A 115461-nucleotide genomic window follows, 5' to 3' on the forward strand; every position below is an offset into this window, starting at 1 on the left:
TCTCTGTCTACAGTGATAACTGAAAATAGTCATTCCATTTACTGGATAATAAATGGTGGAAATAACTAGGTAGCCAGCGGATTGCTGTCCCTGTTCAACTCTGTTATGTGAGAGATCAAAGTCCCCATCATCCCCTCTACAGAGGATGGGGGAACCTCTACCGTGTTCGGGGCGATATATGAAGAGAGGGCCCTTCCTGGAAGGGTGGGAAATGAACCAGAGCCATTTTAGCACCTTCTGATTTAAATTATATATCTGCCTCCTCAGTGGAAGTGGAAACTGATCATGCAGGACCAGATTCTGATATGGGTTGTGTGCCTCTGCAGGAGAGTAAGGGCGAGTGACAACCCATTTATACCTCTGGACAGGCCATCCAGACCTTGCCACTTGGCATGGTGGCAAAAGCAGGAGCTCTGTTTAAGCAGCCAATACCCAGAGCAACTGGGTGATGAGTAATGGGCTTTGGCTTCTTCCCAGTACATCAATCAGCACAGCTGAGTCAGTGCAGGTATTTTAATTTGCTGCTAGTAGAAGGTATCAGTAAGTGGCTAACCCTCTTTGCTCCAGACCAACCAGGAAGCAAGGTGAGAATGGTGTTTCTCTCTCTGTGCCATTCTTAGGGCCCCACAGCTGTGCACAGCTTCATTCACAGGGCTTGAGGCAGATCCACACCCTAGCCTCACATAGTTTCCTATAGAATCCACAAACGAAAGCATCTTCAATGATTGCTAACCTCTATTTCTATCTACACAGGTCAGTTTAAAATCATCCTCAGAATCCTGTCATTGCACTCATTGGAGAAGGGTTATTCTGCTCTGCCAGCTGGAGAGCCAGGATAAGCCTCAGACAATTACTGTGCAGTGGATACTTTCTAGAAATTCAGAAAAAATAGATGTGAGCACCTATGATGGAGAAAAAAACGAGGAGAGACAGGATGAGAGATATCAGGGCAGAACACAGTTCTTCCAAAGTGAATTTCAAGCAGGAAACGTGTCTCTAAACCTGAAGAATGTCATGGTCTCTGACAAAGGGAAATACACCTGCAGTGTTTCTTTTGGAAACTGGTACGATGAAGTGGTGGTTGAACTGGATGTGACAGGTGAGTGGAATGGCTCTCTCCCATCAGCCTACAGCAATATAGAATCTAATAATGTGGGACCCACAAAAAGTGAAGGGGTCCTAATGTAATTCTGATGACCTCAGTGAAATTCAATGAAGGGTGAGTTTGATAAAGGGAGGGTAGGTATTTATGTTAGAAGGTTTCCTTACAGAACTAAGTCCTTGTATAAAATATGACCTGGCACATCTAGGGCTATGTCTATACTGATGGCGGCACAGTTGGTGTCACCAGATTGATTCACCGGGATCAATTCAGCGGAAATGGAGACCCGCTCAATTGACCCGGAAGTTGACACTGCTAATCCACCCCCACCAAAAAGAGTAATGCTGCCTCAGTGGGAGGGCATTTCCCATCGGCACAGCAAAGTGGAGATGCCGCAGTAAGTAGAAGTTAGGAAGTCGACAGGAGATACGCAAGCTACATAGTGTAGCTTACATGTCTCCTATCAACTGCCGCCAAATTTCTCTGGCAAATGTAGACATAACCTGAGTTGCATCGTGGTGCAGTTTCTTCACATACGATGTCTTTTTTTTTTTTTTTTTTTTTTTTTAAACTTAACAGGGAAGAGTTCTTGCCCTGTAATTTCATATGAAGGAGGTCACAAATTCTGCCACAATTCTCAGGCAGCATATATACAAGGCAGTGGGAAATCCCCCAAACTTTGCACTGTTTGGGGAAGAGACGGTAATAACAACATTTATTCTTTCTTTGTAGCTAGAGGGGGTGAGCCTTCCATTTTCCTGACGGATTATGCAGGCCAGGGGATTGGCCTCACCTGCAGGTCAGAGGGATGGTTCCCAGAGCCCCAGGTGCTCTGGCTAAACAGTAAAGGACAAAACCGAACAGAAAAGCTGACCACCAGCAACACAAAGACATCTGCTGGAATCTACAATATTGAAAGTTCCATTAACATGGAACCAGGATCAGACAATGAAGTCTCCTGCAAGATAATCAACAACATGCTAAAGACAGCGAGTGAGTCCAGAGTCCAGATTTCAGGTGAGTGCATGTTGGGGCCAGTGACTGTATAATCAGTAAAGAGGCTGCTTAAGTTAATGAGATGGTTCCCTGTTTTATTCTCCTCCTCTGTGGTAAGAAATAAATGTCCAGCGTTTGTTCGTTATTATTTAATGGTTATTGGGCAGATTCTACATCCCTTATTCATGTTTTTGTAGTACTTCCCCTGGTGAGTTTCTCCTGTTTATATCTCTTGAGCACAGGGATTAGGTGTCAGGGAGTCATGAGTTCAAGCCATTCCTCTGACTTGCTTTATAGACTCAGGAGAACTCATTTAACTTCTCACTTTCCCTGTCTCAATAAAGGAGTAATAATATTTATTCCACCTACTTCACGTGGCTGTGACAGTTCATTAATGTCAGTATAAACATCTAAATGACATATCATTAACCTGAATAACGCCACCTATGATATTAGTCTTAGGTTCTCTATCTCCCTTCCTAAGTAGAGGACCATTCTCCCTTTTTCTTTATTTTATACCGTTTATGGTGGGAATGCTATGGCAAAGAGATGCACCTTGCATTTTCCCTACTAAGCAGCAGGGGTTGTGTCCATGAGGTAGCTTGCGTATGACTTTCACCATTTCACGGCCTGATGGAGAACAAGTTATACTTTAAATATGTGCAGATTAAAACCTTGTTTTAAATATGCATACAATTTCTGCATGAATACTAGCACTGAAAGGGTATTTGAGATAAATCCTGTGTATCTGACTCATGTGAGACACCCCAATGTCTTAGGTGTTTCTTTCTGAATGAGTAAAGTGAGCTGGGCGTAGCTGATGAAGTGTGCTTTCCAGAACACATTGGAGGATTTATGGCGCAGGCTCTGTTCTCTATGATATTCTTGAAGATGTGTGGAGTCTTTTGATCTAAATTCATCTGAATTTGCTCTGCCAGGAGGAAACTGCAGTGTCTAAATACAAATTAAATCTGATTTTACCAGTTCCTCAGACAGACTGGGTTTGGTTGGCCTTATCATTATCAAGATGTTCTTAAGAATGATAGGAACATAACAGACATTTTCACCTATTTTCAGATGTTTTCTTCCCGACCACCTCCCTTGGATGGCTGCCTTCCTGGTCATTTTATTTCTTAGCATAGCCCTTATTGCTGCTGTAGGTTATAAATTGAAAAGTAAGTATTTCTTTGCACTTTATTTCAATAAATATGTTAAAATATTAAAACAGATGATGTGCAAGTATTTAACTATAATAAAAACAAACAAAAACTTAAACGAGTATTCTAGGGCCAAATTCAGAAAATGAAATATAAGGGTCTGTAAATTATAATTCCAGGTAAGTTTGTTCTGACAAAAGAGTTTGCAAATTCCTCACATATGAATATATTCAAGGCCAGAATAGACACCAATGGATGGTTCAGGATTATAAACTATTGGATTCATGACAGTGACTGATTCCATCAAAATTATTCTAGGATGCTATGAAAAATGTCTCATTTTCAAAAAGGATTTTAATTTTTTTCAGATAATAATGACACAACATCTCGCTCAGGTAAGTCACTAGGCAGGTGAATGTAATTTTATGTGAACGTATTTTATATTTTGATTTTGACACAGTCCCAGGGAGCTTATGGAATCCCCATCACTGGAGGCTGGACAAACACCTGACAGGGATAGTCTCAGTTTACTTGATGCTGCTTCAGTACAATGGGTGGGACTTGATAATCTTTCGTGGTCCCTTTTAGCCCAACATGTCTATGATTATATGATTTTAGAAGAAAAAATTAATTTAGCCGTTGCTGTGCTGGTCTCAGAAGTTGTTTATAAATTACAGTAGATGAGTGGGTTTGTTCTGTCTCAATTGCGATCCACAGTTGTGTGTTTGTAATGTTTGCAGCATGCATCCAGGTAATGCAATGGGAATTGGGATCTGTGTTAGGGTATTTACCAATGGTGACTATTGCCATTGGTGGCTCATCAGAAAAGTTTGTTTCCTTCTGTCATAAGCAGATATTGTCATCATAATAGATCATGTTCAGACTAGCCATCTGCCATTCAGTCCTACAAGGGCATCCCTTGGTGTTGTTCCAGAATCACTAACAGTTGTAGAATGGGATTGATCGCGTAGGTGCAGAAATCACTTACGTTACCCTGTATACACTGGGTAAACGATAAAATTCAAGGCATTCAACATAGGCACTGAAAACAGGAGTGATTGCCTCTTGTTGGTTGTCTGCCTGGGATTTCTGTTTGGCCGGAGTGGATTTTCTCTTGGTCCACCATGTTCATTCAGGACCTAAGGCAATGGGACTTTCTCAATAAGCTGGGTGAAAATCTAGCTCCTCTGATAACTCATTTCCCTTGTGGATACTTATGGGATCACCTAGAACTTTAAGCACATGACAATATATCTCTGTTTAAAAAATATTCTTCTCCTGGTAAAGCTCCACTTCAGTCTTCTGCAGGTTTTAGGTCTCATGATTGCTCCCATTTATTTCAATTCACCTGCACTTAAATGTTTTGGACTCCTTCCTTTATTTTTCAGTTCTTCCTAACTTCAATCTGATGCCTCTCTTTTCCCACCACTTTCATTGTACCAGTTATTCTCTAATCTTGTTCATTGATGGTTTTATCTGGCTCACTCAGAAGCTGTCCTGCCAAATCAGAGGATGTGGGTTGGGTGGATGTGCTGTGGCAAAGGTCCTCCACAAGCTTCCTGACATTTTCACAGAAGACTGGACATCTGCTGCTTTATGTGGTCAGATTGTGTGCATAATCAGAGAATTGGTAGAAACCATCTTCCATTGCAGTGAGTGACGAGATAATCTTCAAGTGAAATCATCCGTTTCCTGTGTCCTAATCCAGGTTTTTCCTAGATGGAGAGATATTAGCCCAGTAATTTTTTTTTTTTTTTGCTGTTTTGCGTGTGAAATAAGACTTTGGGAAACTTGTTAGAGTAATTAACACTGCAATGTGATTCTCCTTGTTTGCAGTAAATCAGAAGAAAGCCATGGAAGCAGGTAGATATAATTTTGATTTGATATAACATGAGGTAGGTACATTTTCATAGCACAGCTTCATGGAGACAGTATTATGTGCCGGGTTGATATTTTCCAAGATGTGAATCGCACATGTATCTGTCCTGACACAGATAAAGGAATCAGTGAGGACTGGGACCTCTGATAATATCACTATTCTAGAGTCTATGAATCTATATCACTAAGGGCTTGCAGTGGGCTATTCACCACTGAAGACTCACTTATGCCCTTAAAATAAGGTTTAAATGGTACTTAGCTAGCCCAAGATTTGTGCCCCAGTTAAGTCTCCCTTAAGTCTTATTTTGAGGACTGAGATAGAAAGTAAGATGTGCGTGCTGCACCAGGTGGAATTTCACTCTGAGAGAGCTTTACTATCCAGCATGTCAGGCTCTTGCCATAGGAAATGTAGCACCAATAAATATTAGACACCCAGTCAGTATGGATAATTATGAATAAAGCCTAACCTGCTGCTGCCCTGTCTTCCTGAAAGAAAGATAAAGTTAAAAAGAAATTCCAGATCCCAAAAAAGTATATGAGGGGAGAGAAAAGGAGAAATTACAATAAAATCATTTTCCAATCTCATAAACTTTCATATTTCAATCTTCAAGGAACTCTCTGAAGAAACCTTCAAACTACAGGAACATTGATTAAATCACTGGTGCACTTAAGTGAAGAAAGCCTAGGCTGAAATCCAATTCATTACTTAAGCAGCTGCTTAATTTTAAACATATGAATAGTCACATTAAACTCTAAATGCACTGGGTGCTCATCTTCACCCAAAACAAAACTAACATCAATCTCTGTGTGTCACTACAAATAACCAAAGTAAAATCAATGGAAAACGGATATTAACTGCTAAGAAAAACGTGGACGATTAATCTTAATCCACTAAAAAAAAAGAAAAAACAAAACAACCGAATAGATCAGTGTAAATAATATTCAAACACAAACATCTTCTTATGCAACTAACAAAACAGCAGGATATGATAAATTAAACAATATTAATCTTTGGGCTGCTATATAACCCCATTACGTTTTATGTATAAATTAAACAAACATGAAAATTGGTTATGTAATTTATTTTTAAAGAAGTACGAGTGGATTTTGATTTTGATTGAAGAGTGATGGTTAGGTAGTTTCATTGAGATATAGATAGGTAGACTGGAGGGCCATCCTTCAGAAATGTCATTTTCTTTTTCTGGAGACTATCCAGATTGATTTAAAATATCCTATGGCACTGTTGGGAGAGAGAATTCCTTGGTCTGAGGCAGTACTCCTTTCTCAGTGAAAAATATTCTAGTATTGAAAGCTGTATATGAGCTATATTCGAAAGCATGGGAATATAATATTGTCCAGCAAGGACCAAGTAGAATGACTTGTTCAAATTTTTTCTGTCAAACTGTTTTTCAACAGAATTAGGCATTTTAGTAAACAATTGTTTTTCAGAAAGCATTTGCTTAATTGACAGAACTCATACAAAAATTCAAACCTTGTAAAAAAACTTAGTTTTTGCCTGAAAATTTTCAGTTTGGGCGTTTTTGACAAAAAAAATCAAATTTTTCTATTGGAAATGAAAAATATTTTCTGACAAGTTCTACAAAGAAGGCCTATTCACAATTACATCTAAAAATGTAACGAACTATCCAAATATTTAACTAAAGTAAAAAATAATGTGATATGCTCATGGATTAAATTAGTGAAGTTACAATGGATGTAAACCATTTTAACTGGGAGCAGAATTTGGCCCGCACGGTATGAATGGTTTTATTTTAAAACAAATTATAAATATATGTGTAAAGTTTAATGCACATTAGGTACAGGCCAAAAAATCTACCACATTGATTCTGCCTTAGATCTTACAATGATATGTAAATATAATTTCTTTCAGAAAAAGAACGACTGAAAAGCGAACTAGGTGAGAATATATATCTTCTTACAGTGTATCATTAGCCTTAGTGTGTGTGTATGTGTCCTATAGAAGAACTGCCAACATCCCACAATATTTTTATTTGGTTGACAGGATGTCAGGGAAGAGGGAGGGCTGGTGTCTGAGCCCAGCAATGCTGCCTAGGGGCAATATTCTGGGCCATGTTGCCCAGTGGCAAAAATCTGTGTCCGTGTCACCCAGTGGTGACAGTCAATGGGTCCTCCTGGGTCTACCAGGTTCTAACTCATGACCCATTAAACATTAGTTCAATATGTGAGGTCTAGAAGGCAGGTAACCCATGCCTGCTCCCTAAGCCACTTCCTAGTCTGGCTTCAGTGCATCTGTTGGTGCCACTGGTTTGCTTCTGAGTCCCCCTTGGAGAACTTCCACTCCCCTGCTCTGTCCACCCAGACTGATCTGAGCTGCTCCCTTTTGAGCTCTGCCTCCCATGTGAGCTGGGACCAGAGCTGCTCCTTATCCTACACCTCACCAGTCCGGGACTTTACACCCCGTCCCAATCACAGTCTTATATGAGTTTAGATTTTCAAGATTAAATACAACAAATTGAATACAGACCATCCATATGAAAAGTTCCTCACTATTTGTGGAGACATTTAGATTTTTTTAAATTTCATAAGTGATATATTATATTAGAAACTCTTTTCACATCACTTTTGCAAGGCCGTGATGCAGGTTTACCATTGCAGTACTGTGGAGTAAACTGGAACCGGCCCCCTCATGGCTTTTAACCCAGGAACGCGGGAATTATTTCAGGCAATTGTTCTGGCTTGTGTTGTACAGGAGATCAGACTAGATGATCTCAATGGTCCCTTCCGGCACAGGAATCTGTGAATCGATTAACTCTGTGAATTAAAGCCGAAGTCTACCCAATAACATGCATATGTTCTTTATTTGTATTTGTTTACTATTTTAGAATCGGACAGAAAGACAAGTGAAGGAGGTAAATATCACTTTAATGAAATATTCAGTGTAGACAGACACAGCTGTGCCATAAACGAGAACAATGTGCTTTATAAAAATGAAGAGCAGCATATTTTTTCTTTGAATGACTAACTTTCAGTTTTATTTTAAATCACTGAACAAAGATTTTTATTAAATGAGGCAGCGCTCTATAGAAGTGTATGATACATACCAGCCTATCAACATACTTCATAACCATTGTTTCTGTATTAGAGACTGGATAGCAATCGCCACTGGTGTCCCTCATGGCTCTGCCTTCAACCTTCTCCTATTCTCTCGCTCCCTGAGAGACAGCATTTGGACACACAGAGTCATGGATCAAGTTCTTCCACCTCTTCTCTCTCCCCTCCATGGAGCCCCACATCTCTGACTGCTTTTCAGACATCATTTCCAGCATGTCTTGCCACTAGCAAATCAAACTTATTATTATGCAAAATGAACTCATCTTTCCTCAAAATCTGCTCTTTCATCCCTCCTCTATCCCCCTTAGCAACTCCTCCCTGCAGTTTATCCTCCACCATTCAGCTTTGTAATTATTTCCCTCTCCTCCTATCCACTGGTGCATGGTGTAACAAATCCTCTACAACGAAACTGGCTCATTCTTCCTTCACCAGCAACCTTGTCCACTTCTCTGCTCAACGATTGCGACATCCTTCTCTGCATCCTGCTAGCTCCTCACCACAACCTCCCTCTCCCATTGTCCATCCACCCAAAGTGACACTTAACAAATCATCTAACTTGACCCCTCATCTAAGTCCACCCTTCTCTCCACATTCTTTAACTGGATTTCCCATACCTTCTGCAATAAAGCTGAGACCCTTGCCCTAATTTTCAGCTTCTGTCTGACCCCTCCACTCTAGTTTCTCTTCAGTTCTTCCACAAGCTCTTTGCTCCACCTGCAACTACAACTTCCATGTCCATTTTTCATCCATAGCTTTTTCCCAAGTGTCCCCTGTGCTTCAAAATTCTTCACAGACCAAGGATCCAAAGTGACTCCACACTATCAAGCTGAAAGTTCCTCCTTAAAACACATTTCATTTATACAGCTGATAAACCCATGTCCTCATCTCAAAGTAGAGCTTTCAGAAAAAAGCTGGAACAATTTTCATAAACATTTTCCCCATTTTTTTCATTAAATTTTTTTCATAATTTTGAAATTTTAAAAAATGACCAACTCTACCACATAGAAATATTCAAAATGAAGTTACGTTAATATTAAACAAAAATACAAACAACTAAAGAAAGATTATGGAACTAACTAACAAGAAGCTGCTAAACATCTCTTCTCAGTCACTGTTTGCAAGCATCCTTCTTATTTACAGAACATCATCAAATTATATTGTTCGTTCTTAGTAGCATGTGCCTTATTGTCTTAAACGATATAGCATATAGCTGTAAAGCATATAGCATGCTGCTGGCATGCTACAAATAAAAATAATAATAACAGATGTAAATCACAGCCTCCTCAAGTGTTTTGTGCACTATTGTTTGAAATAAATGGCTGACAGACTGAGTCATAAAAACAGATGGCTGTAAAATACTGAATGAGAATTCATCAGCATTCCTGCCATGCATATGTAATAGCAGAATTTCCTCTAAATAGTTTTACATAATGTACTCCATCGTGTCCTGATGGATCTGTAAGTCTTTGATCTTTTTGTCACTTCTAATTCTCTCTCTCTGTGTTCATTGTACTAACTGAAATTACTATTTTGCAGGAATTGGTGAAACACAAGAACGTTTGGGTAAGAAAACCTGTCTAATATGAATTCTATTTTCTTATCTGGCTTAGAATAAAACAGGTGAGTGTTCTGGTGAGTCTGTCTATGGCAGGGGTTCTCAGACTTTTTTTTTCAGGGACTGCTTTTGAAAATAGTTCAGGCTGTGATGGCCACCTCTCCCCTCAAAAAATGGTCTATGGCATCTTGAAGGTGAAACCAGTAAATGTTGTCAAACACGAGTCTGTGAGACTCTGCCTGTTCCTCTGGAACACAAGAGCTGCCATACTGGGTCAGACCAGTGGTCTGTTTAGCCCAGTATCTTGTCTCCAACAGAGGCAAGCACAGGAACAGGGCAATTTTGGAGAGATCCACCCTTGCTTTCCCCTTCTGGCTTCCAGCAGTCAGAAGTTTAAGATCTCTCCTAGCATGGGTTTACACCTGACCATCTTGGCTAATAGCCATTGGTGGAAATATCCTCCATGAACGTACCTAGTTCGTCTTTGAACCCATTTATTCTTTTGGAAATCACATTCCGTGGCAATGAGTTCCACAGGTTAGTTGTGTCTTGTCTGAAAAAGTACCTCTTCTTTGCGTTAAACCTGCAGCCTATTAATTTCATCAGGTGACACCTGTTTTTTGTGTTGTGAAAGCAAGTCATGTGGATCTCTATCTGTGTTCTCATGGGATTGCGAAATATTCTCTCTTGATTATGAATCTGCCTTGCTTAATATATTGTAACAAAGCGGTGAACACCCTTTATTTATTGATTGATTGATTGAATTGCTTATTTACTTATTAGTTTGTATTACCACAGCACAACTTTCTGAATTAGCAAATTGTCCACTACGCATGCTGAGAACTTGCAGGACATATGTTTTGGTGCAATAATTTTGAAACGGATATCAGGGATGTCTAGGTTGGACATTAGGAAAAAGTTTTTCACTAGGAGGGTGGTGAAGCACTGGAATGGGTTACCTAGGGAGGTGGTGGAATCTCCATCTTTAGAGGTTTTTAAGCTGAGGCTTGGCAAAGCCCTGGCTGGGATGATATAGCTGAGGTTAGTCCTGCTTTGAGCAGGGCGTTGGACTAGATGACCTCCTGAGGTCCAATCCAACTCTAATATTCTATGATTCTATGAAATTAAAATCCCCCATTAATATGAGCTCATGCGTGTTAGCTATTCTTGTTACTTAGATGAAGAATGCCTCATATATTTCCTCATCTTGATTTGTTGGTTTATAATAGACCCTTACCATAACATAATTACTATTCCTTTCCCTTTTTATCCTCACCCAGATACACTCATTAGATATATGGGTATACATTTTTGATGTACATTTCAATTCCTCCTCCATTTTTCCCATATTTATCCTTCTGGAACAAGCTATATCCCTCAGTGCTGGCAATTCACTCATGGGAGTTGTTCCACCAAGTCTCTAATGCCAGATAAATCATAATTTTCATCACATACTATGACAGGGGTGGCCAAACTGTGGCATGTGGCTCTTTTATAGTTAAAGTGTGGCTTATGGAGCCCCTTATACCCCCTCTTCCCTGCCTACCAGCCTGGGGTGGAGAGCTCAGAGCTTCTGCCCTGCAACTGGGTGGTGGGGCTAGAGGATTCTGCCTAGCGGAGAGGAGGGTTTTTGGGGGGGTCAGTAAGTTTGGCCACCTCTGTTTTATGACTTCCTGTTCATCCCCCTTGTTCCCCATACTCCTTCCATCGGTGTACAGGCATCAAAGACATTTTGCAGACTGACCTGTTCTTTTTCGTCTTCCCTTTTTAATGTAGTTGTGGGTTGTAGTCCCTTCTCCAGAACTGAAACCCTTCCCCAATTTATTATTTCATTCCAACTGACATTTTAGACTGCGATTTTCAAGGGAGCTTAAGGAAAATAGATTAAAATTCAGTCTCACTGACTATGTTATCACTTTTCCTGAAAAGAAAGCTCTGAGACTGAGTCCAGTTCCGGAACCCTTGTTTAGATGAATGGTGCCATTAAATTTAAAGGGACTGTTATCATTGATAAAGAATTATTTGCACAAATAAAGTTGATCGCTGAGTCCATTATCTGAGCATCCTCCCTTCAGAGTTCTCAGATTTTTAAAAACAGCATCAGACAAGAAGAAAAAATGAGTCAGTGACTGGAATATCCTTTCATTTCAGATCGAATCTCAGTAGAGCTGGGTAAGTTGAGTTGTTTTGAATCACAGTTATTCTTGAAATGAAAATTATTGCTCATGTATTAAGTAGGTTAAAATAGCATGGGGATGGGTGTACTATAAACACATGAGTAGGCAGACAGAAGACATTTTAAACTACATTGTATTTCATTGTGCCATAGATTTGCAACATATTAATTGGTTTTTCCTTTAAAGATTTCAGAAGAGCGCAGAGCTATGCTGGTAAGCTGAAATGTATACAATAAACCCACTATCTATAAATTACACAGATGATATTTCCTTTCAGAAGATTAATATTTGAAAAGAAAATTATTCCTTGTGTATTGACTGGATTTATTTAGAGATAAGTGTGATATAAAATATGTTTATATTTCATTCCATCTGTACCTTCAATTTTATTGTAATTTACCTGTTTTCCATAACAATAATTATTTGTTAAGCATTTACTATGAACTCAGTGATGTCTTAATGCTTAGGAATCTATAGTCCCTGTCAAGAACAGTTTACAATTGAAGATCCTAGTCCAACAAAGTATTGAAGCACATGCTTAAATCTAAGAATGTGAATAGGCCCATTGAAGTCAATGGGAGACTTGCTTAAAATCTGCGTGTGTCTAAGTGCTGTACTGGACTGGGGCCTAAATAAATAGAGAAAAATATCCACATACAACATGCTCTGGATGAGATCTAGATAGTGCTTATATCTTATGACATAACAGTGTTTATGTGCGAGTGTGTGTGTGGTGTTCTTGCTGCAGATTGGTATGGAACAGCATTTTGCTGCAGTGGGTTAACATTAGCAGACATTTACCTAACAAGAAACTTGAATGAAGAGAGGATGTGTGCATTGCATACTAAGACAAAAGCGAGCTCCTGAAATATGGCAAAGCGTGGAAGAAGGCATAAAGATGAGATTGGGAGAAGTATAAAAAGAGAGTGTTTGGGTGGGAGTCTGGTGGAGTGAGAGTGGTGATAATGAGAGATGAAGGCGAAGATGTAGGTGCACTGTGCAGAGCATTGGAGATGTGGATAAAAAGCTTGATCCTGAAGTGCAGCGTAAGGGAAAGTTAATGTAGGGATTCAAGAAGGTGACTGACAGTTGGGGCAATATGAGCCAGGGCAGGTGAGGGCATGACTTGAGCTGCAATAGTTTATATAAATGGAGGGATGTGAAGTGGAAGCTGTGGAGATCAGAAATGAGGAGATTGTGGGACACGCGGAAGCATGAGATGACTAAGGACTGGAATCACAACGATAGGAAGGGAGAGGTGGGTTTTTGAGATGTTCTGGAGAGAGAACGGACAGTATCTGTCAACAGAGAGAGGCAATAAATATAATGCCAAGTCTGTGAGTCTGGGCACCAAGGTTAACACAGCGCTATCACCAGAAGAAAGGAAGGAGCATGACAGAGTTGGGAGTAATGATGAGGAGTTCAGTTTTAGCCACCCCGAGTTTAAGATGGCTTCAGGACAGATAGACAGAGGCAGATGTGAGCTTCTCCAGATTCCGGGCAGATCAGAGGACCAAGCAGCACCCCCTCCTTTAGGTATGTTTGTGTGTTTGTTTATACAGCACTTAGGGTTTATACAGCACATAGGATTTGGTCCTGCAAGATGCTGAGCACTCTGACCTGAGCCAATAAAACTGTTGCAGTCAATTGAGATATTTATGTTCTTAAGTGTTTTGTAGGGCCAGAGAGCTCAGCGCTTCTCAGCATTGGACCCATAGTACTTTTCATAATGATTTTTCATAGCAAAATTTAGGAAGAGTCCTGCTTGTCTTAGACTCATGGAATTTAAGGTCAGAAGGGACCATCATGATCATACAGTCTGACCTCCTGTGTATTGGAGGCCACATTGGTGGCACATTGGAGGCCACACCCTCACCCACTCACACTGGTTACAGACCCATAACCTCTGGCTGAGTTACTGAAGTGATCAAATCATGATTTAAAGGCTTCAAGTTACAGAGAAGACACCACTGACACTAGTTTAAACCTGCAAGTGACCCGTGTCCCATGCTGCAGTGTAAAGTGAGCCCCCGCTCCCCCCCTCAGGATCTCTGCTATTCTGACCTGGGGGAAAATTCCTTCCTGACCTCAAATCTGGCCATCAGTTAGACCCTGAGCATGTGGCCAGACACCTGGGAATGAATTCTCTGTAGTCACTCAGAGACCTCCCCATCCAGTGTCCCATCACCAGCCATTGGAGATATTTACTGCTTGCAGTCACAGATCAGCTATGTGCCATTGTAGGCAGTCTCATCATGGTATCCCCTCCATACACTGATCAAGCTCATCATCAAGTCTCTGGTGTGGCAGCAGCTGAGTAGCACACCCAGGAGCCATCCAGCCACAGCAGGGTAGGACAGTTCAGAGCAGCCTGCAAGCAATATGCTCCATATTGCTCCTTATTGCTGCTCACAAAGGAACAGCTTGAATCTCACCTCCAGAAAATGCTTCCTCCTGGCCCCAAGCCAGCTGACATCACTCCCTTGGAGCAAAGATACAGCAGCAGGGACCATAGCCAGCACCCCTCCTTCCTTACTCCAGCGCTGGAGTGCAAGAGTGGGAAAAGCTCCCCATGCCCTCTCCCTGCCCCAAGCCTGGACTTTGCCTGCAGTGTGTGTAAATTACTGTCATATGCTTCCAATTACATTGATATTTACATGAATTTCTCATTTCAAAATTCATTTAACTTCTGGTTTATTCCCCATCTCTTCTTATTACACTGAGTGTCACTGAGTAACTCCTTCCTAACCAGGGAACTATTCTGGTTTGTCTCCCCAGTTCCCATCACTCTGGATCCGGATTGCAAGCACTCAGAACTTAAAGTGTCTGAGGATCGGAAAAGAGTCTGGCATGAATCTGCAACTCCAGAGCTGGACGCAGCCTCCGGAGTCCTGATCGTGATAGGAAGGGAGGGATTTGAGTGTGGGAGGCAGTACTGGGAGGTGGAGGTGGGGGACAAATTGGACTGGGAGCTGGGGGTGCTGAGTCAGGCTCTGAGGGAGACCGTGAAAAGAGAGAAGACAGAGAAACTCCCTGAGGAGGGATATTGGTCTCTGAAGAGATCCCAGGGAGTCTTATTTTCAAGCAAAGATAGTGCTAAGATTGAAAAGAGGGATGCACCATATACAGTGATTGGTGTGTTTCTGGATCGGGAAGAGGGAATAATCTCATTTTTTGAAGCACAGTCGATGTTCCGCATTGTAACTATTCCTGCAGAGTTTACTGAGAAATTTTATTATCCATTCCTCAGTCCCGGAAATAGCACAGGAGAGCAGAAACCACTAGCAATCCACCCCATCAAAGCTCCCATCCCTTTAAAGCCTCCGAGAAAGGAAAAGTGAGATCTAGTTATTCTGGAGAAGTAAAACTCACTACAAAGGGGAGAAGGGTATAGAAAAATGTGAAACCTCAGAAACACTAACATAAACAAAGTAGAAACTGAAGATTAAATAAAAGAAAAAAACAGAGGAAAAAGGAGACAAAAAACACTGGTTCTAGGGTGGTTGACTCAAAAACTGAAATAAATAAATTCTGAAAGAAATGGGAATTGTCTCTATAGAAATATTTTTAGTTAATGTTCTATTACATTTTTTTTTAAATAGGAAAATACTTTAAAAAAATCGTGGTGGGATGTGTTGAGATGGAGGGAAAATGAACGCGTGATATTGCCAAGGAATAATTAGAAAAGACAGCTATAGCTACCCAAAGAAAAGGGGAGAAAATTTTGCAATTATTCAATTGCTAATTGAGTCAAACTGGAGTGGTTACGAAGAAAAATTGAAATTGTTAATACAAATGCTGTACCTGATAAGATATATTACCCCTATCCTGTGGCATCTAAATCAATCATATACAGAAAGAGTGTGATTATGTAATATATCAAATGGAAATGTTAAAGTTTGGAATAGAGTTTAAGTTTATGCCCTCATGGAAGCCCTCAGATGTTGTCTACTGCCTATTCAATGTTGTTACACCACAAGGATTTTTTTTGTGTTGTCATTTTCATGTATTTTTTATTAAACTATCAAATATTTCAGTAAAACTTGAAACTGCCTCTGGGTGTATTCTATCATTGATCCCAGGACATGTAGTTTAGTTAATAAAATATATAAATCTCAGTTCTCCCAAGTCTCTAATTTAGCTTAAGCAACAAAAAATTCTTTATATTCATGAGAAACCTTGAAGTAGTTAGTTAATACATGACCCCTGTGCTTCATATTATACTTTTCTTACACTAGCTCAAGCTGTTTTGAAGTTATGATGACTCAAAAATGGTTAGTAACATTTTCAAAAGTAAAGCCCTCTTGTGTGTCCAGAACACCTGGGCAGTTTATCTCAAACATTCAAAAAAAGAATTGCTATTCTACATATGGATGGTTCTGTTTCTCAGCTTTGCTGTTTTCCTGATGTGTGACCTTGATCAAGTCATGCCTCTGCTTTATGCCTCAGTTTCCCCATCTGTACAATGGGGATAATGATATTGACCTTCACTTTAATAGCTATTGATGAGAAGTGCTGTATAAAATCTGAGTGTTATGGTGTTATTGCTATGCTAAACACCAAATACATGTTCTTTTTCTTTTTTATTCTACTTATCCATTGTGGCATTCATCAAATACATTACTCCTCTGAGAGGAATTCAAAGCTGCTTCTTTCAACACAATTGAAAACAACTCATGAAGCTACCAGCACCACCATATGTGGGTCGGAGACAGTCTTCCCTTCCTGTAAAAATGCTGGAGATTTCAAAACAATGTCCTGACCAATGTGGGGATGACATCGAGACCTATAAATTTTTCCCTCCAAAAAACAGAGATGGAAAGAAACCAGAGGAAGAAACCCAGCCACCCCTAAATAGGGCACTTATCTGGGATGCATAAGTCAAGTGCCTCCTTTCCTCATTCAGAGAAGGAGTTGAACCTGCATTTCATCTGACCAAGCAGTTCCCTAGTTATGGGACTAGTACCTAATCTGGAGTGGTTGTTTCTCTTTCACTGATGTTGACCGGAAATCCCACCCTAGATCTGCACAACCTACACAGTGAACATCTAATCAAAATTGAGCCTCTACCACATAAAGGTTATTTGTTGACAAAATGGCATTTGTCATTAAAAAAAATTATGATAAAATTCCCACCCAGCTCTTATCAACAACCCTCAATACTAGGTTATTCACAGGTTTTTTAAAGATTCACATTATCTATGAACAAACAGAGAAGCTTTTCCCTTTGTCGAAGGGTGTGTCTGCACAGCAAAGAAAAACCCAGCGCTGGCCTTTGCCATCTGACTTGGGCTCGCGGGGCTCACGCTGGGGGTTGTTTCACTGCTGTGTAGACTTCAAGCGTCAGGCTGGAGCCCAAAGCCTGGGACCCTCCCACCTCGCAGGGCCAGCCAGAGGTGTCGAGTCGCTATGTAGCCAGAACCTAAATGGCTGCCTTCTCCCATTTCTTTCAGCAGCACTGAAGTCACAGGAGACCCCCAGTCAACATCATTTTAATTGCCACTTCCAGACAGCATTTACAAGTGATGATGAGGCTGCCCTTGACAAGAAGGCCTTCACCTCCTATTGTTTCCTGTTGTCAAGGAAGATGGCTAGGTGCTGGTCTGTGAAGAGGCAGAGAGGGTCACTGTGAGATCAGGGAATAGGAGGGAGCCAGAAAAGGAGAGGGAGGAAGGAAGGTAATATGGGGTGAGGGGCAGGGTAGGCTATGAATTGGAATGACAAAGTGAGGCTAAATTTCAGAATAGAAGTGTGTAGATGGAGTGCTGCTCCCTGAGCTTTTCTTTCATGGGAACAAATGAAGACACCTGAGGAAGAAGATGTCAAGAAGGGACAACCAAATGTGGAGTTTACACATCAGTCTTAGCAGCTAACAATGAGACCTACTACTGCTAATAATGCACAGTCGCTAGCACTGAGACCCACATTTGCACTTAGAAGTGGATCACGGTGTCTGTATTTGCTGCTTAAAAATCCCAGCGAATGAGGCCTGAATGCACAAAAGAAATTAGGTGTTGTGACATTCAGCATCATAACATCTACCTTTAGGCTCCTTCGAAAATCACTGTGATACACAAAGCTGGAGCTCAGCTTCTAATCTCCTGTAGGCGGAATGCAGAGAGATAGGTGCCCTTAAGTGAGATGTGCAAAGCCAGCCTGCTAAGCAGAGAGAACCCTGGTTTAGGTCCCCCTACCTCTGAGCAGTACAAGGGATTTGATGGTTCTCTGCTATAACCACTGGGTTAAGGGATAGGCTGATAGAGCTTTTCTCAAGCTTTCCTGTTGAAGCTGTTCCACTGTTCACAAATAATTAAGAAATCATTGGAGCAGGACAGCTGGATCCTGGGTCGCTCATGTCCTGCCTGATTGAACTAACCAGCTCACTCATTACTGAGTGTCATTCTCAAGCTTGCATGCTCTCTCTTTCTCTCTCTGCATTGTTCTGTATTAAAGAATCTTTTGGGACATAGGGAGAGACAAAAAACAAGCATGAGAATGACTCTGTAGCCTGGTGGTTAGACAACTCATGCAAAACGTAGGAGATGCAGGATCCAGTCTCCCTGCTCCAATTACTCTATAATTACTGGCTGTCAGTGGAACAGCTTCAACAGAAGAGACTGAAGGTGCCTCAGATCAGACCATTCCATACCCCACTGGATACAGCACTTATTTAAGAGGTGGCAGATCCCAGCTCAAATCCATTCTCCCTTGCAGGTGGAGGGGGGACCTCAACCATGGGTTTCCCACAACCCAGGTCAGTTCTCTACACATTGGGCTAAAAGTTACAAGGGCTGTCCTCCTTCTAACCCATTGGCTATTTTCTGTGGAATCACCTGAGGGGACCGATCCAGCCGGCAGTCTCTGAGAACACCTACCCAATCGGGCCATGCACACACATTAGGCAGTCAGCCTGCCACTTTTCTTCCCCTGATTTCTCACTCGCTCTGGGGCTTAGGCTAGAGATCGGCATCTGGATGCCTACAGGGAGGCCCCAGTGTGCATGCTCAGCAGCAGGAATATAGATGCAGAGGGAACTTTTCCAGCAGAAACTTGGGAGCTGAGTGAGTTTAGGCGCCTTCAGGGTTTGATGGGAGAGAGGGAAAGGGACAAAATACATCACAGTGTTGCTGAAACCCGGACTTAGGTGCCTTAAATGGGGTCCTAGGCACCTAACTCTTTTTGTGCATTCAGGGCTAACAGACTGAGATCACACTCGATCTTGTTTGCCTGCTTCTTTTCAAAGGAAAATTGGTTTCATTTTTACAATGGAATTTGGTTAATAAATAACTATATAATATATATATACGTAAACTGAAAGTACAAACTTCAACTGTAATAAACTACATATGTAGAGGTTCAAAGTTTTCTCAAAGCTGCAATCCATGTACAGCATCTAGCAGGTGCATGGAATCCTGTGATATAAGTAAGGAATCACATGAGTGAACACTGATCATAGGTAGATGATTGCATGTCTAGCTTCCTGATTTAATTGAGAAATTACAGTCAGATTCTTGATCTGAAACAGCATGGAGGGTAATTCACTGACATTTTCAGGTACATTTCGACTTGCTTTGGACAATTCTGTATTTACACTCCAAGAATTTAAGACATTCCTCTCAACTAAAGAAGTTTAAGCAGAGTGGTTAAATGAAGTTGTTCAAGGCAAGGGTGTTTTTGACAGAGTCTCATGCACTTAATGGAATGGGCTTATTAATTTAATTGTGATTTCAATGCCCAGGACATTTAAAAAGGTGTCCAATCTCTCTATCCTTTGGGAGAAATGCTATTGAATGGAATTTGGAGGAGGAGGCAGAGATGTGTTCTGCTTTCTTTACAGTTTGTGGCCAGATACTCAGCTGGTGTGAAATGACTGTGATGGGGGTCGTCACGTGAATAGGGAGAGATGGGCCCCTTTTTATGCACTGTGACGAGAGTCCCCTCACACCATACCAGTTTGTTATGGTGTTGAGTCAGGGACTGAAGAGGTTGGGGCTCCCAGCCCAGGAATTTGGCTCCCACTCATTCAGGACTGGGGCAGCAACAGCAGTAGTACAGCTGGGCATGGGGGCAGAGGCAATTTAGTGTTAGCATTCAGAGGCATACAGAACGTACGTGAGACCCCAGATGGGGAATCAGTGTTAATTTGTTGTATTCCAGATGCGGGAAGACAGGCCACACAGAAAGTGGTGTGGATCTATGGTTACAGTAGAGTTTATTGGGCACATAGGCTGGTGTCCAAGCTGCCTGAGGGTTCTCAGCTGGAGCTCAGTGCTGAAGCAATCCTGAGATGGCACAGAAAAAAGGGCACGTTATGGAACCAGCTGATGTCACTGCTGTACGCCATAAGGGCTCATTAACAGGCACCAGAAACAATGGTGGTGCAAGTTGTGGAAAATGATTTGGGAACGAGTAAAGGGGTGGACTTAATGCTCTGTGCTAAGAGTGAGTTCAGGCACATCCTGGAATTTTTTTTTAGGAGTAAAAATTGTGCAGTCAGACATGTTTCAACGCAGGGTCTGGTGCAGAGCTGTGAAGTCACCCTGTGTGGACAAGGCTAGAAGGAATATGAGTAGGGAGGTGAGCATGCTAATGGGGGTCATGGGAGGGTCAGTAATTTCACATCTTGGCATAGCACATGGGGCACCAGAGTTATTTTAGGAGGATGGTGTTCACCTGTCAGACTTGGGCTCTGACATGTTTTTGGACAATATTAAAGGGGGTGTTAGGAAATGCCTGGGAACCTGGCTGGGTGTGGGGGGAAGGCATCCAAGCTATTTGTTGGTGCCTCCTTGCGACTGATATCCAGTGCAGGTACTCCATAGAGAGGGGATACAGTGATCAGGTAAATGGCTTGGTAAAGGACTTAAAGGAGGTGTTTGTTAAAGGATTCGGGGCACCTATGACTAGAATAGCAGGGGGCCAAACTTCCTTAACTCTGTCTTCCTTAACCCTCATTCAAGGGCATGGGGATGGTAAAGTCCCAGCAATGGGTTGGCTGGGGATCAGCGTGGAAAAAGCGGGGGAGGCTGGCAGAAGCCCCAGGTAGATATTGAAATGATCATGGAGTTACCTGCACCGTACACTTTTATCAGGTAGCCCCAGATGTCTAATAATAAAGTTGTGGCCTGATTAAACCATATACAACATCTCCTGTCCTTCTTCCTGTATAGACAGACAACCTCATCACCTTCTACTCCAAGTACCTGGTGCACCTCTTTTGACCTGTCTTCTCAGCAACCATCACTCCCTCCCCAGAAAACCAACAAAAACAAAACAAAATAACAAACACCCTAGCAAAACAAGAAGTTCCACTGTTCATACTTCTCTCTCTGAGGGGAGGACGAGAAACCAAACAATATGTCACAGATATGTAGACAGCTGTCCAGATTGACTGCCACATAGTATCCTCTGGCACTGTTGGCAGAGATAAACCTTTGGTCCTAGACATACTCTTCTGTCAATGAAATCTATTCTGATGTCAGACTTATATCTAAAAGCCTGGGAATACTGTATTTTCCAACAAGGGACAAACAGGTTGCTCAGGTAAAACATTTTTTATCATCTGTTCTTCAGGAAATTGCGTTTTTGAATAAACAATATTTTTTTCCAAAAGTTTTTGCTTTCTGCAGGAAATTTACAATATTCATACAACGTGACCACTCGTAAATAAAAACTTTTGGCTTTTGCCTGAAATTTTTCAATTTTTGTTTTTTCAACAAAAGTCATATTTTCCCTTTGGAAATGGAAAATATTTTCTAACCAGCTCTACAAACGAGGCCTGCTCTCAGCTCTACATGAAAACACAGCAAACTATCCAAAAATTCAAATAAAGTAAAAAATCATTGTGATATGCTCACGAATTAAATTAGTAAACTTACATTGGATTTACACCAGTGTAATAGAGAGCAGAATTTGGTCCACACAGTATCTGTGATTATATCTAAAACCAAATTAGAAATATACTTTTAAAATATAATGCATATTTGATAAATGCCATAACATGTACGAGATATGTTCTGCTTGAGATTCTACGATGATATTTAAATAGCATTTTCATTCAGAAAAAGAACTGCTGCTGAGCGCACAAGGTGAAAATGCAAACATTCTTATAGTTAATCATTAGCCTTGTGCACTTGTCTGTGCTCTTATAGAACTGCCAACATCTTCATCTGGTTGACAGGATCAATCAAATTGTTATATGAGTTTACAGTTCCAAAATTAAATACAGCAAATTGAATGCAGACCACTTCCATGTGAAATGCTCCTGGATTTGTATGGAGACCTTTAGATCTTTGTTTTTAAATTTCGTAGGTTATTTATTATTTTAGAAGCTGTTTGCATGTCCATTTTGCCAGGACTGGATGCAGGCTTAACACTACAGTAAACTAGAACAGCCTATCTCATAGCTTTTAACCCAGGAATTATTTTGGATAAGTTCTAGGGCCTATATTGTTCAGGAGGTCAGACTGGATGATCAAAAAGATCCCTTCTTACCTTGGAATCTATGAACTCTCTTAACTAAAGCCAATCACTACCCCAGTAATATGCATTTGTTCTTATTTTAAATTTATTTATTATTTTAGATTCAGAGAAAGGACAAATCAATTAAATAGGGTTGCCAATTTTGGTTGGATATATTCCTGGAGGTTTCATTCAATGACATAATCTTTAATTAAAGATTAATCTTTAATTCTTGGAAACTCCAGGACAATGCTGGAGGGTTGGCAACCGTACAATCAGATAAATAAAATGCTCAGTGCAGACAGACACAGCTGTTCCATCAGTAAGAACACTCTGCTTTACAACTTAAGTCAGGCTGCGAGGGAGAGAATGAAGAGAGAGAAGACAGAGAAACTCCCTAAGGAAGGATATTAGTCTCTGCAGAGATCCCAGGGAGATCTTCTTTTTCAAACACAGAAAATACTAAGATTGAAAAGAATAGTGCACCATGTGCAGTGATTGGGAAGAGCAAAGAATCTCATTTTATGATGCAGGGGTGATGTTCCCCATTGCAAATATCTATGCAGAGTATACTGATAACGTCTCGTATTATCCATTCCTCAACCCCAGCAACAGCACAAAATCAGAATCCACTAGCAATCCACCCCACCAGAATCCCTATCCCTTTAAAACCTCTGTGAAAGGAAATGTGTTAGATCTAGTTTCTTTGTAAAAATAAAACTTACTACAGAGGGTAGAGAATGGAAACCTCAAACTTCAGAAAGAGTAAAATAAAGGAAGTAGAAACTGAAGATTAAAACAGAAAAAAGAAAAATAACAGAAATGCTAGAAGTAAGTTAGTTGAGTCAAAAATGGTGGGGGCAGGAAAGTGTTATGGTTGGAGTACGATTGTCAGGCAAGGTGGCAGTAGTTAGAATGATGCAGCTATGGAAATCCACTCGTGGTGTATTGAAAACTGTGTCAAAATCACAAATTATCACTTTAAATTGTAAGAGGTTTCCTGGTCCTGGCTGGAGGTTAGGCGGTGCTAAAGAAAATTATGTGGCCATGTGGACATGAGCAGTCCACAAAATAGTCTTCCGGTAGCAAGGGTGCGTGAGTTGTGCCTCTGTGCCTTAGGGAGCAGCCTGCCTTGTCTCTCTCTGTTTTTGGTTATTGTTTGTTTGGGTTATGGGCTGAGAAATAAAGTAGTGTTGCATTGCAACCTTCCAGAAAAAGCATTTTATGTTTTTCTTCTAACTTTTCTGTGTTTATGCCATAAATGTAACACTACCCCCCCCCCAAAAAAAAAAAAAAAAAAAAAGTTTAGTTGATTATTCTTATCTCTTAAGAATTAGTTGCTAATTCGTAAGAATTAAACAGGAATGATCATGTGCTCATGAAGACAAGTTAGTTTCTAATAAAAACCCGTATCCCAACAATATGTATTTTCTGTGTTAGATCTACCGTGTAGCAGCTAAACGGTAATGTACAGTAAGAGTTTGATTCTGCATTATATTGAATTGAAGCTTTAAGATTATGAAAAAAATAACTTCATGGACGTCCCAAGATGTTCTCTGTTGTCTGCTTTCTCTTTAACGTGTATCTGGCTTGACCTCCAGGAATTATTTTTTCTGTTGCCATTTTGATATACTTTTAATTAGATTGTTCAATACTTCTATAAAACTTGAACCTGCATATGTGTGTATTTCTCTGATGGGAAACATTTCCTAGATTTAGCTCTATTGATCCAAGTCAATACGGTATAAATATAAGTACACCTGAATCTCTATTCCAGTTCAAGCAATATATAATTCAATCGATTCATGAAGAAGCATGCGATGGTTATTTACAAAATGTCCCCTCTGTTTTATATTCTGTCAACCACACGATAGCTTAAGTTGTTTTGAACTTCTATTCACACAAAAAAAAATGGTTTAAATCGGTAAGGTAATATCTTTTATTGGACAGAAGTGAGTCCAGTAAATGATATTACCTCACCTACCCTGTCTCTCTAATATCCTGGGACCATTATGGTTACTACAACACTGCATACAAAAAAGGTCAAAACAATTTCAAGACATACTTTTGTAAAATTAGCAAATTACCTTAACAGTTTGCATGAAATATTTTTAAACCTCTACACTACTAAAAGATTATACATCAACCACTAGAACAAATTAACAAGGATCATGGAGCATTCTCCATCACTGACTATTTTTAAGTCAATATTAGATTTTTTTCTGAAAGATCTGCTCTGTGAACTATTTTGGGGACATTCTATGGCCTGTGTTATGTGATCACAATGGCTCCTTCTGGCTTTGGAATATATGAATCGATGTGAACTTGCAAGTGGATTGGTTTGGTCTTACAGGAAGTTATAGTAGATCTTTTGGTCACTATTGATCTTATAATGGGAATCTCATTTTTTCATTCCTGAAAAATAAGCATCACTCAATGACAAAGCCTCATGCAGAAAAGGACCTGGGGGTAACAGTGGATAAAAAGCTGGATATGAGTCAGCAGTGTGCCCTGGTTGTCAAGAAGGCTAATGGCATATTGGGCTGCATTAGGAGGGGCATTGCCAGCAGGTCACGGGAAGTGATTATTCCCCTCTATTCGGCATTGGTGAGGCCGCATTTAGAATATTGTGTCCAGTTTTGGGCCCCCCACTACAAAAAGGATGTGGACGAGTTGGAGAGAGTCCAGCGGAGGGCAACAAAAATGATTAGGGGGCTGGAGCACAGGACGTATGAGGAGAGGCTGAGGGAACTGGGCTTGTTTAGTCTGCAAAAGAGAAGAATGAAGGGGGATTTGATAGTGGCCTTTAACTACCTGAAAGGGGCTTCCAGGGAGGATGGGGCTAGGCTGTTCTCGGTGGTGGCAGATGACAGAACAAGGAGCAACGGTCTCAAGTTGCAGTTGGGGAGGTCTAGGTTGGACATTAGGAAAAAGTTTTTCACTAGGAGGGTGGTGAAGCACTGGAATGGGTTACCTAGGGAGGTGGTGGAATCTCCATCCATAGAGATTTTTAAGCTGAGGCTTGACAAAGCCCTGGTTGGGATGATATAGCTGAGGTTAGTCCTGCTTTGAGCAGGGGGTTGGACTAGATGACCTCCTGAGGTCCCTTCCAACTCTATGATTCTATGATTCTAACTCCTACAGATTTTCTGTGTATCCAAAGAAACCTTTCTGACTAAAATCCATTTTGGATATGCCACACCTCCTGTATTCAGACTGTTGGGCCAATGGGCAGATTATGGGCTGAAATTCATTCAGGAACAGATTTTGGGTTGTTATTCCCCTAATAAACAGATATGGGGTACAGCTTCATATGAAAATATTATTGGGTGCACTTCTAATGGGTGCACATTATGGGGCACAGTTCCTTGAGGAAGCAAGTATAGGGAGCAAGTCCACAAGGGAGGTTGGTTCTGGGGGAAATTCTCTTCTAAGGGTCAGATTAAGTAGTGCAGTTTCTCATAAAGGAACAAATTACGGGGTCCCATCTTCCATAACGGGGTAATTTTTGGGGAAGGAAAATTCCCCTAACGGGGCAGGGTATGGGACAGATTTCCCTCTGTGGAGATAGGTAATGAAGGATGTAATTAGGTTTCTCATCGTGGTTCATCCTAGACCCCTTGTCCTGGAATGGGAGCACCTGGCCAGGCCTGTCCTACCAGCTGCCAATGGACAGGAAATTATTGTGTGTCTCTTGCAGAGACAAAGAAAGACTGAGGAGCCAACAATGCATGAGGTCCTTACCATGGCAGGGAATTGATGAAGTAAGTTGCCCAAATGACCCCAGAAGACAGCCCATCCTGCTGAGAAAGGTGAAAAAAACCCCCAAGGGGTTAAATAAAGAACCACTTTAACAGCCTTAAATAAAGAACAGTTAAGATGCCTCCGTTATACTGTGGGTATTACCACTATAACTAATAATTAATATTTGAATTTGTTTAGAAGCAGATCTCAATTTTAACGCACCCCATCACGTCACAAATTCACAAGACATGTCTATCTGTATCTTCTTCAGAGAAAATTGTTTTTAAATTTAACGCTCTCTGGTTAATAAATAGCTGTATGCATATGGGAATACAACAGTAAATTCTCCAACCTGCAATAACTGATATTCCATAAGACTCAAAGGTTCACCAGAGACACATGCCGGAGAGAGACTGGATTCTGGCTAGGTAAGAAATCAAATTACAGCTAAAACAGAAAATAAATTCATCATGTTTGCAGTAATGATCCCATCTGTCTGATTTAATTTGGAAATTAAAAAAATGGATCCTTCCTGGTCTAAATCTGCATGACGGAGAATTACTGCCATTAGTAGGTAATAGCAATTTTCCTTTCAAGCGTTTTGTGTTTCCATTGCACAGAATTTAAGACTTTTCTCTCAACTGAAGAGACTAAGCATTGGGGAAAAGAGTAGTTGTTTCTAAACAAAGGAGTGTTTTGAAAGAGCTTAATACTGATTATTGAATGGCTTTATTCACCCAACTGGGATTTTTATAGGTAAACCATATAGTAAGTTGTGCGAGTACTCCATGTTTGGAGGATTAGCCCAATAAATGTGTCCAGAATCTGCCCTATAATTTTAAGACAAATTAATTGAGTATTGTTTAATTATTGTATACAGTGCAGTTGTAGCCACATTGGTCCCAGGATACTAGAAAGACAATGTGGAGGAAGTAATATATTGTATTGGACCAATTTTTGTTGGTGACAGAGTCAAGTTTTCAAGCCCCACAAAGCTCTTCTCCAGGTCTGGGGAATCTTTCCACAAATGTGGAAGATGAATCATCCTCTGGTTGTGAAAAGTACAAAGGGAAACCAGAGAGAAAGTTCGGCCTGAGTCTTCTCCTGATTTTGTCTGTTTTATACCAGTATTGCCCTGCTGACTTCAGTGGAGTTACTCCTAATTTATGTGGGTGTCAGTGGAGGAGAATCAAGCCTCATAAATAATGCCTTTCTTTTTAGAAACGGAGAATTGATGTTGGAGAGGAGGAAGGAAAGAGGGAATGTGTTTCTTAATTATGCAAACATGTAATCATTACAGTATGAAAACATTTTTGCTTGAATCAGACCCTGAACAAAAGCAAACTATGTGTAACTTTATTGCCCTGATGAGCAGAATGTGTGTGAGAATCACTATCATCAGGGGCTACTATTGAAACTGAGTTACAAATGCACCCAGTTTAGGCTTACTCCATTTTTGCCTTTAGTTATAAATTTTCAGACAGAATTATTGTCACTTGTAGTTTCTGAACCTATATTTATGCCAGACAATAAACAGGTAAGAAGGAAGTGATAGGGCCCACGTTACCAAGTCCTGTGGTAGCAGGAAGCTCTTCTGCACTTCATAATAGTTTTCTCAATCTTTGGTCTGGTTCCTTCAATTTCCCATGTGGCATTTCGCTGACTTGAGCCCTTGTTCACTTGGTTTCTTATAACTTTTCACATTACATTTTCATTAGCTTCCCTCCGATCAACGTAACTCATACAATACACATGCCCAAGCTTCTATGTATGCATTTTTTGCTGCCTGCACTATTTTCATTTAATGTCTTCATGCCACCTTCTTTCTGTTTTTCCCAACATAGGTACATTTACCATACGGTTTTGTGTATTTTTTTTGTACTCATTAACTTCTTATCTATGTCCTCCACCACAATACAATCCATGAAAATAATCACCTGTGTCCTATCAGTAACTTTGCCTGTGCATTTTTAGGTGCTCTTTTTAGTTTAGGTGCTTGGTATTTAATTGTTCTCCAGACCGCCCCTCTTTGATACTTTTGGAAATATAATATTTTTGAGGATGTCACTTATTATATTTGATGACGTGTTCCAATACTTATTTCCTTTCCTGTTTCCTTTGCCTATCCTTTAACATACAACTTATTTTACAACATATTAGAATTGCTGTAATTATTAACACTTGTATCCATAACAATATCTGCTAATAGCTTGATAAGTTTATGGAGGGGATGGTATGATGAGACTGCCTACAACTGCTGTAGCCAATCTATGACTGCTTGCAAGTAATATCTCCAACGACCGGTCATAGGACATTATATGGGGAGGGCTCTGAGTGACTATAGAGATTCTTTCCCAGGTGTCTGACTGGTGGGTCTTACCCAGATACTCAGGGTCTAACTGATAGCCATATTTGGGGCAGGGAAGGAATTTTCCCCCACGTCAGATTGGCAGAGACTCTGGGTGGTTTTCACCTTCTTCTGCAGCATGCGGCAAGGGTCACTTGCACATTTAAACTAGTGTAAGTGGTTAGTCTAATAATTAGATTCACCAAGCCAGCAATAAAACAGCTTCTACAATACCTTACTGGTTATCAAGACACTAAAGCACAGCTCCCCTAAAGCAATCCATCCCTGGGCTCCCACCCAGACAGCCAAGTGAGGATTATTTAAAATCTTGTTCACCATGTATAAAATTCTACCAATCCCAAGAGATTGGGCACATTACCCACAAGGTCAAGGAATATTTCAGATCTTACTCAAATACAGGCTTACAGCCAATTCTTATATACTAAACTAAAATGTATTTAAAAAGAAAAGAGAAAGAGAGAGTATTGTGCTTAAAAGTTCGTTATACATAGAGATATGGATAAAGTTCTTAGGTCAATTTCATAGCAGGGGTGGTGAACTGCTGATTTGTAGAAAGTTCTTCCAGATTCAGTTCCATAGGTTATAGTTCAATAGGCAGTCCGTGTATATAGTTTGTTTGAATCCTTCCATAAGAATTTGCAAGGTAGTGCCAGGATAGCTGGAGACCAAAGCTTTTTTAAGGTTACAATAGCCTCTTGATAGCATGTTACAGCAGGTATCCCTTAGACAAGGAATAGGCAATATATGTTGTGGCTTTTGAAGCAATACTCCTATTTACTATGTATACACATGTAATTAGTTGCATTGATTAGCATAAGGCAATTTACCATTCAAAAGTTCACAGGTAGTTTACAACACACTTTAAAGAGGAATAAAGACAATAATATTATTACACCCAAGTTTAATCAAATTGCTAATATTCTCTTTTGATCTCTGAATCAATAGACTATAGTAATAAAATATTACAGACAGAAACCGAAGTTTAGCATCTAGGTGCTAATTAAATCACAGTGTTAAGCTCCTGTTGGATATAGATAAACACAGACAAATACAAAAAGTATTTATGTCTAATTCTCTAACCACATAGGTTTGATTTTCAAAGGATTTAGTCCACTTACAGGGCTTTGATAACTATCTACAAGCAATGGCCCTGTTTACCATTTCAATACTTCTCTAATAATGTTTTCAAAGGTTGATCTGGGGCCACTTACCCTGCTGGTTGTTTAACCCTTGCTAGGCAAGTGTTGCAGTCTATGAAAACAAAATACTACAGCTGGGTGTTCCTCAGTTGTGTGCAATGGATCTCACCATCTAACTTGTTTTAATACGTGTTCAATCTAATTAATTACTGTATTTAGTTTCTCTCGCATATGAATTAAATGATTTCAGTTTCCTTTCCACCAAAAAGCTTTAGGTGCAAATTTAATTTACCAGTAGGTACTGTAAAGTTAGGGAGCAATCGCACAGCCACAGAACCATAGCTTGGGCTACTTTTTTATTGCTACTGGTTCAGTAAATTTGGGTACAGGTCTGATTTTAGGTGATGCAATTATAATTTCAAATTTAGGGACAAAAAAAACAAACAATTGGAACTGTTCCCCAGCAGTGTGTTGCCCAGTCTGTGCTTCAGTAACAATCGGGAGAACCATTTTAATTCTTATGTTCCCTGGCTGAGAGAGCTGTGAAGTGAGCATGCTCAGCCCCATCAGGGCAGTGAGGGCTAGGTCAACAAACCAGGTATAGGTTCAGCATTGCAAAGCCTAATTGCCATGTGCCCTGCTGCCCAGTGGAATCCTTAGCCCCGTATTAGCTGCCCAGGGTCCCTATACAATGTATGGGGAGAGGTAGACACATAGGAATGGGTTCCATGAAAGCCAGCAAAGAGGAGTGGGATGCTGGCTAAGCTAGCCAGTAGGAAGTGCTGAGGAGAGGGATATGGTCAAAACCCTTCCCTCAAAGGTAGTTAGGTGCCTTGTCTCCAGGGCAGAGGGAGGTTCCTATGTCCACACGGGTTGCTGAGCTCTGAGCCCCGGCTTGGAGTTGGGTCCCTCAGCCAGGGCAGCCCTTTTTCAAACACGGAGGAGAAAGTCCACAGGCCCGTGATTAGAGCACTCATTGGGAATATGGGAAATGCAGGTTCTAGTCCCTACCCTGTTTGCTTTGTAGTAGGGATGTGAACCCTGGTTTGCTAACCCCCAGGTGACTGCCCTCACCAATACCTCACTGGGTATTTGAGAGTGGGGTTCTCTTGCTGAAGCTGTTCCACTCTGTATGAAACAATTAAATATTCCCTGAGCCAAGGAAAGTGACTCCATAGCCTTGTGGTTAGCATTCTCCCCTGAGAGACCTCTAAGTCCCTGCCATAATTCCCACTGAAATCAGTGAACATTTAACAGCACATTTTGCTCAGCATGAGTGGCAAGACACAGGGCCCAAGCCTATTCCTAGGGCCATTAGCAGTAAAACTGCCTTTAAACTCGGTTGGTCTTTTCTATAACATTCTCTTATTGTTCTCTCCAATGTGTTGAGTATTAGCTAAACTCACTTCTGTCATTTTATGGTTTGCATTTCCTGACCAGAGGAGGCTGACAAGATCTGACCCTGGAAGTTGTGTCCTTGGTGTGCTGTTGGTATTTTGAAAGCCAAACCTTCCCAGCTCCTGCTCAGTGATGGCTTCCTTATTTCCTTGGGTGACAACTATTCAGATACTGAGTTTTCTACAAATACCCTATCTGTCTACAGGTGATGAGAATTTTGTGTCACACAAATTTTAAGAAGCAATTAATCATTACTTAGGAACTGAGAAAATCACTAGCACCAAAAGTGATGGATCTGAGATCTGGAAAACACACCATACAGTGAGTGACTTCAGGGGCTCAGTCTCTTTCGCTTTTTGAAAATACAGCTAAGAAGTTGCTTGATTGTGGTCCATAAGTATCTACACAGGGAGATTTGTGGTATCAAAGGGCTCTTCAGTATTCAAAGGCAGAGTAGTATCCAGTAGCTGGAAGTTGAACATAGACAATTTAAACTGGAAAGAAGATGCAAATCTCTAATTGTGAGGGTGACTGATGAATTGTCAGAATCAGGTATTTTTCTAAAGAGATGCACAAGTTACTGAGCTTGATTTAGGCCTGGATTATACAAGAAGTCAGACTAAATGGTCTGGCCTTAACATCTATGGACCTTTTGGGTTTTTTTTGTTTGTTTTACTGTTCAGAATCAGAGTTTTCATTTAAGAAAATTAAGGTCTAATCTTTTTTATTTTCAGCGAACTTACTCACTACAATGAGAGTCATTTTGCCCCATTCATCCCGATGTGCAGAGGTTAGTCCAACACAACATATCATACAGACATAATTCAGAGATTCCAATGTCAGAAAGGACCACTGTGGTCTTCTAGACTGGCCTCTAGTATGACACAGGCCATAAAACTTCCCCCAAAATCTGTTTATCTAGCAATCAGCAGAGTACAGCCCGTAGATAGGGTTCTGAAGTGACTCAGCAGAATGAAGTTCTATTCTGGTGTGCTTTGCTGGGAGACCTTGGGAAAGTTTGTTCCTTCCCTGTCCCTCAGTTTGCCCATCTGTAAAAAGGGAATAATGATACCTGACCTCCTTTGTAAAGTACTTTCAGATCTGTAGATGGAAAAGTGCTATGCACATGTGTATCTGTCACTCTAGGCTTTTATACTGCACTCCTTGCCATAATCTCCATTTTCCCCATCAGTCTACAAATCATATGAATCACATTCATCCTGCAAGGACCCTCTCTGCTCCCATGTACGAACAGACTGGGGGCTGGTAGGAGGGGTGTGTTTATTACTTTCTCAAGCAATAAACATACAAGCCCCAGCATGCAAAGTTTTCTCACTGTCCTCACAGCTCAGAATGAGCATTTTATTCTGCTAATATTTATTATCCTTCAAAATGCATCTGTATGTTTGTGTGTGTAAGTAAATGGTGGATAGACAGAGGAAAAAAAGACAGAGGTAGATCAACAGAGGGGTATGTAAAGTGATTAGATTAGATTGATAGCTGAATAGAGTGGCAAACAGCCAGCTTCTCCTTAGTGGGTCCCATGCTTCCACCCCTTGTAGTGGGCCAGGAGTCACCAGTAACCCCATCTCCCCAAGGAGGTACCTTGCTCCAGCTTCCCTCTGCCAGCTGGGGCCTAGGGTTGTCCCCTTCTCTGGCTACAGAGAAGCACCATCTCCTAGCCTGGGGAAGCATCTCCTCCAGCTGCCACAAGCCTTCTGTCAGCTTCCTTCTCCTGTACTTGCCACCCCTTTAGGGAAGGCAGAGTTTAAGTACACCTGGACTAGCCTTTCATTGGGTCCAGGTGTCTCTAATTGCACTGCAATAATCTCTCCCCTGCTTGCAGGAAAAAGGGTTTTTGGCCTTCTAGGGCTCACCCTCTGGCCCTGGTATGTCCTTTTGAGGCCCTCTGGCATGACTTTATCACAATAGATAGATAGATAGATAGATTAGATGATATTTGGCACTTTAGATTTTGATGGGAAAAATGTTTGATGGGAAGATAAAAGAAAAAAATCCTTTCTGTCTTTAAATGTGTGGCTCATTCAAAATGTCATTTACCTTTAAACAATCATAAAGTGAATTGGATGTGACAGGTCAGTGGAACGGCTTCTTGGTTTACACCAGTGAAATCATGAATCTTCTACCTGTCTGGAAACAGAGACTGTGAATGGGCCAAATCCATCCCAGGGATGACTGTAATGAGGTCAATGGGATTGTAACAGGGATTATTTGGGAGTTGAGTGTCCCAGTGATTAAAGCAGCAGGATTATTTACTGAGCCAGATCCACATGTGAAATGCAACTGGCATGTCCAGGTCACAAAACATAAAGAAATGTGGCACTCATTCCTGCGGGTCTGTTGTACAGCTAGAGCCTGAATCAAGTTAAATCTGGCAGACAATTCCACCTCTCTCCTAAATGACTCTGTGTCTGAAAGAAGCCCCTCCCAGAGCTGCCCAGGGAAGGTGAGAGGGGGAGTTTTCCCAGTTCCCTATTTGGGTGGTCCCCCCAAAGCAAGTGGCATCGCGACCTGGAGCACAGGGTCACAGCGATTCTCACATTTGGCCTGGTCTCCCCTCTATCGTGATAGGGTGGGCAACTAGGGTGAGAGGTGTTGTGACCTAGCGTGGGGGGGTTTCTGCGCTGCTCACTCTGGTTTGGCCCGGCTGCCCCATGAGGGCTGGCCAGGCCCAACCTGACAGGGACCGCGACCCCGTGTACCATGTCACAAAACCTGGAGTCAGGGTCCAGGCCCAGCCAGCCCCACAGGACAGGATAGTGTGAGGTGGGGGCTCGCTCTCCAAACCCCTCCCCTATGGGAGCCTTCCCTCAGTGTTTTCGCACCCTGGGTAATCCTTTTGGAAGGGGGAGGGGCTCAGTTTCAGATTTTGTTCCAGGCCTCAAAAAATCTCTGTGAAGCCCTGTTCCCTCCTTACTCCATCTACTACCTCCTGCTGCTCCTTGAGTCCTTGGGAATCAAGAACCTTCCCCTCAATCCCCTGCTGCCCCCTGGCTCCATGTGTGGGTCCCCAGGCAGTGAGGACACCCTCCCCCCTTCCCTCCTGCCCCCCCATAAATCCATATGTATTTCTATCTCCATATAGAATTCTCTACAGTGCAGAGTGGGAAGTTTGTCCCAGGGGCATTTTATAGGGATCTATCTGACACAGAGAACATGTCTATTGCTCTCTCCTGACAGGTCCCTATAGAATCCTCCCTCCTAACAACCCTGTTATTGGAGTCATTGGAACAGATGTTATCCTTCCATGCCGGCTCTCAGTCATTAAGTTAACCGGAAGCTTCAAAGTGCAGTGGAAGCTCTTTAGAACATCAGCATTAATCCATGAGGTCTCCCGCAGTGGAGAAATCCAGACAGAAACACAAGGGGAGAGACATCACGGTCGAACCGAGCTATCCGTTGCTGAAATGAATCAGGGGAACTTCTCACTGAAGCTCAAGCGTGTCCAGGCCTCTGACAAAGCAGAATATATCTGCAGCCTGGATTCTAAAAGCTGGCATGATGAGATGGTGGTTGAACTGGATGTGACAGGTTAGTGACCGGCTTCTTGGCTTATGACAAATAAATGCTAAATCTTTTAATGCCTGCTAGATATGTGATGGTCTGGGGAAAAAACCTGGAAATTTTGGGAAGAAGACATTTTTTCCTTTTTTTTTTTTTAAAGGCCCAGTATGGAAAAATTGGAAATTTGGGGGAAAATTTAAAGAACACTGTTATACAAAATATTTTCTCTCAGAATGACAGTGAAAGAGGAAGCAAAGAGGAAAAAATATGAGCTACGCTACCATTTCCAATGATGTATTAGTAATTGTCTAAGTTATATTATATTGGTTCATAGGATAACTAGTTTAGTCTACAATTATGACCTTTCTGTATATATGATGATAATGCACTATTAAAGAATCTGGTATTACTATAAAGTTTGGATATATACCTGAATTTTCCATTGGGCCTTAATAATTGTGCTCTAATTACATTATAGCGATATTCATTTTCTGAGCATTTTCTTTTCAATCTTGAGTTTCTTATGTACATGCATGGTAATGTCATACTATATTTTATACCAAGGGATATAACCTTTCTTTTTGTTTACAACAATACTGATGTTTTCTATTTTTAACATTTTCTATTTTTTCCTATTTGCCAATGGGCAAAAAAAGACACCTTACAACCTTAGTGTGCAGCTGCAGCTCCATCTTTAATACTAGATATATTTCTCGTTAGTATTTGAATCAAAATTAAAGAATTTATACTTATTTATTTCATAAATATGCCCACTAACTAAATTGAGCTAACTAAATTATACATAATACATTTCTCATTCTTAAAGAAGTAAATAAAGTTTAGTTTTCATAAGCAAGTAACTATGGATATTTCAAGTTTTCCCAAAAACAAAAATGTTTTGGATCAACTCACATTTTTGTAGATTCAAAACTATTTATTTTATTTTATTAGTTTTTCTAGCTGATGAAAAAAGTGGAAAAATATATTTAGTTTCAAATCAAAACAATTTTTGGGGCAGTTTTGCTGTTCAGCCCCAAAACTTAAAATCCCTTATTCGCTCAGTTCTAATCTCCACGCAGGCCGATTCAAGATCCTTCCCCTGAGTAACCCTGTTGTCACGTTAATTGGAGAGGACATGATCCTGCCCTGCCAGCTATCAGCCACCATTATCCCTTCAAGCATCACTGTCCAGTGGATCCTCATCCAGCCCTCTAGGAAACCAGTCGAAATCTTCTACAGTGGAAGGTTCAAAGAAGATTGGCAGGATCAGAGATCCTGGGGTGGTATGGAGCTCTTCTACACTGAGTGGACTAAGGGGAACTTGTCTCTAAAGCTGAACAATGTGCAGCTCCCCGACAAAGGGAAGTATGTCTGCACAGTGGCAGCTGGAGGCTGGTACGACAAGGCGGCCATTGAACTGGAGGTGACAGGTCAGTGCCTTCTTTTCGTTCACTGCAGTAATGCTGATTCTGTTACTGCCCTGCAATGTGAGGCTTGTGGAGAGAAAGATAGGTGCCAGACCCGCCTGAATTAAAGACTGGGGAAACTCATAGACTATAAGGTCAGAAGGGACCATTATGATCATCTAGTCTGACCTCTTGCACGATGCAGGCCACAAGAACTTCACCCACTCATTCCTGTAATAGACCCCTAACCTAAGACTGAATTATTGAAGTCCTCAAATAATGATTTAAAGACTTCAAGGTACAGAAAATCCACAAGCAAGTGACCCATGTCCCATGCTGCAGAGGAAGTAGAAAAACCCCAGGGCCTATGCCTATTCTTTTCCGACCCCAAATATGGCAATCCCCTAAACCCTGAGCATGTGGGCAAGACTCACCAGCCAGACACCCAGAAAGAATTCTCTGTAGGAACTCAGAACCCATCCCATCTAACATCTTCACAGGTCAGGGAGGAGGCATCCCTCTGATGGGCATCCACACAAATATTCCTTAGGGAGCTATGTGAACAGAGGTTTATGTGTCTTTATACAGCTCAAGTACCAAGAATTCCCCTGCCTTATTGTGTCACTGGAGCTGCTGGAGAAGACGTTGTCTTGGGCTGTGTACTGGCAGTGACCAAGGCCCCCACAAACGTCTCAGGCTACGGCTACACTGACGGCGGCAAAGTCACCGCCGTCAGATCGATTTCTCCGCATCGATGGAGCGGTCAGTGAAGACCTGCTCAGTCAATCCAGAAATCGATGTACTAAGACCACCTTCTCAAGTGGCATAGCCCTGTGTCGACGGGAACATGGTTCCCGTCCTCTCAGTGCAGTGAAGACAGCACGCAGAGGAGAAGTCAACGGGAGTTATGCAAGTTTTTTGCGTAGCTTGCCTAACTCCCGTCGACTGCTGCCAAATCTTGGAGGTAAGTGTAGACAGGGTCTTAGTCACATGGCTGCTGCTTAGAACCTTAGAATTAATTCACGTGAGCTCCTATAGCAGAGGCGTTGAAGCAGAGAGATGGGATGAAAGACAGTGGGGTCGAGCGGAGCTTTTCATAACGGAACTGAGTGAAGGGGGCATATCTCTGAAGCTCAAAGACATCCGGGTCTCTGACGCAGGGATATATCTTTGCTGCGTATCTGCTGATGGATGGTACGGGGAGCTGGCCTTTGAACTAACGATGGCAGGTCAGTAAAACAGCTTCTTGTTTCGTGTCAAATGAACAAACAGACTTTCTTGTGTGCTGCTGCAGGAAATAAAATACTGCAGAATATTCCCTGCTTTTCTCTGACAACGTTATATAGCTGCAGCTCTAATCGGGCAGAGTTGAGGTACTGTTATTTGTACTTTGAGTCAACGTGTCTTATTTATGACTTTTTATGGTTATTTATCGTTAATATACTAAAATAGCACATAGAGGCCTCAACTGATATCAAGGCTTTATTATTCTAAGTGCTCACCTTAAGTCTTAATGTCCAGGATTTCTGTTAATTTTTAACTCTATTGTCCTGGAACGCTGGTGCACATTCACAGCACCGTGACATGCCTGCAATCTTGTCTTCACCTTAACAAAGTGTTCTGTGTGTGCATTTTTAATAGCCCCCCCTGCCTGCTGGATTCCTGTCTCTGTAAAAGGCTGGATGCTTGCCAAGAAGGAAGGCCTGATCCAGCAGAAGCTACGCGGCCAACAGAGAGGGAATGGAACCTTCTTCTGCTGGCCATCAAAGGCCAGATCCACAAAGGGGTCTTAGCCCTCAGCACTGCAGAACCTAACTCCTGCGTGACTTGCCACTTAATGGAATCCATAACCCCAAGATAGGCACCCAGGCTCCCTACGCAGGCATGGGGAGAGTTAATCACCTAAGAATAGGGTCCACAAAAGTCAGCCTATTGAGTAGGGAGTGGCCTAAGCTTGCCAATGGGAGACACCAAGGAGAGGGGTGTGTCCTACCTCTCAAAGGGAGTGAGGTTCCTCAGCTGGGTCAGCAGAGGATGCAATGCCTCCCCTTAAATCTTACAGACCAGTAGAGAGCACTCATCCAAGAGGGGAAAGGTTTGTGTTTACATCCCTGCTCTGCATGGTGTGGAACAAGGACTTGAATGCAGATCACCCACATCAGCGCGATAACCACTGGGCTGCAGGATAGCCTTCTACCGAGCTCTCTCAATCTTTCCTGTTGAAGCTGTTCTATCCTGTATAAATAATTAACCATCTATTAGAGTGGACTTGGAGTCTGTGGATCCCACAGTGTGGTTGAGTGCACTAACCACTGAGCCATCACAACCATCTCTTCCTCTGGCTGTATTCAGAGCCTAACCCAATAGGTGTGTTCTGATGGGATAGGTGGGGGAACACTAAATGTAAGGATTCCGCAGGGACCTGGGCATGAGTTAAACACTGACCATCAGAGTTGAGATGTCTGTGCATAAGCTCACAAAGAGAATATAGACACCTAAGGTACTTCACCAGCAGAAATGTAGATACCTGGGGGAATTTAGGCACCTACAGGGTCAGGCAGTGGCTCAGTGGAGGTTTTGAGGATCCAGATTTTGGATTCAGCCACCAAAACTGCCAGTTAAGCCCTTAAATCCCTTTGTGGATCTAGCCCTGAGACTCTTTGTGAGCAATCCCCACCTATCTTCTTGTAAGAGGGAAACCTGATGCTGCTGCTCTCCTGGGAACAAAGAATATAGGAGAAACTAACAGGATGGCAGACTCTATCCTGGGAAGCAGGAACTCTGAAAAAGATTTGGGGGTCATGGTGGATAATCAACTGAACATGAGCCCTTAGTTCGATTCCGTAGCCAAAATGCCCAATGTGATCCTGGGATGCATGAACAGGTGAATCTCGAGTAGCATTAGAGAGGTTATTTTGCCTCTGTATTTCAAAATGGTGCAACCACTGCTGGAATACCGTGTCCAGTTCTAGTGCTGATACTTCAAGACAGATGTTGATAAATTAGAGACCGTACAGAGAAGAGCCATGAGAATGATTAAAGGATTAGAAAACCTCCCTCCTGGAGATAGACTCAAGGATCTCAGGTTATTTAGCTTAACAAAAAGAAAGTTAATGGATGACTTGATCATGGTCTATAAGTACCTACAGGGGAACAAATATTTAATAATGGGCTCTTCAGTCTAGCAGAGAAAGGAATAACATGAACCAATGACTAGAAGCTGAAGCTAGACAAATTCAGACTGGAAAGAGCATAAATTTTTAATAGTGAGAGTAATTAACCATTGCAATGATTCACCAAGGATGATGGTGGATTCTCCATCACTGGCAATTTTTAAATCAAGATTGGATGTTTTTCTAAAAGATCTATTCCAGGAATTATTTTGAGGCAGTTCTCTGGCCTATGTTATACATGGGGTTAGAATAGATCATTGATTCTCAACCTTTCCAGATAACTATACTAAGCTGATTTGTCTTCCATACCCCCAAGTTTCACCTCACTTAAAAATGTTAAGGATAGCCAACCCGAAGTCTTTTTCCCAACATTTTCAACCAGCATGGCCGAGATCCCCCTTTCATAAGATCAAGCCCACTGGTGGCTTGTCCTCAGAGATTGAAGGATGCCAGGACATCTCTCTGCACCCCCAGAAATATATAGGAGCCTATTACTCCCCACCCCATCCCGATTTTTCACACTTGCTATCTGGTCACCCTAGATTTGTGGAAAAGGTGACGCTATTTGAGACATCGAGATCAGGGAGGTAAATAACTTGTACTTAAAACGACTGCCCAGATGTCTCAGGTATGGTGGGTCTCTTAAAGAGCTCATTAGAGAGTGTCAAAGTGGTACTGTGATGTATTTCCTCTCACCCTCACCCTCTGCCCAAGCAAATAACAATTCTGGTGTTTACTGCACCCTCCAACGTGGAAACCTGCAGACTTTCCCTGATACTCCTGGTTCATACAAATGCCTCAGCTGTGTGCCCAAGGGGCAGTGAGCTGGTTACAGACACTGGGGAACGAATACCCTGTCAGCTACTTGAGTAAAAACCTCTTCTTTGGAGACCAGCACTAGGAGAACCTTTGGTCACTAAGGGAGCCTGAGCTGTTCAAACCTAGTCTCAGGCTTTGTCTACACTGATAGCCATGTGTAGGGTATGTGTAGCTACACACTGCCAAGAAAAGCAGGCTGTGGCCACACTATGGTGTGTAACTACACATGCAGTGAAAGGCTTTTGTTGCCGGGACTGTTGGTCCTTTTCCTGTTGCCTCCCCCTGCCAGAGCCTTTCCTCACTGCTGCAACCATTCCCTTTGGGCGCTGGCATTGGGAAGGTAGCAGGACACTACACTCTAAACATAGCAGTATAGACATGAGACGCACTGCTCGGGCATGTAGAGAGCCATGTAGGTGCAATGTATGTACTCTGCACACCACCACTGTTTATACATAAACTTAGATGGGCACAATATTTCCTCTTGTGATGAAAATCACAGCTGCCAACACTGCAGACCCTTGACAGGGTTATAGTCTATGCAGTTGAGCAGGACACATCATGTGTTATCACTAGGGTTACAGGGGAACATGCCAATGGTGCTGGGCCATTTCTGAAGATGGAGTGACAATCCATTAGACCTCACACAAATATGTGATGTTCTATATATTATCTTCCCCAAGCATGAGAGTCCCTCAGCTGGAGACAAGGCAGACAGCAATGACAGTGATAAATATAGTCACATCCTGCTCTTTGAGGAGACGGTGCAGGAGTACACCCAGGAACTCCTCATACAACCTGTATCTGCAGAGCACCTTGTGGGAGCTGGAGGGGATTCTCCCCAAGATGAGAAAGATGCTGGAGAGCTCCTTCATGAGGATGGACTTACATAGCTTCAGAAAGTTAAAAAAGAAATGTGAGCTCCTTGGAGGACCCTGCCAGGATCATATGGCAGCAGATCAATGAGTGGGTGAGGATTTGTTGTAACATAGCACTGCATACCCACCCTCTTCCAGTAAGAAGCTCTGGTATGTTGAATGATGTTGGAGTAGGTGTCAATGCCTGAATAACTTTAGGTGCCTTATCTAAAACAAAATGACTCAGAAACAAGTGTCTTATCTAATCTGTTCAGGTCGTGCAATTAAAAGCCATGTGTGTTTTCTTAGGGCCTAATTCTGGTCTTTCACTAAGGTGGATAGCAAAACTTCCTTCTGTATCTATGGGAGTAGGGTCTGACTCACAATGTGTGGCTTTGAAACAAGGCATCTCTTTTTTCCTTGCACGGGAATCTCCATTGAAGATGGTATCACAACCGGTTAAGGGAACTATTTCCTTGAGGGAAACAATTGAAGGAAATTATATAAATTAAGCGTATGTATATATTAGGGAGGGTCAGAATATGTTACCCAGGGTTCAAGCTCAAATGCTGCATCCTCTAATGATGGGCAGAATGAACAGAACACCGAGCACAGCTGATCAAATTAAGTGACCTTTCTTTTATTATACTTATTTGTATTAATCAATATCCAAATTCTGCTAGACGTTATGCTTTCAGAAAGCCCCAGTACCGTCCCAAAGATCTTACAGATGAAAAGATCAGCAGGCAAGGTGTGGGGAAAAGGGTAGGTAATACTAGTCTAGTGGTCACGAGGATGGTTTTCCAGGACCTGAAAATTCCAAAGGGGTTTTCCTGTTCTGTAGGAGAGTAAAGAGTTAAAAGCTGGACAAATGGTCAGGCCTAAGTTACAGGGAACGGAGTCATGGCACAGGCAAACCTTGTTTCTGTTAATTGGTATGAATTCTAGCTAGAGTCTATTATCTTTCTTCTTTTCCTCCCATCCTAGCCATCTGCGCAGGGCATGAGTCTAATAAAATAACTATCTCCCATCCTGCACAAGGCCTTTGGTGGGAAGAGAGCATTATCTTCTTTCCCTCTCTTGCATATTTTAAAGAAGGTTAGTTTTCAAGGTAATATGACTGTGCTCTGTGAGGTAATTCTGTAAACAACAAACAGAGGCGGGTATAATTATATTAATCATATAGTTGTTAATATTAATTTTATAGTTGTTAATGTAACCAAATAAGGGTCTATGGGGAGTTGCTGTAAATGTATACATTTACATACTGTTATGGATAAAAGGATTGTAAAGTAACCCCTTTGTTGCTCACTTGCGGCGTCGAGGTGGAACGAGCAAGCAATAAAGGGTTCCGTCTCCCCAATCTGCCCCAGTGACAACCTGTTTGTTATTACTAACATGTTTTTTGTTGGTATATTTCTCCACCATCAGAACTAAGGAAATCCCCTAGAATGATGGCTATGGGGTATTGCAGATTATAATTCCAGAGATTTATTCGAGATTCCAGGCCCAGGAGAAGCTGGATGAGAAGGGAGGTTTAAGTCTGGAGGTTCTCTACTGGGACTGACTAAGGAAAACAGAGAGAGAGAGAGAGGGAAACTGAAAATGGATTTCAGCTGGTGAATTGTGGCTTGACCAGAATGGATGACGCTTTAACCTTTATTTCTCTGTGCTGTGTTGCAGTTGACTAATAAATTCTGATCTGTTCTGAAAAGGCAGCTTGGGTGTCACTGAGAATACTTGCTGCATTGCATGGGTCCCTGAAGGGTGTAAAAGTCTCTACCAGGAATCTGTCACCGTTGGACGTGTTGGGCACAGCTCATAGTGTGAAGCAGGAGTTGTTGAAATCCAGAGGCTCAGTCTGGAAGGCATTGAGGCCACGTGGCCTACCCTGAAATGAAGAGTGGAACCCCTTAGGGCTCTGTTCCTTCAAGACACTGTTTAAAACCTGGGACGTAGCACTGATCCTGTGGAGGGTCTGACAAGGAAAATGCCTGTAGCTGCTCTAGTTTAAATGAAAAGAGGGATGTCAGGCAGAAGCTGGGAAGGTCAGAGAGGAGGAGGTGACATGACATGATGATATGATGGTGGTTTTCCCCAGTTTTGGAAGGTGTTTTATTTTTGGAAGATGTTTTTTTGGAGCACGTTACATTGTTGAGCTGTGTTTGGGATGCTTTAAGAAGCTAGAGGTTTCGTTGTACTCTGCTTGTGAAAAGAAACAAACCCACTTTCTTAGGCCAGCTTCTTTCATCTCTTATGCATGTGTTACCCCATTAAATCCAATGGGTTTGTGCAAGATACACCTATACTGGGCTAGTGTCTATACTGAGAATTTACTTTGACATAGCTATGTCTTTCAGGGGATGTGAAAAATTCACACCTCTGAGAACAATAGCTATACAGACATAGCCCCCAGGGTAGGCAGTGCTACACTTATGGAAGAATTATTCTGTTGACCTAAGATACTGCCTCTCAGGGAGATGGATTACCTACGCCAATGGGAGAACCCCGCCCAACAGCGTAGGTAGTGTCTACACTGAAGCACTACAGCAGTACCACTGCAGTGATGCAGCTGCACCACTTCAAAGTGTAGACAGGCCCCAAAGATATGACTTAAAAGTGGATTAGCTAAACTACATTAAACCCCTATGGGGACACTCTCATCAAGAATTAAAGTGGCCTTAATTCAGTTTAGTTTAATGCACTTTGAGTGAATTCCCAGAAGAAGTCTATCTGGGTAGGAAATGTCAGGAAGATTGGACAACTTTATGGGGAAAGGATGTGTGTAAAAATTGGGTTTATAATGGAAATCTACCTTCAATCTCAGCTTTGGTCCAGCCACTGCCACTCCATATTCCAATAGAATATAGCCCTAAAATAGGATTATTAATGAGCTATTCAAGTCATCTATCTTTTATTATAGAGGAAAATACTGAAATTAAGTTATCAATAAGGTTCTTGCTAATGTACCTCCAAGGGGAAGATGCCAGTAAGGAAGCTGTGATACAGATCCGTGTTTTCTTATTAGTAACATCTACATCCTGTGCCCCAGAAACATTTGTGGTTTTAAGAGACTACTAAATTATCATGTTGGATAAAAGTCACAGACAAAAGACTAACAAGAAATTTAAAAAATTTATTGCAAAACATGTAAAGAAGACAGCATGGCAATCTACAATTTAAAAAAACCATCTTTTTACATCAAAATAAATTCATTAAAACCTTGATTCCCGGTACATCATTATTAAATCAGTATCAGTGTCATTTTACATTTATTCCTCATTAATTGAACAAATTCTCATTGTTGTTTCTTTGTGTGAATTTTTAAAGAAGGGGTAAATTTCTTCTGAGAATGAACAATCATTAAATGTAAACAACACAGACATGTCAGTTACATTGAAAAAAGTCACCCGTCTCTCTTGGTAACTAAGGTAAACTCCAATTTTCTTGGGCTTTTTCTGCACTGTGACTCTGGTCCAAGGATCTGTTTTTCCCCAGTAATCTCTCCCACTCAGACCAAGAACCCAGAATTTATCTTTAGGGGACAGGGAAAGTTTTCCTTTTCTCTCTATGGATTTTCTGGCCACTCCCAGGTCCCAGTCACTGCTGTTCTTGACCTCCACCTCCCAGTAGTGCTTTCCAGAGGAGAATCCTTCAGAGCTTAACACACAGACAGTCGAATCGAACCGCTCTGGATTTGGTGGAACGTTTTGAGGTTGGGCTTCATGTTTCAAACTCTTCTTATCCCCAGTAATGGAAAGGTTGGGATGGGCTGTTCCTGCATCAAGAGTGATGTCATCTATAGGAAGAGAGTGTTGATTTTGAGAACCATTCCTGTAATACCAGTATAAACTGGAACAGGAGGGAAATATGCACTATGAGCCTCCTCCTGCAGCCCTGCCTCATGCAAAGCTCCCACTGATTTCAATAGGAGTTTTGCCTGAGTAAGGACTGCAGGATTTGGCCAGTGCTGCACACTTGCTAATTCAATGTTGCATTGAACTATTTTGGAAACGAGAATTGCTTGATGGTTATACAAAAATAAAAATGACCCTGAACTGTTAATCACACAAGTACCCAACCTGGGCCAGATTCCGATCTCAGTTACACTACTGTGAATCCAGAATAACTTCTCTGAACTAATGGCCAACAAAGTACACCATCACCAGTGTAACTGAGAGCAGAATTGGGCCCACTATACCAAGCATTATGGGATGTTTTGTGTGTGTGAAGTGTGGCACAAAATACGTTTCCTATAATAGCTAACTATGATGATACGTTCATTACGAAACACAGAATTGTATTATTAAGAACTCCAACACTGGCTATGTCAACATGCCCCTACTATCATTGTAAATAAATAAGATGCAAATAAATAACATGTGACATGTGACAATAGACTGTATTTTACTCATTAAAATAAAGTTTTATCTGGTAATTAGACCTGGAAGCAGGACCCCTAGTTTCTGTTCCCAGCTCTGCTGCTGTGTGAGATTGGTCAAGTCACATAAGTTCTCTGAGGTTTGGGTTACTGTTCGGTAAGCTCAGTATAGTGCAATCCTCTTCATGTTCTAGAGGGTGTTTTATTACTGTTTGTAAAGAGCTTTCAGATGATCAGCAGAAAATTACTGTAACATGCTAATTATTATCTGCACTATCTTCATCACTGTGTCCTTCATCGCACCAGCATCATTTTAATCCCCTCCCACTATAATTATTATAATCAGTAACATCACCAGAGCAATGATCCCACCACTGTCTTCATAATGATGCCCTCATAAACCTCATCAACTTGTTCCTGGCCATGCCTGTCATCACTGCAGTCCCCATCGTGGTCCCCACCACCACTGCATTATGATTCTCATTGCAGTCACCACCCCTGCCACCATATCATCTCTGCCTTCGCTGTGGCTCAGGTCCTGCCTTAGGCACTTCTGCTCCAAGTAGCCACTAAGGCCCAGCTTGTTATAGGTATTTAGATGCCTAACTCCCACTGATATCATTACCTTTGAGGAGCTGGGCCAAAGTGACTTAGAAGCACAGATTCGTCAGAGGGTAGTTGGGCCTTTGAAGGGGTCAGGGGCCCATCCTATCCCTGACAGGCTTCACAAAGGGGCACGAGGCAGCTCAAGTTGACTTGGGAGTAGTTACCTCACTGAGTAACTAGGTGCAGCTAATGGAGTAGGGAAGGATCGGGATTATTAAAAAGTTAAGGACCTCAGTGAGAGGGGGAGTTTCTGGGGAGAAAGGCAGTGGCCAGAGATTCAGAGGGATCACAGAGAGAGGATCCCTCCAGCAGACTGGGGAAAGCTGCCTAAGAAGCCAACATGACAAAGAGGGAGAAGCAGATCAAGAGGCTGGGGAAGCCTCCAGAGGAGGAGAGATAGGAGGCAGTTCAGGGAGCAGCAAGGGAGAGAGAAGGACTGGTTTGGCTGTTCCAAACAAGGGCTCTGAGCTGGAACCCAGTGGAATGGATGGGCCCAGGTTCCCCTGCCTACTCCATCCAAGGAATTTGGAGAAGAAGGCTCTAAACCCTGGAGATATTGGGCTGTTTAGCCCCACTAGAGCTAAGAAACTCCCCACTCCCCGTTATCCTGAAGGAGACAGAAACTATTAAGGACCCGGTTAAAGGGCTGGACGATGAACTTGATGAATACAGAACTGAGGGTGGAGGCATAAGCAAGTTGAGTCATGCAATGTAGCTCTCCATCCTACCACAATGAGGCGTGTAAGATACAGACCCCATACTAAAAGGCCTCATTGAGTTGCAATGGGATTTGGGTTCTGAAATCACTCCAGCATTTTTGAAAATCATACTGTCAGTCATTACTCAGGGAAATCCCTCATTGGGGGTGGTTTCTGATCTGACAGGGGTAATTCAGGAGTAACTCCATGCAACTCAGTGGACTTACAATGGCGTGAAATTGGTGTAAATAAGGTCAGGATGAGCCATTGAAATCAGTTTGGGAGCTGGGGAATAAGGACCTTAGGCGCTGTCTCTCTGACAAGAACAGGCTGTGTTTCTAGTTCGATTATAGTAACAAACATGCTGATCTATTTAATATAAGGATAGATTATAATGTACTGAGGTTCCCACACTGCATCTATCACTATAGTATTAGCACCTCTATCTATGTGTTGTATATTCTGTTACCTGCAGTGTTCCGAGCTCTTTTCCATTCTGAAATGAAAGTAAGAAAACAACAAACATTGAACTAAGAATGGCATTGACAGTAGATTTCCTCCCTCAAGGAAGTCCCAGACTGAGGACAAGTGAGGATGCCAGAGGCAGTAGGGGGTGATTACTTCTGCAGGAATAAATATAGACAAAAATAACACTTGCATGGTCATCCTCTCTCTCTCTCTCTCTCTCTCCATCAGACATAGGTGGGCTGTTCTGAGCTAAGATTAGAAAGCATTGTCTGTCTTGCACCTCCAGTCAATGGCCACCCTCACCACATTACCTGCTTTCCTTGACTTTGATCTGTTTATAATTCCCTCTCACACATTCCCCTTTCACTTGAACAGAAAATGAAGTTTCCCATCCACACTCATGCTTTCCAACCACCAGAAGCATTATTTGCAACAATGCAGCTCCTACTAGGCAGGACATAGGAGACTTCCCTCCAAGGGTGTGTCTACATTGCAACTGGGAGGTGTGATTCCTAGCATGGGTAGACATACATGCGCCAGCTCTGACTGAGTAAGTGCACTAAAAATAGTAGTGACACCACACTGGCTCGGGCTAACCGTGTGAGTACAATCCCACCTCACCCTGGGTACGTACTCAGGCAGCTAGCCCTAGCTGCTACTCGTGTCACTGCAATAATACTGATATTTTTAGCATGCTATCTTGAGCAGAGCTGACATGTGTCTGCCTACCTGCACTGGGAATTACACACCCCAGCTGCTGTGCAGACATACTTTAAATCGGTGCCACTCCAGCTGTGGCTATTGAGGTGTTTTGGGCCCCACATGTGGCTCTCAGGGAGTCAGTGGGTCTGTCCAGCCCCTCAGGCTCAGACAGACAACAGGGAGCAGGCCACTTCTCTCATCCTGCCTGGCATGTGTGAGCAGTCTGGGGAGCTGCAATGAGTTTGCCTGGAGCTGCTGTATTCCCTGCTATGGATGGGGAAGTAAATGGACTATCAAGATCCCCTTTCCCATCAGAAGCAGCCAAGGAGATTGAGGAGAGACAAGAGAAATGGCCCCTCTCTCCAAATATCCAAGGAATGGGAGTGGAGACACCAGCAAGTATGAACATAGGTTTTTACTCACCTAATTCCTTCCTCATCTTCTCTGAAAAAACAACAACAACAACAATTATTACAGCCTTCTAAATTCTTGTTCAGTGTTTTCCTTGGTATCATAGATCAAAGATTACCCAGTAAATGAATTAAATTTTGCAAAAGACATGATGACTCAATTTCTCTAGCTGTTTTTTAATTTGATAGCCAGATCGCTGGAAGAATTTATTGTGATGAGGGTTTAAGGTTTGGATGATTAATGCTCTCAAACAGATATTTATGTGGAATGGGAAAAAGTGTGGCATTCCAGGAGTTTTGAGATCCAGATTAGGAATCGCAGATGTGCAAAGCTGGCAGAGCCCTTCTTCCACACAGGGGAAGAGGAGTGAGTTGCAGAACCGCATTGTCCAGGCCGGACCTGAAGCCCAATATGTGCCTTGAGGGGTGAGCAGATCCTCCTGGAGATCCCAGGCATAGAGAGGGACAAGGTACACTCAGCATCCAGATGCCAGGGGCAGGGGAGGCCAGGAAAGAGCCCTGGAAAACAGCATCCTCAGAGAGAAACTCCAAGACTCCTGAGTACATAAAAACTGCTACATTGGGTATGACCAATGGTCCATCTAGCCCAGTAGCCTGGCTCTGAGAATCTGTCCCTTAGTTCCTATGAGATCCATTGGGAAAGAGGGGTGGAAATATTGTTTAAATCCTGCAGAATTGCAGACCAGGTGTAGGGAGTTTGGATGGTAGGCTCTAGAAATATTTAGATCCAGATTCACCCAGTGGTTAGGGTAATCACATGGGATATGGGAGATCCTTAAATTCTCCCCTCTGTCTGCTGAAATGAAGGAATTTAAAGAGAAATTCCCTTCTTTTCAGCCAACTCGACTAACTACTGGACTATGGATCTTTCTCAGTCTCTCTTGTTGAAGCTTTTCCTCTTTAATTAAATACATATTAAGTGTGGGGGGCAGGGGAGCAGGTACCACCTCATAAGTGTGAGTGGCTAGGGCACTCACCCAGGCAGTTGAAGACCCATGCTTACTTCCGAACTCTTCCTGAGGGGGAGGAGGGATTTGAACATACAGCACCCACTTTTCAGAGGCTGCGCTAATCATTCATTTATGGGATATCCTGGTGTGAGATGCTCTCAGTCTCCCCTGTTGAACCTCTTCCACTTAGTATAAATAATTAAAGAGTCATTATAGCAGAAGGACTGGACACTGGGTTTCTCCCTCCCATGCGAAGGTCCCAACCACAAGTATACAGTCATTCTGGCTCTTGGTCTGTCTCTTACTCAATTAGTCAATCCAAATTGGAAAGAGCATCAGCAGAAGAGATTGAGGGACTATCCATACTGGAATATCCCATAGCCCAGTAGTTAGTGCACTGAGAGGAGTGGGAAACCCTTGTTCAAACCCTCTCTCTCCATCAGGCAAAGGGGGGAATTGAACCTATGATCTCCTGCATCCCGGTAAATGCTGTAACCATTGGACTAAAAGTTATGAGATGGCAATTACAGCCCACAGATTCTTAATAGGACCCAATCCCGTCATTTCACAAGTTTCTATGAGCATTATTTTTCCTTTTTATTAATAAGAATGCATTTAGACTAATGGACTAAAGCCCAGCACTGGACTTCACTAACTACCAATGTGACCTAGATCCTGTACATTCTATTTAACTTTCTCAGAATATTTCTACACTAGAAGTAAGAGGTGTAGTTTCCAGCTCAGGCGCACATGCCTACACTAGTTCTGATTGAGCTATTGTATTAAGGATAAAAGTGTAACCGCAGCAGTGACAACGGTGTGAGGGGTTAGCACAATCCCAAAGCACAATCCCATCTGAAAAACGAGCTACGCACTTGGGGCAGCAAGCCCAACCTGCTGCCAATACAGATGTGGCTACACTGCTAATTTTGGGATGCTAGCTCGATCAGAACTAGTGCAGTCATGTCTATCCAAACTGGAAGATATACCTCCAGTTCCAGTGTAGACATACAGTTAGTGAAGGTGAAGCTTCTTTGTGGATGGGTAGGGGGATAATCTTCCCATCTTCAACATCATTGATGAAAATGTTAAATAGAGTAATGCCAAGAACTGCTCTTTGTGGGGCTACACTAGAAACTAACCCACTCTGTGAGGATTGCCTGTTTACAATTATATTGTGAGACCCACCCATTAGTAATATTTTAATCCATTTATTATATCTCATGTTAATTTTATATTAATTTATTTTTTGAAATCCAAATGTCATATGGTACCAAGTCAAACACCTTACAGACATCTATTATATCAACACTATTACCTCTATCAAGCAAATTTGTAAATAAGAGAAGGAAAAGATGTGCCAGCTCCCTCGAGTAGTGGAAGGAGAATTTTCTTGTTATTGAAAATTAGATTCTCAATACCATTTGATAATGTCAATATTTTACTCCTGGAACAGCAAGAATTACCTACATACAGTGAAAAAGTCAGGCCATGTGAGATTTTCCATTGCATTGGATAGGTTTAAAATCAGATCCAAAGCTTCTCAGAATAGTCCGTTGTATATTGGAAAGACCTTTTTTGTTATTGAGACTAAAAGAACAAATGACCATACCCCTACAGGAACTAAGAACAGTGGGGGATCATTAGGCATATTCACTCAAGTTGTAACTCCTCCCGAGAGATACTACTTCCTGGAGAGGAACACATATACTGGTTCAAACCGGATTCTCCAGGGACCAAGAAACAAAAAGGAATGTTTACATAAATAGCCTGAGTATAAACGGACTCAGGGCCTTCTTTCTGATCTAGGAAATGGACAGGACCTTCTGTGCCATGGGGACCACACCCCTTCCCAGGAAGGTTTGGAAGGACTTGCGTTTATGGAGGACCCATAAGGGTGACTGGTGACCTTTTAGCATGGGTATAGAAATTTTTACTGGTTTTTTTTATGTTTTCTGTGTAATGATTTCACCTTACAAAGAAACGTGTTTGCATATAAAAAGCTATGTGGTACCTTGTGCCTGCTAGCAATTCCAGTTGCACATAGCCTATGAAGAGAAAGCAAAGCACAGATGCAGGCCTGTTTAGGCAGTCTGGCTTGCTGGGGATATCACAGTGGACAAACCCCAATCTGGAGGGAAAGAGACACGGGTCCCTGCCCAAGAGAGGTGATGCTGACAAACCCCCAAGGGACCACAGAGAGGAAATAAAGGGGAAGTTGCCCTGAACTGTGATAATCATGTCACAGTTTTCAAAATGTAAAGCAAGTGGACAAGCCATTCATTTAGCCTTTCCCACAGCTGCAAAAAGGAGAACAAAAAGAGAAGTAGGAAACTTGCAAAAAAATGTGTTTACTAATTGTTGCCTGGTACCTTCTGGGAGGCATATAGACAACATGAGGCACGTTATTCAAGTGATAATTTGGACAGTGATCAGACACTTTAGAAATGAACATGCTGGACATTTGGAGGTGAATGAGACAGATACCTAAATAGATAAGTAGGAAGTTTAGAAATATAGAAGGAGCAGAGCAGAAAGGAAAAAATTTGAACACCACTTCTTACAAATCAGTGCAAATTTACCACTGTCATTGCGGAATTGGACTACAACAGATTAAATTAGATTAACATGATTATTTTTGGCTCTTGAAAATTTGGTTAACAATACATTAAGCTGACTGAATATTTCAATTTGTGAATAGCACTAATCAACCTTCTTCAATGACCCACAGAGGGCCAAATATCTTGTGTTATGTATATATTTAATCTTCATCCTGGTGTAATGCTACTCCTGGCCTGTCATCACTGGTTTTCTCTCATGTCTTGCAAGCAAATGTAAAATAATTGTTTTGCAATATAAGATGGTCAGTGAATTTATTAGATCTCCCACATGTATTTAAAATTTGCTTCCCATATGGTCAAAATTAGCGGATACTCCAAAGGTTAGCAGACATCCACAGATTAGACCTCTTGCTAACAGCAGAGTTTTTTTCTCCTCTGTAAGCAAATGTTTTCTACATTAGAAAATTTGGTAGAAGTGGCTGTTAGGTGGCAGCTATAAAAAAAACCGCAGGAAAAGTGTAATGGTTGCAGGATACTGACGATTAAGGAATTAGTTCCCCCTGCACCACTACTCATTCCAGTCACCCAGGAATATCACTGTGACAGATATGGCAATTTCCTGAAATATCCTGGGGAGATCTAACTGTAGGTATCATGGCTAGCCAGCAATTATATGTAAAAAATAAATAAAATCAACATTTCTTCCTACAGAAGTTTCTCAAAAACTTTGTCACCTAATTCACCTTTGGTGTAATTGCACTGAGTTCACAACAGGAATGAATTTGGCCTCTGCTATGTAGTGGACTGCACTAAAATGGAACAGGGCCCTGGACAATAAATATATATCACATACAGTTCCTTCGTGCCATGCCACAGCTGCAATCAGCAAAGAAGCTGAGGCTAGATCTCCTTAATATAAAGGAGAGGGGCTGGTGGCAGAGCACTCTGTGCAAGTTCCTGGGGCTTTGGAATACCCTCCTGACCTTGGTGTGAAATAGTCTGAATTGCCAAACTTTTTATCTGTACTGACTTCATTGGAATTACAATAGGGATGAATTTCTCCAGTGCAGTACAGTGAACCACACTGAGAGAGAGTTGTGCTCTTGTCCATAAATACATAGTATACACAGTTTCATCAGATGTTCCATTCAACATTGGCCTGATTAGAAGGCTCACGGAGTTTGGCCATCCTGCCACATAGCCTCGCTTTTTAACTTTGCTTGACTAAAAGCCACATAAAAAAAGGGAAAATTTAGTCATTTCCCTGACTAAATGACACCAATTTGAATAAACAAATCATTTCTCTCTTCTATAAACAAATATTTTCTATGAAGATTGAGAAGGGGTAGATGTCCGTTAGGTGTGAGTTATAAAAAGACTGAAACTTTTTTTTTAGAAAGGCCAAATTCCATGATTAGGGCTTAAATCCTGGTGAGACTTCACTAGCAGTTCTGCATTTTCAGCAGGGATGGATCTGGCACTGCTGTGCAGCGGACAGTTCTCTCAGGGAGGAGTGCACAGCTCAGCAAATATAGAGCACATGTAAGTCCATCATAGGCTTCATCTCTGCTTCACTGGAATGCTACAGAAATCAGATCAAACGTACCCATTTCCGTCCGTAGTTGGGCTGCAAAGGAATGACATACATTTATGTAACAGCAGAGTTTTTCTTCTATTCTGGAAACAAATGTTTTCTACATTGTAAGACTTGGTAGAAGTGGCTGTTAGGTGGAAGCTAAATGCGCTCTCAGCTCAAATACTAGGTTGTAGGGATGATCACATGGACCTTCAATAAACATCATCTTGTCCGGGACACATCAGCCTGTCTCCTCAGCGACACTAGTTCCCAAGAGCTCATGAATATAGTGCTTCACTCATTACACTGGCTCTCCACAGAATCCTAGATAAAATATGGGGCATCATATATAAGGCCCTGCTTGCTATGGTACCTAAATGACTGTCTGTCTCTCTCACACCACACTTTCCATCAGCAACTACCTTCCGAGGGAACTACGAAAATATCAGCCCAACCCACTAGACAACAGGGCTTTCTCAGAAAGTGGCATAAGACTTTTAAAAAGAAAAATCTCAGTGAAGTTGCTTAAAAATCAAAGCAAACTTACCATAGTCATGCTGGACTTGTTCTGCAAAAGGAAAAAACTTAATCAAGATTTGCAATTTTTTTCTTATTGAAAATTAGGTTCAAAATACCATTTGATTAGGTCAACATTTAACTTCTTGAACAGCAAGAATTATCTACATACAGTGAACAAGATAGGCCCTGTGAAACTTTCCATTATATTTGATAGGCTTTAAATCAGCTCCAAAGTTTCTCAGAACAGTTCCTTGTATATTGGAAAGACCTTTTTTGGTATTGAGACTGGAAGAACAAATGAGTAGAGTATTTTTAATATGTCACAGAGTAGACACAGTCTTACTCAGAGCCTACCGTACGTTGTATTAAGATTTTGTACAGACAAGCCAATGACACACTTTTGTGGCCAACAAGATGAAGGGGATTATTCAGGAAAGACTGAAAAACTTTCCCACAGACAGTTGTCGATTTGAGTACTTACTTACTTACTGCCCGTAACACCAGTGGCGCATAGGGCAGCAACAAAGTCCTTCCACTTCTGCCGGTCGCGGGCCAGAGCGCCTATTGTTCCCCAGGTGTGGTGGTGGTCTTTTAATTCTTGTTCTACCGTTCGGCGCCAGGTTTTCTTTGGTCTTCCTCTCTTTCTCTTCCTGTCTGGTTTCCAGTGGAGTGCAATTTTGATAATGGATCCGTCCTCTCTTCGTAGCACATGACCTATCCATCACCAGCGTCTTTTCATAATTATAGTGGCCATGTCTTCTTGTTTACACTGAGACAGTAGATCTTCGTTGGAAATTTTATTTGGCCAAAATATCCTGATTATTCTTCTGAGATTCTTGGTATGGAATGTGGACAGCTTAGTAAGATCCCGTTGTGTCATGCACCAGCATTCTGCTCCGTAGAGAAGCACTGAGAGAACACAGCTGTTGTATAGTTTCAGCTTAGTGCGCACGCTGTACTTCGAGGATTTCCAGATGTTGTTCATGCTGATGAAGGCATTCCGTGCTTTACTCAGTCTATTCTGAATGTCTTGCTTACCTCCGCCATCTGGGGTGATGATGCTGCCCAAGTATACAAATCTGTCAGTAAAGGGAAGATCGTTGTTATTGATCTTGATGGGGATTTGTGTTGTGGTGTTCAAGGTCATGACTTCTGACTTCTTCTGGCTTATCTTAAGGCCAACTTGTGAACTGTACTGGTTTAATTTGTCTGTTTTGTCTTGCATATGCCGATGAGTGTGAGAATGAAGTGCCAAGTCATCGGCAAAATCCAGATCTTCAAGTGTGGAGAAGAGCGTCCATCTGATGCCGGTATGCCCCTCCTCAGTTGTGCGTCGCATCACCCAGTCAATGACAAGATTGAAGAGCAGTGGCGACATTACGCAGCCTTGATGGACTCCGGTCTTAACTTCAAACCATATGTCGCTTCTTCCGACACAGCAACTGTAGTTTTTGTAGAAGCTCCTGATGAGCTCCACCATGTGATGCGGTATTCCATAGGCCCTCAGAATCTGCCATAATCTGTCTCTATCTACACTATCAAAGGCCTTTTCAAAGTCTATAAAGTTCACGTGGAGTTGTCGTTGCCATTCTGCACTCTGTTCTATGATGTTACGCAGAGCAAAAATCTGTTCTGTACAACTCCTGCCTTTTCTGAAACCTGCCTGCTCCTTTCTCAGCGTTTCATTAACTGCTGTTGATAATCTACCTATGATGACTTTGGCGAGGATCTTGCTGGGTATTGACAGAAGGGTGATTCCACGCCAGTTGTTGCAGTCACTGAGTGTGTCCTTCTTTGGGATCTTGATGATCACCCCTTTGGTCCAATCCTCCGGTACGCAGGCTTCTGTCCAAACTGTTCTAAAAAGTGGTTCCAGTATTCCAGCTGCTGTCTCTGGATCTGTTTTGAAAAGTTCTGCATTCAAGTTGTCCTTTCCTGGGGCTTTGTTGTTCTTCAATTTCTTGATTGCTGATATAATTTCTTCTTTGGTAGGTGGATCGATGTTGATATCTAAATCTGTCTCCCTTCCTGATATGTTAGCACCTTCTTCCGATGATTCTCTGTTGAGTATTTCTTTGAAGTGTTCAGCCCAGCGTGCGTCTTGTTCCACTTGTGTTGTGAGGAGTTTTCCTTGCTTGTCCTTGATGGGTGGGCTGACTGTGGAATGCTACTTGCCGCACACTTGCTTAGTAATTCTGTACAATTGTCCTTGTTCTTCTCGAGCTGCAGCACTTTCTGCTTCTTTTGCGAGGTCGTCGACAAAAGCACGGCGGTCAGCGCGCACCATTCTCTTTACTGTCTTATTGGCCTCACTGTAGTGTTGTTTATAGCATTCTTGTAATCTTGCTGATCGAGTGCTGATCATCTGACTCTTCAGCTTGCGTCTCTCCTCTATAACTTTCCAGGTGTTTGGTTGGATCCATTGCTTAGATTTTCTCTTCTCCCTATAGCCCAAGCATTCTTCAGCACTCTGTTGGTATGCAGTCTTTATGTTATTATAGACTGTGTTGATGTTACCAGCATTGCTTTCTGTGACTAGATCCTGCAGCACTTGAAATCTGTTTTTCACTTGTGTGACAAAACTGTGTTTTGTGCGTGAATCCTGTAATTTTTGGATGTCAAATCTTCGTTGTATGTGAGGTTTGTTCTGCGTCTTCCGGAGTTTGAGTCGTACCATTGCTGTTACCAATTGGTGGACGCTTCCAACGTCAGCCCCACGTTTCACTCTCACATCCAGCAGTGATCTCCTCCACATTCCATTAATGAGCAGGTGGTCTATCTGGTTTTTGTCTCTGTCATTGGGCGAGTACCATGTCAGTTTATGGATGTCACGGTGTGAGAAAAACGTGCCTCCAACAATTTGAGTAGAAGTGCTGAAAAGGCAACTTTGATTTACGGATTATCGGCTGGAGAGTCGGTGAAAAAGACATTTTGAAATAACTCATTCAGAACTCTTCTCCACATGAGATAGAGAATGGAACTTTTTAAGTAAGTAAACGATTTTCTAAATGATCAGATACATGAAAGTAGCAAAAACATTTCTGTGTGAGTATTGATATGTGATGCAGTTTAGTGACTGCACAGGGTTTCTTCGGCAATCCCCACTCCTTGCTCTTCTGTATCCCTTTGTTTTTTAGTGAAACTGTTGAAGAATAGCTGCAGACTTACCCAGTCCCACCTCAGGAGCTCCTAAAAAAGGAAATCACAGATTTTAAAAATTTAATTTCACCTCTTCATCTTTTCAAAACAGAGAAACAATGGTACTTATTCTAAACCACAGCGAATGCACCGGGAATAGCTGTCATTGATTGAAATAGGTTTATGGCAAGGGAGGCAGCATTTAAACCCGAGTGACCTCTGCATATCCCCAAAGGAAATGATCTCCTTAAATAAGGAGAGGACAGGGCTGGAGAAGAGAAGGAATGAGTAAAAATACTTTCAAAAGTAAAAGCTAGATAATATAAACAAAGTAAAACAATAACTACACTAACTAATAAAAACTAACTAAACTAGATGAAGGCAAGAAGCTATCAATAGTGTGTGGCAAGCACACTAACACTGCATCGCAGAGTGAAGCAAGTAAGAAGGAACTGAGGGCAGTTTCCTCACACAGACCTATACGACCTTGGTGCAGGGCGAGAAGCTGTATAGAGCACATAAGCAGTACAACACCACTATCAGTCTCCGGTACCATAGTATTCCCCGGCTTCTCTGATTCCTTAATCCTCCTTTTTTGATTGGCTCATCCAGATCTGAGAGTATTGGATCTGAAGAGGAAAGTCTCCTCACCCTCCCATCAGGAAATATATCACTGCTCAGTGCCTTAAACATATCTTTTTAGAAGAGTCTTCCCCCTGAAGACTGCCTTTTGCCAAAGAGGACGACACCACTTCAAGGCTGAATACTTATGCCTGTCTTTGCTCATTGAGTCTATATAAAAAGGATTGGCTTTAGATATAGAGGCCAACACCTCAGATGATTTCTTTTTCTGATCTTTACCTCTGGATCCTTTAGTATTATGGGCTGAGGAAGATGATTTACTCTTCCGCCCTAGAGACTCATCTGGAGCCAATGCTAGTCCGTGAACTTTCCTGGAACCTCGTCATTTCCCAGTTCCAGATGTTTTGCAGACAGCGCTTCTTGCAATATAAGTGCCTGAAAACTATTCTGTCTTTCTTTCTTTGCTCTCACGGTAAACATAAAGCTAACCAAACACTTGGAAGGTGTCTCCTTCACTTAAACATGCCTGGCATCTACCGTGTTGTATCTGATGCTGGGAACACCACTTGATAAGATACACACCTTTTGAAACAGGATTTCTTCTTCCATTTAAGTAAGTATCTAAATTACTATCACTAAATGCTATCTAATGCCTAATTATTTAATAAACTAAATTTTAATGCTAGCCACTAATCAGGGATGCAAAAGGATTCCTGAGCTTCACATAAAACTATTCAGCTGGTCACAGTGAGAAGACACTGAGGTGCCTGGAACATGACACACCTTTATGCCCTCCCTCTGGAACACTCCATGTTCATTGAGGGGAAAGGTGAGGGAGGTGCAGGAGTGCTCCAATGGTTATTGTGAGCTACAATTCTGCTCTTCAGGCTCCACTGGTCTGGAGCATTCCCATGAATGGGAATATACAGAGGACACTTGAAGGAGAAGAATCTCTCAGTGGATGGGTCAGCATCCATGGATAGAGCCTGCTTTGGCTTCAAAGGGTAGATTTCCAGGCAGCACACTTTATCCCCTTCCATGAGCTGGGAAACCCATCCCCCTTGAGAAGACATTCCCCAGGAGAAGCTCATACATTTCCTAGAAAACGTGCCAAATATGGTAAGAAACTCTAGTTTCTTGTGACAGTCTAACACTCCCAACCCAGCACAAATCACAGACTCTCCCAACAGTCCTTCAATGAATAATGAACAATGTCACCCAAGTAACGGCTGCCATAAACATCTCCAATTTCCCTCCAGTCCATCTCTGCTGTCCTTGGTTCCATCAATAAATACATAATACAGTCATTTCTATCCAATACACTCTCTCCCTCAGGAGCAGAAGGCTTCACAAGTCAATACTAACTTACCCCTTTGTGTCTGAAGCTGGTCTGTAAAAAAATGACACACATTTGAGTATTTATATAATTTTTTTCCCTTTTCCTCAAACATCTTTTAAAGTACTTTATTTACCCCTTCTGATGATAAAGAAAGTGGTAGCAATGATGGACAAAAGCACTGTACTGAATTTGACTCTCAACCTCTAGATCCTACTGGACAATTCACTGTTGCTGGATATTTCAAGTACATTCAGCACCTAAAAATTCCTTCTCAAATCTACAGGTGGCGAGAAGGTTATCCAAAGGAATTTGCCAATATTGTACATATGACTAAAGAAATTTATTTTCTCCTTCGGGAAACATTTGAATACAAATGCTGATAAAACATAGGTTTGAGTTTTCCAAAAATCTTGGGAGCTAATTCACCCAGGTGTGACTATACTAACATCACTGGAGTTCCAGCAGGGATGAGGGAACAGATCTCTAAACAACAAATATATAGCACTCATAATATTACCATATATCAGGGGTGGCCAAACTTACTGACCCTCTGAGGTGCATACAACAATCTTCAGAAGATAGAGAGCTAGTGTGTGCCTCCCAGGTCTTGGGGCTTCAGCCATGTGATGGGATTTGGGGCTCTGGCCCCACGGAACATGCCTGGCAGGGCATCAGCCCCACTCCTGATGAAGTCCTGAGACCACTCTCCCTGCAGGGCTGAAGCCCTGAGAAACAGCAGGTGTGCCTCATGGATCTGAAGACTCAAGAATCCCCATCCTTGCTGTGCATAAGCCTCTAGCCCCACCACACCATTACAGAATAGAAGTCCTGAGCTTTCCAACCCATTCCGGTAGGCGGAGACTGCGGGGCTTATGTGGGAGGCTCCGCAAGTCATACTTTAATTGTAAAATGTGGCTCACAAGCTGAAGTTTCTCAAAAACTTTGTCACCTAATTCATCCTTGGTGTAATTGCACTGACTGCACAACAGGAATGGATTTGGCCACTGCTGTGTAGTGGATTGCACTAAATGGATCAGGGCCCTGGACAATAAATATATATCACATACAATTCCTTTCGTGCCATGCCACAGCTGCAATCAGCAAAGAAGCTGAGGCTAGATCTCCTTAGAGGGGCTGGTGGCAGAGCACTCTGTGTAAGTTCCTGGGGCTTTGCAATACTCTCCTGATTTTAGTCTGAAATAGCTTGAATTGCCAAACTTTTTAACTGTACTGACTTCATTGGAATTACATTAGGGACGAATTTCACCAGTGCTGTACAGTGAACTACAGTGAGAGTTATGCTCTTGTCCATTAATATATAGTATACACAGTTTCATCAGATGTTCCATTCAACATTGGCCTGATTAGAAGGCTCACGAGCTGCAGTTTGGCCATCCCTGCCACATAGCCTGGCTTTTTTCCTTTGCTTGACTACAAGCTACATAAATCAAAAAAACCTTAGTCATTTGCCTCCGTTGTTGGTCTGCAAAAGAATGACACCAATTTGAATAAGCAAATAATTTCTCCCTTCTATAACAAATATTTTCTATGAAGGTTGAGAAGGGGTAGATGTCTGTTAGTTGTGAGTTATAAAAAGACAAACTTTTTTTTTAGAAAGGCCAAATTCATGATTGGAACTTAAATCCTGGGGAGACTTCACTAGCAGTTCTGCATTTTCAGCAGGGATGGATCTGGCACTGCTGTGCAGTGGACAGTTCTCTGAGGGAGGAGTGCTCTGGTCAACAAATATAAAGCACATGCAAGTCCATCATAGGTTTCATCTCTGCTTCACTGGAATGCTACAGAAATCAGATCAAACTTACCCATTTCCATCCGTAGTTGAGCTGCAAAGGAATGATATACATTTGAGTAACAGCAGAGTTTTTTTCTCCTCTGTAAGCAAATGTTTTCTACATTAGAAAATTTGGTAGAAGTGGCTGTTAGGTGGCAGCTATAAAAAAAACCGCAGGAAAAGTGTAATGGTTGCAGGATACTGACGATTAAGGAATTAGTTCCCCCTGCACCACTACTCATTCCAGTCACCCAGGAATATCACTGTGACAGATATGGCAATTTCCTGAAATATCCTGGGGAGATCTAACTGTAGGTATCATGGCTAGCCAGCAATTATATGTAAAAATTAAATAAAATCAACATTTCTTCCTACAGAAGTTTCTCAAAAACTTTGTCACCTAATTCACCTTTGGTGTAATTGCACTGAGTTCACAACAGGAATGAATTTGGCCTCTGCTATGTAGTGGACTGCACTAAAATGGAACAGGGCCCTGGACAGTAAATATATATCACATACAGTTCCTTCGTGCCATGCCACAGCTGCAATCAGCAAAGAAGCTGAGGCTAGATCTCCTTAATATAAAGGAGAGGGGCTGGTGGCAGAGCACTCTGTGCAAGTTCCTGGGGCTTTGGAATACCCTCCTGACCTTGGTGTGAAATAGTCTGAATTGCCAAACTTTTTATCTGTACTGACTTCATTGGAATTACAATAGGGATGAATTTCTCCAGTGCAGTACAGTGAACCACACTGAGAGAGAGTTGTGCTCTTGTCCATAAATACATAGTATACACAGTTTCATCAGATGTTCCATTCAACATTGGCCTGATTAGAAGGCTCACGGAGTTTGGCCATCCTGCCACATAGCCTCGCTTTTTAACTTTGCTTGACTAAAAGCCACATAAAAAAAGGGAAAATTTAGTCATTTCCCTGACTAAATGACACCAATTTGAATAAACAAATCATTTCTCTCTTCTATAAACAAATATTTTCTATGAAGATTGAGAAGGGGTAGATGTCCGTTAGGTGTGAGTTATAAAAAGACTGAAACTTTTTTTTTAGAAAGGCCAAATTCCATGATTAGGGCTTAAATCCTGGTGAGACTTCACTAGCAGTTCTGCATTTTCAGCAGGGATGGATCTGGCACTGCTGTGCAGCGGACAGTTCTCTCAGGGAGGAGTGCTCTGCTCAGCAAATATAGAGCACATGTAAGTCCATCATAGGCTTCATCTCTGCTTCACTGGAATGCTACAGAAATCAGATCAAACGTACCCATTTCCGTCCGTAGTTGGGCTGCAAAGGAATGACATACATTTATGTAACAGCAGAGTTTTTCTTCTATTCTGGAAACAAATGTTTTCTACATTGTAAGACTTGGTAGAAGTGGCTGTTAGGTGGAAGCTAAATGCGCTCTCAGCTCAAATACTAGGTTGTAGGGATGATCACATGGACCTTCAATAAACATCATCTTGTCCGGGACACATCAGCCTGTCTCCTCAGCGACACTAGTTCCCAAGAGCTCATGAATATAGTGCTTCACTCATTACACTGGCTCTCCACAGAATCCTAGATAAAATATGGGGCATCATATATAAGGCCCTGCTTGCTATGGTACCTAAATGACTGTCTGTCTCTCTCACACCACACTTTCCATCAGCAACTACCTTCCGAGGGAACTACGAAAATATCAGCCCAACCCACTAGACAACAGGGCTTTCTCAGAAAGTGGCATAAGACTTTTAAAAAGAAAAATCTCAGTGAAGTTGCTTAAAAATCAAAGCAAACTTACCATAGTCATGCTGGACTTGTTCTGCAAAAGGAAAAAACTTAATCAAGATTTGCAATTTTTTTCTTATTGAAAATTAGGTTCAAAATACCATTTGATTAGGTCAACATTTAACTTCTTGAACAGCAAGAATTATCTACATACAGTGAACAAGATAGGCCCTGTGAAACTTTCCATTATATTTGATAGGCTTTAAATCAGCTCCAAAGTTTCTCAGAACAGTTCCTTGTATATTGGAAAGACCTTTTTTGGTATTGAGACTGGAAGAACAAATGAGTAGAGTATTTTTAATATGTCACAGAGTAGACACAGTCTTACTCAGAGCCTACCGTACGTTGTATTAAGATTTTGTACAGACAAGCCAATGACACACTTTTGTGGCCAACAAGATGAAGGGGATTATTCAGGAAAGACTGAAAAACTTTCCCACAGACAGTTGTCGATATGAGTAGAAGTGCTGAAAAGGCAACTTTGATTTACGGATTATCGGCTGGAGAGTCGGTGAAAAAGACATTTTGAAATAACTCATTCAGAACTCTTCTCCACATGAGATAGAGAATGGAACTTTTTTAAGTAAGTAAACGATTTTCTAAATGATCAGATACATGAAAGTAGCAAAAACATTTCTGTGTGAGTATTGATATGTGATGCAGTTTAGTGACTGCACAGGGTTTCTTCGGCAATCCCCACTCCTGGCTCTTCTGTATCCCTTTGTTTTTTAGTGAAACTGTTGAAGAATAGCTGCAGACTTACCCAGTCCCACCTCAGGAGCTCCTAAAAAAGGAAATCACAGATTTTAAAAATTTAATTTCACCTCTTCATCTTTTCAAAACAGAGAAACAATGGTACTTATTCTAAACCACAGCGAATGCACCGGGAATAGCTGTCATTGATTGAAATAGGTTTATGGCAAGGGAGGCAGCATTTAAACCCGAGTGACCTCTGCATATCCCCAAAGGAAATGATCTCCTTAAATAAGGAGAGGACAGGGCTGGAGAAGAGAAGGAATGAGTAAAAATACTTTCAAAAGTAAAAGCTAGATAATATAAACAAAGTAAAACAATAACTACACTAACTAATAAAAACTAACTAAACTAGATGAAGGCAAGAAGCTATCAATAGTGTGTGGCAAGCACACTAACACTGCATCGCAGAGTGAAGCAAGTAAGAAGGAACTGAGGGCAGTTTCCTCACACAGACCTATACGACCTTGGTGCAGGGTGAGAAGCTGTATAGAGCACATAAGCAGTACAACACCACTATCAGTCTCCGGTACCATAGTATTCCCCGGCTTCTCTGATTCCTTAATCCTCCTTTTTTGATTGGCTCATCCAGATCTGAGAGTATTGGATCTGAAGAGGAAAGTCTCCTCACCCTCCCATCAGGAAATATATCACTGCTCAGTGCCTTAAACATATCTTTTTAGAAGAGTCTTCCCCCTGAAGACTGCCTTTTGCCAAAGAGGACGACACCACTTCAAGGCTGAATACTTATGCCTGTCTTTGCTCATTGAGTCTATATAAAAAGGATTGGCTTTAGATATAGAGGCCAACACCTCAGATTATTTCTTTTTCTGATCTTTACCTCTGGATCGTTTAGTATTATTGGCTGATGAAGATGATTTACTCTTCCGCCCTAGAGACTCATCTGGAGCCAATGCTAGTCCGTGAACTTTCCTGGAACCTCGTCATTTCCCAGTTCCAGATGTTTTGCAGACAGCGCTTCTTGCAATATAAGTGCCTGAAAACTATTCTGTCTTTCTTTCTTTGCTCTCACGGTAAACATAAAGCTAACCAAACACTTGGAAGGTGTCTCCTTCACTTAAACATGCCTGGCATCTACCGTGTTGTATCTGATGCTGGGAACACCACTTGATAAGATACACACCTTTTGAAACAGGATTTCTTCTTCCATTTAAGTAAGTATCTAAATTACTATCACTAAATGCTATCTAATGCCTAATTATTTAATAAACTAAATTTTAATGCTAGCCACTAATCAGGGATGCAAAAGGATTCCTGAGCTTCACATAAAACTATTCAGCTGGTCACAGTGAGAAGACACTGAGGTGCCTGGAACATGACACACCTTTATGCCCTCCCTCTGGAACACTCCATGTTCATTGAGGGGAAAGGTGAGGGAGGTGCAGGAGTGCTCCAATGGTTATTGTGAGCTACAATTCTGCTCTTCAGGCTCCACTGGTCTGGAGCATTCCCATGAATGGGAATATACAGAGGACACTTGAAGGAGAAGAATCTCTCAGTGGATGGATCAGCATCCATGGATAGAGCCTGCTTTGGCTTCAAAGGGTAGGTTTCCAGGCAGCACACTTTATCGCTTTTCATGAGCTGGGAAACCCATCCTCCTTGAGAAGACATTCACCAGGAGAAGCTCATACATTTCCTAGAAAACGTGCCAAATATGGTAAGAAACTCTAGTTTCTTGTGACAGTCTAACACTCCCAACCCAGCACAAATCACAGACACTCCCAACAGTCCTTCAATGAATAATGAACAATGTCACCCAAGTAACGGCTGCCATAAACATCTCCATTTTCTCTCCAGTCCATCTCCGCTGTCCTTGGTTCCATCAATAAATACATAATACAGTCATTGCTATCCAATACACTCTCTCCCCTCAGGAGCAGAAGGCTTCACAATTCAGTACTAACTTACCCCTTTCCCTCTGAAGCTGGTCTGTAAAAAAATGACACACATTTGAATATTTATATAAGTTTTTTCCTTTTTCTTCAAACATCTTTTAAAGTACTTTATTTACCCCTTCTGATGATAAAGAAAGTGGTAGCAATGATGGACAAAAGCACTTTACTGAATTTGATGCTCAACCTCTAGATCCTACTGGACAATTCACTGTTGCTGGATATTTCAATTACATTCAGCACCTAAAAACTCCTTCTCAAATCTACAGGTGGCGAGAAGGCTATCCAAAGGAATTTGCCAATATTGCGCATATGACTAATGAAATTATTTTCTCCTTCAGAAAACATTTGTATACAAATGCTGGTAAACATAGGTTTGAGTTTTCCATAAATCTTAGGGGCTAATTCCCCCAGGTGTGACTACAGTAACTTCACTGGAGTTCCAGCAGGGATGAGGGAAAGGATCTCTAAACAACAAATATATAGCAACCATAACTCTATCATATATCAGGGGTGACCAAACTTACTGGAATTAAGGAATTAGTTCCCCCTGCATCTCCAACTCATATCAGTCACCTAGGAATATCACTGTGACAGATATGGCAATTTCCTAAAATATCTTGGGAAGATCTTACTGTAGGTATCATGGCTACCCAGTGATTATATGCAATTCCATGAGAGAGCGTGTCGACACCCTTACAGGAACTAAGAACAGTAGGTGATGATTAGGCAAATTCTCTCAAGTTGTAACACCTCCCAAGAGATACCATTTCCTGGAGAGGAACACATATACTGGTTCAAACTGGATTCTCCAGGGATCAACAGACAAAAAGGGACGTTTACATAAATAGCCTGAGTATAAATGGACTATAATGGGCCTTCGTTCTGATTCAGCCAATGGAGAGGATTTTTTGAGCCAGGGGAGCCCAATACTTCCAAGGAAGGTTTGGAAGGACTTGGGTCTCTGAATGACTCATAAGGCTGATGGGTGACCTTTTAACATGGGTATAGAAACTTTTACTATTTTTTTATGTTTCCTGTGTAATGATTTCACCTTACAAAGAAATGTATTTACATATAAAAAGCTATGTGGTACCCTGTGCCTGCTGGCAATCCCAGTTGCACATAGCTTATTAAAAGAAAGCAAAGCACAGATGCAGGCCTGTTTAGGCAGTCTGGCTTGCTGGGGATATCACAGTGTAGGCAGCCTGGAGAAACCCCAGTCTGGAGGGAGAGAGACACTGCCCAAGAGAGGTGATGCTGACAAACCCTCAAGGGACCTTGGTCTGAAATAGCCTGTATTGACAAACTTTTTAACTGTATTGACTTCACTGGAATTACAATAGGGATAAATTTCACCAATGTAGGAAAACATCCAAAAACATCCAATATTAATTTAGAAATTTTCAGCGATGGAGAATCCACCACAAATCCTTTGTAAATTGTTTCATTGGTTAATTACTCTCACTGTTAAAAATGTAAATTAAACAAAACAAAATTAAGTTAACTTACGTTTACATATGAAGGTCACAGCCATAAACAGCAATAAACAGATTAAGAACCATACTGAAAGACAGAACATGTTACTATCACCTTCATGTAGACTCAGACATGGGAGGTATATCTAGGTGTTACAATTTTGGACCTAAACAAGGATGGATTTTTTTTCCACTCTCTCAAGTACTGTTGTCTTTAAACCTTGATAGAGAATGAGAATGAACATATTTCCTATGAAGTATCATAGAGGCCTACCTTCAGTGTTTCAGGGAATTGCAGCAACATTCAAACTACATGTAATTACTTTTCAGTTGCTAGTTGTTCTGTTGGACTACACTGTGACCATTTACATTAAGTTTATGAATGAGCTAAACAGTGAGTCCTAGAATATTATTTTTTTCTTCACGCAGAACTGCATTCCCAATCTTACTGTATTCTAATAGCCTCCAATTCACTTGGGAGTGAACTGGCCCTCATCTAGAATATTTATCATTCTTCTGGTTTTGTGTCAGACCTGACTCTCATCAGGGCGAGCTTCTCTGCAGAATGTCTGTAGCCACGAAATTTGTCTTTACGCTTGGAAGGATTCGATTTTTACTGGTAAATGTCAGTAAACATCGGTTTCATCGTCCACAAACAAACTGAGGAAAAAATCTACCAATAATAATTGAAATTTACAAATAGGTAAAATAAGAAAAGTGTTGCTTGAGAACTTTGGTGAGTCTGATTTAAGGATATTTATTTTATATATTTGACATTTAGAAAGACTATTTAGAAATATTGAACATACACAAGTCCATGGGGCCAGATGCAATGCACCCGAGGGTGCTGAGGGAGCTGGCTGATGTGATTTCAGAGCTATTGGCTATTATCTTTGAAAGCTCGTGGGAACAGGGGGAGGTCCCTGAGGACTGGAAAAAAGCAAATATAGTGCCCATCTTCAAGAAAGGGAGGAAAGAGGATCCGGGGAACTACAGACCGGTCAGCCTCACCTCAATCCCTGGAAAAATCATGGAGCAGGTCCTCAAGGAATCCATTTTAAGGCACTTGGAAGAGAGGAAGGTGATCAGGAACAGTCAACATGGATTCACCAAGGGCAAGTCATGCCTGACCAACCTGATTGCTTTCTATGAAGAGGTGACTGGCTCTGTGGATGTGGGGAAAGCAGTGGACATGATATACCTTCACTTTAGCAAAGCTTTTGATACGGTCTCTCACAGTATTCTTATCAGCAAGTTAAAGAAGTATGGGTTGGATGAATGGACTATACAATGGATAGAGAACTGGCTAGAGCATAGGGCTCAACGAGTAGTGATCAATGGCTCCATGTCTAGCTGGCAGCCGGTCACAAGCGGAGTGCCCCAGGGGTCGGTCCTGGGGCTGGTTTTGTTCAACATCTTCATTAATGATCTGGAGGATGGGGAAGATTGCACCCTCAGCAAGTTTGCAGATGACACTAAGCTGGGGGGGAGTGGTAGATACCCTGCCAGGTAGGGATAGGATACAGAAGGACCTAAACAAACTGGAGGATTGGGCCAAAAGAAATCTAATGAGATTCAACAAAGACAAGTGCAGAGTCCTGCGCTTAGGAAGGAAGAATCCCATACACAGCTACAGACTGGGGACTGATGAGCTAGGCAGCAGTTCTGCAGAAAAGGACCTGCGGGTAACAGTGGATAAGAAGCTGGATATGAGTCAGCAGTGTGCCCTGGTTGCCAAGATGGCTAATAGCATATTGGGCTGCATTAATAGGAGCATTGCCAGCAGATCACGGGAAGTGATTATTCCCCTCTATTCGGCATTGGTGAGGCCGCATTTGGAGTATTGTGTCCAGTTTTGGGCCCCCCACTACAAAAAGGATGTGGACAAGTGGAAAGAGTGCAGCGGAGGGCAACCAAAATGATTAGGGGGCTGGAACACAGGACTTATGAGGAGAGGCTGAAGGAACTAGACTTGTTTAGTCTGCAGAAGAGAAGAATGAGGGGGGATTTGATAGCAGCCTTTAGCTACCTGAAAGGGGGTTCCAGGGAGGATGAAACTAGGCTGTTCTCAGTGGTGGCAGATGACAGAACAAGGAGCAACGGTCTCAAATTGCAGTGGGGGAAGTCTAGGTTGGACATTAGGAAAAAGTTTTTCACTAGGAGGGTGGTGAAGCACTGGAATGGGTTACCTAGGGAGGTGGTGGAATCTCCATCTTTAGAGGTTTTTAAGCTGCGGCTTGACAAAACCCTCACTGGGATTATTTAGCTGAGGTTAGTCCTGCTTTGAGCAGGTGGTTGGACTAGATGACCTCCTGAGGTCCCTTCCAACTCTATGATTCTATGATTCTATGACATATGATGTTCACAATTTGTGTTTTACTGGTTATAAAGCTTTATGCTTTTTAATCTCAACATTGACTGTCATTAAATAATTATTGTCTGACTCCCCTATCGCCTGACCCCACCATAATTTTCTGTAACTGAAAATTTAAATTGGTAAAAAATAAAACCATTAAAACTCATAATTTTGCATAACTATGAAAATGTAAACTGGTAAAATAAAAAATGCTTAAAAATAAACATTGATATTATCCATCAAAATTGTAAAAAATAAAAATCGAAATCTGCCAAGCCTACTTGTCTTTGGTGTTATGATGGATCAGTAAAGATGAGTGAATAGCAAGAAATATTCCACGTGTATTTGTTCAAATTTTAAAACTAATTTGGATTTGGCTGTGGTCTCAACTCTCATGAACTCATGAAAAGCACATTATAAGCCTGAATACTCTTACATTTATTATAAAGTGCATTTGCAAGTATATAACCTCTTGTCATATTCAAAATACACCCTATGCTGGTTACTTCACAAAAATAATTTATGCAGTGTTGTTGTAGCTGTGTTTGTCTCAAGATATTAGAGAAACAAGGTGGGTGAGAGGCACTGTCCCTAGGAAGAAAGGGGCCAAGGGCAGACTCAGTCTGTTGGCAACCAAAGAGGGAGACACACTATTAAGCGTGACAGGGACCTTGTCCATGAGGGGGAGGATAGCAGGTCTGTCTGTTTGGAGGAGGGAGCAGTGTCTGAGAGAAAGAAAGGACAGAGTCAAATTTTTTGACTAACGTGAAAGACTGGGAAGAAGAAGAGCTAGTTTGATCCATAGGAAGTGAGATGCCCTCCCCCTGGGAGCCCTGGATCAGGCAGAAGCCATTTTGAATGAGTCTAGAGTCAGCCACAGTAAGGGTAGGACTGTCTGTGGTGAGCTGGGGGGGTCCCAGGCCTTCATGCAGAGTCCCCTGACAATTGGCCTCTGGGCACCTGTCAGCGACATCCCTCATCTTAGTCCTTTCCCTCTTCATGATGACTCCCAGTCCGTAGAATTTCCCCTCACGCAGCCAAGTGGAGTCAGCCCTCCAGCTCCCTAGGGAAAATCAGTCACCACATGGCACCACTGCTCTGGCTGCCAGTCTAGGACTGGCTGCTTCCTGTGTGTGTCTGAGCACTAGGGTGGGAGACTAAAGTTAGGATGTAAGAAGAGTTATTGTAATCTGCACCTTGAGCCCTGCACTTCTTTGTGGTGAAGAGAAATCCTGGGACCAGAAGCAGTGTGACTCCTGCGTGGGAAGGACCCCAGCCAGCAGTGATCATCAGCCCCGCTACAGTGACTGAGGAGCCCAGACCCATCTCTGAATCTGAAGATCGTTCACAGAGATCTGAGGGCACCATCCTTTAGTTATATGGTCAGGGAAATTGTTTGGGAGATGCCCTACTCCTTGAACTGTGTCCTCAAGCAAGGGAGTCAGGGTTTGGGGATTTTATTACCTGCTGCCTATTAAATCTGTGGAGGGATTGACCACCTTATCCTGTGTGTGAGTAGTTTGGGCTGCATTACGTCCCATCAGCTAGTTGCTAATTTCTGCTACAAAAGCTATTGTGGTCACAGGTGATCAGGGATCCCTACAAAGTATGCATACCAATGGGACACTAATTTTTTAGTTTGCTACAACAGGTCACGTGACTGGGGAAATTCACAGGTATTATCGGCATGGGCACCAGGGACCCCGAGAGTAGTGTTTTACCCTGTTATGTTATATTTACTTCCTCTTTAATATAATTACTCTGTTGAATATATTGTATGTGTTTGTTGTTTCTTGGGATCTCCAACTATCTGCCATGTAAGTGGGGGTTACCCTGTGGTTAGAATTTTCCTTCTAAGCTGCCAGGAAGAAGAGAGGGCGGTGAAGGTACCACTAAATAAATTCATACAGGAAGAAAATAAGGAAGTTACACTGTGCTGAGATGGACACTGGATCCAGATGAATCCAGGTCTGTCCATCAAAACTTGTAAGGAGATTGGAATTAAAGGAGGTTACTAGGTGAATAGAACCTCACCCACCTTGTCTCATAAATCATCCAGTCACATAATATAAACAATACCAGCTGAGTTATTTAACTAACATACCATTAAAGTTGAAACTCAGATACAAAATATTTGCAATGAATTGCTTGAAAATGAATTTCAGAACAAAAATGTTCACTGGAATTATTTGGCAAATAGTTCTGAATGATTCATATATTTGAGAATTTTACTCTCTACTTGTGGAAATTTGTGGGTAGATAATGAGAAGACAATCATCAAATACAGTATTCTCTATGAAATATTCATCAGCCTTACTTAACACTAACAACCTAAGAAAGAAATGTCCAATTCATAAAAGTAATGCAAAATTAGCGTATATCCTGCAGTATAATATACAGCTGGTAGGAATTTTTTTTTCCCTCTCATGGAAAATGTTCACTTTTTCTTATAAAACCAAAAAGCAATTTAAAAAGCTCTGCAGTTTTTCACTGAAAAATGTTGGGGGGTTGGGTTTCTAATGAAACACCACAGAAGTTAGAGGAAGGCAGACACTTTCCACACAAAAATTCACTGAGTCAAAACCCCAGTTTTCTATCAAAAATAGTTTTGATGGAAAAAATTTTGACCAGCCCTAGTGCAATATGAGTGATTTTCAGCTTTTGACCAAAATATTCAAAGTTGGGAACCTAAAGAGAGATTCTTAAATAGAAGTCAGATATCTTGAGTGTTGTGTGCACATTGCTCTCATGGACTTCACTGGAATATGCCTGGGCTCAGCAACTCTGAAAATCAGGTCACTTATCTGGGTATGTAAATGTGGCTGAAATTCATCCCCAAAAGTTTATGCAATCAGGGATTGTGAAGAGCTCTTCAGATTTTGAGGGCTGTGTGTATGAGTGTATGTGTGTGAGAGAGAAATACACTGCTGGTGGCAACAGTGTTTATAGCCGCTCAGTGATCCGACCGAATACATGTATGTACTATTCCAGTAACTCCTTTCCTAGACCACTGACAAAACTGTTGGCATGTTCATCCTGACTGACCCCATAACAAAGCAAAGGCTAAATTGTATCCTGACTGGCACAAGCTGCAACATCTGGAATGACACCGAATGAATCCCTCTGGAAGTAGAAATGCCTCACCCATCATGCAAATGCAGTCACATTTGAGAGGAGTTCAGAGGCAATCAGAAACTCTGCATGCTCTGCTGTGATCTTCCTGCAAGCCCTTCATCTGTTTGACACTCCTGAAAATGGAAGTCTGTTTGCTCTTTTACTCCATTTTCAGCCACAATCTAAATTAGCATTACAAGATTGATATGATGGGAGTTGAGTGTGCTGAGCAGGTCACAGACATGTGCTCAGCATCTTGAAGGATAGAGTCCCAACTTGTTAGGGATGAATTATTTGGGGATAGGAATGAATTAAGATTCAGAATGCAAAGATTTGTGGTAGGATGCCCCAGACCAAATAAAAATGCAGTTACATCTGCTCAGAAGAAGGCAAGTGTCCTGGAATAATAGTAATCACATCAAAAGTTACATACCAAAGTGTGGAGCAGTTGATTGTTGACTCATCTCTGATTCTGGATTGATGATGGCACAGGTAACCTTGCGGGTATCACATGACATAGCAATGGTGCTTGCTACCGTGAAAAGATTCTGCTTGTCCTGCACTTCTATTGTCTCGGCCAATGAGGTTATGCTTTCTCCTTTGTGATTTCTCCAGAAGATTATAGGCTTTGGATACCTCCCTGTCCATATACATTCATATCTGCAAACCTTCTGCTGATCCACTTGCAAAGACATTTCATCCTCTGTCCCTGTAACAAAAGCAGCACTATCACAATGGATGCATGTCTGACAATTCAGAGAGATGCTCAGAGGGTACAGTGTGAAAAGATGTCAGGGACGTCTTTACATTTGTTCAGTGTTTCATCTAAAAGCAAAGAGTGCATGTTTTGGTGAATGTGATTTAAGACAAAGCCCAGTGGAAACAATAGGAAATAATTTTCCTGTTTCCAGAAACAGATCTGCTTTGCTCTGCCTGAACAGAGATGGAAGTGTTGCTATCATTTACACCTGTTCAACCTCAGTGAAGCGAATAATTCTGCATGAGGTTAAGAGAGGGCAGAATTTGCCCCGAATATCTTTACTGGGCAGAATGTGCTCCACAAACAGAAAGACTGAGCTCCAGCCAAAGCCCCAATCATTGCACCTTTACATAGTGACTCTCACCCTGAATAATCCCATCACACTTCACAAACTTTAAAAGAAAAAAAAAAGCCTTAGTGTGAAAAGATGGACAGATATCACTGCTCTTTGCCATTAATAGATGCCTGCCATAATTAACCCAGCATAGTTCAACAAAAGGGCAACTGAAGGACTCATTTTGTGTAGCAAGATGTGGGTGCATGACTGCCACCTACTGCTCATAGAGAACTAGGTTATGATGATAAAATGGCAGGAAAAGAAAGAGAATATGTGAAATTGCCACAGGAATCTATTTATATGTACATGTCAATAAATTACACTAGTGTTACAGAATCCTCTGCCTGTTTCAACCCTCTCCTGGAGCCCTCTCCTTCCTGACCCCTCAAGAGCCAGCGTATCTCAGGTATCTCTTTATTATGAATTTTAAGTTCATACACTAAGAGAAAACTACAATTCCACTGTGACTCATTTGCTACTGTCAGCCTTTGGCTTTGTGTATTTGCTTTTGTATGTCTTAAATAAAATCCAGATCCATCGACACATAGACAAGTAAGTTCAAGTTTCTAGACAAGCAATTCAGAAAACATATCTGCATGAAGAAAAACATTTGTGAAACAGCTAGATTCTGATAGGGAAGGGAGAGTGGGCAAGGAGGAAGTAGCAGCAGAAGTGGATAGCATGTGGTTTCCTCCTTTGCTGCTTGTACTTCTGTATGTATTGATCTGCCTGTCTAGGCATGTCATATTACTGCCTCAGTTGAAACTGAGGACAAAACTTTGTTCTTCTCAGGGCTGGTGTACACAGACCCAGGGATTTCAACAGTGCCCTTGAATCTGTTAGTGTAGGCAGTGCTTTGTCTGTCTTCAAAGAAAATAAAGCACAGCCTGTGAAGGGGAGTTCTTCAATGATCTGTTGTATTTCCACAGGAATCCCCAGCAACGGAAGCCATGATGAGCAATGGGTGGTAACTGCCATCACCATGACTCTGGCAGCTGAGTTGGCCGGATCCAGGGAAGCCAGCAATGTCAACCTTGCAGTTGACTTTCCATTAAGAGGGACTGGGACTCATCCTTTGAGTCCTCTGGAAGTTTACTGAGCAATTTGGCCAAAGCATCCCAATTCAAATGATCGTAACCAGCCACTAGGACCTGATGATTCGCTATACATAGTTGCAATTCTGCAGTTGAATAAATCTGTCAAAAAGGTCCATTTAAAAAAAAAATTCTTTAGGAGTGGCTTTTCTCTACCTTGGCAGTATCTTTCATTTGCAGTCGCCACTACCAGGGAGCCTGGTGTAGGATCCTGAGAAACCTGTTCATACCCCGCTAATGGAACTTAGTACTTGCACTCCATATGCTTTGCCACTGGCATGAGGGGATGGGGTTTGCCATAAGGACTTTATAGGCTAAATAATTGCCTCATCTATGGGGAAAGCAACTTCCCCTGTCATATAAGAGTGTAAAATGCCTATGAGTTTGTGGGGATTTTCCTTCATAAGTTCTATCTGTATCACTGGGAAATAGCCATCCTTTTCAGGAGTTCCTGGTAGGATTTAAAATCATCCAGTACTGGAGAAGACAACTCCAATAGCAAAGCCTCATCCAGTGAAGAGGACAAGAGGGTCAAAGGACATTAAATAACACTAACTAACAACAACTAACTGTAATGGCATGATTCCAGATGGAACAAGCTGAGAGCATGCTCCTACCATTGACTCTGCACAGTAAGAAGGAACTGAAGGATGGGTGGGGTAGCACCGCACTTTACCCATGAGGGACTCCAAGGCACAGGTGAGGCCACCCCAATAGGTACTGTTAGCAAAAACTCTTTGGCATCAGCACACAAGACACGCACACACCTAGTTAATGGACATTATCAATTACTCAAAGAAGAACAAAGACAGCCTTTTCACAGTATAATCAAGTCCCACAGTCCAAGGAGATGAGGGAAAGAGAAAGCTAAAATACCTCCTTTTTCAGATGAATTTTTTGGCCACAAAAATTTGGGACTCAAATTTCCAACAAAAATTGAAATTTTCTATGGAAACAATTGCCCCCATTTTTGAACCTGCTCTGCTAACCAGTCCTAACTCTGTTTAGTTTAGCAGCTCTGAAAGTTCGCAGGGCATGCTGTTACTGCTGAAGGCAAGCCATGCACTGTGGAGTGGGTCTCTGCCAACAATTAAAACTACCCTTTAGGTTGTGGTGTGGGAAAGCAAAGGTGTCTAATCTCTAGATTGTTATGCCTTGAACACCTGAAACACCTCTCTGTGGAGTATTCCCTGTTTATAGCAAAGCTGCCCTTCTCCTTTGCCCTGAGACCTGGGCTACGCCAAGCCAGAGCAGAAGAATCTTATTTCCATTGAGGATTCAAACTGAATGGGATACAGAACAGTGATATAATGATTTCTTATCATATTCTTAGATGGCCAATTCATATCACCTCATGGAAGGCAGCCCCAGAAAATTTCATGCTGACAACGGAAACCTCAACAGCTAAGGAGCAAACAATTCTCACTAGAGAGTGATCCTGCAAGGCTCTGGACTTGCAGAAGGCATTCAGCATCCTGAGGGACAAAGTCCAGAAGGACCAGGGGTGGGGATAGAAATGGAGATGACTTAAGTAGGCAGCTCAGATTATAAACCTCCATGGTTATTGGTAGGCATGATAACCTAATAGATAAGGGCCAAATTGTAGAAGCACCCCATTGAATACCAGGAATAGCCTGTAAACACTAGCAATAAGAACTAACAAAGTGAAAAAATATATATTTGTATAAAAAAAGTTACATACCAAACTGGTGGGTGCTTGATTCTTGACTGATCTCTAATTTTGTGTTGATGATGGTGCAGGTCACCTCAGGGGTCACACATGGCACATTAATGGAGCTCTCTGCTGTGAACAGCTTCTGCTCATCCTCCTTTAGGGTTGTCTCAGCCTTTGAGGTTATGTTTTTCCCATTGTGATTCCTCCAGAGGACTTTGGGTTTTAAATACCATCCTCCTGATGTACATCTATATCTACATACATCCTCCTCCTGATCCATTTGCAGAGATGGTTTATCCCCTATTCCTGTAAGAAAGGGTTCCTCGTCACAATGAAAACATCTTCTAATGTAGAGAGATGAGAAAGAATATGTTCAGGAAGGACATATTGCTAAAAGATCTCAGCAACATGATATCTGAATATTTGTTCACTGCTTCAACACAAATCAGTTTCCCTTTTCTACCATATAGGAGTGTTTATGTGCTGGAGAATTATTTTAATAGTGATTTAATATAAACACATTGAGAAGAATACTGAGAACATTTTTTTTTGTTTGGGGTCTACCACAGACTTCTAGTGCTACATTGGGCAAATCACTTATCTCTCAGTTCTTTAGTTACTCTTCTGTAAAAGGAGAATTGTAATCCTTCCTTTCTTCCACCCATTGTATGTCTTGTCTTTTTTATTGTAAACCTTTTGTGGTAGGGACTGTGTCTTAGTTTATCTGTCTAGCACAAATAATAATAATAAATAATAATATAGACCCTTTGGGCAAAATTTTCAAAAGCACCTCAGTCCCACTTTCAAAGGTGATTTAGGCACTTTTGAGCCTAAGGGCAGGTCCTCACTTAAAACGCTGCATTGGCATAGCTACACTGATGCAGCTGGGTCGCTGTAGCACTTATGTGAAGACACTTCTACATTAATCAGCATAGTTAATACACACACCCACACACACTCCCAGAGGCAGTAGCACTGTCAATGGGAGAAGCTCTCCCATCAACTTAGCAATGTCTACACTGGAGGCTAGGGCAATATAACTACATCACTCAGGGTTGTGGATTTTTGACACCACTGAGTGACGTACTTGTACTGACATAGGTCTGTAGTGTAGACCTGGCCTAAATTTCCTGGGAAGATAATGGGACTTAGTCTCCAAAGTATCAAAGGGCTTCTCTGCATGGGGACACTCAGGAAAGTTAATCTGAATCACCTTTTAAAATGGATTAGTTAAACCACAATAAACCCATGTGGACATTTTTATTCAGAATTAAAAGGGCCATAATTTGATGTATCTTAATACACAAATCAAATTCATGCTATTTTAATTCTGAATAAGGATGTCTACACAAAAGGTTAATGAAATTTAACTAATCCATTTTAATTCAAACTTTAGTTAATTCCGATTAATTTTCCTGAGTGTCTCTGTAAACAACAACTAAGTAACTTTTAAAAATGGGACTCAATATCCTAAATCACTTTAGCACTATTAAAAACTTTATCTTCATGGAATAAAATGTATTTTTTAACCTGGCTGTGGAAAGAAAAACATCTGTTCTCTATTGAAAAACAATTGTTCCCATAACAACCCTCACAAAGTTCTTGAGGTCCCTTCCAATCCTACACTTCTCCCATTCTATGTTGTTATGGCTGAAAATTCTCCTTCTTCTTAGGATGCTAATAAACTCTGTTGTAAAATTAACAATGCTTCAAAAAGGCTTATGAAAAAGTAGTTTAAATTGCACTCTAACATCGCTTTAATTTTCCAACAATAGATTTAATAATACAGCTCCAAGAGTTGGCATTTTAAAGGAAAATAAAGGGGAGAGTGATTATTATTGGTCTCTCTTCTAACAGCAGACAGTCTAAAATCACTTCTGAAATCAGGAAACTGATCTCACACTGAGATACATTAGACCATGTAATACCTTCCTGATGGAAGAAGTAGGAACTCCATCATTTAGGAGTTTTTAAACAATATTAGCCAAAGCAATAGAAAATGTGCTATTGAGAATGGACAAGCCCGCACTGGCTCCTGAGGAGATAGAATAACAGAGTTTTGTTAAATCTGCTTTCTCCAATTCTAGGCTTTTCTTACCTATAACCAAGACTTCAATGATGATCTGTCTGTGAAACCAGTTGGCTGTGGCAGAACAAACGTATTTCCCTGCATTTTCCACCTGAACATTGTTCAGTTTCAGAGAAACATTTCCTTTCCCAAACTCCTTTCCTTTAAAAACTTCTACCTTTTTTTCATATGCCTTCCTGAGCCATTCTCGGCTGTTGTCTCCATTTGGAGACAAATAACTTGCTGGGCATTTGTCACCATGTAGATAAAAATTAAGCCAGGGGCTGCTTTCATCATAGTGGTACAAATAGATTGTCTTATCCTTCCCAGGTCCAACTTTCCTCCATTGCAGCTCCATGCTAGGGGGCAGATGTTTCGTAATCAGTCGGCAGGGAAGAATGGCATTTTCTCCAGTTGCAGCAGTAATTATGTGATGTTCTGCCTCCACATGAAAGAAACCTGAAAAATGTTTGGGGGGTTATATTTGCACCAGCAGCACATAATGACTCATATTAATGGGAGCCCAACTCAGAGAAACTGTCTAAGAGAGAGTGAAAAAGAGGACAGTCCTGATTCTCCTCTTATTTAGGCTGTTTTTACAATAGTGTCAATCCATTATCTTCAGGGGAGTTACTCCTCATATACACACAGGTAAGTGAAAAGAAAATCAGGGCTATACTATCTTTTACATCTATGGTGATCTCAAGAACAGTATTTGAAAAGAACTGCTGAGTTGTATAGTTCTTCAAATTCACTGTGCTGCACCAAGGGCATGTCTACACAGTGGGATAACGTGCACTATGGGAGTTCACCAATGTATTGTGCATTAATTGTTCTGTGTCGATCTTACTGATGCATACTAAAAATTCCCTAGTGTGCTTTATTGTATTATTGTTTCAAATAATAATACGGTAAAGCACACTAGGGAATCTTTAGTGAATGCCATCTGGGGATCTACACAGACTAATTAATGTGAAACCTGTTAATGCACTTTAGAAATCATAGAACCATAAAATCATAGAGTTGGAAGGGATCTCAGGAGGTCATCTAGTACAACCCCCTGCTCACAACCCCTTAATGTGTGTTGGTGCTCCATGTGGACAAGCCTTGAGCAGTCTAGTGGGCCACAATGCAGGTAAGTTTAGACCTATTTTGTAAGTAAGAGCAGGAATATTTGCTTAGACAGTACTACATATCTTACCTGAAATTGCAATAACTTTTTTGTGGTGTCTCTTCAGCAATGGGTTTATTATAGTACATGAGATAGTGTCAGAAGCAATATCTGCTACCTTGAGTGTACTATGGATTTGATACAGCTCTTTCCCATCTTTTTGGATTCTTGTTTCAGCCACAGCAGTTATTTTTTGTCCTGTGCTGTCTGTCCAGCGTACTTCAGGTTGTGGGTACCACCCTTGGGATATACACCTCAGCGTGGTTGAATTATTCTGCTGATGTTCTATAGTTAGGCGAGGTGCAGATCCTAAACCTAGAGTGAAAACCAATTTCAGAAAGTGCTAAACAGGCACCAGTGTGCTAAAGAACTAGCTAACACACCAAGCACCAAACAAAGAGTGCTAATGACAAATGATCACCATTATCATTACAGTCTCCGTGTCCTATTGAATCTACGCTGAATTATAATCTTGCATTTCCAAGTATCTTAAATTTATATATAGATAGAGAATTCCACCTCAGGACATCACCAAACACTTCACAAGCTGATCCCAAACTGTATGCTGACATGACTTCATCGTACATATGTGACGGCTTCACTTTTGGGCTGGCAGCAGATCGGTCAGGAAACAGTATTTTCAGAAAAGGGGAGCTCCACCTGTGTGGTCCTCAAATTATGGGCGCATTCAGGGGTCCCTATAGGGACCAATGTAAGTCAGAGCAGCCTTAGGGCTATTCTAATTTATACTTTGCTTCCCAGGGTCCACTGTGAACCCTGGGAAGCAGAGCATAACCAAAGCACAGTGTGTTTCAGTCATAGGTATTATTTACCGTATTATTGTTTGAAACAGTAATACCAGCACTTAGTCTAATCCCTCTCTCCCCACAAGCCTGACATGCCCCTTACACAATTCTGGGAAAAGGACCAGTACAGAGTCCTTACATCATCTCAACACTGGCCAAGGAGACCCATCTCTGTACAAAGGGTAATGTCAGTGGCTCATTTCTTTGTAAAGGGGCCTTAGTGTAACTGTGAATCAGGCACAGTGTGTACAAACCACAGCTTGACAGTGACCTCACAATCCCACAGGAGGTTGTAATATACTGGCTGGGTGCGTATGTGTGTGTGATGGGAGGTAATGGCCCAGGTTTGCCCTTGTGCTTTACTCATTTTATTACTGTTTTGCCAGAGCAACATGCGCAATGCAGGTGGATGAGGATTGTACATGCCACCAGCAAAAAGCCAGAGGAAAATGTACATGATGTATGCATGTTGCGTGCATACACTGTGTATAATTTGCATATACTATGTGTGATGGACACCAAACTGTGGAAGCCTTTCTGACTCCCAGTTCTTCACTTCTCCCTGCTTCCTTCCTAGACCCTCACTTCCTCTGCCCATAAGTGGGTGCTCATCTACAACAGAGGCAGTTTCTCCTTCCCCTGACAGGTGCTGAGCCCTCCCTGTTGGGAAGAAAGGATTAAATGGAAATACAGCTGGACACACACAGCGCAATGCAATGCAGAATCAGCACCACTGTGATCAGTGCAGCATTATTCACTGCCTGCAACATTTCTGTATGAACAGCTCCATGTTTACCTGGAACAGTCACCTTTGTGATAGCTTCTTGATAGAGACCATCACCTGTCACCGCACACACATACTGCCCATTGTCTTCTACTCGCACTGGAGAGAGTTTCACCGTAAGGCTTCCATTTGCATAACGTCCTTTGGATGCATCTCTCCTGTGTTGGGCCCCAGCCCTGCCCAACTCAGTCCCGTTTTCTGTGCTATTGTAAGAATATAACGTCATATTTTTGCTCCTTTCCATTTTATACCAATGCATTTGAACATTAGCAGGAATCTGGCCTTTGAGTTGGCAGGATAATATCACATCTTGTCCAACAAAGGCAATTGGAGGATCAGCATGTACAGTGACAGTAAATTCATCTGCAAGAAAGAAAATAAATCATGATCACTGATTTTCATTAAAAGTTTGACATTAGTATAGAATGAACAAAAGAAAAACTAGACAATTACTGAGATACAACAGTGGCGGTTATATTTCCTGTTAGAAACTCACCCCGCTTAACCTAGTTCCACACCTTCAGAATGGAGTATTTCAGGTCTTCACTGAGAGCTCAGCTATGAACAGATTTGAATAAGATTTGAACCTGTCAGGGGAAGGTGCAGGATGCATAGACCCAGGAAGCACAGGGGCCCTGTACCATCAGCAGGGGGAGGTGGACAGCAGAGCTAGGGTTAGCCTGTACAGAATTCGATTTTTTTTAAAAATAATTTTGATGGATAATATCAATGTTTATTTTTAATAATTTTTCTATTTTTATCTATTGACATTTTCAGAGTTTTGCAGAATTATGCATTTTCAGCATTTTTTTATTTGTATCAATTTAAATTTTCACAGTGGCAGGAAATTATGGAGGGGACACAATGGGGGGGGGGGGTCAAACAATTATGTAATGACAGTAGATTCTGGGATTCAAAAAGTTAAAGCTTATAACCATTAAAACACAAACTGCCAACAGCATATGTCAAAATTTTAGCCTTAAATCAAACTAATAAATTCTCAATCCTTGTTTTTTTTACTTTGCATCTCTGAGTATTTCAGTCATCACTGATGGAAATACTTTTTCCTTAGTTTGTGTGCGTACAGTGAAAATGACATTTATTGACATTTACCAATAAAAATGTAATCCTTCCAAGCCTGTTTATGGACCTACTTTCTGCTCAACCCTTTTGGGTAGTTTGTGCAGGAAAAACAATTGTACCTGGCCATTGCATGAAGTTTGTGCGTGTATATATGTGTGTGTGTGTGTGTGTGTGTAACAATCTTTCTTTTCCTTTGGAATACTAACAATCATTCTGTTATTTTAGGCTTCTCCTAACAATACCCCCTGATAGGGTTAATGTCCCATCTAAGCAGCAGCGTCACTGTGCTTTCATCCTGAAACATGGCTCCCTGAATTTTCAATAGGTTGAGAAGAGTGACTAATGAAAATATTAGCATTGTGTTCAGACAGGAAGCTTGTATGGTTAATACTTAATGAAGCAGGGTCACTGAGACGTTACTCACACTTGAGATCATGTAAAAACAATCAAAAAGGTAGACAGGTTCCAGAACACAATGATGTGATTCCCAGTTCAATTCCATTAGAGCTCCCACATTTTGTTTAGGTTTCCGTCTTCAGATTGCATCATGGTTTCCTTACACAGGATTTAGACAGGCAGCAATGGATGTGTATATATTTATTTCCTGATCAGTAGTTAGGAAAAGTGGTATTCTTACCTGAAAACCAGGTCCCGATGATATAACCAATTAGACGGATGATGAATAAGACAGCTGATCTGATCCAGGCGATCATTGTGAAGTGATTTCAATATCATACATCCAACTTTTTGCCAATAGAAATTGAAAACACCACAAACTGTGACATGAGGTATACATACAACTGGAGTTGGTCAGGAACTCTCCTGAGATGTGGCTGCATCAGAAAATGCTGATTTGTCAAAACCAAAACCTTTCATGGAAATAGCATGCCTGGTTGGTTTCAAGGGAGTCAGGGCTTCCAGGGTCCATAGCTCTGCGGTGGCACTGCTATGCAGATGGCCCAGGGCTCTCAGGATTTGTAGGTTACGCGTTCCACATCAGAGAACTCCTCAAACTTTGGGGTGTGCCCAGGGAGTCTCCAGGAGTTGGAGGCACAATTATCTTTTCTGGAAGTAGATTGAAGGAAAACAAGATAATTCATCGCATATTTAGTTAACCCTGGACACCCTCACCTGCTAGCGGATGCATGGATCAAAAGAAGCCCATGCTGTGTGTGATGTAAACTCAGCACCATTCAATGACTCTGTTCTGTGCTATGTGAAATGTGCTGATTTTCCCAGCCAAGTTTTTAATAGATGTCCCATAAAAATAAATAAAAAAGCAAATTAGAGCTAATCTGCTCCCTTGTGCTCCCTTGTATAGACACGATATGACATTCCCCAGAGTGGTCACTCTAGAGCAGCGTTTCTCAATTAAATTTCCCCGCGGAACCCTTTAGGCTCCACGGGGAAACAATACCCTCCGCTGAAAAATCCGGGACATCTTCCCTTTTTCGGCGGCGCAGAGAACACCTGCTCTCGGCGGCGCAGAGAACAGCTGCTCTCGGCGGCGCGGAGAACAGCTACTCTCAGCGGAGCAATGTCACTTTCGCGCAGAACCCTAACAGTGTTCCCGCGGAACTCTGGGGTTCCGTGGAACACCAATTGAGAAACACTGCTCTAGAGGTATGTCTACACTGCCAGGGCTGTACCAGGGCTGCATGGATCAATCCAGCAGGATTGACTGAGGAGACAATGGAGACCTGCTCAACCAATCCTAGAAGGGCTCTTCGTTCGACAAAATATACCCACCCCTCTGAAAAGAATAAGGTTGCATCGACCAAAGGATGTTTCCCGTTGAAGCAGTGCAGTGGAGACACCGCGGTAAGGGAACGTTAGTAAGTCAATGGGAAGTACACAAGCTACAATATGTATCCTGAGTATCTCCAGTTGACGACCACCAACAGTGTTGACGAGACCTACATCAAGGTTGGGAAATTTGTGTTTCTTCTTTTACTATTTCTGCACATATATCATAAAGGAATTTAGTCTCTACTGATCTCAAATGAGGCCTCTTTATGAACACAAAAATCATTTCAAAGAAAAAATTCAATTTCAAACTCACCTTATGTTGTCCTGTAAATTTGCAGTGTTTCTTTTGCCAGAAATGCTGATTCAATTGCTACTCACATGACAATCATCCACCTCATATAAGACCCTATTTAAAGTGATAGTATAGTAGAAGTAAGTACTGAAAGTCCCCATGAGTGAGCCTTGAAGAATAAGGCCATTTAGTGACAATTTCTGTACAGCTACTGCAGTGTTTTTCGTCCCAAAGGACTTTACAAACACGGCAAGCACAAATATAATGTACTTCCGTGTACAAAGTACAAAGTACAATGCTGTTAGAACAGGAATTAACATTCCATTCACCTGAGACTAAAAGATGAATTTATGCAAACAAGCATTGGTTAACAAAATTGTAATTTGTCCATAACACCAGGATTAATACATTGAGCATTACAAGAACACATCACAATATATATCGCATCACATCCAGTAGGGTGTTACCTCCTTCATACTGTGATATAGTAGCAAATTGTGTTATCAGAGTGGGTGCAATCAGTCTTCCTATTTCCAATTACTCAAAATAAGCAAGGCTGTTTTAGACAGTGATCACAAAATTTACGTTAATGAAAAGTATAATTGATGTGGAAACTCCATTTAAATTATAATCCCCACATATTGAAGTATAACCGCTCCATATTAAAGGTGGCAACCAGGATCTCTTTAAAGGTGGATTTGGAATGTTTCTCTTTCACCTTGCAAATTAAAAACAAAGAAACTTCTCGTGTTTCGAATCTTTCGATGTCAGACTTATTGTAAACCAGGATCTGTTCTGAACAGGTTCAGTCACTGAGCTTCTGTTTAAGATTAAAAACAACGAGAGTCCTGTTGCACTTTAAAGACTAGCAAATTCAGTTATGCAATAAAATCACATTACACCTTAGTATTTGAAAGAGTGGATGATTTTAGTGTTGGATCACTAGCCCCTCCCTCCCTCCCTCCCCATTGATGGGCAGATATGGCAGCTCCTTCCACAGGGCTGGGCTGAGACACCAGCCTCTCTCCCCCATCGCCACCAGGAGTGGACTGAGCCACCAGCCCCTCCCCCAAGTCTGGGCTGAGGCACCAGCCCCTCCCCCAACCAACTGCCATTTCCCAACTGCCATGGAACTACTCATCCCCATGCATCTTTTGGGTCAGTTCCGCCCATCACTCCGGTCCTGGTCCCACAGGCTGCAGAGGCCAGTTTGTACCCAGCAGTTCCTACCCAGATTCTGCCCCCACACACCCCATGCAGATCCCCAACACTATGCAGATACCCCCTCACATCCGCAACAATGTGGGAAGCATCCAGAGCTGCTGCCCCCCATAGGGATCCCAGCCCAGAGCCAGATGCACTCTGGTCCTGTCTCTCAGGACAACACTAGCCAGGGAGAGATGGACACAGGCCAGGGCAGAAACTGCACTGTGGGAATAGCAGGAGCAGGAGTTGATTTTTGTGGGTGGGGGGGCAATGAGTGATTTTGGGGAGGAGCAACAAGTGCTTTTTGGGGGTGGGAGGGGCAATGAGTGATTTTGGGGTGGTGGTAAGAGGCAATAATTGATTTGGGGGAAGGAGCAATAAGTGATTTCTGAGGACAGGGTAGGGGACTGTAACTGTCTCACGGGGAAAGACCACGTGTGTGTGTTAGGCACCTGTAACATACAACTAATGGAGGGAAGGACGCGCCTCAGATTGAGATTCCTATAAGCCAGTGCACTAGGTGGCTCCATATTTAAATGAGCCAGTAAGAGATGCCCAGGTCAACAATGTGTGCTAAGCCCTCTCTCAGAGACAAGCGCCTAAATACAGAGTTGGTTTATGGTCGGGATTTATTGGTGACTCATGGGGATAAATTTTAGACAGTAGCTTTCCCCTTTTTATGCTTAAAAATCTTGTATGTTGTGAAAGCTATTTGTTTTTTTAAAATCCCCATGATCTAATGAGGGATGATAATATATTTTTGTTTTGTTTCATTTCAGATTGAAAACTTACATTTCTTAAAAACCAGAACATTTTTTAAAAATCAAACATTTCCATTTTTCTATCCTTCCCTTTCTCTTTCTTTTCTTTTCTCTTTTTTTTTTTTTTTTTTTGGCACTGAATGCAATAAATTGACTGAAAGATACCTAGGATTTGTTTGCTTGTTTGTTTTTTCCCATTTTGTTTTCTTTTTCCTGCACTTTATAACTTTGCAAAACTTCTCTAATTTTGGAAAAATTACAGAGAACAAAAAGGAAAGAAATGAAACAATGTAAAAAGGGAGAAAACAGACAAAGAGCGAGGAAAAAACAGAACTCAAAAAAGGAAAAAACAAAAACTGGATTTTGTGGTTCCTGAAACCCCAAATTGACACAAAATTTTCTATTCAAATTAAAAAACTCATTTAATCTCATTCTAAATTTTTTCCATGAAAAACATAAACATTTCAAATGAAATTTATTTGTGCAAAATTTCTCACAGAAAAAAAAATTGGGGATTTTGACAACCTCTGATTGTCAGTCTCTTTTAAAGCTTTCTTATATACACTTTAAAATCCAACAGACGCCCGGTAACTGGTGGGGTTTTCTGTTTGTTTGTTTTCACAATTCCTTCCCCTTTAAAGCTCCAAAGACACCTGCCAACTACCAGCAGAGCAATGGGCAAAGGGCAAAGGGCAAATGTATGAACAAATACTCAGAAAACATGGGAGGGGACTGAAGGTAAATGAAAGAAAAATGCTGTGAGCTTCCGTGTGTGTGCAGATTGCACCATCCCATCCAGGTAGGAATTTGGTTCCCCAGAATCCACAGATCACCTAGGTCTGTACACTGGTGTATGTAACTACACAAAGTGCAGGGCAATGATGAATTGCCTCAATGCACAATCTCCCCCATAAGGATGAGACTGAGTGATCCCTCAGAGGTAGTTAAGCCTGGGCTCTGCATCCATGGAAATGTCCCACAGATCTCACATTCTTGCCTCAGGGCTTCCAGTGTCCTTATTCCCCTCATCTCAGGGAGAGTTATGCCACCCTCACGGCTGGCTGGTAGGAGAGCCTGGGGCCTACCTCTCCACTGGGGCTACAACCCAGGGTTCTACAAGTGGCAGTGAGATCAAGGAGTGCTCAGAGTCTGCCTCCCTGGACCACTTCTTACCACTTACTTTCCCAGTCCACGGTGCAGTCAAAGTGTCACAAACAATCCAGCAGAAGGTGGAATTAAGGGTTCCCTAACCTTTAAGAACAAGCTAGTCACTCCTCTGGAGCCTCATGTAACTGCTCTTTTCATCTTCCTCCCTCTCAGCAGGGCCTCCCGCTATACCCTTACTCAAAAGTTCACGGGATAAGTTTGTCCTCCTATTCTGTCTGCTGCCCCCCACTTCCATCCCACATCTGGCTCTCTTTTCAAACGCTTCCTCCAGCTGCAGCTGGCTCTGCTGGTGCAGTGGAGTGAGGCCACCTTGGCCCAGAACTGCTTCTTAACCCTTCTGTCCCAGTGTAGGGTTTATATACCCCATCCCACTCCCCTTCAGTGGCATGGGATGGGAGGGCATGCTGGAATTTTGATGGTTATTAACTCCTACCAGAATGTCTAGTCAAAATTTCATGAATTTGCCAGAAGCACAATGGTACTCAAAATGTCTATCTCCCAGCTGCACACCCTGCAGGCTGACACCCTACTATATGTACATCTGCAAATTCATAGATTTCATGGCCAGAAGGGACTATTGAGATCATGTAGTCTGAGATGCATAACAGGACAGAGAACCTCTCCCAGCAATTTCTCAGTCAATCGATAGCATCTCTTTGAGAAAGACATCCAGATTTATTTTAGTGATGAAAACTTCACCACATACATAGGCAATTTATTCCAATTGTTAACTACCCTCATTGATAAAATGTGCACCATATTTCTATTCTAAATTTGTCCAGTTTCAGATTCCAGGCAGTAGATCTCATGATTTTTTATCCTAAATTCAAGAGCCCTTCTACTATCAGAAATCTTTTCCTCCTGTAGGCACTTGAAAACCTCTTCTCCGCTATCGCCCTCTATGCCACTCATCAAGGGGGATGCTATGTTGAAAAGACATTTTTATACAATAACAATTACTGCAGCTAATATAGACAGTAATATCTTGCTTATTAAGTGGGGTCTTATGCAAGAAGAACCAGTGTTCTGTTCTGTAACAGCCGGCCATTTGATTTCCAGAAAGAGTTTAACATGTTCATTTTGAGCTGGATTTGTTTTCAGGCTCATGCCTCAGCAACAGAACTAGCATCTGAATTTTGATTGCAAATCTTTGTTGCCATGAAACAACAAGAGCCCAAGTTGACTTTCAGAGCTCATGCTGCTCATGTTGAGTTTGCAGACCTGCTGATTACTTGTAGACTGAACACATTTTCTGTAGAGTCAATGAGAGACACTAAACAAGGACTCTGACAATTTGTACAGCCATTTCTCAGAGTTTGAACCTTTATTTCATACAAAGACTTTATAATAGGACTTGACAATCAATAAGGGTTGCAGAATAATATCTTTGCCTTAAAATCTATTATGGGGAGGAGGCTGTGTAGGTAGAGTAGGCCATATATTGTTGGACATACTTTTTAGCTGACCATTTAATGCCCAATGTTGCAAGATACTGTGATTCTTGATTCCCACCAATTATACAGCAGAATGACTCTTGTTTAGATTTTGCTCATCTTTTATTATGTTCAGGAGGGTCAGCAACAGGGCTACATGACAAACTTTCCTATTTCTTAGCAGTGTAACTGAAAGTGGGAAATATTTCAAGCAAGTATAATAAAGCCATATAGATTTTGTATAAAATCCCATTATGACTAAGACATCCTGATGGACATCATATTTATTACCCTAATTAACCAGCTGTCCAGAATAACAATGGGCCATTTAGGAAAATAACTGTCAGAAATGAACTAATATGAAATGAAACACTCATTCATTTTGAAATTCTTTTTTTAAATATTTATTTTAGCCATTTATTTTTTAAAAGAAAAACGTCAAATTTCACACCATAAAAAACAACTATTACTTTTCCGCACTGGGTGAATGTATCCTCTTCGAGCAGAAATTTTGATTCTTGTGTCTCTAGTAAGCAGTATATCTTCCTATATAGGGTGCACAAGTTCCCTGGGACAACTTCTAAGACAGCAACCAGCCCTCTTAAAACTCACTCCAATGAAATGGACTAATCTGTCTCAGCTATATTTAAATCTGATTCTCCCTAGTATTTCCTTTTAACACACTTGGTTAGGAAAGGATTAGTATGGATCAGATCTGGTAAGGATCAGATGGAAGTCTTCTTTATTTTAGGGCGCAAAAAGCAGAGAACAATCATTCAAGTTAGGATTTTCAAATGGAAATATGGCACCTAATTCAATGTGATTTGAGTGCCAATCTCCCTTAGGTCCCTTTGGAAATCCCAGCCTGAAATATTGCTCCCCAAACGCAAATGCAGTTCTAGATCCTGAGCTCTATTTTGCTGCTAAATAACAAAGGGAGGGAGATCAGGGACTCTCTTTTGCCACCAAAGTCTAGATTGTGCAGTGTGCATGTCCCCTGTAGCCAGGAGAAATGCTGGGCTACAAAAATCCAGAGGGAATGCTTTTTTAAATCAGAAATTAAGTTTTTGAAAAAAACAAAACATTTCATGGAAAATGTCTGCTTTCCTAGAAAATTTCTGATTTTTCACCAATTGCTGAAAATGTGGAAACTGAACATTTTCATCCAAACTCCCAAGATTTCCCAGTTTGCGGCTGAGAATGTTCAGCTTTCAGCAGCTTTTGGCTGGAATATTTCTTTTTCAGAATGTTGATGTTTTTTGTCCAAAAGTCAAAAAAAATTGCTAAAAATTCACCAGAAATGACATATTTTTCATTTTCACAGAAACTTTCTGCTGAAGGGAAATAACAAATCTAACTAGCTGGGAGCCATTCTGCTTCAGGGTGGCAGATTGTGTCCTAGGTCTCCGTGGTACTCGGGGTAGAGTACACCAAACTACACTTCTACAAGGGGTGCAATCTATTACCCTCTGAACACTGGTCAGCTGGTTTATTATAAAGGGCCAGAATCATTGCAGGGGTAGACCCACCACTGTGAAGACAGTGCTCAGCAAATTATGTGCAGCAAATGTATTTGTATCTTTTTCTATTGGTGAATTATCTGTGAGCATTTCTCACTCTTCTCAAATGTATTCACTATTCAGAATTATTTTCCAAATAATTGCAACAAAACAATTCTTGGCTGGTGGACTGTGAGCTATTCAGTGTAATTGACATCTGATATTTGAGCTGTGCTGGCTAGAATCATTTGGACGGATAAGTATTCTGTCTTGATTGGGGCTCCTATTCAATAAACCTCGCCTATTCTGCAAAGCACTAAGGTCCACTAAAGTCAAAGGAACTTAAGTATATTCTTAAACTTTGCTGAAGAGGGATGACCTTTGCTGCATTGTGCCCTAGATGATCATATCACTTGGCATCAGATTTCTGCTGTGAATACTTGCATTTACTCATTCAAAATTTGCTTTCCACAAATATTCTGTCATCTTTGCTTAGGGGCTGTCTACACTACAAACTTAAGTCGACCTATATTAGGTCAATTTACAGCCACCGCGGGAATTACTGTGGTGACTGATGGCCATACTACACTCCTTCTGTCAGTGGCACAAGTCCTCAACAGAGATGCTTCCACTGACTGAAGAAGGGCAGTGGGTGGGGCTAAGAGCCAGAGCTCTCAGCTCCATGCAGCCCCCTGACAGGAACCCAGCTGCCCTCCCACACCAACTCTTGCCTTCCTGCTACCAGCCAAGAGCCAGGGAGATAGCCAGGGAGTTAGCCACCCAGGGCTTCTTGCTTCCATGAGCCCAACTGGGAGTGGGGAGCCGAGGCAAGACAGCCAACAGCCCTAATGCAGTGTCTTCACAGACACTGTGTCACCCTAACTACACCAACATAAGCCATATGCCTCTTGTGAAGGTGGCATTATTATGTCAGTGTAGTAGGGCACTTACATCAGCGGGACAAGAGTGTAGTGTGTACACTGACATAATTAGGTCACTGACAGAATTAAACTACCATACGTTGACCTAACTGTGTAGTGTAGACCACAACTTATAGTTTGTAATTTCACTAACATTCCTGATAGTAAATTAATTCACTAGATACCTGATGAAAGTGAATATAAAATGGACAAAACACAGCCTCACTTTATTCATTTTTTATTCAAGTCTATATTCACTGAAAAATTATTGGTCCATTTGACAAGCCCCAGTTTTTACTCAGTTCACTTCAATGGGAGTTTGCTTGGGTCAGGACCTCCAGGTTTATGAATTATCTGTTTTGGCCTTTGGGCCTCCTTCAAAGAGGTGAATATTATACTATTTTCCTCCATCTCTCTCTTTCTCTCAGATTCTATATTAATAAATCAAAACCTTCCCCTTCTTCTATATTTGTTCAGATATCCTGATTTCCCCTTGTCTCCTCAGTCCTCAGATGAAGTACATTTAAAAATCCCATAATGGTAAGATCCAATGCTTGATTTCAGAGAGCGGTTAAGGGGCTGGAGACACTGACTGGGCGGATTCTTAGGTATTGCTTGTCACAGCCAGGATTGAAGAATGGGTACAGTTTCCCCTTAAACTCTTGGTTGATGGATCCAACAGGACACATTAGCTCTACATTATAGAATGAGATCATTCCCTCTTCCCAATCCAGAAAAACGCTAACCACTGGGCATTTTTTATCCTCACAGGCAATTGTGTCACTTTTCCCATTACAATGATATTGACCCTCAGACAGCCGCAAACTCCAGTATCCCTCCTCGGGAGATTTCTCCATCTTCTCTTTTTTCAGTTTCCCCTTGCATCTTGAGTCAGCACTCCCAGCTCCCACTCTGGTTTCTACCCCTCATCCACCTCCCAGTATTGTTTCTTTTCTGAAAATCCTTCATTTGCCACTGCAATCAAATATTGGCAGGGTTTCGTTTCTATCGTGGAAACTACTCTATTTTTATCTTTGAGTGAGAGTTTGGGATGTTTACAGTCAGAATCCAGAGTGATGTTAACTGAAGGGAAGAATAAAAATATTCATTTTATCAGTAACCAGAAACTCATTAACTGTCACTGAAATAAACAAACACGCTAATATCAAAGCAGGTGAACGAAAGGAAAGGTACAGTAAAGAGAGAAACAAAATATTAAATATCTCAGAAACGTGCACTACAAATGCCCAGAACAAGAGTGGGAAAATTAATATATGTTATAGCAAGGACACATGCAGCCAGGTTCAGTTATAGCTTGAATTAACGCCCCTGGGCCAAATCATCTTGCATAGTAAAAACCATGGGAGCAGAGTTTGTGTGAGGGAATCTCTGATCTCACATTTCCTTCCCTATTACAGTATGTACGGGCCATGTCCATACTACAATCCAACTCTCAGGTAGAAGCACAAATATCATGTGTAATGGCCTGGTATTTTCGTAGATTTTAGCTGGTAAACTTCATTCTCCTTTCAGAAGCCTCTCCCATTCCTGCCAAGCCTGCCACATTCCTAATTCCCATGGAAATCAAAAGGAGTTTCCCTGCTCCAGATCTGCAGGATTGGGGCCCAATGGTCAGATCTGGCTGCAAATGTGGGTTGTTGATGAACGTACAAAGCCAGGTTTTCAAAGGTATTTGGGGGCTAGATTCACAAAAGGGTTTAGGCACCTAACTACCATTTTAGGTACCTAACTATCAGAATCAGGCCCCACTGGGAGAAACAAAACCCCCGCTCTGCTGCCCCCAAATGGCCAGGCACATCCATAGAAAAGACAGATCTAAATATAGATTCTGGCCTCATTTTTATGGATACCAGTGAATTAATTTGTTTTGCAGTGGGACCAAAGATTTCATTTAGAGTTCCCTATCTGGATATTACTGTATTAGATATTGAGCTAATTATGTTTCATAAAGATTTTAAATAAAAGACATAAAAAATTTCTAGGGGGATCTTCATCCATTGGAAAATATCTGCTCATCGAACTCTGTACTTTCTGTAAGAATGCGTCAATTTTGATGAAATTTTGTTTTTGGGGGAAAAAAATCTTAAAAAGCACTTTCTGTTTCAAAATTGTTACAATGGACATTTTTGATTTTCCATTTCAAAATCTATTTTATTTTATAATGTATATTTTAATATGAATAAAAACTTTGAAAAGTCCAAATGACAATGAAATATTTTCTCAAAATGATAGGCTTCAACTAACCCAAAACTATTTAAAAAAAAAATTCATTTCACAGGAGATTTTTAAATGTGACCCAACAATTTCAGGACAAAACCAAATCTCTAAATGTTATTTGATTGAAAATGAAAATTTGGCTTCCTGCACAGCTCTAGCTGTAAGGTGTGAGAGAGATGGCAATTTTCTGAAATATCCTTGAAAAACCTTATTGCATTAAGTTTAAGTATCTTGGAATCCATTGTATTAAATGAAAAGATTATGTATTATTCTGGTGGGATGACATGCACCCTCTAGAGGAGAGAGATGTGATGTGAATCCTGGGAAGTAGTATGAATTTCAGAGGGCTGTATTGAACAATGAGTCAGACAAGAATGGACTTTAATAGACTTGGGGAGTCTTTAGGGGGAGGTGAATACAAATTTCCCATCTCCGGTTGTGCTAAACTCCAGCCTTTTGAAGCTACAACCTGAACCAGGCCCATTGTCTGCTGATTCCTTGTTCCCAGAGATTCAGGATCAAAGATCCAAGCTGTTATAAGGGAAAGGCTAACCTATTCGTAGACGTGCTAGTTCTGAGCTAAGGTTGTTATGAACTTGTAACTACAGGAAAACTCCCATGTGCATTTTGAAGGACTGGTCACCTGCCAGAGTCTGAGGCTGAAGTTGGGGTGGCCTCTAGGAAGCTTATTAGCCTGTTTGTAGGTTCTTTGATTGTTTTAATATGTTTTCTCTTCAATGCTTTCACCTTAAGAATAAATGTATTTGCTTAGAAAGAGCTGTGTGGTAACTTGCTACTGCAGGCAATTACAGCTGTTCATAGCCTCTAAGGAGAAAGCAAAGCACAGATGCTGGCCTATTAAGGCTATCTGGCCTGCTGGGAATAATACAGTGTAGGCAGGGAACTGTGCAGCCTACAAAACCTCTGGTCAGAAGGGAAAGAGACATGGGTCTGCCCAAGCAAGGTGATGACTGAGAAGCTGGAAGCCTTGAGCGGGTGTCCTCGAGGGACAAAGGAGGGGATATACAAGTGCAGTTGCCCATAACTGTGACATAAGGTACCTGGAGTTTTTAGACAGGGGCTTTTGAGAAAATGAATAAAATAAATTAGCAATGTTAATATGAGCTGTGCCCTCATACTAAGAGAAAAACAGGTGTGTATTAAAGGAATGGAGAACATTTGAAAAGATTCTACAGGAAAATGGATTTAGCCATGTAACTTCCCTCTAAGTTAACAGGAACCAAAACATGAAGGGCCCTATCCTACTGATATTACTTACCTGATCCCATGGATACCAATAGAATTACTCACATGTATAAGTATCACTGGACCCTAAAAACCTTCACAATGGCAATTCATAGTCACTCATGATGACAACTAAGAGTTAATGGACTAGGAAAAGACAGTGGGAATGGCTATAACCCAGTAGTTAGGATCTAGAAGACCCCAGTTAAAGTCCCCCATCCAGCTATTATTTATAAAAAGGGAAACAGCTTCAACAGGAGAGACTGAAAGTACAACAGGCCAAAATATCCTATAGCCCAGCAGGTCTGATGTTTTCCTATAACATGGAGGACCCAAGCACACATCCATTCTCTTCAGCAAGCAAAGGGGGAAATTGAACCTAGGTGTCTTACATCCCAGCTGAGTGCCCTAACTGCAAGCCTACTAAAGTGGCACCAGGACCTCCTCTCCTTCAGCTGTTTTGTGAATCTAGTCCTCCTTTCCTTTGCTTTTGTCAAGATGCCTGAAAACCTAAACAAAATTTTTCTGGCTGAAATGAAACATTTCAACATTTCAGCGCAGTTGAAATTTTTCAGCTAACTCAAAACAAATTCACAAATAGCTTTTGTTGACTGCATTTTTCAACTAATAAACTATTAGTCCTAAAAATCTCACTCAGCTACAGTCACCAATTCTTTCATCAACAAATATTTTCCCAGATCCCAGTCAAGTTACTCTTCAGAGCTTTTGAGCAAACATTTTTAATTTCTCCTTTCAGAACTCACGGCATCAAAAAACATTTAAACAAAATATTAAACTTCTGGGAGGAAATAACCTATGTATAATTCCAGATACAAGACAGCTTACCTGCATTGCTACGAGCCCTCCTGAATTCTACAACAACAAAACATTCAGAATTTCAGATATAGCATATAGTTTATTTACATTCAAATAATACAGGCTGTGTAATATTAAACATGGCCTTTCAACTCACCCAGCTCAGCCATGGCTTTTTCTAAAATGGAAAAAAATTGTTATATCATTTTTGTGCGTTATTCCCTTGTTCATTTAGTTTCGTAGGAAATCTTCACTCTCTAAATGGCATCACTCAGGTAAAACAGACTCAGGTGAGTAAGGGTCAAGTTCTAAGGCCCAAACCTGCACAAATTTACATCCATGCTTAATTTTAGACACGATGAGTCATTCCATTGTGTTAAAAGGAATGACTCACGATGTGTATAAATTTAAGCATGTGTCCAACTCTTTGCAGGATTGGGTCTAAATATTTATCTTTTTGACATACTAGTGTAGGAATAAAATTATAATTGTAACCCTGTAGCTTAATTCATAGCTTTAATTCATACCCTTATTTGTGTCAACCTCTATATAGTTATTATTGAAATCATGTAACATTTGAACTTCTCTCAGTCATACTCCATATTGTGAATGTAAAACCTCATTTTGACCTATGTACTCCATCTTGTGTAAAAACCCCATTTTGACCCTATGTACTCCATCTTGTGTCAAACCCTTTCTAAACCTTTAGTTGAATAAGATAGTTATCTGAACAAGGTATGAATGGAGGGTGTATGTGTGTGTGAGTCAGACCCAAACTGCCAGCTTGTCTTGATGAAGTTGTCCTGATGAAGTGTGAAGTCCATCCTAGGCTGAAGAGTGTGAACATAGCCCCAAAAAGCAAAGAAGGATCCACCCCAGAAAAACTTAATCAAACTTAATCAAAGACATCAAAGAACAAGCTGAAAGTCACGTCTGCTATTGTACCAGCAATCAAGGATCACAGAGAAGCGACGTGACACAGCAGAACTGAAAAACCTATAAAAGACTGGGTGAGATTTCAAGGCTTTGGGGGAAAACAGCGTTCTACATATCATCTAAAGAAGAGCGTCGGTGCGCGCCCGACAAGGACCCTGCTCTCCTCGTGCCCAGCTTCCCTGGCCAGGTAGCTGCCACGAGCCACGAACTCCAGCAACGGACCCTAGCTACGATCTCAAGCCACAATCAGGACTGGTAGCTATATATAACTATAGAACGCTTTCTGGTATGTTTGGGCGCGTGTATGTATGTGTGTGTGTGTGTGTGTATATGTGTAGGTTTAAGTTAGTTATTACTTTAGTTTCTGTCAATAAATGCGGCATACTGCCTTTTCCCCTTGAAAAAGTCCCGAGTGCTTGATTTTGCACAACACTAGCTGCGATAGGATATCTACTGTGCCATGTTCAATGCCATCTTCATAGAGACTAACCTATACGCAAAAAAATCGTGGCTAAAACTTGAAGTCCATTCTGCATTTAAACAATGGTAGTTTGCCTGAGTGAAGATAATGTAATAAGAGTAAGAAATTATTTTGGGGAAGTTCTCTGGCCTATATTATACAGGAAGTCAGACTAGATGAGCATAATGATCCTTCCGACTTTGGAATTTATCTATGAATATAAAGAGAGAAAACAAACAGGGAAAAAATAACAAAGTTGGGGGCTTTGGGGTCTGGCCACCACAAAGTGGCCTGTAGGCTAGGATGAGTGTGTTACCAAGAGGATGCTAAACTAAATAATAGAGCTGGTTGAAAATATTCCGGTGAAACACTTACCAAACTTCTCTTGTATTTCCTGAATTGCTACAGAGAAACAAAATTAAACTGTTAACCAAAAGACAAGAGAAGTCAGCCGATGAGTGCAATTAAAGAGAGATTTTTAATATAACAGACATACATTATGGGGATAGTTTTTGGGAATGGAGAATGCATCAATCTGTTTGTAGTAACCAAAATATGACAGATATTTGGCTCTCACAAACACTTAGAATATTTCTACACTGACGGCGGTGTGTAGAGTACACACATTGCATGCCCAGTTAGCATGGATATAAATAGTAGTGTAGACAGTGAGGCACTGCTTAGGCACGTAAACATACATTTAGATCCTTACAGCATATACCCTACAGGGGTCTCTTCACACCCAGGCTGTGCATCCAATATCTGCACTGCTATGTTTAGCAGTGTAGTGTTCCGCTGCATCCACACTGCCAGACCCTTACACTGCTATATGTAGCTACACAACACAGTGCAGAAACAGCCGGCTTTTCACTGTGATGTGTAGCTACATGTACTCTACACACCACCACCACCATAGACAATGCCTTAGTTTTTATGAAGGCAAGGGATTAAAACAGTGCAGTGCAGCAATAACGTCACTCAAAAGAAACAGCCACAAATGAGATCTACAGTGCAAGAGACACGCATAAGAGCAAGAAAATATGGACTCTCTGGTATTGTACAGAAACAGCATCACTGAATTACCTGTACTTTAGATTAATGCAAGCAATGAAGAAAGAACAAAAGTAAAATCTCCAGGTGTGGAGTACAGTGCGTTTCCTCTTTGCAACATGCTGAATCTTCCCCAGAATATTACCAACCTTGTCTCTCTATTTTGTTAGAACAGCCAGCTCCAAAATAAGCATCCATGCCCAAGACTGAAATAAATCCCTCTAATTTTAAATACTAAGTAGGAAGAGATGGAATTATCTTCTCGAGATTTTTGATGCTCAGCCGCTGCAAAATAAAGAAGGAGAAGAGGTAACCCCAAAATAATAGGGCAGAGGTGAGATTTTCATTTGTCAGACTCCAAACTAAGAAATATTTGAACATTTTGGCTGATACTTGCAACGATGTCTAAGGAATCTGGACACCCAGTTCTCACTAAAATTAAATCAGGCATCCAAATACCACAGGCAGCTTTGAAAGTCTCTGCCTTCAGCCTGAGGAAACCTGTCAGACTGGTATTTAGCTCCAAGGTTTAACAGTCTGGGATGGAGAAGTAGATGATGGGGGTGAGGAGCCATGGATAAGCCTTTGGCAGTGGGGCTGGGGTGTTCAGGTGGAGAGCAAGGGTGAGTACAATAACTCCCAGCTTTATTCCACTGCCCTGCTGCACAGCCCAGTTCCCTGGCCCCAGTGGGTAGCCTGGTTTCTAATGGGACAGCCATTTTACCGAGTCACACGTATTTTCTTTTTGATATAACAAATGTCAGTGGAGATTTTCAATGGGACTTTTATTTCTAAATCCTTTAGGTGATTTGAAAATCTCCCCTATAATATGTATGGGACCTAAATGTCATAGACAGCTTATTAGGCTTTAAATCAGGATATAAAACTTACAATTTAAAGGGGAAAGGTGGCTGAGCTGGGTAAGAACAGGATTCAGACTTTCAAATCAAATAACTGAGCATGAGAACTTCAAGCCCAGCTAAAATTTGGGGGTGAAGTTATTAATGGTTGAACAAAGGATTTAACTGGGATTTTCAAAGATGCTTAAGGAGTTAGGTGCCCAAGTCCCATTGAAATACAATGGGTGGTGGAGGTGAGATTCTCTAAAATGCATATGCCCCATGGTAGTTAGGAGCCTAGATACCTTTGAGGATCTGGGCCTGAGCAATTTAGGACACAACTCTCAATGGAAGTCAGTGGGGTTTGTGTTCTTAACTCCTTTGGACTATTTTTTTAAAATCCCACCCTGGGTGCCCAACTCCCCTCAACTCCTTTGAAAAACCTTAGAATGGAACAACTTTCTCACTCTTAACTGCAGCCTCTGTACCATGTCACTGTAATGTTTGGACTTGTTGACAGTTCTCCTAGCAAAGAATACACTTACCCAGAGGAATTAAATTAATTAAATGAGCTAAAATACACTCTTACCCAATTCTTTTTCGAAAAAAAAAAATTCTGAAAGAAAACATATTTTGGTTGTGGAGTCAAAGAATTAATCATAGAATTAATTAATAGAATGCCTGGCCTGAAACTGGTCATAGAAGGCCTGGCCTGAAGTTGTAGCCTGAAACTGAAATAAAAGCCCCAGGCTAAACCATTAACAGAATGCCTCAACTGAAATTATGATAAAGATGCTAAAATCCCACAAGATGTCTCTGAACCACACCCCAAATGCAAGTTTTCTGTTATAAGCCTTAAGCCCTTTGAAGTCTGTGAACAGACTTCACCTGTTTCGATAAGTACCGGTACCTGCCCCCCTTTGTCTTACCGGCCCCATAGAAACTCACTCCATACAAATTAGCATTTTGAACAGGTATTGTGTAACCACCCATCTTCGGGTGATAGCCAGGGTACCTGAAAATCTCATTGTATAATCAAGTGACTCGTTGGGCGTTCCTGTGAGGGCATCTGGTGTGCCCCACTGTGCATTGTGATTGTCTTTCCTGTTAAGTATAAACTGTTAATCAAATTCCACTGTACGATCAACATGTAAATGAACCTAAGCAACCCCTATATAAGTCTTTTGTATCTGGTAGCCAGGCGAAGTACATTTGCCCAGCATCCAGACATGGTGCTTGACTTCCCTATAGCCACATGGGTTTTACCTATGGCTATAGTATTCCCCATCGCTATGGTTATGTGATTGTGTGTGTCACAATTAAAGCTGCACCCGATCCAGCTCTAAAATGTAGCAGAATGATTCTTTCCTCGACACAGTATTACAGTGGGAAACACACATTAATACAGTCTGATTTTGAGGCTTTTATCAAATGCCTTCAAGTTTTCTATTTAAAACAATGTAAAGTAAATGTCATGAATATTTTATTTCCACCTAGACAGGAAGTGTCAGCAAAGATGATAAAAAGGGCTTAAATTTAACACCATAGATCAGATTATCAGCTAATGTAAATCTGTATCGCTCCATCATTGGAGTAAATCAGTGTAACGCCACAATGGAACTGCATCAGTTTACTGTATTTGAGGATCTGATCCCTTATAGGAAGGGTGACCTTTCTAACAATCAAAACCCTTTGTCCTTTTCCCCCATTTGATGGCAGCTCAGCAAACAATGGTCCCAACTCTTGGGACTTGGACTAATTAATTTCTCTTCCAACTAATGTAACATTCAGAAATATGTACTTTAAAAATACAGTGGATCGATATCATAGAAAGAAAAATAGATGCCAAAGATGGATAGATAAAAACCAGAGATAGATGTCAGAGCTGGTCTCATGCCAGCAGGTCATATTTGCAAACAACTCACAAATACTAGGGATCTGGTTTTTAGTGATTATTCAACACTTCAGAGAGAGCCAGCATCATTCAATCAAATACATGAATTCAGCATCAAACATGTATTTTACCCAATCAAGCTTTTTATAAAGCTTTACTTATCAAGTCTGCAAATACAAACAAGAGAGTGTGACTTGAGAGGACTCAGCTCAAATACTGTATGTCAAACACCAATCCTGGGTAGATTGCCAATTCTTCACTTGGAATATCTGGCAACAGTTTTCACATACGGTAGAACCTTGATTTTATAAACACCCATCTTATGAATGACTAGTTATATAAACCATTTTTCCTGATGAAGAAAAAAAAATCACATAACAAATGTGATGTCAATGAGGAACAAGTTGACCTTCCTTCATATCCCAATGCCTTCAGTGCCCTGGAAATTGTTTTGCAGCAGTGTGAAAGTCAAGCAGAAAGCAATGCAGTAACCCAGTAACCCATACTGCAATTTATGCACTGGAACTAGCGTAGAAATGTAGGGCTGGCAGGGACCTTAGGAGGTCAACTATTCCATCCCGCCATTCTCTTTATAACAACGTTTTACATACTGTTATCATGTCCCATGTCAGCCTTCTCTTCTCTAGACTAAATACGCCTCATTCATTCAACCTTTCCTCATAGGTCATATGCACAAAGAAGGCTGAATTAAGGTTTCTCTGGCAGCCTTAATAAGAGCATTTCCTAACTTCTGAGTGCTTGATTTTGCAATCTTAATTAGAACAAGGACTTGAATGCAGATCACCCACATCAGCGCTATAACCAATGGGCTGCAGGATAGCCTGCTACAGCGTTCTCTCAATCTTTCCCGTTGAAGCTGTTCTATCCTGTATAAATAATAAACCATCTATTAGAGTGGACTTGGAGTCTGGGGGTCCCACAGTGTGATTGAGTGCACTAACCACTGAGCCATCACAACTATCTCTTCCTCTGGCTGTAGTCAGGGCCTGACCCAACAGGTGTGTTCTGATGGGATAGGTGGGAGAAAACTAAATTTAAGGATCCCGCAGGGACCTGGACACTGGCCATCAGAGCTGAGATGTCTGTGCATAAGCTCGCAAACAAAATGTAGACACCTAAGGTACTTCACCAGTAAAAATGTAGATACCTGGGGGAATTTAAGCACCTACAGGGTCAGACAGAGGCTCAGTGGAGGTTTTGAGGATCCAGATTTTGGATTCAGGCATCAAAAGTGCCAGTTAAGCTCTTAAATCCCTTAGTGGATCTAGCCCTGAGACTCTTTGTAAGCAGTCCCCACCTATTTGCTTGTAGAAGGGAAACCTGATGCTGCTGTTCTCCTGGGAACAAAGAATATAGGATAATCTAACAGGATGGGAGACTCTATCCTGGGAAGCAGGGACTCTGAAAAAGATTTGGGGGTCGTGGTGGATAATCAGCTGAACATGAGCGCATAGTTTGACTCCGTAGCCAAAATGCCCAATGTGATCCTGGGATGCATGAACAGGTAAATCTCAAGTAGCAGTAGAGAGGTTATTTTACCTCTGTATTTCAGAATGGTGCGACCACTGCTGGAATATCACGTCCAGTTCTAGTGCCCATACTTCAAGACAGATGTTGATAAATTAGAGAACCTTCAGAGAAGAGGCATGAGAATGATTCAAGGATTAGAAAACCTCCCTCCTGGAGATAGACTCAAGGATCTCAGGTTATTTAGCTTAACAAAAGAAAGTTAATGGATGACTTGATCATGGTCTATAAGTACCTACAGGGGAACAAATATTTAATAATGGGCACTTCAGTCTAGCAGAGAAAGGAATAACATGAACCAATGACTAGAAGCTGAAGCTAGACAAATTCAGACTGGAAAGAGAGCGTAAATTTTTAATAGTGACAGTAATTTACCATTGTAATGATTTACCAAGGATGCTGGTGGATTCTCCATCACTGACAATTTTTAAATCAAGATGGGATGTTTTTCTAAAAGATCTGTTCCAGGAATTATTTTGGGGCAGTTCTCTGGCCTGTGTTATACATGGGGTTCTCAACCTTTTTAGATTACTATACTCTTTTCAGGAGTCTGATTTGTCTTGCGTACCCCCAAGTTTCACCTCACTTAAAAATGACTTGCTTACAAAATCAGACGTAAAAATACAAATGCATCACAGCCCACCATTACTGAAAAATTGCTGACTTTCTCATTTTTACCATATAATTATAAAATAAATCAACTGGAATATAAATATTGTACTTACATTTCAGTGTGATACATGAGCCTCTTTTTCACTTGTGAGCCCAGTCTGAAGCCCGAGACCCGCCGCCCGGCTCTGAAGCATGTAACTTAACTTCATGGGGCCTTTGGGCAGTTACCCTGTTTGCCACCCGCTAATGCCAATCCTGCACTTGTGACTTCTCTAAACCCATCCCATGACTCTCCTAGGGGCTGCAGCCTGGAGGTTTAGAAACACTGATCTAGATGAATTGATGTACTCCCTGGAAGACCTCTGCATACCCCCTGGATATGCATATCCCTGGTTGAGAACCACTGTAATAGATGATCAGATTATCCCTTCTGGCCTTGAAATCTATGATCCACACAAAAGGAGTACTGTGTCTGTGCTCTCAGCAGAGCCCAGAAGGGGAATAGGAGCATGGTTCCCTGCCTGTCAACTTCATAATAGCTAAAGGACTGGGGATTACATTTTAGAATGAGCAAGGGATGGATGATCTGTGACTTGCAGGTCAGCAGAACTTGGAGGAAGGACCCCAGTTAAAGATGCAGTTGTTCCCCATATTCATCCCAATGCAGGGTACCAGCTCAAGATCTATTCACCTTGTAACTTCCACTTCAAAACACAGTTTACTTGGTGCCTAGTAGAGCAGAGAGAATAATGGATTATTTTTTGTGAAAGCGGCTAAATGTTTTGTTTCAACTTTTCAATTCAAAACAGTGTTTTGATTTTAAATTTGACCAGTTTAAAAACACACATACACACACCACCAAAAGGGTGAAAGATACCTGAAATAGCAGGATTAGAGCAAAAACTCAGAAAATAATTCATTTTGAGTCAACAAACATTTCAGTTGATTTGAAATGATTTTTTTTTATGTTCTTCAATTCAGTGCACAATTTAGAAAAAAAAAAGTTCAGCAGCTGAACAGAAAAATCCCTCCCCAAAAATCTGGTTCTATTTGGACCGAAACAACTTTTTTTAAATTGAGCATTGAATCAAAGAACTGAAAACAAATTAATTTCCAATCAACTGAAACATTTCAGTCTCCTCAAAATGATTTTTTCCCAAGTTTATTTATTTTGATTTGGTCATTTTGGGTGTTTTTCACCCATTTTTGTGTTTCTTTGTCTTAAACTGGCCAAATATAAAATGGAAACACCATTTTGAATTGAAAAGTTGAAGCAAAACATTTTGCCCCTTTAATAAAAAATCCTAACTGAAAGTATTCATTGAATTCAACACAAAAATAGTTTTGAATCCCCCAAAAATGCATATCTGGGGGGTGCGGGGGAGAAATAGTCAAAAAAGTTCACCCAGCTCTGGTGCTGAGGTATAACACTGGCCCTCTGCACAGGGATGAATCTCCTTGAGTTTAGGCCTGTATCAGAAGGTACATTCTTATCATCAGGAAGTGAAGGTGACTAAAGCTGAGCCAGGATTGATTCAAGGTAATTGTGAGCAACAAATGAATTGGTTGCTTATGTCATATGCAGCCAGATATGGTGGGAAAATAGACCCCCAAGTTGGAGTATGAGCTATAAGTGACTAGCTCAGTGAAGAATGCTGCTTATTTCTCTCCTAAACAGCCTTTGCTGTGGCCCTTATTTTTTTTGCCATGCCAAGGAGAAGCTCCTAATTAGAACTGGGTGAACAGCAAAGCAGCATTCACAGACTCTACTATTGGTGCAGATTGGTTCTTGGTGGGGTTTGGGTCTCTCACACATGACATTTCTACACCCCTCACAGCAACAGGAAACAGACAGAGGAGAGGAGAATTCAGAAGAGGTGGCCAAGGTCACAGGAAAACCCCAGCTAAGAGAACAAAGAAGAGTGAGTTGAAGGAGAAAGAATAATAGAGGAGCAGAACAGCCAGAAACTTCTGTGGGATATTGACACTAAGAAGGACATTGACACCGTTTATTAAATGTCACATTGCTCATTTGGTTAATCACTGATCCAGTCATGGAATAAATGGAGGATGCACTCCCACAAAAGTCTCAGGAGTCTATTCCAATTATTATTGCTAAAGCTGGGAAGGAAACAATTTTCCCACTTGTGGGGGGGTTGGTCGGCCCCCTCAGGCAATCTGAGAGGGAGGCCACACCCCCTCTCTACCCTGCCTCAGCAGGGGTAGTCCCAGCTTGGGGGCTGGGGGAGCAGTCCCCGAGCGTTACTTAGTTCATGGCCCCCTTGGCAGGGCAGTAAGCCGTTTGTAGGCCGCCAGTGAGGCGGCAAGCAATCTAGCTCCCCAGGCGGGGAAACACACAGTTCAAAGGCCCCATCGGGGCAGCAAAATAGTCTAAGGATCACCGGTGCGGTCGGGGAAGGGGGACACAGGCCCACCCGACTCCACTGTGTCCCAGCCCAGGTCCCTAGCTGTCGTGAAGGGATATGCCATGGGGTCCATGGGGTAAGCCACGGGGTCAGCGGGGTCCCAACCGCAACACGCTGACTCGCTGTCCAGCTCCTGGACCATGTGGCCCCTCCCCTGGGCTACTTCCTTCCCCCCTTCCCTCAAGTACCTGGGATTCCGGTGTCCAGTCCCCCTCGTCGGGGTAGGTGTCCAGAGGCAGATTGTAAAACCCCTCAATCTTGTCGGGGGGTGGCAGGTCGGCCAGCTCTTCGGGGCCGTCAGTGGGTGGTAGCTCCTCCAGGTCGGTCCCAGTCAGGGCCCATGCCTCGCCATCGTCCCCTTTCCCTTCCAGGGGCAGCTCCTCCAAGTCTGGCCCCCATAGGGCCACTTCTTCCACGTCGGCGTCGGGCAACTCCTCCAGGTCCTCGCCCCTCGGAATCCCCTGGTCCGACGGGGTAGGGGAACCGGGGATACCACAGGGCCCCAGGCCTCGCGCTGCTCCTCCGCCTGCTCCCGGACGCCGGCCCTGATCCGCTTCCCTGGGTACCTGGTTTCGGTCAGCTCACCTGGGTACCAGGCTGCCGGCAACCCTGGAGGGCCAGGAGGGAGGTCCTTCCCCTCCGGGAGCTGGGCTGAAACTGAGATCCTGGGCCTCTCTTTTGTACTTTCTGCCCCGCCCCCTTGCTTCCGGGTTGGTATACAGGCAGGCTCTAGCTCTGCCCCCACCAGCCCGGTCTGGTTCTCCCTGGAAATCTGTGAGGGAGGCCACACCACCTCATTACATCACCTCATGAAAAATTTTGAAATTTCAAAAAGGCTCTGACTGCCAGATGCTGGGACTGGATGACAGGGGATGGATCACTCCATATTTGCCCTGGTCTGTTCATTCCTGGCAGACAGGATACTGGGCTAGATGGGCCAGGGGCCTGACCCAGTATGACCATTCTTATGTTCAGATGTTCTTAAATCCAGAAACTGGACAAAATTCAAAAATCCCAGAAATTTTTGTGAATCAACCCACCCAAAAAATTGGTTTGGGTCAATGAGAATATTTCATTTTTATATTTTGCTTCTGAGATATCAACTGCTCAGTTCCTGGCCTCTGTCTAAATGCCAGTTGTGATGCTTCCCAGGGGTACGAAACAGCTGGCTACCACCTTTCCTCAGTATTAGGGAGTCTTGTCTGTACCCACTGGGGGTCAGCTCCTTGATTCCACCAACCTCTGGGAACACTATCATGGCCTTCCAGGCCTCTGCAGGCATCGTTCTCTTTATACAGGTTAGCAATAGGCACACGCCAACCCCTGAGTCCTTGAAGCATCCGTCTCATGTGCCCAGCCCCTGTTCTACTGGATACACACAGATTCTTTCTTCTCGAAAGAGCATCACACACCAGCTTACAAGATTCAACTGAGGATCCCCACTTCACTTAACACAGCGCTGAGATAGACGGCACGTGAAAACAAGAATAAATGTATCATCAAAGAACAAGAGGTTGAAATGATAGTAGGTAAGGCTATAGGAAACAAAGAGTTACATATAAAACAAAATCATAACCCCACTTTCTAGAGCCTAAACTTAACTCTCAGGACATTTTCCTGTCTCTGACAGGATAGCCGACCCGAAGTCCTTTTCCCAGCATTTTCAACCAGCATGGCTGAGATCCCCCTTTCATAAGATCAAGCCCACTGGTGGCTTGTCCTCAGAGATTGAAGGATTCCAGGACATCTCTCTGCACCCCCAGAAATATATAGGAGCCTATTACCCCCCACCCCATCCCGATTTTTCACACTTGCTATCTGGTTACCCTAGCTGTGTGGGAAAGATGACGCTATTTGAGACATCGAGATCGGGGAGGGAATTAACTCGTACTTAAAATGGCTACATAAACTTAGATGGGCACAATATTTCCTCTTGTGATGAAAATCACAGCTGTCAACACTGCAGACCCTTGACAGGGTTATAGTCTGTGCCGTTGGGCAGGTCACGTCATGTGTTATCACTAGGGTTACAGAGGAACATACTAATGATGATGGGCCATTTCTGAAGATGGAGTGACAATCCATTACACCTCACACAAATATGTGATGTTCTATATATTATCTTCCCCAAGCAGAAGAGTCCCTCATGGCTGGAGACAAGGCAGACAGCTATGACAATGATAAATATAGTCACATCCTGCTCTTTGAGGAGACGGTGCAGGAGTATACACAGAAACTCCTCATACACCCTGTATCTGCAGAGCACCTTGTGGGAGCTGGAGGGGATTCTCCCCAAGATGAGAAAGATGCTGGAGAGCTCCTTCATGAGGATGGACTTACATAGCTTCAGAAAGTTAAAAAGGAAATGTGAGCTCCTTGGAGGACCCTGCCAGGGTCATATGGCAGCAGATGAATGAGTGGGTGAGGGTTTGTTGTAATACAGCATTGCATACCTGCCCTCTTCCAGTAAGAAGCTGTGGTATGCTGAATGATGTTGGAGTAGGTGTCAAATGTCTGAATAACTTTAGATAAGACACTTGTTTCTGAGTCATGTTGTTTTAGATAAGGCATCTAATCTGTTCAGTTTGCGCAATTAAAAGCCGTGTGTGTTTTCTTAGGGCCTAACTCCGGTCTTTCACTAAGGTGGATAGCAAAACCTCCTTCTATATCTATGGGAGTAGTGTGTGACTCACAATGTGTGGCTTGAAACAAAGCATTTCTTTTTTCCTTGCACAGGAATCTCCATTGAAGATGGTATCACAACTGATTAAGGGAACTATTTCCTTGAGGAAAATAACTGAAGGAAATTATATACATTAAGTGTATCTATGTATTAGGGAGGGTCAGAATATGTTACCCAGGGTTCAAGCTGAAATGCTGTATCCTCTAATGATGGGGAGAATGAACAGAACACCGAGCACAGCTGATCAAATTAAGTGACCTTTCTTTTATTATCATTATTTATATTAATCAATGTCCAAATTCTGCTAGACATTATGCTTTCAGAAAGCCCCAGTACCTGTCCCAAAGATCTTACAGATGAAAAGATCAGCAGGCAAGGTGTGGGGAAAAGGGTAGGTAATACTAGTCTAGTGGTCAAGAGGATGGTTTTCCATGACCTGAAAATTCCAAAGAGGTTTTCATGTTCTATAGGAGAGTAAAAAGTTAAAAGCTGGACAAATGGTCAGGCCTAAGTTACAGGGAACGGGGTCAAGGTACGGGCAAACCTTGTTTCTGTTAATTGGTATGAATTCTAGCTAGAGTCTATTATCTTTCTTCTTTTCCTCCCATCCTAGCCATCTGCGCAGGGGATGAGACTAATAAAATAACTATCTCCCCTCCTGCGCAAGGCCTTTGGTGAGCATTAACTTCTTTCCCTCCCTTGCATATTTTAAAAAATGTTAATTTTCCAGGTAATGTGCCTGTGCTCTGTGAGGTAATTCTGTAAACAACAAACTGGGGCGGGTTTAATTGTATTCATCATATAGTTGTTAATATTCATTGTATAGTTGTTAATGAAACCAAATAAGGGTGTATGGGGAGTTGCTGTAAATGTATACATTTACATACTGTTATGGATAAAAGGATTGTAAAGTAACATTCCCCCCCCCCCCCCCCCCCCCCCCGCCATCACTCGCTTGCGGCGTCGAGGTGGAACGAACAGGCAATAAAGGGTTCCGTCTCCCCAATCTGCCCCAGGGACAACCTGTTTGTTATTTCTAACATGTTCCTTGTTGGTTTATTTCTCCACCATCAGAACTAAGGGAAATCCCCTAGGAATGATGACTATGGGATATTGGAGATTATAATTCCAGAGATTTATTCGAGATCCCAGGCCCAGGAGGGACTGGATGAGATGGGAGGTTTAAGTCTGGAGGTTCTCTACTGGGACTGACTAAGGAAAACACAGAGAGAGAGACACGGAAACTGAAAATGGATTTCAGCTGGTGAATTGTGGCTTGGCCAGAATGGATGACGCTTTAACTTTTATTTCTCTGTGTTGTGCTGAAGTTGACTAATAAATTCGGATCTGTTCTGAAAAGGCAGCTTGGATGTCACTGGAAATACTTGCTGCATTGCATGTAGAAATCTCTACCAGGAATCTATCACCATTGGACGTGTTGGGCACAGCTCATAGCGTGAAGCAGGAGTTGTTGAAATCCAGAGGCTCAGTCTGGGAGGCATTAAGGCCATGTGGCCTACCCTGAAGTGAAGAGTGGAACCCCTTAGGGCTCGGTTCCTTCAAGACACTATTTAAAACCTGGGACGTAGCACTGATCCTGCGGAGGGTCTGACAAGGAAAATGCCTTTAGCTGCTCTAGTTTACATGAAAAGAGGGATGTCAGGGGGAAGCCGGGAAGGTCAGAGAGGAGGGGGTTGTGGGAGATGTGGAAGCATGAGATGATTTAGGACTGGAGAAGCATCTTAATCCTGTGGATAGGAAGGGAGAGGTGGATTTTTGAGATATTGTGGAGAAAGAACAGACAAGGTTTTTCAACAGAAAGAGATGCCTATAACATCAAGATTGTGAGTCAGTGTCCCAAAAAAGCCATAATTAAGTACCGTTAAGCTGGGTTTACAGCTGTTCAGCCTCACCAGAGTGGTGCAAAGCAACTGAACAGTACTGATGAATCTAGCCCGTAGTACTATAGAAAAAGATGACATGATGGTGGTTTTTCCCCAGTTTTGGAAGGTGTTTTATTTTTGGAAGATGTTTTATTGGAGCATGTGACATTGTTGAGCTGTGTTTGGGATGCTTTAAGAAGCTGAAGGTTTCGTTCTACTCTGCTTGTGAAAAGAAACAAACCCACTGTCTTAGGCCAGCTTCTTTCATCTCTTACACATGTGTTACCCCATTAAACCCAATGGGTTTGTACAAGATACACCTATACTGGGCTGGTGTCTATACTGGGAATTTACTTTGTCATATCTATGTCTCTCAGGGGATGTGAAAAATTCACACCCCTGAGAAACACAGCTATAAAGACATAGCCCCCAGTGTAGGCAGTGCTACACTTATGGAAGAATTCTTCTATTGACCTAAGCTACTGCCTCTCAGGGAGATGGATTACCTACGCCAATGGGAGAACCCCACCCATCAGCACAGGTAGTGTCTACACTGAAGCACTACAGCAGTACCACAGTAGTGATGCAGCTGCACCACTTCAAAGTGTAGACAGGCCCTAAAGATTTGAATTAAAAGTGGATTAGCTACACTACATTAAACCCCTATGTGGACACTCACATCAACAATTAAAGTGGCCTTAATTCAGTTTAGCTTAATTCACTTTGAGTGAATTCCCAGAAGAAGTCTATCTTGGTAAGAAGTGTCAGAAAGATTGGACAACTTTACTGGGAAGTGGTGTGTGTAAAAATTGGGTTTATAATGGAAATCTATCCTCAATCTCAACTTTGGTCCAGCCACTGCTACTCCATACTCCAATAGAATATAGCCCCAAAATCGGATTATTAATGAGCTATTCAAGTCATCTATATTTTATTATAGAGGAAAATACTGAAATTAAGTTATCAATAAGGTTCTAGCTAATGTACCTCCAAGGGGAAGATGCCAGTAAGGAAGCTGTGATACAGATCAGTGTTTTCTTATTATTAACATCTACATCCTGTGCCCCAGAAACGTTTGTGGTTTTAAGAGGCTACTGAATTATCATATTGGATAAAAATCACAGACAAAAACATTAACAGGAAATTTAAAAATTTTATTGCAAAACATGTAATGAAGACAGCACGGCAATCTGCAATTTAAAAACTCATCTTTTTACATCAAAATAAATTCATTAAAGCCTTGATTCCCGGTACATCGTTATTAAATTAGTGTCAGTGTTGTTTTACATTTATTCCTCTTTAATTGAACAAATTCTCATTGTTGTTTCTCTGTGTGAATTTTTAAAGAAGGGGTAAACTTCTGAGAATGAACAATCGTTAAATGTGAACAACACAGACATGTCAGTTACATTGAAAAAAGTCACCCATCTATCTTGGTAACTAAGGTAAACTCCAATTTTCCTGGGCCTTCTCTGCGTTGTGACTCTGGTCCAGGGATCTGTTTTTGCCCAGTAATCTCTCCCACTCAGACCCAGAACCCAGAATCCCTCTTTAGGAGACAGGGAAAGTTTTCCTTTTCTCTCTATTGATTTTCTGGCCACTCCCAGGTCCCAGTCATTGCTGTTCTCAACCTCCACCTCCCAGTAGTGCTTTCCAGAGGAGAATCCTTCAAAGCTTACCACACAGACAGTCGAATCGAACCTCTCTGGATTAGATGGAACTTTCTGAGGTTGGGCTTCATGTTTCAAACTCTTTCTATCCTCAGTAATGGAAAGGTTGGGATGGGCTGTTCCTGCATCAAGAGTGATGTCATCTATAGGAAGAGAGTGTTGATTTTGAGAACCACTCCTGTAATGCTAGTATAAACTAGAACGGGGGGAAATATGCACTATGAGCCTCCTCCTGCAGCCCTGCCTCATGCAAAGCTCCCACTGATTTCGATGGGAGTTTTGCCTGAGTAAGGACTGCAGGACTTGGCCAGTGCTGCACACTTGCTAATTCAATGTTGCATTGAACTATTTTGGAAACGAGAATTGCTTGATGTTTATACAAAAATAAAAAAGACCCTGAACTGTTAATCACACAAGTACCCAACCTGGGCCAGATTCTGATCTCAGTTACACTACTGTGAATCCAGAATAACTTCTCTTGAACTAATGGCCAACAAAGTACACCATCACCAGTGTAACTGAAAGCAGAATTGGGCCCACTATACCAAGCATTATAGGATGTTTTATGTCTGTGAAATATGGCACAAAATACGTTTCCTATAATAGCTAACTATGATGATACGTTCATTACGAAACACAGAATTGTATTATTAAGAACTCCAACACTGGCTATGTCAACATGCCCCTACTATCATTGTAAATAAATAAGATGCAAATAAATAACACGTGACAATAGACATGTGACAATAGACTGTATTTTACTCATTAAAATAAAGTTTTATCTGGTAATTAGACCTGGAAGCAGGACCCCTAGTTTCTGTTCCCAGCTCTGCTGCTGTGTGAGATTGGTCAAGTCACATAAGTTCTCTGAGGTTTGGGTTACTGTTCGGTAAGCTCAGTATAGTGCAATCCTCTTCATGTTCTAGAGGGTGTTTTATTATTGTTTGTAAAGAGCTTTCAGATAATCAGCAGAAAATTACTGTAACATGCTAATTATTATCTGCACTATCTTCATCACTGTGTCCTTCATCGCACCAGCATCATTTTAATCTCCTCCCACTATAATTATTATAATCAGCAACATCACCAGAGCAATGATCCCACCACTGTCTTCATAATGATCCCACCTCTGTCTTCATAATGATGCCCTCATAAACCTCATCAACTTGTTCCTGGCCATGCCTGTCATCACTGCAGCCCCCATCGTGGTCCCCACCACCACTGCATTATGATTCTCATTGCAGTCACCACCCCTGCCACCATATCATCTCTGCCTTCACTGTGACTCAGATCCTGACAGCCCTCCTTAGGCACTTCTGCTCCAAGTAGCCACTAAGGCCCAGCTCCTCATAAGTATTTAGATGCCTAACTCCCACTGATATCATTACCTTTGAGGAGCTGGGCCAAAGTGACTTAGAAGCGCAGGTTCGTCAGAGGGTAGTTGGGCCTTCGAAGTGGTCAGGGGCCCATCCTACCCCTGATAGGCTTCACAAGGCAGCTCAAGTTGACTTGGGAGTAGTTACCTCACTGAGTAACTAGGGGCAGCTAATGGGGAAGGGAAGGATCGGGGATTATTAAAAAGTTAAGGACCTCAGTGAGAGGGGGAGTTTCTGCAGAGAAAGGCAGTGGCCAGAGATTCAGAGGGATCACAGAGAGAGGATCCCTCCAGCAGACTGGGGAGAAGCTGCCTAAGAAGCCAACATGCCAAAGAGGGAGAAGAAGATCAAGAGGCTGGGGAAGCCTCCAGAGGAGAAGAGATAGGAGGCAGCTCAGGAAGCAGCAAGGGACAGAGAACGACTGGTTTGGCTGTTCCAAACAAGGGCTCTGAGTTGGAACCCAGTGGAATGGATGAGCCCAGGTTCCCCTACCTACTCCATCCAAGGAATTTGGAGAAGACGACTCTAAATCCTGGAGATCTTGTGCTGTCTAGCCCCACTAGAGCTAAGAAAGTTTCCACTCCCCATTATCCTGAAGGAGACAGACTATTAAGGACCCGGCCATAGGACTGGATGATGAACTCGATGAATACAGAACTGAGGGTGGAGGCATAAGCGGGTTGAGTCATGTAGTGTAGCTCTCCATCCTGCCACAATGAGGCACGTAAGATACAGGCCACATACTAAAAGGCCCCGTTGAGTTGCAATGGGATTTGTGTTCTGAAATCACTCAGGTGTCAGTCGTTACTCAGGGAAATCTCTTACTAAGGCTGGTTTCTGATCTGAATGGGGTAATTCATGAGTAACTCCACGCATCTCAGTGGCTAGAAGGCTGTCCAAATCATTCTTGCAATATTGTGCATATGACTAATGAAATTATTTTCTCCTTCAGGAAACATTTGAATACAAATGCAGGTAAAATATATGTTTGAGTTTTCCAAAAATCTTAGGAGATAATTCACCCAGGTGTGACTACACTAACATCATTGGAGTTCTAGCAGGGATGAGGGAACAGATCTCTAAACAACAAATATATAGCACCCATAATTCTACCATATCTCTGGGTTGGCCAAACTTACTGCCACTCTGAGGTCCATACAAACAAACTTCAGAAGTTAGAGAGCTAGTGTGTGCCTCCCGTTTTGGGGCTCCAGCCCTGTGATGGGGTTTAGGGCTCCGGCCCCACAGAACTTGCCTGCTGGGGTATCAGCCCCATTCCTACTGAAGTCTAGAGACCCCTCTCCCTGCAGGGCTGAAGCCCTGAGGAATGGCAGGTGTGCCTCACGAAGCTGAAGCCCCAAGAATCCCCATCCTTGCTGGCCATAAGCCTCTAGCCCCACTGTCCCACTACAGAGGAGAAGCCCTGAGCTTTCCAACCCATTCCGGGAGGTGGAGATTGCGGGGGTTATGTGGGAGGCTTCACAAGTCATACTTGAATTGTAAAAGAGCCACATCTGGCTCGCAAGTTGAAGTTTCTCAAAAACTTTGTCACCTAATTCATCCTTGGTGTAATAGCACTGACTGAACAACAGGAATGGATTTGGCCACTGCTGTGTAGTGGACTGCACTAAAATGGATCAGGGCCCTGGACAAGAAATATATATCACATACAGTTCCTTCGTGCCATGCCACAGCTGCAATCAGCAGAGAAGCTGAGGCTGGATCTCCTTAATATAAAGGAGAGGGGCTGGTGGCAGAGCACTCTGTGTAAGTTCCTGGGGCTTTGGAATACTCTCCCGACCTTGGTATGAAATAGCCTGAATTGCGAAACGTTTTAACTGTACTGACTTTACTGGAATTACAATAGGGATGAATTTCACCAGTGCAGTACAGTGAACTACACTGAGAGAGAGTTGTGCTCTTGTCAAGAAATATATAGTATACACAGTTCCAACAAATGTTTCATTTAGCATTAGCCTGATTAGAAGGCTCACGAGCCACAATTTGGCCATCCCTGCCATATATCCTGGCTTTTTAACTTTGCTTGATTAAAAGCTACATAAATCAATGAAATCTTAGTCATTTCCCTCCATGGTTGGTCTGCAACAGAATGACACCAATTTGAAGAAGCAAATAATTTCTCTCTTCTATAAACAAATGTTTTCTATGGAGGTTGAGAGGGGGTAGATGTCCCTTAGGTGTGAGTTATAAAAAGACAAACTTCTTTTTTAGAAAGGCCATATTCATGATTGGGGCTTAAATCCTTGGGAGACTTCACTGGCAGTTCCGCAATTTCACCAGGGATGGATCTGGCACTGCTGTGCAGTGGACAGTTCTCTGAGGGAGGAGTGCTCTGGTCAGCAAATATAAAGCACATGTAAGTCCATCATAGGCTTCATCTCTGCTTCACTGGAAAACTACAGAAATCAGGTCAAACTTACCCATTGCTGGCCGTAGTTGGGCTGCAAAGGAATCACATACATTAGGGTAAGAGCCGAGTTTTTCTTCTATTCTGGAAACAAATGTTTTCTACATTGGAAGACTTGGTAGAGGTGGCTGTTAGGTGGGAGCTATAAAAAGACCGCAGGAAAAGTGTAATTGTTGCAGGATGCTAATGAATAAGGAATTTGTTCCCCCTGAATTCCCTACTCATACCAGTAACCCAGGAATATCACTGTGACAGATGTGGCAATTTCCTAAAATGTCTTGGGGAGATCTTACTGTAGGTATCATGGCCAGCCAATGGTTATATGCAATTCCATGGGGGAGGGTGACCACACCCCTACAGGAACTAAGAACAGTAGGGGATGATTATGCAAATTCACTCAAGTTGTAACACCTCCTGAGAGATACCACTTCCTGGAGAGGAACACAGATACTGGTTCAAACTGGATTCTACAGGGACCAACAGACAAAAAGGGATGTTTACCTATATAGCCTGAGTATAAACGGACTATAAAGGGCCTTCTTTCTGATCCAGAAAATGGATAGGACCT

The 115461-nt window shown here is 41.8% G+C and overlaps 2 protein-coding genes and 2 pseudogenes across 2 annotated transcripts; 2 read left to right on the forward strand and 2 right to left on the reverse strand.

Annotated features, from left to right (window-relative positions):
• The first annotated feature begins 753 nt into the window (after nucleotides 1-753).
• LOC137157808 (butyrophilin subfamily 3 member A2-like) lies at nucleotides 754-16007 on the forward strand (annotated as a pseudogene).
• A 4323-nt stretch (nucleotides 16008-20330) lies between these two features.
• On the forward strand, nucleotides 20331-104481 carry LOC137157809 (butyrophilin-like protein 8). Its single transcript, XM_067555217.1, has 4 exons — nucleotides 20331-20400; nucleotides 34270-34620; nucleotides 35673-36023; nucleotides 104266-104481. Exons 1-4 carry the CDS (start codon nucleotides 20331-20333, stop codon nucleotides 104370-104372), a joined length of 879 nt encoding a protein of 292 aa, XP_067411318.1. The 3' UTR covers nucleotides 104373-104481.
• LOC137157812 (uncharacterized) lies at nucleotides 44121-82475 on the reverse strand. The gene is made up of 18 exons (XM_067555220.1): nucleotides 82400-82475; nucleotides 80692-81042; nucleotides 79120-79404; nucleotides 77949-78377; nucleotides 75878-76156; nucleotides 72418-72693; nucleotides 66549-66602; nucleotides 63131-63151; nucleotides 62381-62401; nucleotides 60623-60643; nucleotides 56909-56929; nucleotides 55916-56590; nucleotides 54924-55813; nucleotides 53769-53789; nucleotides 52629-52869; nucleotides 48127-48147; nucleotides 47003-47029; nucleotides 44121-44647 (listed from the first exon to the last, which is right to left on the reverse strand). Exons 1-18 carry the CDS (start codon nucleotides 82473-82475, stop codon nucleotides 44121-44123), a joined length of 4236 nt encoding a protein of 1411 aa, XP_067411321.1.
• Nucleotides 91350-99661, reverse strand: LOC137157807 (erythroid membrane-associated protein-like; annotated as a pseudogene).
• Nucleotides 104482-115461: the final 10980 nt, after the last annotated feature.

This window comes from Emydura macquarii, unplaced genomic scaffold (genome assembly GCF_026122565.2).
Source record: "Emydura macquarii macquarii isolate MOO-44397 ecotype Brisbane River unplaced genomic scaffold, CSIRO-AGI_Emac_v2 contig_1573, whole genome shotgun sequence".
Classification (NCBI taxonomy): Eukaryota; Metazoa; Chordata; order Testudines; family Chelidae; genus Emydura; species Emydura macquarii.

Bases quoted from the DNA above. Each gene is read 5' to 3' on its own strand.
- LOC137157809 (XM_067555217.1), top strand. From the start codon at position 20,331: ATGGTGGTGCAAGTTGTGGAAAATGATTTGGGAACGAGTAAAGGGGTG. The intron at 34,621-35,672 runs GTTAGTGACCGG...ATCTCCACGCAG, and splicing joins GGTTGAACTGGATGTGACAG to GCCGATTCAAGATCCTTCCC. The intron at 36,024-104,265 runs GTCAGTGCCTTC...CACCCCTCACAG, and splicing joins CATTGAACTGGAGGTGACAG to CAACAGGAAACAGACAGAGG.
- LOC137157812 (XM_067555220.1), bottom strand. From the start codon at position 82,475: ATGATCGCCTGGATCAGATCAGCTGTCTTATTCATCATCCGTCTAATT. The intron at 72,694-75,877 runs GTATGTAACTTT...CTTTTGTTACAG, and splicing joins ATCAAGCACCCACCAGTTTG to GGACAGAGGATGAAATGTCT. The intron at 62,402-63,130 runs GTAAGTCTGCAG...TTCCTTTTGCAG, and splicing joins AGCTCCTGAGGTGGGACTGG to AACAAGTCCAGCATGACTAT.